General features: G+C 33.4%; 9 protein-coding genes across 16 annotated transcripts; 5 read left to right on the forward strand and 4 right to left on the reverse strand.

The window, feature by feature from the left end:
- Nucleotides 1-11,820: 11,820 nt before the first annotated feature.
- LOC128166316 (SOSS complex subunit C-like) lies at nt 11,821-18,915 on the reverse strand. The gene is made up of 5 exons (XM_052831409.1): nt 18,793-18,915; nt 13,661-13,757; nt 13,218-13,260; nt 12,671-12,727; nt 11,821-11,989 (listed from the first exon to the last, which is right to left on the reverse strand). The coding sequence occupies exons 1-5, from the start codon at nt 18,827-18,829 to the stop codon at nt 11,894-11,896; spliced, it is 330 nt and encodes a 109-aa protein (XP_052687369.1). The 5' UTR covers nt 18,830-18,915; the 3' UTR covers nt 11,821-11,893.
- Nucleotides 18,916-18,972: 57 nt separating this feature from the next.
- Nucleotides 18,973-29,843, forward strand: LOC128166315 (sorting nexin-30-like). Its single transcript, XM_052831408.1, has 11 exons — nt 18,973-19,121; nt 19,860-20,054; nt 20,310-20,420; nt 20,522-20,683; nt 20,922-21,117; nt 21,458-21,588; nt 21,941-22,009; nt 22,249-22,335; nt 22,524-22,628; nt 26,531-26,683; nt 26,970-29,843. Exons 1-11 carry the CDS (start codon nt 19,020-19,022, stop codon nt 27,159-27,161), a joined length of 1,503 nt encoding a protein of 500 aa, XP_052687368.1. The 5' UTR covers nt 18,973-19,019; the 3' UTR covers nt 27,162-29,843.
- Nucleotides 29,844-30,877: 1,034 nt separating this feature from the next.
- Nucleotides 30,878-35,862, reverse strand: LOC128167544 (dynein light chain Tctex-type 5-B-like). 2 transcript variants are annotated; one of them, XM_052833328.1, is made up of 4 exons: nt 35,706-35,862; nt 33,410-33,556; nt 32,763-32,973; nt 30,878-32,641 (listed from the first exon to the last, which is right to left on the reverse strand). In XM_052833328.1, exons 2-4 carry the CDS (start codon nt 33,514-33,516, stop codon nt 32,438-32,440), a joined length of 522 nt encoding a protein of 173 aa, XP_052689288.1. In that variant the 5' UTR covers nt 33,517-33,556; nt 35,706-35,862; the 3' UTR covers nt 30,878-32,437. The 2 variants fall into 2 exon arrangements, with proteins under 2 accessions (XP_052689288.1, XP_052689289.1); XM_052833329.1 differs by lacking the exon at nt 35,706-35,862 and adding an exon at nt 33,912-33,934.
- Nucleotides 35,863-36,121: 259 nt separating this feature from the next.
- Nucleotides 36,122-55,043, forward strand: LOC128166600 (guanine nucleotide exchange factor subunit RIC1-like). Its single transcript, XM_052831875.1, has 32 exons — nt 36,122-36,325; nt 39,847-39,954; nt 40,437-40,525; nt 40,645-40,752; nt 40,935-41,077; nt 41,542-41,675; nt 42,449-42,540; nt 44,199-44,287; nt 44,560-44,701; nt 44,828-44,876; nt 44,969-45,121; nt 45,387-45,569; nt 45,796-45,906; nt 45,998-46,087; nt 46,273-46,438; nt 46,622-46,732; nt 46,826-46,953; nt 47,095-47,223; nt 47,324-47,420; nt 47,602-47,723; nt 47,930-47,976; nt 48,117-48,241; nt 48,501-48,643; nt 48,858-48,944; nt 49,069-49,153; nt 49,337-49,607; nt 49,707-49,874; nt 49,964-50,082; nt 50,303-50,488; nt 50,624-50,795; nt 51,313-51,501; nt 52,259-55,043. Exons 1-32 carry the CDS (start codon nt 36,185-36,187, stop codon nt 52,500-52,502), a joined length of 4,221 nt encoding a protein of 1,406 aa, XP_052687835.1. The 5' UTR covers nt 36,122-36,184; the 3' UTR covers nt 52,503-55,043.
- A 1,092-nt stretch (nt 55,044-56,135) lies between these two features.
- On the forward strand, nt 56,136-71,454 carry LOC128167029 (tyrosine-protein kinase SRK2-like). Of its 2 annotated transcripts, none has more exons than XM_052832524.1 (11): nt 56,136-56,294; nt 59,445-59,718; nt 60,768-60,873; nt 64,455-64,568; nt 64,830-64,933; nt 65,219-65,371; nt 65,951-66,103; nt 66,472-66,731; nt 67,138-67,291; nt 67,518-67,649; nt 69,000-71,454. In XM_052832524.1, exons 2-11 carry the CDS (start codon nt 59,547-59,549, stop codon nt 69,203-69,205), a joined length of 1,554 nt encoding a protein of 517 aa, XP_052688484.1. In that variant the 5' UTR covers nt 56,136-56,294; nt 59,445-59,546; the 3' UTR covers nt 69,206-71,454. The 2 variants fall into 2 exon arrangements, with proteins under 2 accessions (XP_052688484.1, XP_052688482.1); XM_052832522.1 differs by having other exon boundaries at nt 68,656-69,142.
- Nucleotides 71,455-72,805: 1,351 nt separating this feature from the next.
- On the reverse strand, nt 72,806-87,648 carry LOC128167030 (syntenin-1-like). 2 transcript variants are annotated; one of them, XM_052832526.1, is made up of 9 exons: nt 87,536-87,648; nt 80,552-80,702; nt 80,306-80,384; nt 77,780-77,962; nt 76,273-76,443; nt 75,775-75,950; nt 75,057-75,228; nt 74,274-74,365; nt 72,806-74,033 (listed from the first exon to the last, which is right to left on the reverse strand). In XM_052832526.1, exons 3-9 carry the CDS (start codon nt 80,357-80,359, stop codon nt 73,979-73,981), a joined length of 903 nt encoding a protein of 300 aa, XP_052688486.1. In that variant the 5' UTR covers nt 80,360-80,384; nt 80,552-80,702; nt 87,536-87,648; the 3' UTR covers nt 72,806-73,978. The 2 variants fall into 2 exon arrangements, with proteins under 2 accessions (XP_052688486.1, XP_052688485.1); XM_052832525.1 differs by lacking the exon at nt 87,536-87,648 and adding an exon at nt 80,817-80,902.
- Nucleotides 80,847-107,376, forward strand: LOC128167027 (phosphatase and actin regulator 1-like). 5 transcript variants are annotated; one of them, XM_052832517.1, is made up of 13 exons: nt 80,847-81,002; nt 94,061-94,225; nt 94,677-94,865; nt 98,687-98,818; nt 99,548-99,706; nt 99,919-100,219; nt 101,048-101,235; nt 103,264-103,420; nt 103,635-103,690; nt 103,777-103,838; nt 104,904-105,041; nt 105,434-105,510; nt 105,622-107,376. In XM_052832517.1, the coding sequence occupies exons 1-13, from the start codon at nt 80,894-80,896 to the stop codon at nt 105,635-105,637; spliced, it is 1,749 nt and encodes a 582-aa protein (XP_052688477.1). In that variant the 5' UTR covers nt 80,847-80,893; the 3' UTR covers nt 105,638-107,376. The 5 variants fall into 5 exon arrangements, with proteins under 5 accessions (XP_052688477.1, XP_052688479.1, XP_052688480.1 ...); XM_052832520.1 differs by lacking the exon at nt 80,847-81,002 and adding an exon at nt 88,246-88,518; XM_052832521.1 differs by lacking the exon at nt 80,847-81,002 and adding an exon at nt 89,747-89,944.
- Nucleotides 107,377-109,050: 1,674 nt separating this feature from the next.
- Nucleotides 109,051-119,546, reverse strand: LOC128166158 (lysine-specific demethylase 4C-like). The gene is made up of 18 exons (XM_052831141.1): nt 119,456-119,546; nt 118,538-118,689; nt 118,265-118,440; nt 117,431-117,789; nt 117,243-117,346; nt 116,957-117,094; nt 116,584-116,726; nt 113,231-116,315; nt 112,836-113,058; nt 112,561-112,736; nt 112,207-112,414; nt 111,727-111,806; nt 111,419-111,583; nt 110,863-111,054; nt 110,442-110,618; nt 110,135-110,248; nt 109,925-110,017; nt 109,051-109,770 (listed from the first exon to the last, which is right to left on the reverse strand). Exons 2-18 carry the CDS (start codon nt 118,670-118,672, stop codon nt 109,654-109,656), a joined length of 5,685 nt encoding a protein of 1,894 aa, XP_052687101.1. The 5' UTR covers nt 118,673-118,689; nt 119,456-119,546; the 3' UTR covers nt 109,051-109,653.
- A 7,864-nt stretch (nt 119,547-127,410) lies between these two features.
- Nucleotides 127,411-142,319, forward strand: LOC128165701 (uncharacterized). The gene is made up of 21 exons (XM_052830480.1): nt 127,411-127,540; nt 132,047-132,118; nt 132,951-133,036; nt 133,125-133,220; nt 133,522-133,620; nt 133,709-133,987; nt 134,284-134,419; nt 134,601-134,811; nt 135,086-136,170; nt 136,402-136,513; nt 136,618-136,809; nt 136,935-136,971; nt 137,582-137,899; nt 138,048-138,181; nt 138,615-138,813; nt 139,502-139,621; nt 139,768-139,922; nt 140,583-140,705; nt 140,783-140,897; nt 140,990-141,083; nt 141,167-142,319. The coding sequence occupies exons 1-21, from the start codon at nt 127,470-127,472 to the stop codon at nt 141,300-141,302; spliced, it is 3,870 nt and encodes a 1,289-aa protein (XP_052686440.1). The 5' UTR covers nt 127,411-127,469; the 3' UTR covers nt 141,303-142,319.
- Nucleotides 142,320-144,179: the final 1,860 nt, after the last annotated feature.

A 144,179-nucleotide genomic window follows, 5' to 3' on the forward strand; every position in this document is an offset into this window, starting at 1 on the left:
AACAATTTTACGATTAATATACTTTATTACCGTAGGCATTTTTCATTTGCTTTAAGATTTGGGATGTACATCGGAGCTATATAAAAATGAAATAGCAATATTTAAAATGTGAATAAAACCCATGTTAACAGTTGGTGTATTAACACTATCATCTAGTAGTGGTGAGAGTTATAAATATCATGCGGACCCGATAAACGCACAAGAAACAATGCTGGTCCTCTTGTCTTCGCTTTTTTTTTTGCGTACTAGTATTGATCGACATTTTTAACTATATGATTTGTGCATGTTGTGGGAGACGAATCAATTTGATCATGACATTGAACTTACTGGTATTTACCTTTTACTGAGCAGGTCACCAAAATTTAGTTTTCATCAAACAAAAATGAAGGTCGTATCTATAAGTTTGCATACACCTACAGTTGAATCAACTGGAAATGCTTTGTTGCAGTGGTGGGATCGCATCTGTACGTCGAGGTGTCCTTCCCAGGGGATATGGAGACTTGTACCTTGGACAAGATTGTATAAAGTTGAGTCACTGTGACCAGCCAGTGTTGATAGTATTAAGTAACATGTACAGTGTATATTAATGAATGAAGCGTTCTATTTTTGTTCATTTGACAATTGCACCATTACTATAGAAATATAAAGAAAATTGTCATTTTCCGCACTTCGAAGCAGATTTTTTTTTAAAAAACTACAATATTCGATTTTCCTTTCCTGATTGGTAATGTCATTTTCTACCTTAGATGTAAAAATTACAAAACTCTATTACCTGCTTGTATTTTTTTTTTGGGGGGGGGGGGGGGAGAGAGAGAGAGAGAGAGAGAGAGAGAGAGAGAATCAAAATGGACCAAATTTTGCTATGCATTTTGAGTAATAAAAATGTAGATTAGTACAATAGATTTATTCAAAAATGAAAAAAAATTAACCTTGAGGGTAGTATAATTATGTGTGTATAATTTTCATGGCGTACACCTTTTACTTTTTTCTTTTATGTCATGTCTTATAACGAACTCATACAAAGCTTCATTTTATCATACCGTCATTAAAGCGCAATGACAACGCGCATCTGCCAAACAAAGAAAAAATCACTTAAATAAAAATTGTATTAATGAAATTAAATATTTATATAGTTTGTATTTTTTTTTATTTATAAATGGTATCGAAACAATTTCTTAAAAGGAATAAATACACTGTATTTTCTAGATTGCGCAAAAACATGCGCAATGAAAACTAAAGTCGGCAACCGCGCGCGCGGCTCAATCAAAAAATTTAACATTCTCAAACCCTCAGTGGGCTGTTGATTTTTTTCTTTATTCTCAACCAAATCTAGTTTTATTTGCACTTAATAAACATAACTTAAGACTCCGTTGATGCTTGTGGCAACACGTCATCTACAGAAATTACACATATTTATATTAATTAATTTCTATTGTCTATAATTTAAGATATATATATAAAAGCAGCTGCCATTCATGTGTTAGTTAATCTTCTAAGAGTTAACTGAACCTGTAAATATAGACAGTTGGTAAAACATTGCATTAAAAATTAATAATATTTTTCTCAACCGTGTGATACATCTAAATACACATTTTTAAATCAAATCGCGATGAAAATTTAACAGTGTAATACTATATGCATATGCTTTAAATGCATGTACTTATAAACTTAAGCGATTTACATCTTTTAAATTTAAGTATATGACAGCAAACAAACAAAAAAATCATTTCTGTTTTTCGAAAGGAACGGCCAATTTCTAATATACAGCCGTATATTGTCATTGATTCAGCAATGTAAGATAACGAGGGCATTTTGCTAGACTAAGGCACATTTTTGTGACCAAGCAAAAAGTGTAAGTTACTCTTTGTCTAACTACATGTAATTTTTTGTATGCTTGTAAAATATTTTGTTTTGAAGAAAAAAAATGCTTTCATATCGAACTTTACACCACCACTTTTTAGAACATTTTATAAATCTTTAATTTGGTACCCAATTTAAACTTATAAATAACGACATTTTGCCAATAAACTACGAACTGCCTGCATCAGAGTAACTGCTTAAACCTTTGATATTTCAACACGTGTGAGATGAAGTCCATAAACTATAATTAAATAATGATTTTTAAATTAATTTAAACCTACTTCCATTTTCGATAAACCAGCATGCAATAGCAAAAATGAGAGTACGATGGTGGGCACTCTTTGGCGGATGCAGGTCTGTGGGAATTTGTATCAAAATGTGTACTTGCAATGAAATAAAATTATATAATTACTTCAAGAGTGAATATATTTAGCGGGTATTTATTTAGATATACACAGAAATAAAGATTTGACAAATTTTGAAAAATTCTATAAAGCCGATTCTAATGTTTTCTTATATTTGGGGAAACTAAACGTTATTCTCTGTGTGGGCCTTCTTGTACAGAATATTACTTTTGGAAATATTGCTAAGTTGAAACGAAATAAACACTTGAACATGTTTTTATAACATTTAGTTGATCGAGATATTTCTTTGCCATTTGTAAATTTCCTTCACAACACTTTTAGAAATGTTCTTCACATTAAATTTAAACTTTGTGACAAATTCTACAGGTACATTACTGTAATAGATAATATGTGAACAAGACCTAGAGATTCTTAGATTATTAATTTCGTTTGGATTTTTTGACACAGACTGTGAAGGATTTATATACTTCCTTGTGTGACCTCATCAAACAAAAACTATTTTTTTCATTTGTTCTCCTTATATCATTATTGCCATGTCATGATGGGTTTGAATAAAAAAAATTATGTGCGTATGAATCTATTGATTCTTCAAAAACGGAAACCTTATAAAAACATTAGGAACCTAAATTATAAACTGTGGTAAGTTTAATAAAAACATTATAATTCTCATTTCCTGGCACATCTTGCACAGTGGACGGGTTTGGTCGTTAAGTGTAATATCTCGGGTAAATTAATTTCTGATATTTTCACGATTTATTAAAAAGAATCACCTTTTTTAACAACGTTCAATCTATAATTTTGTTGATTCGAACGTGTGTAAACCGTGGTCCTATTGAGGCTTCACGATGGGCTCAGAGTTCGTATAAAGATATAACATTTTTGAATAAGTTTTCCCGTTATGTCACAAATGAGATAATTTTAATACTTTGCCCTGTAAATTGCTGAATCACACCGGAAATAGTTATATTGCCCTACCGGAAAAGTTATAATTCACAGGAAATGGTTATATCGCCCTCCCGAAACTGTTAAATCACCCTCGCGTGCAATAATTCTGCATATTAATTACGTCGGGTTCCAAAAGCTAAGCAAACGAAAACATTTCCCCAACGATAAAAAATGGTATGACAGTGTCTGCTATTCAGAGAAACTTCCTTTAATTGTTTAATTTGAAAAATGATCTTCTTTTTGAAAGCATCGACTGGTATTTTACAAGAAAATTGATTCGTAAGATATGAAGATGCATTAATGATTAAAATACACCTGTTAATAAGGTAAATATATTCTTAAACAGATTTTTATTTTTAAAAATGTTATAAAACATATATTACATGTCTTCTCGGGCGACAATACCAGAAAATTTGTCCCTCTGTGACAGGAAAGCCCTAGAGTGTAATGTCGCCCTCTGCCTTCGGCATCGGGCGACATAACACTCTAGGGCTTTCCTGTCACCTCGGGGCAAATATTCTGGTATGTCGCCCTCAAAGCCATGTAATATAATAAATATATGTATAATGTACTAGTAGCCGTTAGAGGCATTTAAGTAACCCTCCAACGGTCAAACTCGTAAGACTTGGTATAGGTGAATGCTTTAAATGTTCAATTGTATGATATGAATAACACAGATTTCAAAGTATATATAGAATAAAATATGTTACTCATCAATGGAATGTGTTAATACTCGTTTGAACACCATGAGCCATGAACCTTTTGTGTTGTTTGTTTTGGTTCTGTGTTGGCATATTGCTTCTGTCCACGGCTCATTTGGTCAACATCTTAAAAAAGCCTTTGCTTGACAGGCTTCAACTTTGGTACAACAAGTAGGTAACCCATAAACAGTAGATGCCTGATGTATCGGCCAAGTAGTCAAAGCTAAAACTATTTAGCAGACTAAGTGTTGCCCGAACTTTTGCTGAACAAAAAACCAAACTTGGTACACAGATGCAATTAAATATTAGATGACCGTTATTGACTTTGAAATCATCAGGTAAAAGGTCAAGGTTAAAATGATTGAAAACAATTGTCAGTTCCATGTTGTCGACCTTGTGACTTGTGAGTCTACATACAATGTATATGTATCGCCCATCGTCTGCAATTCTAACCGGTATCATTTGCATAGGATGACAATTTTTATACCGACTATATGAGATTTTCATGCCAACTATATAATGTAAGAGAACTTCTATGAAAAGCCAACGGGTTCAATATTCTGTATAACTATGTGGGTTTTTTTTTAAATGTGTTATGCGTTAATAGATGTAAATGCAGAAATAATAATTTGTTAACTCTGCTATTGAGTCTTCGTACATTGTATGTAAGATTGTTCGGGTTCGGTTATTTGTTAATTCATATTCCGTTCGATGCAACTTGCGTCATTCATGATTTGTATAAACAAAAATCTCTAGATTTGTAAGGTAATGCAAGACGGTGGGAAGGGGGGAGGGTGCTTCGTCGAATCTTTCATATCACCAACTTTCGATAATTCATACCCAGTAGAATTAATTCCATGCCTTAATCGATAAAGATTCTCTAAACAACTGTTTATTGGTAGTAACGCAAATCAATGAGAAAAGGTAAAAAAAGAAATGCATGATCAGAACAGTTTGTTCAGCATCATTACATTTCATGCACAGATAAAAAAAAATCCGGGAGGGGGTCCGATTGTTATCTATGTTTGCCGGGGGATGCATTTTTGGGCCGGGGTTATTTGACGATGTAATTTTTTTAAAATAATTTTCCAGGGGGGGGGGGGGTGTCCCTCGAATCCCCTCTAGACCCTTTCTCGAAGAAAAAAAATCACTTTTTTAAGCCGCGAAAAGTTCTTATCCTCAGGCCATTTACGATATTTTTAAATAATGCACATATTAATGATATTGTCTTTATTATCTTTATTTATATTTATCTTTGGAAACCAAAATATTAGCTTGTGCATGCTGTCCCTGAAAAACTTCCCAATTATAACAGACCATGATTATGAACAATCAATGTATTGAATTTCAAAGTAAAACTGTGTCGTGCAAATACTAAGAAATACTCAAAAGTGATCTTTTTTTATTTGTTCTAAAACTCATTTATAAAAGTTTCTTGGCTCTGAGATTGCCAAATTAATTATTCGTCCAGCCGCAATAAATGAGTAACATGCCACACCTGTGCCTTTTATTTCTTAATATGCATGACAAGCCATGCGTGTTTTCTGTAATGTATGGAGCATGTGATGTACTTCAACACACATTCACCTCACTGTGCACTGCTAGTGCATTTGAGAAGTGTTGAGTGTGTCTGAGTGAATCGCGAAGTCTTCAGTATGATACTTTTATAAATACGTCAACACAATATAGACTAACAGTACTTGCATATGATTATATAGCCAACATATTACTACAAACAAGCAAAAATGACGCTGAAGAAATGGTGGAGGTAAATGAAAGCCAATAACTGAAATATAACGCTCAGTTGTAGGTATTACCAACTACATACACCAGTTAAAATCTTTTTTAATTTTTTTTTAAATTTTTTGCAAAGTTTTGAACAACAAGCCCAAATTGCTATTATGAACAAGAATATTCAACTCAAACCTGAGTTTGATCCAAGAACTAGCTATAGTCAATTGCGGTAGCTTTACCGATCAAATGTATGAAAGGGTTATGGTATTTTAAAATAAAGTTAAAACTTCCTATTGCTAGTTTTAAAGTATTAATCGTCCCCATTTAGTTCAGAGTAATTTTTACAAATAATCATCTGTTTAAACGTATAGATAGGACATCCCAACACATCTGTGATCTCTCTCCGACCACGCGATCTAGTAAATGAATGGAGCCTACAGATTTATATAAAATCTGAGATAACAAAACCTTGTATTTAATATTTATATATAAAAGGTGTATTGGAGCTTTAATTTAATAATAATGTGATGAAAAAATGCATTTTTAATGAAATATGAAGAAAATCAATTCTTCCAATTATTACGAATGAAATATATCAAGAATACAGAGGTGAGGTACCGGGTAATTGTACAAATGTAATCAGTAATCGTAATCAGCTGTAATCGATTACAGGTTGCTAAGTAATCATTGGTAATCAGTACTCATCCATTTTTTCTGATTAAGAGTAATAGTAATGTAATCGATTACTTTGAAAAGGGGCTTGTAATCATGATTAAATTTTTATTACTTTAATGATTACATTAGTAAAATTTAAAAACTTCAAATCATAATTGATAACTTGACATAAGAGATATTGTGGGGAATAGGGTTCAACCTTTGATGTGGTTTCAGTAAGGAATGGGTTTGAAGTATATGTTTTTGCGTAAGGTAATACAGGTGTGTTTTAAGTCAGCTGGGGTACCGTAAAATCAACATTGAGTTTTCATGACATGCTGAGTCAACCATTGTGTTAATTGAAGGAAAAACGTGTACCAATCATTTGTAGTGTAAGTACAACACAGGTCAACACAGTCAAACCCTGCCAGAATATCTATCTACAGTCTCTCTAATAACGCCATATCATGTGTTCTTATATAAATAGTGCCTGTTTGGGAGGGTAACAGTTGAAATTGACACCCCGAGAAAACCATTGTCAACCGACGCGAAGCGGAGGTTGACAGTGGTTTTCGATGGGTGTCAATTTCAACTGTTATCCTCCCAAACAGGCACTATTTATTTTGTTATACTGAATGTCTTTTTTTTTAATTTTTAAGAAAATTTTACTGCTTTTATAAAGGAATAACGTGAATTCTACAGCGAACCGTACGCGCATAATTTTCGCGCATGTAACATTTTTTAATGTTACCCGTTGCCAAGTGCGTTGCTAACGCTGAGGGTAATAGTAAATATTATTAACTGCGTCTTAACCAATCAGATTTCAGTATTTAACATGAAAGTATAACAATATTCTGTATTACTTTTTATAGGATTTCAAATGGAATGTCAAGAAAAATTAATTTTTAAAAATATTTTATGAAAAATTGGACCCCCAACCTCGTGGCCTCTCTATGACCCCCCTACCCCCGCTAATATGCGCATGGGCCCCTTCCTTTTTCAAAGGGTCACGATAGAAAAAATGGCAACTTTTATATATTACCTTGCTTCTACAATAGAATAAAAAAAATCCTAGCCTATGTGTTTATAAACTTTATATGAAAAAGAATACCAATTTGTTTCTTTGATGAAATTTTAACCCCATTCTGACCCCTGGAGATCATGATTTTGATCAATAAACTTTACATTTACCAAGAGGCTTACCGGTAATTTTTTTATGTAACTGCCTACTAGGTTATGTGGTTAAACCTGGCCAAAGCAATTTGTAATGAATATGCATGTAGTGTACATCATTAATGCCAATAACAGCGGCGTGCACATTGGATTTTTTGTATGTAACGTATTACCTGGTGTGCTTGGATACCAATGTTTTATGGCCAAGTGTGGCCGAAAAAGGGCAATAAACTATGATCGAAAAATCATTTACATTTAATTGTGTGTTTTACATTGTATACCATTTTTCTACAAGAAGGCTTTTCCAGTCATAACCATACTGCTATAGCACTTGATATTTGTGCGTTGTTTCCTTGGACAAGGCCCCTTATCTGCATTGTTTCAGTCCAACTTATACAGAGAGTTACTTATGGTAGACCGGTTCTGTCCTAGACGGGGGGAGTCAGTGACATTAACTGCTTAATACCACAGAAATTGGGTATCGGCATAGCTGGCCCTATGGCCTGGAAATAATTAAATTAACATGCTCAACACATTCTGTGATAAAAATAACTACACAACTTTGAGATGAGGACTATCTCGAAGAGCCCCGCTTAAATAATGGACGACAGGATAAAAAGAATTTCAACGAATTTTGCTTTAACCTTGACATTTTTTAGCGGACATAGAACTTCTAATTATAAATAAATCGGAACTAATATATGATCTAAAACTGATTAAAAAGAGATCCGCTAGGACCTTCACATTGACTTGCTTCAAGATCAGTGCATGCCATTAACCAAAAAGCTCTGTTTAAGTAAAGTATTAGCCAAATAGGACTAAGTGGAGAGTATATATATGCCCTTAAAAAAGGATTTTTGTGCAATTTAATATGACTTTGACCTACAAACATTATTCAAGGACACTGCATTTGATCAAAGACACCATGTGGGTTAAGTATGAGTCAGATTGGAGCAAAGGGAGTGAAGATATGTTTTGGACAAGGATTTTTTTTTAAAATAATTCTGCTATTACCATTTGACCTTGAAAAATTGTTTAAGATCACTACACACCCATTACTCAAAAGCTCTGTTTATGTGAAGCATGAGTAAAATTGGGCCAAGTGGAAAGCATATATGCTCTAAACAAAGGATTTTTGGTTGGTCTGATATGACCTTGACTTACAAACTTTATTCAAGGTCACAACTGCACATCCTTTGACCATAGACACTCTGTGAGTAAAGTATGAGCCATAGTAGACCAAGGGGAGAGAAGATATGCTGCAGACAAGGATTTTATATATACCGGTAACTCTGCAATGGCCTTAACCTTAGACCTAGAAACATGGTTTAATTAAGGTCACTGCACAATCCTGAAGGCACTCTGTGGATGAAGTATGAGCCTGATTGGGCTAAGGGGAGAGAGGATAGGCTTCGGACAAGCAATCTCGGCCAGACAAATGGACGGACAGACTGATCACTAAAGGGCGCCCGCACAGCGGGGCCCTAATAATATAATTAAAACATAGGTAATCATAGATTACTAAGCTCACCGAGACGGAGCATCACCCTTATGAGACATCACCTTCATAAGACCACCTTTATCATTTTATATGAAAATCATACTTTATGATCTTGGATATTCAATGATTCTGTTTTGACAAAATATCGTATATCATCTGATAAATTTTTTTTATGATAATCATATGTTCATATGTTAATCAATACAATGATATAAAATTAAATATTGCATCATGTCATATTTCTAATATAATATATATCATATAATAAATAAAATACCGTAATAAACAATAATGAGATTTGATATTGTAACGTATGATATGACATTGTATTGTGTTATACCTTATTGTATTTGATCACATAATACAATATCATAAAATATAATACAATATAGTATCATATTACAATATCATATTACATAATACATCATAACACTGAAACATGATATTATATTGTATAATATAGAATGATATTGTATTGAATGACACTGAAACATATTTGATACATTATATGATATTATATCAAATAATACAATATAATTTGATTCCAACATTGTATCTTATCAAATGATACAATATTATGTGATATGGTAAAATATTATAAAATACATTATTATATTATACATATTGCATCATATGACACAATAAAATATATTACAATATCATATAATACAATTTCATGTGATATGATAATATATCATATAAACCAATATCATATGATACAATATCGTATGATACAATATTATATAATATTACAATATCATATAATACAATTTCATGTGATATAATTCTATATTACTGAAACCAATATCATATTATACAATATTGTATGATACAATATTATAGAATATACAATATTGTATCATAGGATACAATATAATATTTTGCAATATCTTATGTAATTGTATCATGTGATAAAATAATAAATTAAAAATACAATATAATATTATACAATATTGTATCATAATATACAATACTATACATAACAATATCATGATACATAATCATATCATAAAATATCAAAAAAATTGATACAATATCATATCGTACTGTATAACTTTTTATAATATAACATATGATATCATATTGTATCATATCAAACAATATTGTTTCATATCATACAATACTTTATCATAGGAATCATGTTATATCATTTATTAACAAACACATCTATCTATCGAGCTGGTTTGAGTGAGGTAGGAGATTTCTTTAGCATCCTTGATAATGGAGATCAGGCTCTGCTTCTGAAGCAACCTCTGCATTTAATTTATAATAAAGTTAAATCATCTATGCAAGCTATCATCTATAAAGCATGTGACCTGTTCCAAAAAACTAATCCTCATCCAGCATCCGAAACCTATGGCTCAGATTCAGCATTCAAGCCCATCAGGTGCATTTGTATCATAAGACGCATCATCTATGCAATTTTGGTGAAGTTTGGACCAGTAATAACTAAGATATCATCATCAGAGGGCACTAGCAATTAAAACCTTAACTTCCTCCAGCATCCGCAACCTATGGCTCAGATTCAGCATCCATGCCTGTCAGGTGCATCTGTATCATAAGACACACCATCCATTCAAGTTTGGTGAAGTTAGGACCAGTAATAACTAAGATTTATTTTTTAGCATCCTTGATAATGGAGATCAAGCTCTGCATCTGAAGCTACCTCTGCGATTCATTCATATTACAGTTAAATCAACTATGCAAGTTTAAAATAGTACTATCATCTATTAAACATGTGACCTGTTCCTAAAAACTTAACTTTATCCAGCATCCGAAACCAGACTATGCATTCAAGCCTGTCAGGTGCATCAGTATCATAAGACACACCATCCATGGAAGTCTGGTGAAGTAAGGACAAGTAATAACTAAGATATCATCATCAGAGGGCACCTGTTTCAAAAACTATATCTAACCAGCTCTTAAAACCTTAACCTCCTCCAGCATCCGAAACCTATTGCTCAGATTCAGCATTCAAGCTTGTCAGGTGCATCAGTATCATAAGACGCACCATCCATACAAGTTTGGTGAAGTTAGGACCAGTAGTAACTAAGATATAATCATCAGAGGGCACCTGCAACAAAAACTTAACCAGCTCTAAAAACCTTAACCTCTTCCAGCATCCGAAACCTATTGCTCAGATTCAGCATTCAAGCTTGTCAGGTGCATCAGTATCATAAGACGCACCATCCATACAAGTTTGGGGAAGTTAGGACCAGTAGTAACTAAGATTAATCATCAGAGGGCACCTGCAACAAAAACTTTAACCAGCTCTAAAAACCTTAACCTCTTCAAGCATCCGAAACCTATTGCTCAGATTCAGCATTCAAGCTTGTCAGGTGCATCAGTATCATAAGACGCATCATCCATACAAGTTTGGGGAAGTTAGGACCAGTAGTAACTTAGATATTGCTATCAATGGGCACCCGCAACAAAAACTTTAACCTGCTCCAAAAACCTTAACCTCCTCCAGCATCCGAAACCTATAGCTCAGATTCAGCACTCAAACCTGTCTGGTGCATCAGTATCATAAGGCACACCATCCATGCAAGTTTGGTGAAGTACAGACCAGCAGTAACTAAGATACTGCTATCAAAGGGCACCTGCAACAAAAACTTTAACCTGGTCCAACAACCTTAACCTCCTCCAGCATCTGAAATTTAGGACTCAGATTCAGCATCCAAGTCTTTCAAGTCCATAAGTAGGTCCAGATGCATCATCCATGCAAGTTTGGTGAAGATAGGACAAGTAATAGCTTAGATACAGGACCTGCAACAAAAACTTTAACCAGGTCCGGACGCCGACGCCGACGCCACCGCCGACGCCGACGCCGAGGGTATAGCATAAGCTCTCCTTGACTTCGTCTCGGTGAGCTAAAAATGAAACAGTGTTTTACAAAAGTTATTTTAATGAAAAAATGAGTCAATGGTATATACAATGAAATGAGGATGAACAAAATGTTATTTTTCATTAAATCTGGGTAAAACAGGAAGTATTAGATTTCCAAATGATGAGTCTTGTGTAATGAAGTAGCCCACAGAGTTGGCATTGGCATGCTGGAAAAAAAATCATAAATTCTACAGTGTTTATAAGTTTACATATCTTAAATTTAACAAAAACAAAAATTAAGCAAATAGTGGAAACATTTATACAACTGAAGCCATATAATTGTAACAATGATGAGAAAATTCTATAGTGCAAACACTCAAATTATATTTACTTTTGCTTTCTGTGTTTTTGTAGCATTTTCCTATAATTGTAAATTTCCTTTTGCCATTTATTCACTGCATTAAGGACATGTAACCTTCCTCAGATTTAGATAATTGTCCTTGATAGATTATTTCTTCTTTATTTGCATTAAAACCTGTTAATGCCCAAAAATTCATTGTGCATTCCCAGGCTGTTTTTGGAATTAATATATTTTGAATTGCTCGTTAATTAATAGCATGCAAAATGCAATTAAATGCTACTCAATAAAGTCACAGTATATATTTTTGAATGAAACTACATCTTATATAACATGAAAATATAATTATGGAATTATGTATTGAAATCTTTGCATTGCGGAAATAGGAAAAAATAAATAATGGAAGATAGGTCATGTCTGACCTTATAATATGATGCTTAATTTTGTCATGCCCTCTCCCGTAAGATGTAAAAGTGGTAGACTATGTGCTGTGCTGTTTTTGCAGCATGTTATGACTGACACTGATTATAACACCTGAGACCAGTCTCACCTGTAAAGCTGTCCGCTGGGCAGGTGTCATGTGTTGGGTCTCCATTACAAGGCTGATCTGTAAGGTAATTAACACCATTCTTATCTACACCCACCTGTCACATCATATACACTGAATAATCCTCATAAGTAACAAAGCACTTCCTCTGGCAATCTATATACTTTTAATCTTTGTATAAATCAACTGGTCAACTAGATATCTAGCAAGCATATTAAATGGACTAACACCTACCAGATTTTATAACCTTTCCCACAATAATCTGTACATAAAATCTTACGCAATATTTTTCAGTTATACAATCTATCTTGTAATGTTTATAGTTTCTACATAATACCCTGTGCACTGGTAATAATTTACAGTTATATAATACCTCGGTAATAACATGCACATGCAGTGTCTGAAACATTGAATGCAGCTTAAAGATTTATACAAGTTAGCAAAACAAATCAAAAATCTGCTGAACATAAGATAGAAATGTTCAGATTGATTTATTGCCATTTTTTATTGTTCACAAATTGATAATAAAACAACAAACAGGATACATTACATTTCCTGGCACTGTCACAGGAGAAGGCGGAACTGTGGGCGAACTGGAACACAGAGAAAAACAAAGCTTAGAGTTCATCAACATGGAGAAACATCCATCAATGATCCTGTAAACTCCTCTCTGATCTGTGCCATGTTTATGTTAATGAGATGGATGGTGTTGTTATAGAGAGGAATTGCCTTTAAAGTGTCAATAAAGTTGATGGTAAAGCCTCACCTATTTCAGTTGGCAAGTACGAGTTACTTTTCCACAAGTTATATGTTACCCTTAGTAACTGCAATTTATGCACAGATTCCTGAATTGATATGCATTTTAAAGCGCATGGTTTATCATTCATCTACATTTTTCAATTCTGATTTTGAAATTTCTTAATAGCACATAACTTTGTAACTTTAAGTGAATGTTTTAGTTAAATCCACTTGTTGGTTAGCTTGAGCAGTTACCTGTTTGGGATGGGGTTACTGACTGAGGCACCTTGTCCCCCTCGGAGACGTCTTTTCTGTTCCTCTAAATGTTCTAATATTTTCCTGTTTCTGTTCTCTATTCAATAAAATATTAAAAATATCTAAAATAGCCCTCCTGTAAAGATGCAATTGGTTTTTAAACTTCATAGTAAATTTTATAAAGAAATTCACGGTTATTCATGACAAGATAAGAAAACGTTATCATTAAAATCTAGTGGTTCAACCACTTACGACATTATATTGTTTATATCTATTGGATTAAAGTGAATTAAATCTAATTTCAACAATTTGAAGATCATGATAAAAAAAACACTGTAGAATGACCTTTACCTATCACCTGAGGTCACAAACGTGTGTTGTGTAAGGTAAGTAATAATGATTGATTTATAGTAACATCAATCAAAAATGTGAGTGCCTGAATACTCTTCAGAGGGCATACACAAGACAGTATTTAACCTCAAAATAAAGTGTGGTTTCTGACATATCTTAGAGTTTTGGTGTTTTTTTTAAATAAAAAAAAAACCAAATAATCTTTTATGTATTTAAAATTACTAGATTCCATTATTGCAGAGGAATTCCAAAATGATAGGAGAGTTTATATGCAATCTGAAAAAAAAACACAATGGAGAACTTGTGATTGATCTCGCCTTTTTATGAGGAGTCAGATCAATCAAGGTTGGTTATCAAAAAGCCTGGGAATCTGTTTTAGAATAAAAATGACCAAGGGCAATAACTCTTCTGAAAGATTGTAAATTATTGTGGAGTAAACACAGAAACTGAACTTGTCTTTTGTTAAAAGAACTCGGATTCTGAATACTATATTTGAAGGATAAATGAAAAGAGAAAAAAAACTTCCTCATGCCCTTAAAAACTCTTCTTTTTTATTTGTGCTATGTTTGTAAATTACTGATTGGAGATAATAATGTTTGTTAAATTTGAATTCTGATATCTGAAAAAAAAAATCTAAAAATGTTTAAAGATACATATATTGGAATGAAGGTAAGCGTTGGATAAATTTTCTCTCATTTTACACATAAAAAGAGAGTTTATGTATTCTGAACAAATTCAAAACAATTCTTATATTGCTGTGTTAATTGGAAAGAGTATTTATCAAAGGGCGCGCTTGATTAAGCTTAACCTGGTGTTCACCGGTGTAAACATTTTGTATTGTATATCAAGTGCACTTAAAGGGTTTAATGTACATGGTGTAGGGAAGATAAGGAAATATATGGCGGAAAAGGATGCTGTTTTAACAGGGAATTTGATGTTCAGCAATCATCCAAGCTTTTTTTTAAAATTTGAATGCAATAAAATAAACACATTTCAAATTAAATGGCTTTCATACAAAAGACAATTTACTTGCAACTTCTAATCCAATATACTACTTAAAATCATTTGTCAAGTTTCCAATCATAACATTCGTCCGCCATATTGGTTTCAGTGCTACATCCAACTACACATGCCCCTGACTCGGTGTAGAAAAGTGTACACACGGTGTACACCTAAACGCTACACCACTGCACTTGATTTACACTTTAATTTCCTTTTTGGAAAATCAAGCGCGTCAATTTATTCTTAAATGTCTGAGAAAATTCAGGACAGAGTGAAACCAGAGACACAAATAACAGAGATTGGCAACTCCCCCTTACCAAAATATTGACCTTCTGGCAACACATTCTGGCATTATTGCAGCAATACTGCAGCAACATTCTGGCAACACATTGCGGCAATGTTGCTGCAGTAGCGTTTTTCGTATGCAAATGAGATTGCGGCAATATTGCCAGAAAGATGTTGCCGCAAAAGTTTTGCCGCAACATATTGTTGCGACAACACCTTTCTGGCAATACATTGCGGCAATGTTGCTGCAGTAGCGTTTTTCGTATGCAAATGAGATTGCGGCAATATTGCCAGAAAGATGTTGCCGCAACAACACCTTTCTGGCAATACATTGCGGCAATGTTGCTGCAGTAGCGTTTTTCGTATGCAAATGAGATTGCGGCAATATTGCCAGAAAGATGTTGCCGCAAAAGTTTTGCTGCAACACATTGTTGCGACAACACCTTTCTGGCAATACATTTGCATAAGAAAAATGACATTGCAGAAATATTGGTTCAATGCATTTTCTGTGCTCTGGCATCAATGGTACAATATATGCAACATTTATAAATAATAAATGTATACAGTAAATCAGTCATGTATATTATATTAATCTACAACCAAAATGAAAAAAAATCTTTCATTGCCACTACAGTTTTATTTTTTTAAAGATGCAAAAAGGTTACAACAAGACTAACATTTTGCATTACATTAAATTTGGACTTTTCAAAAATAAAAAATAAAAAAAAGTTTGTGATTACACAATATTAAAGAAGTAAAAAAAATATTTTATTCAATGTAACATGCACAAAATAAGTATTGAATTAAAAATATAATGTATAATATTAGAGACCTGAAACTGGAATTTCAACATGCTTATAAAGGACACCAGTTAAAATTAATAATCTTTAAATTTAACACATTTTATAAATACAATAAACACAAATATGATGAACAAATCATGATGAAACTTGACTTAAAGTACTCAGCCAATCAGTGACAATTTGGTGCTGCAGATAAACATGTATTGCAGTTTGATTGACACAACGCGCACAGACGGATTGACACAACGCGCACAGACGGATATGGACAAAAGTTCACTGTTTACCGTAAGCAAAGCTCAAACCATATTGTTTACAAGTCCTGCACAACCACTTGCTGTATTACGATTGATGAAGGCATTCTTCTAGGCATTCCAAATGTCCTTTTTTTGACAGTCTCATGGGCATTTTGATTTCACACATAAACAATCACAAAAACAGCTATCAGAATATCACAATAATATCCACATTGGAATTCAGCACTGTTGTGTATATGTTCCTCTCCATAATCTTAAACAAATTATGCCATCATTCTTTTTTGGTTGCCAGTTGCACCATTCATTTAATCAGTAAGGTGACAGCTTTTTTCATGGTTTTCTTCAGGTCAGTGTAACACAGGGCAGACCTACTGGGAAGATAAATGGATTTCATTTAAGCACATTGGCAATTGTTTTCATATTTTAAGCAGTTCCCCTTCAATTTTTTTAAAATTACATTATAAAATTACCAAAAATATGCCTCGGACCCCTTCCCCTGGCAAACTCAAATAACCGTCGGACCCCCCCCCCCCCCCGAATAAAATTCTAGATCCGCGCATGGTTCTTAAACAGTGTTGAACCCATTGATATAATGGTAGCTCGCAGTCTTTCGGTTTATTTTCTTATATCAAACATGTTTAAACTGCTATTCAATGAATATATTTTTATTGCTAAACTTACTTTTTCAAAAACGTGCTCATGCAGATGGTGCAGGGGATGTCAACACTCGATTCGTTCACTCAGATTCGTCCTCAGTTCAGCCGTTGGTATTTTTTTTCACAGATAAACACTCCGTTGACATTGGGTTTTTTAACCTTGTTTACAGATAATTCCCGTATTTCATTCATTTCACCATCTCAAGTGATGGCAGAAGGCTCGATGGCAGACAACATGGCAGCTTCGAATGTGAAAATTGGCGGCTAGCGATTTGATCGACCAATCAGCGCGCGCGTAACTTAACATTGAAACGAAAGTAAAAGTGGAAACAAACAGCATACGAAAATTCTTAATTCAACATGCATCGAGCAGTTTAGATACTCAAATCTAAGTAGACTGATATTTTAACTTAATAAAAAAGAACATACCGTTACAAAAGAACAGACAGGTGGGTATTCACATAAAACATGAGTTGGGGGGAGGGGGGGGGGGGGGTGTGATTCAAACTGTCTTTTATAGTGAAACATCGTAATTAACCATGCATAACAGTTATATGCCATTGAAGAGAATATCACTGGATTTTTGTAATTGAGACTTTCTTAGAATAAGACTTTAATCATAAATTATGTCAAATTTATTAGATTTAATTTTTTCGTCTTACTAATTTCTTTTTTTTGGGGGGGGGGGGGGGGGGGACATGTACATACAAAAGCAATTCATGCAATTATACTTGTGCTGAATGTGTAAAATTTTATAAGTCTATAAATTCTGCTAAAGCTAAGTTTGTGGTAAACTTCTGGCAAATTTTGAGGTGTTATAACTGAAATTATATCTAAATAATTGACAATTTTTAACCCCCCTCCACTGCTTGGCTTCTCCTTAAATTTTAATTAAAGCAGAAATCAAATATGATGCAGTATTGCCAGATCGAATAATATATATCATGTATAAATTAGTTCATGATTAAAATTATCAAATACATGTAGATGTTACCAGAAAATTATTTCTGGCAGTATGATACTGAGTGTAGCCAGAATATTACCAGAAGTCGTTGCAGCTAGTGGCAATATTCTAGGTGGATGTTAATATAATTTTTTACAGAAATAACTCTAATAGTATTGCCAGAATGTTGCCAGAAGTTATTGCCGCTAGCGGCAACACTCCAGCAGTATTGCCAAAATGTTACCAGAAGTTGTTGCAGCTAGCGGCAACATTTCACTAGTCTTAAAATCTGGTTTCTGGTAACAAAAATGTGTTGCTGCAATATTGCCGCAATATTGTGGCATTGTTGCAGCAATAATTTTACTTTGGTAAGGGGGCCACCATTAGCGTGTTTTGTTGTTGAAAAATGTTACGGGACAAACCTTACTTTGAGAACTACATATAAGTAAACTGAGATCAGTTTTGTGGTTATATCACAGGCAGAGCACTTGGTTTCTGTATTAAAATTTATAGGGTGAAATTTTAATACAGAAACCAAGTGCTCTGCCTGTGATATAACCACAAAACTGATAAATTGATAAGAGTGGTGGGTTTTTAACCAGAGAAGTTTTCATCATTTCCTCCATATTGTCAACGCATAAGTTATAAAAGTGTAGCTGGTGTTTATCACTATTAAAAGACAGAAAGCAGGGAGTATTTACGTCTCAGGTGAAAATTACTCTGTCTGTTATTTGGTATTGTGATATTCCCCCTTTCATCATTAGAATTTTTAAAGAGACATATATACAGGGTCTCACATCTTACCCACGTCAGGATTCAGTGCATAGAAAAGTAATACCTTGCCCTGTACCAGGACCCGGAGTCTGGAAAGCCATCTCTATTCAATTCAGGCAAGTGGACCCATGCTAAAAACCCGTCTCCTATATCAATAACAAAAAACCATTTTTGAGTTGTTAGAAATTTTCTCATTGGTGGAGAATTTTGTTTCCACCAATGAAAAGTAGTGTTACGTATATTCTAATTAATTTTCTCGTTGTGTTAAGGGTGCCTGTTTATATTATAGAAATGGCAGAAAACAAAAATGAAATACTTTCTCCAGATAATTCTGACGACCAGTTAAAATTTAGAGATCCACTGATAAGCGGATTGGATGCTAGTGATGGCGAAGTTTGTATTTCAAAAATTTATAGTAATATATATGTAATTTAGTTTTTAAAAACAGTAATGTTTGTATAGGGGGTGTGTGATCCAGACACAAATACATTGATGATTGAAATTACACCATGTAATGGACAAGTTCACACTGTTTTAGAATATTGATTTAAGGCTATCGAATCTATGCAAATTCTAACATTTACTTGCTTCTAGTTTAAAATGGATACAACGGACACTTGGCACTTTGTCCACCATTGCAATCACTGACTGTTGATGAGCCTTTAACAGTGCAGACCGAATACTGGCAAATAGTTTCTTTTCCCTCTAAAATCGCCAAATTCAGTAATTTTTGTTATGAATTTATCTCATAGCTGTTTTGATTTGATAACCGACTGCTTATTGTGGTCAACAGGTGTGTTCCCCAATACCCATAATCACAATTCTGCATGCAGTTTTTCTTTGAGCTTTTCCCACTTTCCATTGTGGTAAGCTTCAATGCCTGTGTTCACCCAGGTTGCAATGCATTATTAAGTTCTTACATGCAAGGTTTAGAGCAGAAATAGTAATTTAGGTTGCCTATTCCAAAATGTCATATGCAGTTATTTTAATTGTTGAAAGACCTAAATAATATTCTGAGAAAAAAAAAAATTAACACTCTGTATGGCAAGATAAATATTACAGCACAATCTGATTATGATGTGGGAGGTCTTACATATACATGTATAACTGAATTTTTTTTTTTTATTGTAGATGGAAAGCTTGAGTCTTGATGCATCTGTAAGATCAGAACCTAGTGTGTCCAGAAGTTCAAGTTTGATGGGAAATCTTAGTCGATATGAAGATTGTAGCGACGAGGAGACAAAAGATTTATTTGTGGTTGTAGATGACCCAGAAAAGCACACTAGTACTCTTGAGGCATATGTCACCTTCAGAATCATTACAAAAGTATGTAATACATAAATTAAACTGCTCTCTGTTTAAATTTCATAAAATGTTCCAATTTAAAGTACACAAGTGTCTTCCAATAAGAAACAGAGGATTAGAGAGATTTTTACTTTGTCATTATTGAAAGAACACTTGCTCCACAAACTTAAGCTTCTTTTTTATGTTTATTTAATTCATTTTTAGGAATTTTTTTTTACATTATTTCAAAAGAGTTTGACATATATAGTTTATATGTGTTATGCTTTTCCTACTCAGACAACAAGAAGTGAATTTGATGACAGCCAGTTTCAAGTTCGCCGAAGATACAATGACTTTCTCTGGCTCAGACAAAAACTTGAGGAATCATACCCAACACATCTAGTACCTGTAAGTAAATGATTGATGTTTACAGACATGTATGGGTTTCATTGTTGATATACGACAAAGTGTTGGTAATTGGTACATTACAATAAACCTTTAATTTTCAGCCTCTTCCAGAAAAACACAGTCTTCGTAGACTTGACAGGTTTAGCCCTGAATTCCTTAAAGTCAGACAACAGGCACTTCAAAAGTTTCTCACTCGTCTTGCAAACCACCCGGTTCTTTCCTTTGATAAAAATTTTCAAGTGTTTCTTACTGCAAAAGCCTGGGTAAGTAACAGTATTAAGTCAATTTCATTGATAACAGCAACAGTTGTATATTATCTTGATGGTCTGAAAATGATGATTTTTATCAGTACACCTTACTTATGATACAGTGTAAGTAGTTTACTCATGAAAGATGTATATCCCCAAAATTTTGTTCAGATTGATATATTTATGGCTTCACTCCTTTTATTGAAGATAATAAGAAGTTACTGACTGATTTTAACATTATTCTCTGTTAAAGGAATTCCAAGCTCATAAGAAACACGGAACTGGAATCCTGTCTCGAATGTCAGACTCTATTCACAATATTAGTGCTTCTTACATGATGAAAAACCGAAGTCCAGAGTTCACCATGATATACGATTATATACAGAATTTTGCTGAGAAGCTTGGTGTCATAGATCGAATTTCACAGAGGATTGTAAAAGAACAAACAGGTATATAGACAGGTCTATGAACAGGTCAATAGAATTTATATTTACTCATTGTAGTCACTACTCTAATGGTACAAGTTGCAAAACTTTAACTCTAAAAATCCTGCACATGTTTTGAACTAATAAATCTAATTTCTTAACAAATTTTATGCTAAAATTTGATACCAAAATACTAAATTAAGTAAACATATTTAAGTATTATTCAAAATTAAGAAATGCATAGTTTTTAAAAACTGCAAGAATTTTTTTGTGTATATACCAAGCCAAATTCAACAATTTACAGTAATAGAGAGAAATTAGAAGATGTCCCAATAAGTTGTACATGTATGTGGTGTACCTTTAGATTATGTGCTGGAACTGTGTGAATGGGGCCCTATCTACACCCTCTGGTCAAACTCTGAGGACCAGCTGACCTTCCCTCTGCTTGCCATGTCCAGGGCTGTGGACATCTGTGCCCAGGCCCTGAAGGAGACAGTACGTAGAGGTTTTACTCTGTGATTGTCATGTAATATGATTCATTATCACAAGTATGCACAAGGATTTTTCATCGGCAACTGAAATTGATATGTAAATGAATTACATCTAGCTGAAATTAATATGTAAATGAATTACATCTAGCTGAAATTAATATGTAAATAAATTACATCTAGCTGAAATTAATATGTAAATAAATTACATCTAGGGTCCTAATAAATGTACCTATACATGTATGTATGATTAGCATAATTAATTTTTAATACATAATAAATGTAAAAATGAGCAGCAATGTAAGTTACATGTGAATAATGCATGTATGGTGATTAAAGTCTGGATTGTTTTTCTTTAGATTGAAACAACAGAAGACAACTTTTCTCAACCGCTGAAGGAATATATTCTTTACACAGATGCTATCAAAGTAAGGACCAAGTAACTTTCTCTCTATGCTTCTGTTTGTGGCTATCTGACACAACTGTTAATGTTACATCCACCCTCTCTTTTTCATCAAGTGCAAGTACCTCTTTACTTAATTGTATAGATGATACAACATGTAAATCTGGACTGAGAGCATTTCAAATGTGTATTTGGTATTGTTTTCTTTGAGAACTTGCCTCTCTCTAAAATACAACAATTAAATACATGTAGCTTTTTATTTAGGCTGTTTTAAGAAGGAGAGATGCAATACAAATGGAGTATGAGGCAACAATAGATGAACTCAATAGGAAAAAGGATGAACGGGAACATGTAAGACTGATTGATTATATTTTCAAAACCATAATACCCGTAATACATGCCTGTGCATAACTGCTGCATGTAAAAAAAAAATCAGTTGTTTGATTGATCCATCTTTTCACTAAAGTCAGAGATGCATGCACATATGTACACACACATACACAAGATTTCTGTGTTTGAATTGCATGACACTCTTTTAGGTGAAGATTTCTGACCAGACGTACTCCATTGGGGCCTTCCTTGGCAAAGATCCTGAAGATGTCAAGCAGCAAAAACAAGACAAACTGGAACAGCAGATAGATGAGGTACATGTACAGAGGGTTCCGCTTAATCTGATCATCAATTTGTCAGAGAAAATTTATCAGATTAACCGAATAACATATTAACCAATTTAGCGTTTTTGTGCTCTTTAATTTTGGTATAGAATAAAATACAACTTGTTTCAATACATAATTTATTAACAAAAAGATATAATCTGTTTGTCAATAGTTTGAAATGAAATAATTTACCTTGCATTAGCAATGAAATAGCATTTTAGCCGTTATTTTGTTTGTAAATGCTCAAAAGAAAATGTTTCCCTTTGTCACTGTTCATTACGATGGTTTCAATGTGGTGGCCATTTTGACAGGAAGTAATAAGAGGAAATGGCTATTTGTCTGAACATTCCCTCTTTTCACCTGGACAATTTATTTTAATTCTTTTTCTGCTATATAGAATGCTCTTAAATAATTAATTATGCATGATAACATATTATTTGAATTTTATTCATTAAGTTTTCTACCCCGATGTAAAATTGAAAGTAATCAGAATTTCTTCGATGTCACATGTTCCCAAGCCAGTCACTTTCGATTCAGAAATTACATGTTTAAATAATTCTTAATGGTGCAAACCTAGCATGATATTAACACAGGCAATTGGTAAATAAACAAACAGTAAAATGTGTACACAGGTAAGGTCAATCCTGTGTGCAGTCATCCGGAACAACTATCGATGTCGGTAGCTTTCATCTTACAAAGTGAGCCACCCGTGTGCGTTGAAGTGAAACTAATGCCCTGTAAAGAGTTACTGTGTACACAAGAGGGGTGTCAACTAATTAAACAAAGGAATATACAGGAGTTAGAGGGTGGGAAATCATTATTACACGGTCACAATCATATCAGATTAACCGAAAATGACGTTTTTTCTATCAGATTATCGGGAAAAATATAAAGGGATATACAAGAAATGGTTTGGTGTTTTGATATTATATCAGATTAACCGAATTATCAGTTTAACCGCAATTAGATTAAGTGGAACCCTCTGTATTTGTCTATCCAGTCAACAAAACTCTTGTATGAATTTTGATATACATTTACATGAAAATATGGTTTCACAGAATGTAGTATGCTTTTCAGGATCACCTCACAAATGCACTTTTGGTAATCCAAGTCTGGAATGTCTGAATTTTAGAGTATGATAAAACAAAAGTTCTTTGTCTACATGTTCTAAGTTCTATGATTTATGTTTTCATACTACATGTATATTGTACATGTACTTGAAAAAGGAAAACTTTAGTAAAATGAAATCTTCCTTTTTTGGCTCTCAGATATCATAATGCATAAGATGTTATTGAAAATGTCTATTTATTGTGTTTTTAGCTCACCTGAGCTGAAAGGTCAAGTGAGCTTTTCTGATCAAAATTTGTCCGTTGTTTGTCGTCGGCGTTGGCGTTGTCGTCGGCGGCGTTGTCATTGTAAACTTTTCACATTTTCTTCTTCTTCTCCAGAACCACTGGGCAGATTTCAACCAAATTTGGCACAAAGCATCACTGGGTGAAGGGGATTCAAGTTTGTTCAAATGAAGGGCCACACCCTCTTTAAAGGGGAGATAATTGAGAATTATTGAAAATTTGTTAGTATTTTTCAAAAATCTTCTTCTCAAAAACTATTTGGCCAGAAAAGCTTCAACTTGTGTGGAGGCATCCTCAGGTAGTGTAGATTCAAGTTTGTTCAAATCATGGTCCCCATGGGTAGGGTGGGGCCACAATAGGGGAATCAAGTTTTACATAGGAATATATTGATAAAATCTTTAAAAATCTTCTATCAAAAACTATTTGGCCAGAAAAGCTTCAACTTGTGTGGAGGCATCCTCAGGTAGTGTAGATTCAAGTTTGTTCAAATCATGGTCCCCATGGGTAGGGTGGGGCCACAATAGGGGAATCAAGTTTTACATAGGAATATATAGATAAAATCTTTAAAAATCTTCTTCTTAAAACCTATTTGGCCAGAAAAGCTCAAATTGAAATGGAAGCATCCTCAGGTTGTGTAGATTCAAGTTTGTTCAAATCATGGTCCCTGGGGGAAGGGTGGGGCCACAACAGGGGGATCAAGTTTTACATAGGAATATATAGAGAAAATCTTTAAAAAATTTCTTCTCAAAAACTATTAGGCCAGATAAGCTCAAATTAAAATGAAAGCATCCTCAGGTAGTGTAGATTCAAGTTTGTTCAAATCATAGTCCCTGGGGGTAAGGTGGGGCCACAATTGGGGGATAAAGTTTTAAATAGGAATATATAGAGAATATCTTTTAAAAATCTTCTTTTCTAAAACTATTAGGCCAGAAAAGCTAAAATTAAAATGAAAGCATCCTGAGGTAGTGTAGATTCAAGTTTCTTCAAATCATAGTCCCTGGGGGTGTGGCGGGGCCAAATTGGGGAATGGGTTTTTACATAGGAATATATAGAGAATATCTTTTAAAAATCTTCTTCTCAAAAACTATTAGGCCAGGAAAGCTCAAATATGAGTGGAAGCATCCTCAGGTAGTAAAGATTCAAGTTTGTTCAAATCATGGTCCCCGGGGGTATGGTGGGGCCACAATGGGGGAATGGATTTTTATATAGAAATATATAGAGAAAATCTTTAAAAATCTTTTTCTCAAAAACTATTAGGCCAGAAAAGCTCAAATTTGACTGGAAGCATCCTCAGATAATGTAGATTCAAGTTTGTTCAAATCATGGTCCCCGGTGGTAGGGTGGGGCGACAATTGGGGTATGAATTTTTATACAGGAATAAATAGAGAAAATCTTAAATTTTTTTTTTTTAAACTATTACCCTAGGAAAACTTAAATTGGCATTTAAGCATCCTTAGATAGTGTGGATTCAAGTTTGTTCAAATCATAGTCCCTGGGGGTAGGGCGGGGCCACAATGGGGGATAAATTTTTATATATATAGAGAAAATCTTTAAAAATCTTCTCCTGACAAATTTTTGGCCAGGAAAGCCCAAATTTGAGTAGAAGCATCCCCAGGTCGTATAGATTCAAGTTTGTTTAAATCATAGTCCCAGGGTACAGTGAGGCCACAATGGGGGATGAATTTTTACATAGGAATACATAGAGAAAATCTTTAAAAATCTTCTTTTTAAAAACTATTTGGCCAGAAAAGCTTAAACTTGTGTAGAGGCATCCTCGGGTAGTGTATAAATTCAAGTTTGCAAAATCATAGTCCCTGGGGGTAGGGCGGGGCCACAATGGCGGGTTGAATTTTTACATAGGAATATATAGAGAAAATCTTTTAAAAAAATTTTTGGAAAGTTTTCAGTCCAAAACTCAGTACTTTGTTTGAAACCTCAGGTTATGCAGATTTAAGTTTGATGAAACCATGATTCCCTAGAGAAAAGTGGGGCCACAAAATGGGGGGGGGGGGGGTATTTAGGATTAGAGGAAAATCTTCTTAGAGGTACAACAACATGGGGCTTGGTATTTTCCAAAAAAAGATGGGATCAAAATTGGCAGATTTTCAACTTTTTTTTAGCAAGATCTACTGTACTTAGTTGTAAAGATATTTTGATTTCGATACTGTAATGCTAATTTGATCAGAGTTAAGGTTCAGGTGAGCGATGTGGCCCCTGGGCCTCTTGTTATAAAATTGGAACATTTAAATGCAGCGCATTGATAACAAAATGGATTATCTCTCATTGACAAGCAAAAATTAGTAAAAGAGACTTACATTATATCATGAAGACAAGTTTTGTTGAATTGTTCATAGGTTCATGGGGATATTATTTCAATAATTTCTTTTCATGATTGATTGAGGATGTAAATTTGTGTATGAAGAAGACCAACAAAAAATAAAGCCACCACAGATTTTGAAGATTCCACGATTCATTAGAGAATCCAAAATATATTAAAGAAGATGAACAGCAAAAGAAACCTTTAATTTGTTTTATTAGCTCACAAAGAAAATGGAGGAGCTGAATGATAGGACGGTGTGTGCTGACACAGATCTCAGGGTGGACATGGAGCGCTGGCACAAAAACAAACAGAAGGACATCAAAGATCTCTTCATAGAGGCTGCAGACAGGCAGATTCTGTACTATGAAAAGGTACCAACTATTGTGTAACCAACATTCTTTATAATTTAAGGCAGATTGGGTACCATACTCATATTTGTAGATTATATTTTTATCGTTGTTTCTCATACTTTAACAGTAAAAATGTTAACAATAGGTGATATATATTCCCTTGTTATTATGTACAATACCTTAACCATTTGATATAACCAATGGAAGATGTATACTGGTACATGTTTTTCATTGTACTACCACAAAATTTACACTAAAATGCTATATTGTTATAAAGGATAGCTGTGCATTTGCTCTTTGGTTCCAGTGTTTGAAGACCTGGGAAGATGCAATAAGAGCCATTCAAGCCAAGGATATTTCACAAGATACTCTAGAATCACAGGGCATAGAAAACTCACCAAACAATTTGTCATCAGAGGAGCGTGGGGACACAATGGAGGGATCAAGCACGACAAGTGAGCCACAGGAAGGCACCACCAGTAGTGACCCCTCAGGATAAAGGTGGATGGCATAAAGACTTCAACAAATTATCGATTGTCATAACTAGTCAATTCTTTTCAATTCTGATGCATCCTATTCATGTATCTTGTCACTTTTGGGTCTATTAATCTAACTTTGTTGGTTTGTAACAAAATATTCTGTGATTTAAGATTGGAATTTGATAAATGAGGTCAGAAAAATGTGCTTTATCTCAAGTTGGGGAGTACAGTAGTATTTATAATAGATTTTAATAAATGTAGCTCACATGTAAATGTGAAAAGACAATGAATTATGCATTTAGCAATGATACATGCTTAATAAACAATCCATATAGGAATTTGTGACACATTTTTGTGTACCCAATACTTGTAGCAGTAAACATGCTTTTGTAAAAAATCAAACTGTGATTTTATAAACTTTTGTAGTTTTGTTATAAATCATAATCATTCATTGTATGTACATGTAAATGAGGGACCTGTTTTTCCATAATAACCTAGTTAGCTCCCTTTGTCAGTATTACTCACTGGTGTGTCAATCTGTATCATCTTTTGTGACATTTCAAGTAGCTTGTTTTGTTATAGAACATCCCAATTTGTTCAGATGTACGTCTTCAACCTTATGCTAAACATTCCATTTGTATTGTACCGTTTGTATTGTGTTACAAGAGGAGATCAAAGCATCAGCAATGACCAGTTTTATGGCATTTATTATGTTGATATCTAGTGAATAACTGTCAATTCATCCAGAGCTTAATTAATCCAACCAGACTTGCACTTGATGATATTGAACAATGAACACAGGTTTATGGGAATCTGCTACATATGTACAGGTATGTTAGGAAGCTAGATTGTCAGGACAAGATAGTTTTGACTTGGTTTTAAAGTGTGAAGGTTTTTAGTGGATTTATTATTTCTAGTTCTTATATTTAGTTCACTTTATTTCTAAAATGAGTTTTCATATGCTTTATTTCTGAAATGAATTTGCCTGTTTTGTTTTTATCATATTCTTTATTTGTGATTATTTTTAACTTCAAATTATATTAATTTTTGTAGTGTCAGTAAAATGAAAGATTTTTTCTTTAGTTTAAACCATATTTATTACTAGTTTTTAAGGAACAATGTACAATTATACAATCAAATGATGTAGTGATATTATGTTACAAGCTAAAATTGATCAAGCTGTGTCTTTTTATACACAGTGTTCAAAGTTCTGTCCTAGTCTGAAAACAACCAGTCACATATCTCAGAGTTCAATCTATAGTGTTTAAATTGAAATTAGTTTCTGTTTCCACATAAGGATGGTGTTCAGAGCCTGCTGTGATTGAGAATGTGTTGCCTATGAACACTCAGTAACTACAAGGCTATACTCTCTTTCCTCTTGTGGAACAGTGATATGATAACTCTATTATACATAATTTTTCCAAAATATTTTGTGTTCATTTTTTGTTTGTTCATTTACATGTGTTAATTTTGGTTTACAATATACACTCCCCTAGTTAGTTTGTGTTTCAATTAATTGTACCCAAAATATAAGGTTGTTTGTTACTTTGAAATATTTTGTTAATATGCCATAGTATTTGTCTATTTCCTAAAAAAAAAATTGTGATAGATTACATCTGTTATTTCTAACAACCAAATATTTATCAGGTCTCTTGCTTCCAGTCTTTCCTGCAGAATAAGATGTCTTTTCCAAGTCCTTATGAATGCATGTTTTCTGATAGAAAAAATCATTTGTTTCTAAGTTCATAGAAATTCAAGCTACATATATATTTGCTGATTTGGCCATTCTAGTTTTAAAACTCTATTGCCATTATGTAAATTATTATATCTGGTGTTGAATAAATGAGATCTGATATCACAAAATCTTGATGGGGAGACACATGTTGTGAGTTGGATGCATTTTATATCATTTATTTACTAGATTTTTAAGAATTCACTGTGATGTACCCTTGTTTTATCAGATCCAAGACCAGAGACAATTTTGTTGAAAATCCTGATATGTTTGAAATGAATGGACTTGTTGTGCAAATCTATGAAATGCAACTTCGATGTTTCAAAGAATTGTGGTATTGAAAGAGAACGGACTGCTTAGGTTGTTACAAGAGAAATAAAGAACTAAAGAGAGATAAAGAACTGGAGAGAGTACCAAGGAGGGTAATACAGTGGAACTTGTTGCCAAACTCCGATATTATTTTTAGATTTAGTGTAATCCACGTGGTGTTTTAGAATAACTTTGGTCTTCTTTTTGTGCAATGTCAGTCAGTATGAATGGACTTTTGAGTTGTAAGCATGCCTGTTCCAGCCATAGTTCACTGTATTGTCCTAATACTGTAAATGTATTATATTTGGCGTGTATGATATTTGGCAGAAAACAGTTTTTTAACAAGTTGGCATGGATTTGAATTAGCTTATTCCTGAATGTGACTATTTTAACACATGTATGCATGGCATTTAGCGATGTACCTTGATTTAGCGGAAGTCACATTTTGCCAGAAACGCTAAATAGAATACACAGCCAAATGTAATTCATTTACAGTATTTTACACTCTGAATTACAAAACTGAACACCTGTCTTTGTCTCTTGTTCTGACTATTAGAATGTGCATGTAACATTGTCTAATGTTATTTGTGCTGTATTTGTGCAATATTGTAGTTGTTTAATCAAAGATGTTGTTTTGATTAAAAAAGTGTTTAACACTGTTGACTTTTGTATAGTCATTGTATAGAATTACCATATACATGGATTAGGTATGGGATTAAAATCTTTGTAATTGGGAATGTAAAATGATTGGAAATTAAACCTTGACACAAAATTTGCCTGAAAATACTGACCCAAGGTCAATTTGGCAAGTTCAAGGTTAGGGTATATTGTTAATATATATGGGCTTTCACACATTACCTCTAGTTTAAACAAGCATTCTGAGAGTATTGCATAAGCAATACACGTCCCCTACCGGTTTGTGGAAATTGTGAAAACAATGCACAGCTCATATGCAGAATATTGAACCCGAACATTAAAAAATTGGAATATAAAAAATTAATTTTCTCGAAAATATGTCACCAAGACGCTACAAAAGTGTAAACTTCATCTGTAGTTTGACATTTTGAAGCTGTTTGACAAATTTCATATTATTCCTCAAACGCATAAAGAAAAAAAGTGTGGAAAACTGAAGTGGGACAGACAGATGGACAGACGCAGAGGAAAGCTATAGTCCCCTCCGGTGAAAACCAGTAGGGGACTAACAAAGCAGCCCTGTTGTTTACTCACTCAGAAATAGTCCAAACTGCATCCATAGCATAACTGATGTATCCCTAAATGCACCATCCTTGAGAATTTACTTCAAATTTAACATATTGCTGCATGGAAGTTAAACCTACTTTAAATCTTGCTTCAAAAAGTTTAATGATGTTATTCATCTAAAAATTCACCATCTGAAACCTGATTGGTACAATAAAACATTAGATAAGTGTATCTTATATGTCTACTTGAAAATAGGACATAGTATTATTTGAAATTAAACTGTAACCTAATATATTTGAAATTAAACTTTAACCTAATATGCCAACAAAGCACAAATGTCATGGGAATTACACTTCGAAGAGCTCCCATTAATTCTTCAAGGTGGGCTAAAATATTTTGAGCCATTTGATGTACATGATTATTTCCTGTCTCTCATTGCAATCCAGCTAGGTTTTACAAAGCCTGAAGACCTGATTTTTAATTAATAAAAGCCACTTATTGTAAATTTCAAACCAAGTTTATTTCTCATTTGTAGAGAAGAAAGAGTGTGCTTTCAATGATTATATAAAATGACAGATATATTAAATATGCATATACAAATAATCTTAAGATAATTCTGATTATGAACACAAAAGAGCACTTGCACGCTGTAAAGTGACATATATTAAGCCCTACAACAATCACTTCAACAGTTTATCTATACATACATACCTCAATCACATCAGATTTCAATGAATTTAATTAACATAATAATATTTGTTTAAAATAAAAAATATACGTGTATATCACAAATCCTTGAATACTTGGTATTTATACAGAACACTGAGACAGGTGTATTGCTAGGTAGAGCATGTATAAAATATAAATATAAATGCATAGAAAAAATATATATAGCAGAAAGAAAGAAAATATGTATACTATATGTATGATAAATAGATGGAAATGATTTATTCTGGTTTTCATTATAAATTATAAATATCACAAATTATATCACTTTTTATAGCACATGAAAAAAAAATGATATTTAGGTCTTATTTAAAGCATTAAAGAAATAAAAAAAGTCAAAAATTCAAAAGTACAAAATACTTAAACCTTTTTGTGATAGCATGCACAAAGCATCAACTATTAGCAGTAATTAATTCTGTGTTATCAGGTTCAAATTGACTGATTTTGGCAAGTGAGTTAAGTAGCAGGACAACAGATAACCTGTGTTCAAATAATACTGAGACCCGACAAATGACAAATGTAGTACCAATTCACAGAGCTTTGGCAGCAGGACTACATCCTTACCAGCATATTCTCTAAATGAATGAAAAAGCTGAGAAACTTTGACCAAGTAGTCAGTTCTAAAACATACTGGCAATGATCAAGGATTCCAAAAAGGTTTTGGGTGGTGAAAAAACGAACCCTTCTGAACAACATTTTGTACTTTCTCAAACAAGATCTAATCAATAATTTGTACTATTATAAATATTTTTCAAGTCTAAAGAATAAATAAACAGAACAAATGCCATCTGCATTGATTGCATAATGATACATGTAGAACCAATATAAATACTTAAACTTCATTGGAATGTCTAAAATTTTGTACAAATCTCTTTGTATATACCAGTATACATGTAATTAATATCCATAATAAATACAAATTATACATGCAAATACATACTGATTTAAAAATCCTTCTGACAAAGAATATTACAATTTGTAATACATATAATAAATAATAAATTGTGGTTGTGAACATTGGGAAAAAGTATGGGAGTTAATTTAAATATTTGGACTAAAATCAAACTTCACAATTATAAACTTAATTACATTAAGAAACTAGTTGACAATTTACCGTTGTTACATATACAGTACATGTATTTTTCTCCTATATATATAGTTACATAGATTGACCAACCACTGACTTCTTGTCATATATTATACATATACAGCATGAAAGAAGAATCTGGATTCTGTTGCAAACTGTTTAAGCTGACTCGGAGGTGCTTGCAATCATTTTAAAGATTTCAAGAAATCATAGATCCAGTAAAATTCACCTCAATGTATTTTCTACTCATAGTAGATTCCAAAAACAGTTCCTATAGCAAACAATGTCTTGTTGCGGTATTCAAATGTGGAATAAGTGTCACATGATGCATCCCATAAGCACCTGCTCCCTACCCATAATCCCGAGTTTTTTGATTCTCCTATATGAACTGTGCAAATTATCTTAAATCTGGGGATCATCATTTCCTTGACTCTTGCTTTTATAATCTGAAATATATATTAAAAAGCCCATGAGACATACATATTGAAGGACACATGGAAACAGAAAAGCATAATGATATTACAATGTACATTGTATTAAAAATGCTTTGACAAATCTTTTGCATACTTCTGATAGTGTTTTGGTCATCTGTCTACACAATTCCGGCTCGTATTTCTCCTCTGCAAGGTACCCTTCAATGACATCTCGTATAACATTCTTGACTTTGGCTGATGGGAATTTCTTGGTTGGTCCCATTTGATATGTATTTTCAAATCGTACAGGGGGCTTAAAATCATGGTGCCCTGTGTCCTCAGTTACTGAGACAGTGCTCATAGACCTAGAACAATACAGGTATCACATAAATAATATTTATATATTCTCTTTGAAAAGGTGAAACTTTCAAATTGAAAAAATGAAAATACTTATATGGGTACTTTAAAAAAACTTTTATAATTACTATTAACTTTTCAATGCTAAAGTGATACCACTTTTAATGGTTTAAATGGTTTTGGTTTACCATATTGACACATATTTTTTAGTAAAACTGGGAGCTATCATAAATCTTTTAAACACATGTATTTCTAAATATCATGGTGTAATTAGAGTATCTTTTTCTTCATTAAATTTTTTGAAATATGTACATTTGTCAGCAGCATGCTCTTCTTTAATATGTAAACTTTATACTAATAGTTAATTATGTGCTTATAAATGAAAACTCGAATACCCCTATTACATTCAAGCATAAATCTGAAAATTGCATATAGATGTCTTACCCAACTTTGTGGAACTTGATGACTTCACTACTGGCCAGCGATGACACGGAGCCCTGCTTCTTTAACAGCTTGGCTGCCTTCTCCCGCGCTAGATCCCGGTCTGTCATTTTGTTGGCTTGACTCTCCACCGATTAGATCAATTCTTGTCTATAAATGATAAAAGTAAAACCTCAAGTACTGCAAAGAGATTGCATTTGATGTGAAAGTGCTTTCACTCTTGACATATAGTCTAGAATTTTTTTAAAAAAAACATTTTGTCCCAGTTCTAATCCACTGCACAATTCTACATTGTAGTTTTTAAGTCTTCTCAAATATTTGTGTGCGTCTACCAACAGAAACCAATTTGTTCACATATCTGACAGGCTTAGCTTTTAAAATCCACTTGCAGCAATTAGCAGGAACATTTTGTCATAGGGAGAACACTCAATAAACATGAAAGAGAGGCCCGTGCATTTAAAGCCTCCGTAAAATAGAAATTGTAAACAGATAATACTTGAGTAACCTCTAATAACACAACAAGCCTGCAACCTCCTGCTGATTGCTCAGTGAACAAGTCCTAACAAAGGGCAACACAAAAACTCTATCAGGATATATGAACCTTTTTTACTGAGTCAATATTGAATCTATACTTATTGATCTATTGGATTTCTTATCTAATGTCGGGCCTGAAAGTAATTGTGAAGTGTTCTGAACAATTAATTCCTCTGGTTTTTATCATACATATCAGGCATGCCTATTCGAAGTTTATTGTGAGCCAAGTACAGTAAAACGGAAAAAAAAAAAAATGGATTTTAAATTTTGAAATAGAAAGCCTTGTGGCAATCTGATAATGTAATTACAGTTTAAATGGAAAAAGGGTAGCTAAAATTTACATAACTGTACAAAAAGGTGTTTGTTTACCAGCATTATCCCTATCAATAAATGGTCTTGGTGATAAAACATACCCCATGCATTGGGGCAAATTTAAAACAAACAATAAAGCACTTTCTGTTCAAGTTTTAAATCATTTAAGTTCAGACTAGAAAGACCATTATTTTCTTGACAAACATCCTAAATCAACATATTATTATTAACCTATGAAACAGAAAATTTGGGAGAGGCATGTCCATAATTAGAAGAGTTCTGTGCTTCTGTATAATTTAACTTAATTCACTGACTCAGAGTACCATATGTAACTCTTAAAATTCATTTCAGTCATGCCACGCTTAAAACAATTGATGGTCCGGGAGTAGACTTTAAGAATTTAGCTAGTCCTTTGTGAAAAGCACTTGTCTTATCATATGAGACAGTTATATTGTAAATTGTTTGTCAGAATATTGGCCCAGTGGGCCAGCTAGTGCACATGAATAACTGACATGGAAAAGTTCTAGTTGAAAACCCAATATTAAGTACCAGGTATACTATAGTCAGTGGAAAGAATTCTACCCTGTCAGCTTAATGATGTTAACATGTACCTGAATGAAAGCTGCTGTAATGTCAATGATCGAATGCATTGCCTTAACACTATTCTAGCTAGATTAAGACTTTATAGCCTTTATAGTCAGAACTATCTGACGTTTGTTTTCCTGGCTTAATTAACTATTTAGATATATTATTTGCCAGCTGAAATATCTGATGTAGTGGTTTTCCTGGGTTTTTAAAAGGTTGTCTGTCAAGTAATATATCAAAATTGTTAAAAAGCTAGGAAAACATCAAATATTTTGGACAGTAAATATAAGGCTTTAGCTAATACTATATACAGGGTTATTTTCACCCTATTTAATTTTCATTTAATTTTCACCCATTTACACTGGCAAAAAGTTTCACCCCATCTTGAATTTGCCTGTGAAGAAACAGTTTTGTTTTAATTAAGAGAGATGATTGGCCAGAAGACATTGAAATTTGCCCACTGATGACAACGAAAACATCAGAACAAATAATATACATGGACACATACAAATTGTATAATACAACCCTATCTGACAGCTGTACAATAAAATATGTATCTATCACAGAATTATTTAACGTTATAATTATAATTTTTAAAATCATTATAATATAAAGTTTGGATATCTGCGTTTTAAATATATCAGTAATATATTTCAATCATAATTTTGGGTAACAATATTTACAAATTTAGCTTGCATTACACGGTGACAAAGACCACGTGAACATTTAAACCGGTACAACACATAATTTTTTGTCGTTTTAACAATGTTTCAGAATTTAAGTGAAATATTTTTTTAAAAATGTTATATTTCATAACCAATAACCTGATTTTAAAACAATCAACAATCACAAAAAGATGTAAACAAACCTGTAAACAACAAGACGAGTTCCCACACTACAAATTACAATCTTTCCACAACAGTTGCCAAGTGAACAAGATGCTAAATTTACGGGACCGAAAGGGAGATCTCAAATACCAGCAGGTGCTCGCAACCATAAAACAAAGATCAAAGTTCTACCTCATTAATTTACCTGGAAAAAAATATTTAAATGATGTTTCTATGTAAAATTCAAGGTAATTAAAAATGATATTTTGAATATTTGAGATGAAATATAAAAGAAAAGAATGTAAGATAGCTAAAAAATTGAATACCTTTCGGTTCTCGATTTTGAGGGAACCCCCTTTTCATGCAAACGTACTCGCTATAAAAAGACTCCGTTGATTGGACAGGGGATTCCCTTTTTATCCAATAGAATTTATTTTTACAGTAGGCATGAATAAAATGAAAATATGGCTACCGAAACTTGACGTTGTGGCAGAAGAAGTTATTATTTATAATTTCCACAATGTATTTCCCTCTAGGATGGCCAAAATTTTTGAAAAATCTACAGAAGGGTTCAAAGCCATTACAGTATGTTATAAGTAGTTGTGACCGAATGCTGTTTGCTATCATTACAGAGGATACCCTTAGTATTTGGTACAGCAAGGTAAGCAAAATCAGCTGATTTTCAAAAGACAAATTAGATATAGAGTTGCCAATACATTAATCCTCAGCACTTGTGCCTTTAGAACTCATGGTAAATAGATATTCAACAAATGTGATGGTTCAGATGCGGTTAAATTGGTAGTTCAGCCTTGGTTTAACCCCTTGTCTGAAAGTACCAAATGTGTTGCCAGAATCATTATAAAATATATCATAAATATTCCAAACAGTCAAGTACTGAGAGAAATTTTAGTTTCAAAATTTATATCGCCATAGAAAATGAAACAGAACATTAAAGACACATAGATTAAGTTTATGCAGAATTTTACTTTATGACAGAGAAATCATTGGATGCTCTGAGTTCATTGTGTACTACAACTGTGCTACCTATATAAATATTTGATAAAAAGAACCCAGAAATAAATGGACATGTAGCTACAGAAGATGTTTAAGTATAACCTAAGTTGAGACAACATTATAAGAAGTGTATGGTACTATAGTATGTTGATATGGTGACAGAACCTATGCAGAGATCCAAGAGAAAAATGTCAATATGAAACAATTATAATTGCATCTTCTTCATTTTTTAAATTAACCTTTTCAGTATTAACTAATCTTGTTGAAAATAACATCAACATGCAATTACTTGATTGCTAGGCTTAGATTAGATTATCATAAGAATTCCTCTGTGGTGCGATTTTTCAAAATACATCATATATTTAGTTATGACTCTCTCTCTCTCTCTCTCTCTCTCTCTCTCTCTCTCTCTCTCTCTCTCTCTCTCTCTCTCTCTCTCTCTCTCTTGTATGTGGGATGTAGTATTAATACTGTATACACCATATGATACACATATAATGAAACAGAATGACCTTCTTTAGGTATTAGACATGTACCAGTAATCTCTGAGACATTTGTTTGAATCTAGGAAATTAAGTAAATGTGTTACAGTAGTAGATGGATACTGTTTCCTGCACTATTTTAATCATACGCAGAATTGATACTGGTAGTAACATTGTTATAATTGGAAACTCAAAATGCATGACAAGGAAGGTTTTGGAAGTTTTCATAGAACTGTTTAAAAATGAAGGGTCATTATGTTAAAGTCTGGTGGTTGTGGAACTTAAGTGTCGCTGCGTGGTTTTTGTTCATAACCTCATGAAGTGAAAAAAGACAAAAGAAATCTACTATATGGTCATTGAATTGCTTTTCATTTCTTTATAATACATGTTCCTCCAGATAGCATGCTGCTGTGTAAATTATCATGCCTAACTCCATTTGCTTCTATTCTGATATACTATAATTCATGAATAGCTACTGCAGTTTTTGACAATCTATAAATGATAATTTGTACCAAATGGTTGTAAAGTGCATGGACAATGGTTGTTGTTTAAATGGTGATTACGATGTTAGGATGACATAATGTCCCCAAGTATCTGTAACAACTCAAGAATTGATCATTAATTTACTTATAGCATAAGATGCTTTCCATGTTTTTATATTTAAATATGACAGAAGCCTTAAATACACATCAACATTGAGAGGACCTAAATGGTTTTGCCTGCTCTCCAACCCTATTTGTGTCTCATAGTCTGAAACAATTAAGATTATAATACTTTCATGTTAAATACTGAAATCTGATTAGTTAAGATGCTGTTTATAATCTGTTCTATTACCCTTAGTGTTAGCAACACTCTTGGCAATGGGTAACATAACGAATTGTTACATGTGCGTAAACTGCTCGCCGTAGAATCATACCTCTTGACACAGAAAATTTATTTTGCTCAATTTTTATTGCAGCAGCGAAACCTAGTTAATAAAAATTCCAGTTTAATAATATTTATTAAAATTATTTTTTGCCTCTAAGAGATTCTAAGAATTTACTTCATTCCTAAAGAAGTCAGTTACTTGTATGCTTCGCGTCGGTTGACAATGGTTTTCTCTGGGGGTGTCAATTTCAACTGTTATAGTATAACTTATACTCCCAAACAGGCACTATCTATATACTGTAGATTAAATATATTTCATGAAGACTTAAAAAAATTGTGAATTGATTACTTAAGATTAATGGAATATTTGTATTACAAAGTTCCTAGTAACTCATGCTTAATTCCAGATGATGGATTAAGGTACACAATGTCGGAAAAGTCACAAGTTTATTGTAATCAGTCACAATTGTTTAAATTAGCAGAAAAAAGTGAAAGGTAGTCTGTTTTCTGTGAAACCAGATCAACTCTTTGCCTCGGGCATTGTGTATAAAACATTACAATTATGTCAAAAACATTGAGGATATAGGTATTTTATGAGGTGTCCCCTCAAACTCACAGGTTTATGCTTTCTGTAGGGTTTAAGGTAATGCATCACAAATAGAATAAGAGGTACATACAATATGGGGAGATCTGGGAGAAGGCCAAAGGCCCACTTGTTGCTACACATGGCTTAGGATGTATCTATTTAATGAAACCAAGTTTATCTTTTGATGCAATTTGATGAAATTTGTCTGGAAAAGAATTTTGATGCAATATTAAGTTCTTTAAAAAAAACTTGCCTGTGTTTTTTGTCACTTTTTTTTTTACATTTGTGTAGTATTTTTTTAGAAATGTCAGTGTATAAAGTACAAATATATAGTACCGCCAATCAAAAAGATGACTTTTTTAAATAGATGTTTCTTATGAAGGAGGAAACACTTGTGTTCAAGATACCGCACTTGCAGTAATGAGATTTATTTTATGTACATGTTGAAAGGATGTTCATAATTAGTGCAATATCAAAATAGAACATAACAGTTTGTAATCATAAGAAGCAATTTCTTTTAATTAATTTGATATAAACGTTGTACAGTGTGTATAAACTAAAAAAATTTTTAAATGTAATTCAATCTAGATAAAGATTGGGGAATTCTTATTATCTTAATGATGCATAGTACAGTTCAGGGGCTGTAAAGCACTGTCATTTGATACAAATACTTTTGAACATGAAAGATTTTCTTCACAGAAACACAACATACTCTAGACTTGTAGATGGACTGAAGAACACAGGATAATTTTATTGATTAGTTGAGGAGAAGCTCTCATGAGTTGTAGTATTTTCGTAGTTCTGCAAGAAAATATGCAGTAACCAAATGGCTTAAACTTTGCCTGCTATAGCATTTGAAATTAATCAAATTCATCAATTAAAACATGGCATTGATTAGCTTAAATCTTTGTATCAGATAATTGTGAATAGTTCACTGCAGTTATAAAAAACAAGATTGGGGGGGGGGGTGAGGGTGGTTAGTAATTTTAAGATTATCATACCATTTTTCTAGGAACAAAACACTGGCATATATTTGATTTAAATTCATGATTTGTCCATCAACGTACCCAGTTTGCCTTATTTAACGGACCAACTGAAAATATGGTTTTGCTGGCAATACAAGTCTATACATGGCCACTGAAGTATACTTGCTTGGTATTTGTATATTTTAATGTACATATAAAACATCATATGGTTTTGGTTCTATAAGTGACTCTTTTTCTGTTTATTAAGCCCTCAGTACAGATAGTCAGCTACATACATCCTTACAAAGAAACTGTCTCAGAGGGGACCTTCAAATTGGTGGAATGGAAGCCAGATTCCTCTATGATAGCTGTTCTGGTAAGTAAATGAACAAGCTAGTTTTTGGTTGGTTATTAGAGTTTTCCGTAAGCTTTTGCACATTTTTTGAAGTCTCCTAGTCTAGTGGGCAAAAATTTTGGTAAGCTTCGAATTACATGTACATGTATTCAATTGCTTTATCTCTATGAGATTGATGATATACCGGTAGATAAAGATAATTTCATATTTTGAATTTGGAAACAAGAATAAAACATTTTTGTCTGGTGTCAGATATAAAGACATATCCTTTTTTATCAACTCCATACTCAAATGCTTTGCAAATACATTTGAATTGTTAGTTTTTGTAAATTTTCAATAAAATGTTAATGATGTTATTTGCTTATCTCCATACTCAAATGCTTTGCAAATACATTTGAAATGTTAGTTTTTGTAAATGTTCAATAAAATGTTAATTATTTGCTTATTTCCAAGACATATGTCATTATAATTACTCACTAACCAATTTCGGCTTGTTATTTTAGACCTCAAAGTTAACACTCCTGTTCTTCAAAGTGGAGCTGGATGTATCTGTGCCAAACCACCATTGTTTGTATGTTCAACATGAGGGCAAGTAAGTAGCATGTCTAATTACTCAGATATTGATAATAATTGTAATACTTCACTGAAATGAATAGATTTAGTTTATTATAAACCGTAGACCAGATTACTAAGACTGTTTGGTTTTGATAGAAATCAGACCCCCAAGCGGGACATCAATGGGATCCCAGACAGTGACAGCATCCCAGCCATCAGGGTCACACTGGTGGCCAAAATGCAGCTCCCTGCCAACATCACTTGGTATGACTCGCTTATTCTCTCAATTATCACCATGCATATTCTTGAAATTTGATTGAACAAACTCATTGGTAGAGCATGATTATTAATAAATGTGTATTGATATTTCTTGTAAAGTATGTATGATGTATAGCTTTACATGTGATAATCATAATGATCAATGTCAAATATGTCTTTTTAATTAGCTGTTTGTGTGTTCGAGAGGAAATTATGGTGGCTACAGAAGAAGGCTCTTTACATCGCATCAAGTGGAATGCCTCTGTAAATCAAAAGGCTTCATTTCATATACGTGGGTTTCCTGCTTCGTTGGACTTCCATCAAACTAAAGGTACTGAAACAGTCAAAAGATGGACTCCACCTGCAAGTCAACTAGTAGCATATTATCCAGTTTTCAAATCAATAGGGAGAACCCCCAAAGAAAGACTCCACTTTACTAATGAATCATTTCTTAGCATATTAACTGTCCTAGAACTAATTGGGAAATCCTACAAATATGAACTCCTAATGTTCATGAATTAGTAGCATACTGTGAAATGATTTATTTCATTGGGGTCAATGTTCGTGGGTAGCCAAATTTTTCCTGGTTCGTAATTTCATTGGTAGAAATTTGGGTATAGTTTTGATGAATATTAAACAAATGCATGTATGTAAGTTTGTGGGGATTGAATTTGTGGGCAAGGTTTACCAATAAGAGCCATGAATATTGGTACCCCACGAACAATGATGATTCAATGGTATTACTTTGAATTAATGAGAAAAAAATCACAAAAATACAAATGAAAATTGTTTCAGCTTGTAAGTTGACAGAAGAAGATGGCTGTGTCCAGCAGATGGAATACAGTCCAATCATTGGCGGTTACACCCTGGTGCTTTCTAGTGGAAAGGCTTTGTTTGTTATTCCACCCTCCATAAAGGTGGAAAACAGTGTAAGTGATGCCACTGGTGTCTTTAAAGGTCAAATACCACCTATCTTCTATTATTTTCTATTTTTTCTTATCTCCCCAATGTGAAGATTTTCAACTTTGTAATTCCATAATTAAATTTACAAGTTATATTATTTGGAAAATTTTTTCAATTGAAAATAATATATACTTTATTTGTAAGCATTCTATAGCATTTTGCATGATATTATAAGGAAAATTTAAAATGTTTTAACTCCAAAAATAGTCTAGTAATGTATCCTAAATTTTTGTGCATTGGCAAGTTTAAATGCAAATAAATAAGGAATAATTTATCAAGGAAAATTATCTAAAACTTAGGAACATCTCGTGTGTCCTGAAGACTATCCACACTCCACAGAGAACATAATGAGTGAAGCCATGCCCAACAATCATTATCCTTCTTTAGTCGTCGTTATCTGCTTTTTAATGGAAGAGAATTTTCTAAGGAGTATTTCTTAGTAGACTTGATCCTCTGATATATTTTTTTTTTTGAGAAAAAGAGCGATTTTCAGTAAGAACAAATCCCCTGACTATGTCACCATTTCAATTAACATTCATAAAAAAGTGCAACTTTGTGTGAATCAATTGATAGAGCTGCAGCATTTTACATTGCATCACAGCAGTAGCCTATAACAAAAAAATGTCTTTTTGTTGATTGAGTTGGAACCCCTGTGGGATGGCACCAACCTTTCAGGAAGTGACAGGCTATTCTTGGTAACATTACTTTAAGCTGATGCATTCTACGCATTGATTTGTAGGTGCCCCAGGGAGTCTGGGTGACAGGGCTGACGGACGCCACCTGTGTAGCTGTCAATCACAGGTACCGCTTGATGGCCTTTGGATGCAAGAGGTAATGTCCCTGTACTTATGTATTCAACATCAAAAAAATAATGTATAAGCAAAATAATTATGAAAAAAAAGATGTATCTTTGAGATAAGTACGGTATCTAAAAATTGATTTTTTGTTGCTTTTATGAGGATGTATTGGGAAGTTTTTATTACCTTATCTAGTGTAACACCTAATTTGAATTTTTTTACCATGAAGATAACAGATAAATGACTATTGACATTTTATGCTTGACAACAAGTGTCATTAAGATCTGGATTGTGTGAACACAGTAACATTTTGTAGCAGATTTGAAATAATTATCCTGTTTCTGCAACAATTATTTTGTAGATAATGTAACAATGTGTTAACTGGTAATAAAAAATGTGATAATTATGAAACCCAGCAAATCTTTTGATGCCTTACCATGAAAAAGATAGTGCTTATTCCTGAAACTTCTCTTCAATAATTTTGCATATATATACACTTATTATGCTGATATTTTTTTTAGCAGAGGTATAATCCTTAAGCGGTAGAATTTTTATTCTAGACTTTATGGTAGACAATGAGTTGGTTCTAAATGTGGGGCCAGGTATTGTTAACTTGCAAATAACTTATGAGTTATTGACTTGTGGTTAAACATTCTTGTAGAAAATATTTTAGACCACATTTTCAATGTTTTTAACTTTATTGAATTCTGGTGTTTAGTTGGTTTTTATGACTATCTCTTTGATGTGGAATGTTTATGTACTTTTCAACCAGTTAAACGTCCCCATATCAGGGTTGTCTCTAAGACCCGGAAGGCGGGGAATTCCCCCGCCTAAAGTGACATTATTACCCGTCTATTATTGCATTTCAAACACAATCTAGCTATAAGCTAGACCTCCAGATCCCCTTCTACTTTTTTATTTCTCCCTTCTACTTCAATTTTTAGAGACAACCCTGCCATATGCTTATGTTTTTGGCAATATTGAAAATATTGAAAATAGTGATTGGAACTTTTTAAAAAACTTTCTCCAAAACATTCTGAGCAGGAAAACAAATTGGTTAAGAAAATTAAACAGATAATATCTTTATGTCCAAGGTAGTTTGACCTTGACCTTTGACCTCAAAATCATGGCCATAAACAGTCCTATTTTTTGTTGTCCAGAGTAGTTTTACCTAGACCTTTGACCTCAATATCATGGTAGTCCTGTATCTTTTTTTGCCAAGAATAGTTTGACCTTGATTTTTTATCTCAAAATCATGGCAGTCCTCTATTCCTTAAGGTCAAGTTCTAGTAAATGATTCCAGACAGTCTTTTTTGTGCTAGAACCATTATGACATCATAATTGATTTGATAAATTTTTTCCCATATTTTACAGCTTTAAAGGAATTATGTAGAAAATAAAACAATATTTTGACATTCTATATTTAATCACAGGAAAAGTAATCACGGTACCTATATTTAATTCACTTTTATCCTTCATATTTCACAGTAAATGGTCCATGATTTTTCATTGTGTTTACCATAAATTTAGGCCCCGGTACACCCTATCAAACAAAGCTATTGTTATAAAGCATCATTGAAAGAATTTATATCATGAATTTCATAAACCTGTAGGCATCTTTCATTTACTATATCTTGACTTTTAGATACATAAAACAACAGAAAATGTATTCTATCTCATTCTGTATTTCAGTGGGATTGGTGCTGTATATGTGATCAATGAAGTGGAGGGCACAATAGAACTGTCTTACAAGTTACACGTCTCCAGTAAAGATTACCCAGGTAGGTTCAATTTACAAATCTTATATACCAGAATTACCCAGTAGGTAGTTAATTAAATGACCTTAGAACTCTCCATTCCCACTCCAACCATATAACTTTTTTAATAACTTAAATTTATAACTTAACCACATGAACATGATAATCCAAACTACATGTGGGTAAATAAATGTTTTTATCACAATAAATATCATTATTTAGCAAGTATGAGATGGGGCTTTGGGGAGAAATCTAAATTGTTGACATTAAGAACATTTGTATGGAACAATTCACAGATGCCTGTCAGAAAGCAGGTCCTGTAAAATGCATGAAGTGGACACCAGATGGCACTGCTGTAGCGGTCTGCTGGAAGAATGGTGGCTTCTCCTTGTGGAGTGTGTTTGGTGCCCTGCTGCTTTGTTCACTTGGTGGAGATCTGTAAGTTACTCAAACAAAATTAGGGTTTAGCGGTATTCCGTAAGAGTAGATTTTCTCACGAAGCATTTTATGGGATGGTATTTGTTGTATTCCACACCTAAAGCCTTATATTTGGAATTTTTGCAGGTATCCAAGTGACAGTCCAAAGTTGTTTCCACCACCTGTCTTATCTATGGTAATAGTTGAGCTAATAGATTTTCCTTCCTGGTAAATACTCGAAATGTAAATTTTTTATGTTTTTACACTCAATGTGATTTCCATTGACAGGAATGGGGTCTGGAGGGCTACCAGTTATGGATTGTTTGTCAGGAGGAACAGGGTGTCAATGGCTTTGCGGAGACAGAACAGGATAATCACAGCATTACCAATGTGATGCAGCTGCAGTTTGTCAAAAGTGCTCTCACTGTTAATCCATGTGTAGTATGTATCAGTTTGTAGTTCTTACAATCTCATTTTCTTTGATAATCATGTTCACTTGTTGTTGCAATGCCAAATACAAATCTTTGTAATAGTCAAGTATTTTAATAATGGAGATTCCGGGGAAAAAATAAATAGAAATAATAGATCTAACAAAAGAGGATAGTATTGAATTTTTACTTTGTAATACACATGTACCAGTACTTACAATATGTCATTATAAATACCATTCTGTGTAACAGATTTAATTCCTCTCTATTTTTTTCAGACAAATCACGAACATGTTTTCCTGCAAGGAGAGGACAGACTATACATGAGCATAAGTGATGGTTGTGCCTCCCAGAATGGTGGTTGTCAAGACAGCAGCCAATCACTGATGTCAATAGGAAACAAAATCTGGCAAATCATCCCCATTTCTCACACTTACCTGGGTGCTAACTGGCCAATCAGGGTAGGTTTTACATCAGTGGTCTTACATTAAGCTTTATCATTGTGTTACCTAAGATATGAAAGAATTAAGTTTTACATACATCTTTACTAAAATGAAGTGAATTAATTTACATTGTCATGCGTGCACTAGAACATGTACGGTACATGATCTGTACTTACTGGACACTTGTATTTTATTACTGATGGACATGATGCCTTGATATAAAGTGTACACACATATGTTACAGTATGCAGCGGTGGACAAGACGGGTCAGTGTGTGGCCGTGGCTGGTAAGACGGGGCTGGCTCATTACACATTCTCCACCCGAAAGTGGAAACTGTTTGGCAACGAAACACAGGTACATGTAACTGTATAAGGTCTTTGACAAAATACACCACTATTAATGAGTACAGACAAATATAACCTTTTAATTGTTGATTGTTTATTAGGAAAAGGATTTGGTTGTGTCTGGAGGGATGACATGGTGGAAGGATTTTATCTGTGTGGCTTGTTACAACATTATTGGGCAAAGGGACGAGGTAATGGACACTTTGGAATGCTAAAAAAGGTCTTGTTAATCAATTAAGATTATTGCATCTGCATTGAAGACCAATTCTAATGGGTTTTACATATGTCATATCTGTAGAATCTAAAAATTACTTATGGTCCATGATTGATATTTGTACATTTGCTGATTTTTTAACCTGAATATTTGTGGTTTTAGATCCGCTGTTATCCAAAGAACACTAAGTTAGACAACACATTTGCTGTGATCACCAAGGTTCCCTCTCAGATTCTGCTGCTCAACACGTTCAGAGATATTCTCATCATCTTCTGCATAGATTCTCATATTATGTTGTACAACATGGAGCGAAAGAATTCTCAAAAAAGTAAGATGGCTTAAAACTACAGATTTTATTTCACAGTTTTTGTAAATGTAAATGTAGTGACAAGATTCCACATAAATTTGTTGAATGATGACAATAAGGGGGGAAATATTTGTGTTTTTTAATGTTGCTTTGTATTTTGCAATTCTTTTGGGTGTGTTTTAAAGAAGTGCTTTGTGTTCATAGATCCTCTGATGGAGTTAATTAAGATCCAGGAGGTGTCCCTGGGGAACTATATCCCCCACCCTGTGTGTGTATCGGGGCTGGCTCTCACCTCCCTCAGGACAGAGAAATTTGGTAAGGTCCCTCTCTCTCTGTAATTGAAAATACTTGGTTAAATATAAACCATTTTTTAATTTAATTAATGAAATGAAATATCTCTTGTTGTAGGAAGTCGATCAGCCCAGCCCAGCAGAGACTCTGAGTGCTTGTTGCTTAATGTTGCTGGAAAGTTGCTGATGTTTCAGAGAGATGAACCAGGGGCACAGGTCCAGGCAAAACAAAATAAAGCCAAACCTGTATGTCACTTTTGATTAAGAAAATTGTGTTGTAATAGTATAAAGAAACTTTATCAGAATTGGAATGATATGTATAAATCCAACTTTATTTAAACTCAAGAAAGTAAATTGTTAACTGGAATAAATTTGATATTATTTCAGCAATCCTTTGGAGCTCCAGCTGTGGTTGCAACTAATGTAGAGAATATGTGGTCCACTTCTCGGACAAATCAGAGTAAATCCCAGCTGATGGAGGCACTGTGGCTAGGCTGTGGGGCCCAGGGGATGAAGGTCAGAGAAACTGACAGTGATACTGAAATAGACAACTTGATATGTACATCCCATTTCATTGACTTAAAGTTTAATTTCTTTTCATTCTGGATAATTTCAGGTGTGGTTACCTTTATATCCTAAACATGAAGGCAAAACTCACAACTTCATGTCGAAGCGCATCATGCTGCCATTCAGGGTAGACATATATCCTCTAGGTAGAGACAACTAAATTAGAGTATCCTATGCAAAATAGTTTTACAAGTTGGACTTGACAAAATCTTAATTTTGAAAAATTAAAATCATGGTAAATGTAGTGCTGATATATTTTGCAGAAATCACATGTTGGTAAATTAATTCAATGTATGATTGATCTGATCATGTTTATTACAATTTCAGCTGTTTTATTTGAGGATGCTGTGATATTAGGGGCAGCCAGTGATGGTGTGACTTACAAGCCTCCCAGTGAAGATACAAAGAAATCAGTCCAAAATCTTCCCTTCTGTATCGTGGAGAGAACTGTGAGTTGTTTGACAGTCATTTAGATTTAACACTTTGCTATAATTTTTTTTTTTTACAAATTAAATGGAATTAAATTATTATAAGTAGAATTCTTAAGCACACAAGTTTTAAAAGGTAAAGTCTTTGGTTTTGTTTTTATGAGTGTTTTTCCACACTTTTTATCTCTAGATTTGGTTGACTTCCATTACAACTTTTTTTTTAACAGAGTCAAATCTACCTTCACCACATACTAAGACAACTTCTTCGGCGAAAGTAAGTTAAACATCGTTTGTAAGATATTCACTGGTATTCATTATTCGAATTTATTTCTTGCTTCACATTTTCAATACAAGCACATATATCGTTATTCTTAGCAATCTTTGAGTATGTCTAACTGTATTACCTACTTTCAGTTTGGGAGTGAATGCCTTGGATTTAGCCAGATGTTGTACAGAATTGTCCTATTTCCCACATGTCCTGGAGTTGTTGTTGCATGAAGTTTTAGAAGCTGAGGCCACATCAAAAGAGCCTATTCCTGGTATGAATCTTGCACATATCACACAATTGAATTCCATGTCCTACTCTTTACCTCTATTACGTGGCAAGAAAGTGTAAAAATTATGCTCTGACAATTTAATAAATTCAGCGTATATTTTTAGAGAGAGTCTTGTTGATTTTCCATAAACAATTGTGTCACTCAATGGAAATGGGCAGTGATGTTTGTCTGTTCAGAATTTTATCAATAGACGTTTGATGCAGTATATGATACAACCCTGACTGCCTTTTCTATTTTACAGACCCTTTGCTGCCCAGAGTCGTTGCCTTCATTCAGGAGTTTCCAGAATTTCTACAAACAATTGTTCACTGTGCTAGGAAAACAGAGGTTGCTCTGTGGCCCCATCTGTTCTCTGTGGTTGGTAACCCCAAAGAATTGTTTGAGGTCAGTACAATGTCATGAGATTATTTTTTTGCTCTCATTAACAAGAAATTATCTTTGCATAATGAAATTTTGTGAAAAAAAAATCTACATATATGTAATTGTTAATAAATATTGAGTGCAAATATTGAGAGTAAAAATGATTTCCAGAACAGTGTTTTTTCATGCTTTTCTGGAAACACTAAATCAAATCAATATGATTATGATGATATTTCAGCAATGTATCGTGAGTGAGGAGTTGGAGACTGCTGCCTCGTATCTCATCATCCTACAGAATTTAGAGCGGCCAATCATTAGTCGACAGGTATCGTAAACATGGTTACCTGGTTAATTTGACAATTTGTTTGCATCATGGGATTTCCACATCATTTAATAGTGTCAATGTTGAACGGGGCACATTTATCAGATTTTATATTCGTTTGTTTCAGCATGCTACTTTGTTACTGGATCAATCACTTGAGAGGGGAAAGTGGGATCTTGCTCGAGATCTAGTCCGCTTTTTGAAGGCAATCGGTAATTTTGATCATATCAAATTTTTGTTAAATTAAAATACAATTTTTTCACTAAGAAATAAAAGATGTTTGAATAAATTGAATATTTGTATTTACAGTTTTCTTTAAAAAAAGTAATGATTTTGTTTGCTATGAATTAAAAAATGTTCGAATGATGCATAAACACACTGCACTAAATTTTTAGATCCTTCAGAGGCCAGTACCCCTCCGATTTTGACCTCCTCGAGGACTCCCTCCTCCAAGTCCTACCACTCCGGGGTCCCTAGTCCTCCCATCATGCCCTCGGAGGCAGACGGGTTCAGTTTCTCCACTGTCAGTAACGTTAGTAATGTTAGCAATGTCAACAGGCTGCGAAGCTCCAGCATGACAGGGGCAGATTACTCAGAAAATGTGCCAAAGGGGAGCAAACCCAAACTCAAGCATACCTTCTCCGATAATATATTCAGTGTCAAAAAGTAAGTTTCTTTTTATTGTCTTCAATCTCTTCCGCAATGATGCCTATAAACTTTTGTCGGTTAAAAAAAAAGCAAGTTTAATTATTAATTTTGTCACAGACCACCACCCAAGCCAAAGGAAGAAGGGGCTCCAGATCAGATGTACATAGATATGATTCTCTGTCGGCATTGTCGTAAACTTCTGGAGACAAATCATTTACGGGACATGGGGTATTTTAGTGCCAACACAGAGGACTTTCATCTAGTCTCATTTCTGAAAAGAGAGAGGTAGGTCAAGAAACTTGACAAGTTAGTTGTTCATCAGTTTTACACATTTTCTCAACAACACTTTAATGAGTTTTTGTATTTATCTACAGGTTAAAGGGTGCAAAAGTTGAGGATTTTGTCAGAGCAGTGAAAGATATTCACCACCAGTTTGAGTGGCCTCTTCCCATTTTATCATATCATGTTTTCCAGCAGCTCAAGAATAAAACTTGTAAGTGCTTTGCATATGTCATTCTTCTTTCTAATTATGGCATGGCTTAATGAGAACAAATTTACTACCAGCTGTAGTACAATACAGTCATGTGCAGGTTAATATTGATTTATTCCATATGACCAAGAAAGGTTTGCTGCAAAAGAGAGACCAAATTACATGTATTTATAAATTAAGATCCAAGATTTTTAAAAGATGGATTATCTTTTTGTGTTGACAGTCTCCACTTCGAGTCTGGCTTCCTTATCTTTGTTGGATGCAGAGAACCTCCCCACGGTCAATGTAGGGGCACACAACAATGACACAGAGTACCATAGGTACTTAGGGACCCTACAGTCCCCCTCCCCACTCAACTTATCCCAGAACCTGTCTAATGATGTAGAACTAAAGCCCCAGGTCATCAAAAGTAAGAATATGATCATTATTGTACATACTACAAACTACATTTTCTCAAGTACCGGTAAAGCAATTTTCATTAAAACAAGAATAGCCTATGAAAGGAGCGAGTACTAGTATTAATGTAAGTTACACTCTTGTAAAGCTGAAGAAAGCAGTCTTGCCACCACCCTGGATATCTCGGACACCAGCTCTCTGCTTGGAGAACTAGACTACATGACTGAGTCCTCTTCCCAGGACACTCTGTCCCCAGAGCTGGAGATTCTGTCCCAGGAGATGGCCAATAAAGGACCCCGCCAGTCAGAAATGGAACTCAGGTAAAAGACCTACCTGTACATGTAGTACATATATTAATGTCTTTTGCCAATTTTGTGACAGAAAAATATTACATTTCTATTATGACATGTATTGTAAAAGTTAAAACTGATTTTGAACTTATTTTTTGACTAAATTAACATTTGTTAAGAACTTTAAGAGCAGGGACAACAATCCTGGCTGTGGTGTTGAAATTTCAATTTCATTTTTGTTTAGTGAAGATACTAAAAACTACTGTATTCAAACTTTTATTTGCCTGTGACAAAATTTTGCAGCAGGTTTGCGAGAGCCTCACGGTTGCAAATATTTTCCTTGGCAAACCGGTCATTAAATGGTTCTGGTATATATAGTTCTGTTGAAATAATCATCATTTTGATTGCAAAAATTAGTCGCTGTGAAGCAGTTTATCTCCTTTAAATCAGTTGGAGGGCGAATAAAAGTTGGATAACAATAATGAACTCTCTATCAGTTTTAAAAGAGCAGGTATAAAGTTGAAGTACCGGTATTTAAAAATTGTAGGTACCTGCTGCAAATTCTATTGGAGGCCGGTTGTCTGGAGTGGGCGCTGATTATCTCCCTTGTGCTGCGTGACGTGGAGGCTGTGGTGAGGACTGTGAACACCGCCAGCATGACGGACACGCCCCTAGAGATGGTGGCCAGGATGAGGGAGGGAATCTCATACTTGGAACTCTGGGCAGACACTGAGTGGTCAGTAACACACCCTGTACTCAGTTAAAACAAGCAAAGTTGTTTATATTCTTCAAGGAGGCTGGATGGTCAGCAAATCAACAATTAGATTTGCCTTAAACTTTTAAATATGATATTTGGATTTATGTGAACTACTACTTAGTAAAGAAAACCTTCAAATAGTTGAGCTTTAAAATTTGAACATTTCCCTATATGTCTAGAGCTCTTTGTTTAAAGGAGGAAAAGAAAGCCTAAAAATGGTCACAACCAGCCAGCCCTCTTAAATCAATATTTTGAGAATTAAAACAAATGACAAAATAATTGAATCTTTTGTGTGAAATAATGTAGATACATTATGTAAATAGTGCCTGTTTGGGAGGGTAACAATTGAAATTGACACCCTGAGGAAACCATTGTCAACCGATGCGAAGCGGAGGTTGACAATGGTTTTCGAGGGGTGTCAATTTCAACTGTTATCCTCCCAAACACGCACTATTTATTTTATTATACTGAATGTCTTAATTTTAGAGAATATTTTTACTGCTTTTATATAGAAATGACATGAATTCTACGGCGAACTGTACGCGCATAACTTACGCGCATGTAACAATTTGTTGTGTTACCCGTTTCTAAGTGTGTTGCTAATGCTGAGGGTAATAGAACGGATTATCAACTGCGTCTAAACCAATCAGATTTCAGTATTTAACATGAAAGTATAATAATATGTGATATCACACATTTCTAATAAAATTTGTGATATGAATTTTATGCATTTCAGCCTGGGGTATAAACCATTCCTACACTTCATAAGAAAGCAGATTCAGGTGTTAGGGAAGCTTGCAGAACAAACTCCTCCGACATTACAGCTGAGTACCTCTGTGATGAACGATGAGAGCAGTGACAGTGAACAGCTGTCCCCGGTGTTACAGACAATTCACACCAAGAACCCAGACAGCTCCCCTGAGCTTAGCCCCACTCAGCCACGCGATCCAGCTAAAGCCAGTGAATGTGCGATATCTTGAGTTAAAACACTGAAAAACAGTGAGGTGGTCAGTAATAGCTGGAATACAGCATCTTGTCAAAGCTTTTAATGTGGAGGAACTAGTCCGGTTTTTTTTTTCCATCAGAGTTTGATATCTATGTCATTCTCATTGGATGGACAAAAGATGTCAAGTTGCATTTTTTATGTGAGGATAATCAAAATAATGTTCTGTGGGTTATTGCTCATAAAATAAGCAGAGCTGTTTCAGCCAATCACCAGCACATCATGAACATTAACAGGTTTTCTATCCAATCAGTTTAAAGAAGAAAGAAACTGGCATAAACTTCTTATCCAATCAGATGCGAGATCTACAGGTAGTTGACAAGCTATCCAATCAGAGTGACAGGCTCCAGAAAACAACAGAAAAAAGCCGGTGAAGAACTCATCATACGGTTACAAATCTTACCACAGAAGAAGGAAGATTTGAATGAAAAATTGATGAGAAATGAATCACCTTAAAGTTTTATATCATCAGATTTTTTTATATGCAGCAGAGCTGTTCTAAAGACTATCATTAAGAGTTTTAATCATTGACAGATTTTTAATATCAGATGTATTATATACATGTTGCACATTTAGTGTTCTGTATTTATGCAGGACAGTTTTAAATTATTTTCATGCTTAACTTTACTAGCAGATTATCTCATTGATTTCACATACATGTATGTGTATGTGCATATGAACCACCTATAAAAGATTTGATAATCTGACACTGAATAAGATGCATTTCATTCAGACCTCTATGTGTTCCTTTATGTTAGGAATTTTTTTTAAAAAATCATTATGTCAGGGATAGTTTGATATTTGTTTGAACAAAATGAGAGTGTTGAGATGAAGTGCTGATAAGTGTCATAAGAAGTCAATGTGCCATAGATTTATCACCGGGAAAGTGTCAGGCTTTCATTGAATTTGAAGAAAATTGATAGACAACATACAGGATGTGCTATGCTTGCAGCAATTGTGTTAAAATTTGCCAAAAGTTAGATTTCAGTATTATGTTGCAATATCTGTTTAACAACTTTTTTTCAATAATTTTCAGTGTGAAGCAACATTTTTTTCTCAATATGCTTACTAGACTCTATAGCATCATTTATGAGAAATTTTTCGTGTGCATCATAGTAACTGAATTTAGATAGACAAATTTTATTTTTTTAAAATTTTTTTTTATTATCTTATTAGTTTTTCTGTGGTTCAAACTAACGAGTCTTATAAGTAAAACATTTCTTAGTGTATACATCCAAAGTGAAAACTGTCAGTGGTTACGATATGGTTGTATTTTCTATAAATGTGTCAGATTTCAGAAATTTCAGAGAGATAATTTACGTTCTGTAATTAGTCGATTAAATGTGCTGTAGGTTGTGTACAATGACGGCTCTTCTACCAGTGAGATTATCTTGGATCTGTAACTTGATCCTCATCACTATGTCCATGTTTTTATTTGTTTAATAATTTATATGACCTCAATGTTGCCTCAGAACAAAACGTTTAAATGTTGTATCACTGCAGGAATTTATGTGGATGAAAGTATAAAACAGTTCTCTTCTCTTTTTGTGCTATGCTGTAGCAGCAATAGCAGTATTTTCAGTGATATCAGAGATCTGAACATAACAATATTTGCAGTTGCATTCAGTAGCACTCAGCACATTTACAGTGTAATGTAAGGCTAATATACACGCATTGGTTTCATTTTAATTCAATTGTTACCAGCTTTTTGTGATATCATAATCTTTTATTTATGTTGATTTTGTTGATTATGAAATGTCAGTTACATATGTACATGTATTACAAGTATTTCAGGAATGGGCATTACGTTTCAGTCATTAGAGGAATACCATACCAACAGTTCAGGGTAGCTAAACTCAATGCAGTGAGACATAAGAACATTCGTGTAGGATAGCATCTCTATTTTTCAGAGAATAAAATTTCAGGATCTGATTGTCCATGACAACGTGAAAATTTGAAAGTTTGCTCAGAATTATTTATTCACACAGACTTCACTATGTTCGAATCGGTCAACTAATATGGAAGCTCACTTCTATTATGTTCAAACATAATTGTACACTTCAAAAACAATATCAGATTTACTGTGGAAACTTATGAGACATCTAATACAATTATATAATGTATCCTTGATTCGTTTTCTGCCAAAAGAAATAAAGACATACAGGTGCTGTTGTATTAAGTGTATAATGTATAGACAAAGTCTTATTTTTTAATGTACATTATGCTTGAAATCATAATTCTGTGTTATTTTCTGTTTTAAGATTTCTGTATTTTGGCAACATTTCTTTTGTTCCGTTTATAGGAGAAATAAAAGATTTGCTTGTTAGGGAATGAGATGCATCTTTCTGACACAGATGGTCATTATAGCATGTACCATTCATTCTCATATATTTTCTGTTGTTGATTTTGCCTTGACAATTGTGATATTAATACATGTGCATTGTGCAAACGTTTTATAGGCATTGGATCAATCATTATTGTACAGTATAATTATAAATAAACAACAAAATATATAAAACATAGTTTTATTTTATTTTTGGTAGATTTCAAAAATTTACTGTGAACATCTTTTATTTTTGACATGTAGAATAACTGAATAAGATTTATATTTTATTTTATTTTTGGTAGATTTCAAAAATTTACTGTTAACGTCTTTTATTTTTGACTTGTAGAATAACTGAATAAGATTTATATTGGGATTATTTTATAGTTTTATCAAAAATTATTTTAATGTATTTGAGTATCACAGATTGAATGGTGTTCTAATGAATTTAAATTGAGAAATAACATTTGCTGTCTTGCTTTGGAACATAAAAGTTTAATGGGAATAAAAACTTCCCAGTGGACGGCTGTTAACAGGTAAAGGTAATCGGGGACAGAGTCAATTTCGGTTAGATAATTAGGTGATGAATGTGTAAGTCAAAATACTGTAAAAGTATTGCATTTGGCCTACACAATATTTGGCGGAAGTACAGGTTTTGAAACGATGTAATTACTAATTAGCGCGGATAACTTTTAGTTGAGATATTTCTTGATGCACCTATAGCTATTCTTATAGATTTATAAAACAAAAAACTTAAGTGCGCCAATCTCAAAATGCTAATCACTCTTGGGGAGGGGGGAATAATACCTTAAACTTCTATTTTTGAATTTATGTTAATTTTGTTCATTACAAGTTTTTATATTCTCTCATATTGGGGGGAGGGGGGGGGGGACTCCTTTGAAATTGTATATGTAAAATTGAGAAAAAATATTTTGCTGAAACGGGGAGAAGCAGCTCCCCTAGCGCCCCCCTTTCCCGATGTTACGTGATTGATAACACCCAATTATATCGGGGACGAAAGACGTCCCTGATTAAATTATAAATGGTCAGTTAATTTGATACAGTGTATAATTCGGTGTAGAATTTAAAAAGAAAATGATTAATTTTTGAAAAAAAGAAACACAATTTTCTTAATGTAATGTAATCAACTGAAGACATGATGCAGTACTATGCTATTGGGTAAAGAAAACAAAAGCATTTTATCCTGTTTTAATAAATCAGATTTTAAAAAGTTCATCAATGAAGTCAAAGTGAAAGTAGATTTGCGGGGATAAGAGTGACTTCCCCTTAGTTCTCATTTGTGCCGCTCTCCGTTCGGTGTTTGAGGAGTTTACATATTACTTCCTGAAACTTTCTTCCACCTACTTCCCAGAAAGATTTTGTGAGACTGTGTTAGTAAAATGAAATTCAAAGAGTTAGAATGGAGACAGACCGATACATGACCTGGTAAGTGTCTTATGAAGAAACATTGCAATGCCGTATGTCAATTTTGGTGGGGACAGAAAAACTTCCTTGTTGATTTATGGGCTATACCCAGGTAAAAACATGGCTGAGCTGTCAGATATGAAAAATGTTGCTCTAAAAATTGTTTGTTCCAGTAGGATAGAGTGTCTTGAATTGACTACTATTGTACTGTTTTTAAGTGCATCTTGTAGCATGTTGTAGGGTGCAGAAAATACCCAGTCGAGGGATCTTCCTACTATTTCTTCTTAGATTTGACTCAGTTAAGTTTAAACAACTTACACAGTATATAGATAACCATGAATTCAATTTAATACAAAGAGTATGAAAAGATAGTATTGAAACTTTTACCTGAATAATATAGTACAGTAAACCAACTTTTATTCACAACAACTTTATTTGACGATTAATCAGAGATAAATCGGTGACTGAATTTCATGATCAAGATATAGATTATCTCAGAAATATAAAACCTCTTGTTTGCATCAAGAAATATTCATCCTGATGAGGCTCTTGTACGAAAAAGTTGCAGGTTTACAGCCATAACAGATTGAAATTAGAATTATATGGTACCATTAGAGTGAAAAGAAAACCTTAATATTGTAAGATACCATGTTGTGTATAAAATATTGTACTCCTGTTGATGCAATTTTTTTTGTTATATGGTATTCTGATAAAACAGTTTTAGTCAATTGTTTTATTCATATGAATGCTCTGTACAATTACAATCATCATGATCAATATACACATATAGAGAAATCCCACAGTTTTGCAAGTACATATTAATATTGAAGGATTTAGATTTTGTTAGAGTATGAGTACAACTTCATGAAATACCAAGAGGTCCTAGCATTTTATGTTCTAATCAACATGGGTATTTCACATTTTGAGTGAATAATACTTTGTATCCTTTTATATTATACTCATAGTAACTTAATTGGAACTATATAAATTGAGGGTAAAATTGCAAAATATGCCAGTTTTGTTTAGTGATATTTTTTTTTTAGCTGTAGTTACATCAGGGAACAAGGAAGATCAAATCACATTGTTCTCATTTTCCATTAGAAGTACAGATGTAGTAAGAGTGCCAACTCTTTAACTTTTTATAGACCAGGATATTCCTCCTCCATTATCTATCAATTTAGAAGTTCCCTTTTGCTCTTTTGAATGTTTTGTTTGTTTTAAACCCACCCAAAGATATTGAAACCAGGACATGTAAGCAGTGGCATATTTACTAAATTTTATACAAAGTTTAAGAAGAGATCAAATTGAATCTAATTATAATACATGATTGTAATAACTTCCATAGCTCCACGGTTTTTGATGTTGCATGGGAGTAGATAGTAGTTTAAACATTTTTTTGATTGATGAAGAAATAACAATTTACTTGTTCGTTGATGTCACGAACACTTTGTTAACCTTCCATCTTTGACCATCTTGTAATTTATTCTACCATTTCTGTACAGTACATGCATTTACCACCACAACATGATGAATTTCCCCTTCTACGTTTGTTCAGTTTACAGTTATGGGATGGAAAAGGCTTGAAATTTTTATTTCCTAACATTGTTTTGTGCAAATTTTACATTGATCTATTAATAACTGATGTAAAGTGTGAACTGTTTCAAGAGCTGCACATATGATTGATGATAAAGTTCAATACGAATAGAGTTAATTGGTAAAATATCATTTATGGTTTTAGAAAATCACTGTTACTTAAAGCTGAATCACTGCCCTGTAACATGAATAATGCCATTGAGTTTTTACATGTTTGGTTATGTATTATCAGCGTCCTTGTTGGGGGTTAACAGTTATGGACAAGATAGGATGTGATCTACATGACTTCAGAAAGACATGTGAATCAGATTAGCTAGGGATTGAATGTATGGAAAACACTAAGGAAGTTATATGATACAATATTATGACCAAAGTTGCGATTATATTTAAGTTTATATATACATAGTATGATATTTATATATATGTGTTAGGTTAGAAGTTTGACAGAAAAGATGTGAAGTTCAGAAATGCTATGCTTGGATTTTAGGATGTGGCATAACCATTTAATACTTTGATACAGGAGAAAATAATTGAGCAGTGGATATTGTAACTTAAACAGCTAGGATTTTGACACAATATAATTATACAACAGTTGAACATTCTCAAGCACAAGTTTAGTCATTTCCTTTTACCTTATTTTTTAATTCAAAATTGTCATTACTGCAATTTACTCCAATTGCTTTAACTAATAAGAATTAAAATCATATTTCAATTCTTATTTTATTAATAAGAAATATATCTTTGATGTTAGAACAAGAATAAACAACATGCGTTTGGCCCTTTTCGCCCCCATGTTTTTGTGTATTGACATGTTGTTCAACAAGGAAGTGAAAATTCAGACATACATCTTGTCAGGGTAGGATAATGGCTCTTCACTTCTCACTTTAATACTATCACACAACGACGAGGACTTTAGATCAGAAAATATCAAAACTTTCATTCAATGTACAGAGCTTTAAGTCAGTCTCCCATTCTGAAACAGGAAGAGTCTGTAAGTGCCTTTTCAACAGGTTCCTCGCTATAAGTCAAAGTGTCGCCTGGCCTTGTGCATGTGCTGTTTTCAAGATAATTTGGAGCAGTTAGTGCACGCCCTATTTAATGAATCAGCATGGGTAATATGGTAAAATTTTGAGAAATTTCTTAAGAGTCCCTATTTATACATGTATTACTTAAAGGACAAACTGTAATTTGTCAACTTTTTAACATGTATTTTAGCATTTAACCAATTGTTAGAGTATCAGGCCTGTTTGTATCCTTCCTGAAATCATTCTAAGAGCTTATGTTAAAGTTTTTCATTGCACATTTATTCACCAGTACTTGAGTTTTACCACACTGAATGCAGTGAATGTAATGAATTCAGTTTATAAACCAAGGTTTGTTAGCCGTTGGAAAAACCATTGTGAAAAGAATTACCAGTACATATTTTTATCCTCTCAATATTTATGAAATATGATGACAATTGCTGTTGTCAAATTTTTTTTTGATTTCTTATCTTTTGAAGCTTTTATTACCTAGCTCATAGCAATAACCAAGTTATTCTTGTATTTAATTCATTTATTTTTTCCCTTTTTTCAACAGAAACTCTGACTCTACACACACTTTAACCCGCTTTCTGATTTGTGTGATTCTTGGAACTAATGTGAAACTTAGTGACAGGATTATAAACAGTGTTGTACAAATATGGGAGCTTGTTGTGCCAAAAAAGCACCGAGTGATACAAAACTTACGGATATAAGTGCTGTGAATGGTGAAACAGATAGCAAGACGGGGAATTCCAACAACAAGAGTAAGGGGCGTTATACCAAGGACCCCACATCCTTGGCAACACCTGAGCCCCAACCTGCTGCCCCAGGTAAGACTAGTTTTCAACCAATCGTAACTACTTGGCCATTTTCATCACCGCAAATAACTTTTTATCGGTTATGGAAAAGGGCGAGCGTGATCCAAATGGTTTTTCAACCTGTATCGCTGGCTTAGTACCATAGGCTATAGGCTAACAGAATCACTTTTTTATGGGTTTAAATAAGCAAAGTTTCCAGTCTTATTGAGCACTGGCAATGTATAGAAAACTGTTAACATTCTGGAATTCAGATTTTATACTGTCTATTATATACTTGTCACAACACTGTCCCTGTTATATTTTTTACCATACATGTAAAATGAGTAAGAATTCACTCCAAATATATCATAATGTGAAATACAGATGTACTGGTATTTGTAGTTCATGTGTACATGAACTAAACCATCATATCTTAACAGGTGGATTGTGCAAAATTAAACTTATTTGAACAAGTTTTATGATTTTTTAATTTGCATCAAAACAAATTACATGATATATAAGTATATCACATATTGGAGCGTTGTTGAGTAAAGTACATTTTGAAGTTTTGCCATATATGTAACATGATAAAACAAGGAAATATCTCTACCACACAAAAAAGAAAGAAGTGTAGAGAAGTTTTTATTACACATCACCTCATGTTTTAGTATCAGTTTACACAAAACATGACTACATGTGACATAGGAATGTCAGCACCTGTTTTATCCCTGCATATTATGTACTTACTCTCAGCCTGAATGTCACTATAGGGGAAATTATAGATTATATATTGATGAGAGCCATTTCATCATGATGGACTTACAGTTATATTATAAAACATAGAAATAGTACTTATTTAGGTGCTATACTTTCTAATCTTTTAAAATTGTTTTTCTTTGGGAGGGGGTGGGGGGGTGAACATATATCAAATATTATAATGCACTCTGTTGAAAAAAGTTATCTCAATGCACATGTTTTGAAAAGGAAAGCATACTGGGTATATTTATATATTGAAACTGTTTAAGACTATTCTTTGTCTTTGTTCCTCATCGAAGTGATTTCACGTTGACATTGTTTTGCAGCTGTATCCTACAAATCGTCTCTACGAGCCTTGTACGACTATGACGCCAGGGCTGATGATGACTTGAGCTTTAAAAAGGGAGACCTTTTATATCTACTTGATGACAGGTATTCATTTACTCCAAGTCTCTCTCTTGTAAGATTTACTCAGATATACATTCTAGCACTCAACATTTTTTTTGCTTTTTTTCTGCAAAATTTGGCTCTGGTTTGAATATTGACTGTAGATTTAATAAAAATAGGTACCCTGTCATCTTTATTGATGTGCAAATTTTCTCTCTATTGGTAATTTAAATACATGTAATGTAATTTGATATCATTAGTCAGATTTGCAATCCTCTGAAAGGAGAACCATTTCCAGTTGTACAGGCAATTTGTAAAATGAAACCATGAAATGGAATTTGATATTATACATGGCAGTTAGGAGAAATCTTGCATTAAGCAAATGTTTAAAGATGGATACTATTGACATGATAGAGCTATGCAGAGCCCGAAAATTTCCATTTACCATTATTTTGGTTGATTTGGTCCCCTGATCTATACCATTATTTTGGTTGATTTGGATCTACCGTTATTTTGATTGATTTGGTCCCGTGATCTACCGTTATTTTGGTTGATTTGGTCCCGTGATCTACCGTTATTTTGGTTGATTTGGTCCCGTGATCTACCGTTATTTTGGTTGATTTGGTCCCCTGATCTACCATTATTTTGGTTGATTTGGTCCCCTGATCTGGAACTCTGGATTTTGGTTTTGTCCCAAGTTCAAGATTTATTTTTACATGTAAACCATTGAATTTTTGGCAAATAGGAGATCAGAGATATCAAAATATTTTAGTTTCCAATCTTTTAACCGGGAAAAAAAGACAACTGTGTATCGATCAACCCAACATCTACATGTATACACATAGCCACATACACTGAGCCCCATGCCTTTAACTATCGCATTTGAAATTGTTTATCATAGTATAAAAAGTGATTTTTCAATTCAATATTTGTTTATTATACTTTTTAAGAAATAAAAATAGTAAAAAAGCAGGATTTATTTTTCTATTGTTGTTAGAAATATGTACCGGTACACGCTTTGAATTAAATTGAAAGTCGACCAAATCAAGCCATCCTGATCCATCCCAGCCCTGTAAGAATGTAGTTACTGTACTGTGTGACATGAATAAATTACCGGCATACGCAGGTACATTGTCCATAAGGGTATTAATATCCACTCATACAAATACATGTACATCCAACAAATCAAATGATACACTAGCAAGAATTCAGAAACTTTTTAAAAAAAGGTCATGGAGCCAATTCAAGATAATAGATGGTATTGGATTTTGTTTAGATAGCTATTTGTGTTGTGGTTAATATGGGGACGAAACCATGCATTATTTTGACATAATGATCATGTGACATGCCATTTTCTATTGCCTGTACATGTATTAGAGGGGAGAATGTAAATATATGGTACATAGAAAACCCTTTATAGATAGCTAGATAGCTGTGACAGAGTCCGAGAAAAGCACAGGTAGATTATAGGTCTGTACGTCAGTAAATGCGTGTTTGTTGGCCGTCGGTCTGGTTAATCATTTGCCGCTGTTGTATATCCTTATTTCACTTCCTCCTTCATCGAGCGCGGCATCCTGACTGATCTGTCTTAATACATTGGACATGTCTGATTTAACATAAGCTTGTAAAACAATGAAGGGTCAACTCTTAAACAAGGAAAAAATCATTCACTTAATTTCATGTTTTCTGAGGATAATAGGAACTGTCTTTAACTTTGCATCATTTTTTTTTATTGTTGTTGAAAGTGACATATATATGCAGTTTTAGACAATAATCTAAAAGCTTAAATATAAACTCAAAACTTCTGATTTTTCTTAGTTTGTTCATACTTCAAGACTTAATTTTGTGTTTTTAAATAATAGGAAATGTACTTCTAGCTTTTCTGCAAATTTCTTGCAATGTCCTTGAATGTATACAATAATTAGTCTTAAAACTGCCTGATACCAAATGTTACGTACAATTGAGTATTTCCTTGAGTGCAATTTTTTGCTTTCTATTTACTAATATACCCTACACTTGTAAGTTATAATGCTAACATGCTAATTTACTTTTATGGTACATGCATAAATTAGATTTTTTTTCAATGAATTCTGTTTTGTGTGTTTTACTGGGATGAAATATCAGAAATGATATTCTAAAAACACAATTAATTTATTATCAGTTAAAAAAAAAGATTACCAGTGCTGTAGTTTTTAAACATTAAAATATTTTAACAACAAATCACAGTTCGGATATTTTTCAACAGACTTATACCCTATTAATTCCCCCTCCCCCTCTAGTACTCTTATTTATAGCCTTTATGTTAATGCAGATAGTTTTGTGGCTAAATTGTACATTTAAAGTAAAGTTAACCAGACATGATAAATATGAATTCTTAATTGTTGTATTTTGGCCTTGCTTTCTAGAGTATCTATCTGAATTGAAGATCTTTGTAAATACAGGTTTATGAATATAGGCAATATGATGTATGGGGTAAATGTTGTGAACAATGTGGGATCGAGTCATATCATCTCGAAACTCAAAACAGCTAGGGCAAGAAATGTTTGAAAATTAACAAGTTCATGCACTCCACAAATGCAAATTGTATACCCCCACCAAAGTTACTCAAACAAAGATGATTCTGGCATGGCCAGATAATTCTTAGCAAAGATGTTGTACCCCGGTAATTCTAAAAACTATAGGGTTATTTCTGGGAGTAAATAGAATACTTGTAATGTTTATGTTCAAAAGGAGATAGCTTTAATTCATTGATATCTCCTGCCTCTGTTTATTGAACTGAAAGAGAAACTTTGAACTATTCATCATTCAGTACAGAGTTTATCCTTTGATAAAGGATGATTTTACGGAGAACAGTTTGATTACATCCATATACATCACAATAATTTTATTTTCATTTCTGTTTTAGTCATGGGTATGAAAACACAGTATATATGCCTTACGAAATCTGAATTTATATGCTATGATAATGAATATGATATGAATTATAGTACATGTACTGATGATGTTTACACGTTGATTCAATTGACTTTTCTTCAACATGTTCTCATATCACCTGGCTGGCTTCCGATGTTATTTTATTTTTCTCTATGTATAAAGGACCTCTGTACTCTCTAGTTTACAAACATTAAATGCACAGAATGAAGTACCATATGTAATTCACTGATTATACAGTAAACCTCAATAAAATGAACGGTTCAACCCATAAATACCGGTACATGTTAATGACAAGTGAAACCACTTATGTATTTTAATTTTATGACCTTGAATATCCTTTGACATATGCTTTACTCTATTTTATATTCTCTTGTTTACATATACTTCCTAACAATCAAGTCGTCAAAAATGGTACATGTACCGGTACATGTATATCCTTTTTGAATTTTTCAATGTACTAGCTGTTGGCATTTTGATTTCTTTTTTAAAAAGTATTTATTGATACTATAATTATGCAAAAAATATAACAATATTTCAAATTATTATTTTGTCCAGTCAAACACAGAGTTTTGATTAAAATAAGTTATCAAAAAATCATCACGAACCCATAGAAAAAGAAAACACTAATACAGAAAAATAAACCATGTACGCTTATGAAACATTTGACTGAACGTTTAATCTTTTTGTTTCAGCGATTCCGATTGGTGGTTTGCAAAACATGCCAACCCTAACTACAGCAACACAAAGGTTGAAGGATACGTCCCCAGGAATTATGTGGCCAAGGAAGACTCTCTTGAGTCTTATGAGTAAGTCTGTCCATCAACACATTTAATAATGCAGAGTCTGGAAGCAAAATAAGAATAAAAGCAAGATAGATAGACTTTAAGCAGTAATATTGCCCTTGCTTCCATAACAAAGAACCTTTTAATAATATCAGGAATATAGCAAAACCTAATCCCTCCCCCCTCCTTCCTCATATATGTACATCCCCTGTTCATTGTTTTTGCGAAGAAGACATTGTTGATGGTTAAAGGAAGTGAAATGACTGTCGGTTTTCTGTGTTACAGCTGGTTCATGGGAGCTCTCTCTAGAAAGGAGTCGGAGAGGCTGCTACTCACCCCTGGAAATGAGACCGGATGTTTCTTGATAAGAGAAAGTGAAACTAGTCCAGGTTTGTTCTTCAGTTGAGGAAATGACATGTAGTAAATTTATCTTCCTTGAAGTTTCTTTGTTGAAGTTTCTCAAGATCTTGAGAACAGATTAAATTTCTTCTTGGAAAATTAAAACAAGAGATTGTCCAAAAACAGAGAATATTGTGAGGACTGATAGATTAAGAGAAAAGATTAAAAAATTTTTTTTTTTAGAAATTACTAGGGTTATCCAAAAACAACAAACAGTATGACCAATTGTTGTTCAGTAAGAATTTGCATGGACATTGTTTTGTCTTTCTTTTAAGGAAATTATGTGCTATCAGTGAGAGATTACGAAGATGTCAAGGGAGACACAGTCAAACATTACAAAATACGCAACATGGACAATAACCGTGGTTACTACATCGCAGCTCGCCGAGTCATGTCCTCTCTACCAGAACTCATCAATCACTACTCCGGTAAAAACTACATGAAATTGGCTGTGTGGATATCATTATTTTGTTAATACAATTGTTGTTCAATGTTACCCAGAATCCAGAAGCATTGTTAAGATTTGAAATTTCTCGCTTTATCACACAAGTACATATAAACAGTAATGTACACATCAATCAAACCTCATCATCTCAAACCCAATGGGACAGAGGAAACATCTTGATATATCTAAAGATTTGAAATACATTTGTATACCATACAGGATAAATACACTTGTCAGAGAAAAAGTGGTTGGGATTTCCAACCCACTTTGATATATTGATAGTACATGTATTTGAGATACAATTTGTATTAATGATTAAAATATCAAAGTTCTACGTATTACATTGTATATGATATGGGTAATAACCTTGCTCAGTGTCATTTTTATCATTAAGTACAAATCAACTTTTAATATATGATTATAATAGATACAAAACTTGAACGTACATAATTATGGTGCACAATATAGATATGAAGAAACAAATTGTATTAAAGTTAATTGATGTATTTGCAAGTACATGTAATAAGAACTGCAAATCGACAGTAAACTTGTGCTCTTACAGGTCAGTCAGATGGGTTGTGTCGGCAGTTGACCAAGCCTTGTCCTAAATCTAAACCTGTCATTAGTCTGAACAAAGATGCTTGGGAAATCCCCAGAGAGTCACTAGAATTCAGCAAGAAGCTGGGAGCAGGCCAGTTTGGAGAAGTGTGGAGAGGTGAGAGAATGAAACCAGTATGCTAACAGATCAATTTTCTTGAAAAAAAAAAAACCAGGTACCTTTACTCCAACTCAGTGAATTTTTTAATTCTGTAAGAATGGAATACTTTACACTTGTATGAGTTTTGTCTGCAAACATGAAGCAGCAAATACTATTTAATGAAATAAGTATTCTTTTTAATGATAAGCTGTTCAATGAAAGTGAATTAAAACCACTGTGAAGTCTAAATGCCTTGTTGGCAATTTTTCAACCATGAATTGGAAAGTGAACACTGGTATCTAATACATGTTTTGTAACATCAATACCTAACCAGATAATTCAAACATGCAGAAAATTTGAATTTTCTCTATGCCGAATTTTATCAGGAAAATGGAACAAAACCACAGATGTTGCCATCAAAACACTGAAGCCTGGCACGATGTCCAAGGATGCGTTCTTGGAAGAGGCCAACATCATGAAGCAGTGTAAGCATGACAAGCTAGTCCGACTGTACGCCGTCTGTACGGACGTGGAGCCCATCTACATTGTCACGGAGCTGATGTCCAAGGGAAGTCTGCTGGATTTCCTGCGGGACGACGACGGACAGAACCTGAAGTTTCAACAGTTAGTGGACATCGCTGCTCAGGTAAGGGACATAATCAGCTAAAAGGCATGCAAGTCCAGGGAGCTTATTTTATAAGAAAAATGAGACCTATTTTTATCTGTGTATAACAATCGAGAGTGTCATACAAATATGACATATATCAAGTTTTAGATTCATGTTATAAGATTTTATCCAACAAAATGACAGTATGTGGTGAAGAGCCTTATATTATGATAAGATGACCATATTGTTCTGCACTTGAAATAATGACCAGTCAGACCAAGCTCTTTAATCCTGAGTTGTGGAGTGAGTCCAAATAGTGAAGTTAGGGGTTGATCAAAGGTCAATTTGGGTATTAACTGAGAAGTCTTCAATCAGAACATGACTCAGCATCAGGAGTGGTCAAATACTGTTTAGATGTAATTTTATTTGTGATAATTTACTTCAGATTGCAAGTGGTATGGCATTCCTGGAAGAGAAGAAGTTGATTCACAGAGATTTGGCTGCGAGAAACGTTTTGGTCGGCGACAACAACATTGCCAAGGTGGCTGATTTTGGTCTTGCCCGAGTCATCGAAGATGATGAATACAACCCCAAACATGGTATACCAATTTATATATATATACCTACATAGAAGTGTTCTCAGTCCTAGCTGTTCAGAGAGAAATTATTGGTTTTTAAAAATTTCCATAATTAAAAATTTATTTTGGTGATTTTCCAAAAAGACTCCCATTACCAGCACTTTAATCGTCAATCGTTATTATGTGACACTATTGGTTTAGGCATTATTTAAAGAGTTTATTTTTGATATTCTGCTTCCCTGTATAGGCACCAAGTTTCCCATAAAGTGGACAGCGCCAGAAGCTGCTCTATACGGCCGATTCACCATCAAGTCTGATGTGTGGTCTTACGGAATTCTGCTGGTAGAAATTGTTACACATGGCCAGGTGCCATATCCAGGTACGTATTATCTACTTAGATATGAAGCACGTCAGTTTACTTAACATACTAACTATGTGCGGGATTGTTAAGTCACGGGATATTGAATGGATTAAACTGTACCACGATTGGTGGATTGAAGTGGCAGTTTTAATACTTCCTTGTTGATCATTGTTATCATGTTGTGAATTATGTTTTAATGTTCCTAGTTTGACAAAGTAAATCCACTTTATTATCTTATCTACCTTTACTTATTGTGCATGTCCTCCCTAATCTGTTTTATTTTTTGTTTGCTAAGTCTACCTGTACATGTATACTGGCATGAACACCTTGTCTCTGATAAATTTGTACACTAATGCTTTATGTGGAATAAGAAGATACTTTTTTTGCATGTCCCATTAGTGGCAGGTTTTATTTGGCATTTCTTGGCATGTGCATCAGACAAATATTATGCTTCTGTTTTTGATTGTGTAGATTCAGTTTAAATAAAAACTGAATGATTATTTGGGGAGATTTTGGTAATTTTAAAAAAAAGCATGTAAATGTATTATGCATTTTTTGGAAAAAGGGGGGGGGGGAAAGACAAATTTAACTACTTTAAAAATAATTCATAAATCTCAGTTTTACACTAACTTCTAAAGAGAATATGATTCAGAGATACATGTACATGTATCTATATTGAAACTTAACCCATAAAACGGATATGATTAAAAGAACTAAATTTTATTACCATATACTAATAGTCTAACATTATTGAAGTTTAGAAAAATAAGTTATGTAATCGTTGTATACCGGTATGTGAAAAAGATAGTAAAATTATGGAGTGCACGAAAGATAAAATTTTGAATACATATGTCTGTATACTCAGTATAAAGTATAATAATTATCAAAGGACAGATTTTCTAAAGAAACAATAGCATTTCTTCAGGTTGCATTTTATAGCTTACCTGCCATGTAAAAAATCATAGTGACACTGTATAAATATGCATGAGCAATAGCATGACATCTCTGTCATATACTTTCCTAGGTATGCAGAATCGTGAGGTGCTTGAACAGGTAGAGCGAGGGTACCGCCAACCCAAGCCTTCTAGGTGCCCTGACTCCATGTACGAAATGATGCTCAAGTGCTGGGATAAGAAAGCCGCCAACAGACCTACCTTTGAATACCTGTTCAACTTCTTTGATGATTATTTCATCTCAACAGAGCCAAATTACAAAGATCCTGATGAATAATTTTGTGCTCTTTTGTGATTGGAGACTTGCTCTTACTGTTAGCTTTACTTTTTTTAATCACACTGTAGGGAGTATTAATACTAAAGGAACTATTTTCATCAAAACTGTGATGTTCTGTACGTCTGCTCCTATTGTTAGGTATGGCTAATCGTGAGGTGCTGGAGCAAGTAGAGAGGGGCTACAGACAACCCAAACCACCGCACTGTCCAGACTCCATGTACGACATCATGAAGAAATGCTGGGACAAGAAGCCCGCCAATAGACCTACATTTGAGTATCTGGCCAGTTTCTTTGACGACTACTTTGTTTCAACTGAACCCAACTATAGAGAAGCTGATGAATAATGCAAACTGTTCTGAGTCCCACATTCATTTGTTATAAAAAACTACAATTTTTATTCCTATTGAAGGCCTAAATGGTTCTCAATTTTACTTGCAGTTTAAATAAACGCAAGTTTATTTCCAGCATATGTTAAGCATAACAAAAAAGAAAATCTTGTTACTTGTTGATAATAAAATATGCTTGGTTAGATGTACATATTGACAAGGACTTACATATACTTTAGGCCCTATAGTTGTATTTCATGGTCTATTATCACCAAATGTTATATTTTCTGTATTAACTGATATTTTTACATGTAATTTGATATTTACATGTATTTCACAGGTGAAAAATTGATTTTTACCGTTAAATTTACTTTATATGTATTTACTTGTTATATGCATACCACACAAACACTTCTTTGCATGTATCAAACTAGACCATCCAAGGATAACTGCATAATTATTATGTACTGTGATTGATAACAATGCAGATCAGTGCCACAAAAAGCATGTTTCCATCCAAGTTAGGCTATCACTTGCAACGAAGAGTTAGGCTATCACTTGTAGTGATCAGTTAGGCTATTACTTGCAGCGAAGAGTTAGGCTATCAATTGCAGCGAAGAGGTACCTGTGTTGTTTAAGTATATTACACATGTCCATCAAAATTGTGCCTTAAATTATGTGTAGATCAGTCTTAAGAGACAATGTTTTTTATTTTTATTTTGCTGTGAATGTTCATTAGAAACTTGCAGATAAGTTTCTGTGGAAACAACCTTGACCAAAGATATGTACATTACGATTTTAATATGTCACTAATTAGCATATGATGTGATTATGTATGGAATGAAATGATGAGAAATGTTTGCCATTCATTCTACTTAAAGTGTGGAATACTGAAAAATCACTGATAAATCTCTCTGTATATATTCTTAATTACACATATATGGACCATTTTTAGTGTAGATTTATACTCACAGTTGTCAGCATTGACAGAATATTTGTACCATTTCATTCTTATCCATTCCAGACACAAGTAAAGTTACTATCTGTTTTATTTTTGTTACACGTTATATTGTATACTTTGTTGGTCTTGTTAATATGAAGTAGAAAAGAGAGAGAGTGAGTGAGTGAGCAAGAGAGAAGTATTAACCAGGTGATCTATATTGTATTTATTGCAAGAGTTTTGATGCTTTTATGTCGTCTTTTTACACATATTATGTATATCCATGTACATGTCATTCCAGTATGTCCTTTTGCTCTCTCTGTTTCTTTTGATATTTTCATATTAAGGGTAACTTTTAATCTATGTATTATGTATTGTTGTCTACAAAATGCTGTGCAGGATTCAAATTTTCCATTTTTGATATTTTTTTATTAGTCAAACTAATGCTAATTGTTGTTTGAAAAACATTCACAATATCTGAATACATGTTGATAACCATTACATCAAATCAGAATACAAAATAATATGTGTATATATTTTAGTTCATATTTTGGTCGTTAGTGAACTTGGCCACACCTTATAAGAACAATAACTCTGTCTATTTGTCACTTCCTACATTGTTTCAGCAGCTGAAATTCTGATATATACATCTCTGGTGATAGATATAAACTGCTGTTCAGTGCCTCTGGAACACTCTTTCTTTGTCTGCTAAGCCAGCAAGTGCTTGCCAATCTCTCAAAGAGATAAGACAGCATTGAATTCATGTGTTTAATTTGTGGTTAGGTTGGGTTCTTTTTCAATTAGTGCTAAGCTCGTAAGTCCCTGTACTTTAGATTTGATATGAATTAATTAATTTCTATTCAAAATGTATTGTTTAGAAACAATTCTAGCTGTTTTGATTCATTGGATTCAAGAAATAAGTGTACTAACCAACATACTGTCTTTTTTGAATACTATTAATATGTCATTTCAATAATGTACATGTATATAACAATTATCTTTTATCATCTCTATCAATAATACATTGATATTCATAGTGTATATCATGAAATTTCTTTAATTTTAATTCTAAAGTGTAATGGGGTTTTTTTAAAGCAGAGAGTTATCCCGAGTGGATTTGTAACAATCAAAGCATGCTATGAATATGACTAATTGTTATTTTATCAATAACAGAAAAGAGTGTCAACATTTTTGTTGGAGAGCAGTTTGAAGGCATTTTCATGTGTGAATGTCAGATTTGTTTTGTATATATACATATTTTTATATCTACAAAAATGTACATGTATAGTCACATTTTTATTATATAAATATGTCATTTCATAAGATCTTTTTATTGTTTGTTTTTGTTTTTTTGATAACAAGAAAGATATCTTTTGTTTGATGATAAAACTAGCTGCTTAGATTGCCTTTAGGAGGTACATGTAGCATAAGTCTTTCAGAAGACATTCACTTTAGTAGGGCCATGTGTAAGGCTTTTAAAAACTGAAGTCTTACAGTAAGGTTTGTGTCTTGCTTGATTTTTCATTTATAGAAATTGCCCCAAACTGACATATTATTTTGTTAAAATATTATTTATGATTATGAAATTCAAATGATTTGGCCTGACATCTAGATCAAAGTTTATAATTTTAAACTGCCATTTTGATGAAGATGTAAGCAATTTCATCAAAATATGAACATCTAATTTGTGAAAATTTTAGATTTACTTATTATAGAATTTGTCACCATTTATCTTTTGATTTATTTTCATTTTAATCTCTCCAGAATTATTTTATAGAATCATTTTAAACAGGGTAAAATGTGACATGTCAATATTTTGGACTATTCCTTGAAAATGAGGAAAAAAAACATTTCCAAATCCAACAATTTTATGAAAAACTTATCTTATGATTTGTGCATTCCGCTGTTTCTAAAAAGCCATATTTTACTAGTATTCATTTTAATGAAAACTAATAAAGTATTCTTGTTACCTTCCCAAAATATAAAACTACAATATTTACATTTACAAATATGCTTCCTAATATTAAATCATAAGATAGCAAAAGCGTTAAATTCCGTGTGAACTTTTTTATGACGTCACAATAATTTTTGTACACGCTTATCTTGTAAAATGCACACAAGGAATAAAATTGCAAAATCTGACTAAGACAATGTGATGAAAACTACATATTGGCCATGAGTCTCGATCAAGTGGGCTACTCGCTAGGTGTAATGAAAGCTAAAGGTTTGAATGGGTTTATAGACCCATGTATTGGTGCCTATATATTTAAGAGTCGGGTTCAGCTATAACTAATGATTATTTTAGGTTAATACCAGTATAGTATGTAAGGATATTTCTTCACATTTTTTGGAGTACACGTATTTGCATTATATAAATAGTGCCCGTTTAGGAGGGTAAGAATTCTTTGGCGAACCGTACGCGCTTAGTTTACGTGCATGTAACAATTCGTTGTGTTACCCGTTGCTAAGTGTGTTGCTAACACTGAGGGTAATAGAACGGATTATCAACTGCGTCTAAACCAGTCAGATTTCAGTATTTAACATGAAAGTATAATAAAATATATTGTTACCAAGTCAGAAGTGTGGATTGAGTAACGGTATGTTTAGTTTTGCAGAATAGTAGATCTAAGCCTTAGCTTGTCTTTCAAAATGAAAAAAAGAACAAAGTAATAGAATGATTAAGTATTCAACAACTTTTAATGACAATAAAAATAAATAAAAAAGAATTTTTGTAAGCAGCTCGAAATTTCATTATTACAACAGGATTTGCATTGTTGCATTGAAACTACATCAAATAATGTGTACATTACATTGGTACTAATGAGTTCACCACCTTCATACCATATATCAGGCCAATTTGTGATTTATTGTCTTGGGATGATGGTCCGTAGCTTAAATAAGGGATAATAATTTTGGAAGGAATTTCACCACTGGATTACACTTGTGCTTTTGTTTTATAAATTCCTTTCCAAATTGAGTGTCGATATTGCCTGATATATGGTATTGTGGTCTAAATGATTATAACAAAGCACTTGTACAAAACTTTCAGTTTGTGTCCCATAACAGAGCGTCTTACACTGACAAATGGCTGGAAACAATGATGCATGCCACACATGTACATATAGTTGTGTAAATAGGAATGTTTTTTTTTTTAATTCTAGTTTAAACTTATCAGAATTGCACAAAAATCACAAGATGAAATCACCAAAAGTTATATACAAAATTGCAAGATGTATCTTTGGTGGATTTGAATACAATATTTGAGCACTAAAACCGAAAAACAATGCACAAAAAAAAACCACACAAAAAAACAACAACAAAGAAAACAGTGTTTTTCATATCCATTACATATCCAGAGAGACAAGTAAAATTTCTTATATTTGGGAAAAAATTCCTTGTCTCTGAACTCGAGGAGACTGATATTTTCTAATACATGTAATTCTGTATTCTAATAATTTTTTATGACTGATAGACAGTGAAGAGCATTGAGAATGTCAAAAAACATGATATGATATATTCTCCATTACAATACATACAATAGGGAAACTAGGAGTATACAGTAAGAGATGTGAACAAATATAAAATCATTTAAAATACAGTGGAATTTCAACAGATCTATATATGTACATGTACTGGAACATAAAACACGACTCATCATTCGTATACAAATATTACATTTATATGGTTTTGTAATACATGGTAAAAATCCCCCCTCCAGAAGTCTTCAGATACATGTAAAGTGAACATATTCCTATGTACAGTAAACTTATCAAATCTGTTGATTGACATCACTGTTATGTACTATCACTTCATCACAAAGATGTACTTTTTTTGAGTAGTGTTTCAACAGTTTATACATCAGGAATTGAATGGTCCATCAACTTTTTCATCAGACTACTTCCCATGCTACAAAAATTTCAAATGTCAAGGATAATAAAAAAACATTTTTAAATGTTAAAAAATTAAATCCTGGTAATACCGGTAGTTGAAAAGCAATAAAAGATTTCTGATGTACCAAAATTGAATAGGAAGCATGCAACTACTTGATAAATACAAACTTCGAAATAATGTCTCATTTTAGGAACCCTAAGAAGCAAAAATAACATTCAGATGAGACACAAATTCTCAGTCTCTCTCAGAACTTACCATTTACAGATGTGATCATAGAGGAAGCTGGGCATGATGGTGACTGTAATGGTCCTGCCTCCAGCATCAATAATCTCACCAATGTCGTCATCCTATAAATCAAAATGATGAGGAGTTTATCATGATAATCTAACACACATTAAAGGACTAAGTGCGGTTTTATGCATTTATTGCCCCCAAAATCAAAGTTTAAGAAAGAGCTTTAAAAATAAGGTGAAAGATAGTTAAAATCATGTTGGAAATAAATGTGTAAAAGGTTATCACCACAGTGACGTCATAATGTAGAAATGACGTCATGAAGATTGCATAATTTTGATAAATTGATGATTTGTGGCAAAATATGGGTGTTTTCCGATGGTTTTTTGACTAGGAAACATCGAGCGCAGGCTTGCTCAAGTACCATTTTTTAGTATAATGTGTATAACTATCTGAAGAAAAACATATGTTAAAATCGCACTTGAGCAGACCTGCGCTCTATACTTCCGAATGCAAAATATAGAGCAAAAATGAGAATATTTTCATTCGTTTGCAAATTTGCGGGAATTGGGTAATTTAGGTGACGTCATAGATAAACAGCGAATGAGCAATGATGACTAAAATCAACACCAAAGTTATAGGAATCCTCTATACAATGATTTGTGAAGATTTTATTTTTATACGATACAATTTAAAAATTGGTTGAAATCGGGGGCAGATATTTGACCATACCGCACATAGTCCTTTGTCCTAAATGCCCTCAATTCATTCAACTTGTAAAAATTAATGGCCGCCTCACTTCCTTACCTTCATTCCTACTACATTTTGGCCGTTGACTTCGATTAACTGGTGGTCTGTCAATATTCCATTTCTGGCAGCTGAGGAGTCCTTCACAATGGACTCGATCTTTCCATTTTTAAACACAAAGCCAATGTATCCTTGGCTATCTTTCTGCATGGTGATTGTTCTTTCAAATGGCCTGTTCAGAGAATTTCAGAAAATGATCATTTTCATGTCAAAATTCATGCTATATAGAATTCTTCAGACATACACATCAAGTTTAGACCTAATACCTATTGGGACATAAGATACTCAAAACTCAGAATTAGTTTTCTTAAAAACTTTTTTTTGTTGGTCAATCAATTAACTACTATTTGATCCATGACAATCCAAAAGATGTCATTTGCCCTGAGGTACATGTAACTATGACTCTGATTTTTCATCTGCTATACCGATATAACCAAAGGATTTAAAGAAATCTGTGTAACATGCATCACCATGATATCATAATCATAAATTTCGCTACCAAAAGTTACCATTCATTTATTCTCATCTCCCTTCTTTCAGATGATAATAAACAAATCAGACCTTTGGCTTGGAAAGATGTATATGCATAATAAAAAGATTAGTTTCTTATTTGATCATTAAATAAAATTGGGTACAGAAAAAAGAAAAAATCTCAATTTTCTAAACATTTTCCTAATGTGGTTACTTGCAACTGTTTCAATAAATGAGCTAGACCCACCTGTCTCTGACAGCGAATGTTATTCTGTCGGCTGGGGCCTCCTTCAGGAACTTGTGGGCTTTGTCTGTGTCCCAGCCAGCTACATCTTTACCGTTGATTTGTAGAATCTGGTCACCAAATCTAAGCCCCGCCAGAGCGGCAGGATAATTGTTCTGCACTAGTGCTACAAATAAACCCTGAAATAAAAAGAGATTTTTTTTCATTAACTGCTCTTTGTTGTAGCTAGGTGTTTGCTATATATTAAAAATACTATTTCCCTTAAAAATCTCTCCAATCATTCAAAAAATATATACAATTTAGATAATCTGATAATTTGAAGCTACAAAAAGACGATTTTCCATTGCAGTTTTTTTCATTATTAACATTGTAATCAATTTGTCAATCTAAAAATATAGGTCAAAATGAGTTCAGTGACAATAACATATAGATAACTAAGATCGGATTACATCAACCATGAAAAGCTAAACTATTACAAAATGCTATCAGAACTAGACTTACATTGTTCACATGCCGTAACCGGAGTCCAAGCTTTCCGTCAGCATCTTTACAAGTAATGATTTCCCGAATACCCTGTTTGATTTCAGCCCGCTGTAATCCTTTGTTGTTACCTGTGATGGGGGCTATTTGGGTTTGACCAGATGTGTTTGTGCGAACTCCAACCTGCATGGACTGTGCCATTGATAGAAAAAGTAAAAATTAATTGCATCAACTATTGATGGCAATAAAGTCCTTAGATTATATCTATCTTTAACTCATTCTTTATCTTTAAATAAATTTTATTTCTAAACTACAAAACTGTTTTCTTATTTCCTAAGCATCATCAATTTTAACATGAATTTGAAATATATTGATATTTGATATGTCATATGTTTAACTCTTGCAACATTTGAAGCAAAATTCAGCTTGAAGAAAATTGTACAATCTAAGAATATTGACTTGTTTGCTATTTCTTTAAAAGCTACACCAAATATTTCATTTCTAAAAATAGGTATCGTACATCTCAATATGGTAAGAGTTTAAGGATGTGTAGAAGAATGACATAGTATGAAGTACACGTATTACATCATCTTACCCATCAATCCAGGATCAATAACACATTTCCCCATACGTTAGGATATATTTTAAGTTCAATTAATCAAAAGAACACTTAAAGCTGCTTGGTCCGATTTTATATCAAATTTTATGCACGCTTTTAAACGATGGCTATGCTTAGTATATGTATAATAATAGACATTGCAGTAGTTTTTCCAATCAATTATGCCAAATTTCAATGAAGAAAAATATGTACAAAATTTGCTAACAAAACAAACGACATAAAAAGGTACCGCGTTATTTCGCCTCATGTTAAATTTCACCCCTGACGACGAGACGGGTATGGTTGTATTACGACTTTGACAGCGCTTTAGATAAAGGTCGAAATGATCAGACAAATTACAAATAAACATGTGTACGTTTTGTTCGCTAATATTTCTGAAGTTTGCTTTCTTTACAATCGATGCATAGCATGCGGGTTGGATAATCCCAATCATTCGGGGGACGAAACCAAGCGGTTTCCTTTTCTAAACATTCCCGTGATGCATTTTGGTTTGTTTTTTCGTTTGCCCAAAAAGAAATTATTTTTATTTACTTTGAATATTTCTAACTTTGAAAGGACATTGATTCTGCTGGTGTAAATAGGAGAAAGTCCATAATTTTCGAAGATAAATGGATTGTATGGGGAAAAAAATTGATACTGTAAAAACAAAAAAATCGGACCAAGCAGCTTTAATTACAGTGTTTGAAGCTACCATTTAGAGATGTGAGAAAACTGATAATAAAAATTCAAGTTTATGGTATTCCATCACAATAACTTGTTTGTTTAACTGTGATAAAATTCTCAAATCTAAGTACAATGTAACACATCATCTCTTCCCTGGTCATACTTGGCAGTTTTTTTCTCAAATCATTTATATTTTATCTCCTTGACTTTAGAAAGTTTTTATGAATTGTTGAACAGTAATCCTACCTGAGCCACAACAGGCATGTTTTGTTCCACAAATGTTGGAGTAAGTTCAAGGCCCATGTAGCTCCCAAGTGATGGGTAGAGAGCTGAACCTTGCTGTGTCGGGTAGGGTTGGGGCTGCTGTGATCCCCCTTGTTGTGGGTAGGTTATTTGACCACTGGCTGCAGACTCGTACCTCTGCTGAGCCTGAAAACAACCGAAATAAGATGTTTAAGTATAATATTAGACACCAATATACAAACTACAAGTTATAGTAAATTGAAATTTTTGTATAAAAAAAAGGGACTGTATAATGACCTGATATGTATAATGTCCTGATGACCTGATGGCGTGTATTTTGTAAAATACTGATTTGTGCAATGATATAAGAACAATATTTTTACATATTTATACAGATAATACTATTTTCTCTCAGAAAAACACAAGAAATAATTTATAACTTCTTTCAAATAAATTTTTCAGAGCATATAATTTTTTCAGTGGTATAATGTCCTGATTTTTTGTATAATGACCTGATGGCATTTATTTTGTAAAATACTGATTTGTACAATGAAATAAGAACAACATTTTTATTTCGTTGTATAGAAAAGTGAAAAAAACAAGGGTTATAATGACCTGATTTTTAATTGGTAATGACCTGGTGACCTGATAAATTTCAACAGTTTACCAAACACCATTTTTCAGCTTTATATCTGAAAAATTGTGTAAAAGATGGATTTTTATAAACTTTTGAATAATAATTTTCTAGGATAAACTCTTTATTAATCAAGATCTGTTCATGTTTCTTTGATCATATAAATGAAATTAGGGACAATATTAAATTTATTCGGGATAAACCCACATATTGCTATCTAAAATATATTTTTTTATGTTCTTTCTATTTTGTTATGATATTTTTTTTTAATATATATAAATGTTTCAATATATTATTTGTTCTGGTATTATATGTGTCAGATTATATATGATGCGTATAGTGTTTGACAGATTGTACCCCTCTGTATATATTCAGTAGGCTCTATAAATGTATGGTTTACTGGGGTGTTATTCACACCTTTTTACCCCAAGAACCATAATTGGGTTCCTTTGTTTTGATAGCAATTAACAGTTTACACTGCATGCATGTACACTGTTTAAAACTTAAGTGGTCCTCTCCTTGTTACATACCTTATTTTTTTATGTTTACATTGCCATACAGTGTATAATAAACATTATAACAATTGTGTTACAAAAACAGAAATTATTGTGTATTAATTAAAGTAGAAGTTGAATAAGAATTAAAATAATGCAAAATTAATACGATTACATATAATTCATCTAGTACTGGTAAATCAGTTTCCACACTTTTGGATGAGGAATGTATGAATTCCTCAGAATATTTTTACAAACTAAGATTTATCATCTCAAAGTATTACATGTGAGTGTATATGAATTATATTTTTTTAAATCAACAATAAAAGATTGATTCTCTCCATTAAAGATCAAGGTATTTACCGATATTTCTTAATTATATTGTGTGTATTTTTCAGTTTTACATATAAATTTTTCTAAGTTTAGTAACTTACAGAGAAAACATATACAATGTATTTAGGCTTACATTTCAATCTAAAATCAAAAAGATATACTATACTGACTTTAATTTTGAATATATATAGCCTATAATACCTACATTCAACTTACCCCCCTCCCCCCCCCCCCCCCAAAAAAAAAGGAAAATGATAAGTAGACAAATCACATTTCATATAATCTTCACACTCATTTAATTCTATATTAAGAAAATGTAGTATTTAAGTATTTTCAATAATGTATAATCACTGAAACCCAAACAAAATTCAGCTGTTTCAGAGAGAGAGAGAGAGAGAGAGAGAGAGAGAGAGAGAGAGAGAGAGAGAGAGAGAGAGAGAGAGAGAGAGAGAGAGAGAGAGAGAGAGAGAGAGAACAGTCTTAATAACCAAGAATTTAAAAAAAATCTTAATAAGATTATTTGTATGTATCATTGAAATGTTTTCTTCGTTCTTAAATTGTCAGAATTATAGGATCCGGTTCATTATCTACTTGATCAGGTCAATCAGGCCATTCTGAAATCAGGACATTATACCCCGTGTTTTAGATCAAAGTGATTTTTGGAAAAAGTATCCATTTATATTTGTTCAAACTTCAGAATTTTCATTTAGATGATCATATCAAACGATGTCAATATAAATAATGAGGCCTAAAGCTTAAAATTTATAGCTATGGCCCTTTAAAAATCATCAGGTCATCAGGTCATTATACAAAAAAATCAGGACATTATACCCCTAAAAAAAATTATTTGCTCTGTAAAAATAATTTGAAAGAAGTTATGATTTATTTTTGTGTTTTTCTGAGAGAAAATAGTATGATCTATACAATTAGGTAAAAAAATATTGTTCTTATCTCACTGTTCAAATCAATATTTTACAAAATACACGCCATCAGGTCATCAGGACATTATACATATCAGGTCATTATACAGTTCCTAAAAAAAAAGATAAACACTATAAACTACAATACCTGTGCCATTTGGTCGACTTTCATGTCTTCTAAAGTCGGGTATAATCCAGACATTTTTCTTTCTTAATTATCAATATACCTGAAGAACACACATATATAACATCAAATGACTCAGTATCTCGAGATCTTGTCACGACTTATGTAGGAAGTTAATCAACAGCCATTTTGCTCTTCAAAATATTCATTTGACAATAAATATATATATATATATCATTATGATGTGGATAAAGTAGTAAACATACTAACCTTCTTACAAATAATTCACACAAATGCCGATGTTAGCTGAGTTGTATTGTTTTAACTGCAACGATCAGATGATGGTGTGTATTTGGCAATGTTTATCAATTCACCTGAATGTGACGTCAAATGTCACGAGGCTTTGACATCACGTCGAACTCTAAATTTATAAACAAAGTTTTTCCAGTATAATATAAAATTAAGAATATGTGTTTGAATATCTCATAGAATGTATATATCTTTCTTCTTTTTTTTAAATTAGATAATAATTTACCAAAAACGAAAATGAAAATAAAAGTTCACGACCCCCAATACACCGGAAGTTCTCCCAAAAATGGGTATTGTGCGATCATGGCCACCGAATCTGCAAATATAACAGGTCACAAATACACACGACAAAGAAGTAACAGCGATCCACAGGCCATAGTTGAAGCTCTTAACTCAGAAAATGGTGAAAAGGGTAAAACATTTTTTATTCATTCCTTAAATTCATTCTTCACGGGCTTACAAAAGAGGAATTCCCCCGCCCAAACAACTGACAATACACATTCCAGATATTTGTTTGTTTTGGTTTTAAGGGTTCAAGAAAAAGTATCTTAAAAGAAAATGGTAATTGACAGTAATTATAACCTCGTTTAAAAACACGGAGTCGGTTAATTGATATATGCTGCTGGTGAACTCCTTATTATATTGTTTCATTGTCATTTCCTGGTTAATCGGTGTGTGATCAGCTGAGCAGCTGAGTTGAGTTTTCCCAAGGGTTCACAGACTTTATCAGTCATAGAGGTATTGATGGATTTAACTTATGCATGTATTTAATGAAGTAATTTATACACAGTTTTGAATTTTATTAGACGTATATCTTGCCATGTTATTTTCTTAGGGGTCATGGAGGACAGTTATGCATTAGTTATGGAAATCCGTTGCAAATCAATGCATTATGCATTGAAAAGGACAAAGTCATTCAACAGCAAAACAACTCCTTTTTTTTTTTGTGTGTGACAAATGAATAGAGGCGTCCTTTAAGTTAATGATTGATATAGCCTAGAGATACTTGTGTTCCATGTTTACCAAATAATCATAGTCTATAGTCTGTACCAAGTTATTGCTTCCATCGCTTTTTGATGATTTTTAATAAAATTACACATACCTGTGAAAGAAATACAGTTGAAATCGTTAAAAGGGAATTTATCCAAGATATCTTCACAGAACAATTATCCCTTTCCACTCAGAAAAATTCACAGGAACGAAAACAGATTCCTTACGGAGATTTATAATAGGGAATGTTTACATCTTTTCTCCATTCGGAATACACTCGGAATACATCACGCAATTTTTTAACGTTATCATCCGGGCTTATTAATGGCTGTTGCAATGCAAAATCTCTGTAGACTTTCAATTTCGGGATGTGTATTGAAACCTGAAGCGGTAGAGGGGGCGTTTCAAAACAGATAATCTGGACATTTTTTATATTAGTGGATGAACGTAGTTTGAGCACAAAGGTATTTACTATAATTGAAATATCATGCAAAAATTGGTGGAAGCAAAAACTCGGGACAGAGTATAGTATTCATTTTACAATATTTACATTTTCAACTGTTTTTGTCTGTGATAAAATTACAAATCAATTTTGAACCCTAAAACTCAATAACTTCATAAAATATGAGTGACACAAAGTGGGTGTGTCTTATAGCATAACCGAAAAACGCTATTGGCTGCATCACGCAGTAATACGTAGCTTCTGCTGCATAAAAAAATAGTGGTTTTAAAATGATGTTGTTTTAAAGTCTACAAATAGGAAATAATATAAGTAACATTAAGGAATCATTCTTTGAATATTATGAGGTTATAATTTTGGTCGGAGCGTGGTCAAATCTATCATAAAGTCCTTCGGGCTTTATTGGATTTGACCATGCCTCGACCGAAATTATCACCTCATAATACTCAAAGAATGATGCCTTATTCCTTAAATATTTCAATATCTGTTTACCATACAATTCATTGCTTTTTCATTCAATGTGATTATTTTTGGTAGAGAGTAATATATTTTTCAGAAAAAGAATATAATGTGTATAAAAACTCTTATATTAAGAAGGTTTAGGTTTCAGAAGTCTATGTTCTACATATAATGTATTACATTCTTCAACAAAGCAGGCAGTATTTAAAACTACCGGTACATATGTATGTGATTTTCATCAGTTCCAACTGAAAGATTGTTTGAATGTAAATGTGATTAAATTACATTTATTACATATATCCTTGTACATTGATCTGCAAAATATAGTAAAACTTGGCACTTTACAAATCTATGTTGAATTAAAATGCGGAGTTTTGTTTTACTGTTTCATTTTTAAGTTTCTCAAAATTTTTGGCATACACGAATTCTGTTTGGACTAAATCAAAGAACTCCCTCATTCGTTACACAAATGATAAAGTGGCAGTATGAGCTGATGAAAGCAAGGATCATATTCTTTAGAAACAAGCTAGTGCAGTTTACTAGTACCATGAACTAAATTTAGCTTCCCATTAAAGGGTAGAAAAAAATTTTTGTCACACAAATTTTTAAGGAGCTAATTGGAATAAAGCATGAATTATTCATATTTAAATAAATATTATTCTTCATAAAACGAAGGTGAATCCAGTGTGCTGGTCAGACACTGTACTTATGGATGATATTTTGAGACTGGTTGTGCTTTCTGACAATTTTCTTTATGATAATGTTCTTGTTTTGACTTAGAAGGTAATCTCTTATTATGAAAGATTCTACCATTGTTCAAATGGTAGCCTACCAGGTTCCTTCCACTTATAGATTCTTCTGAATATATTTCTTCATTTTATAGTTTTTGAATTCTTTGAAATTACTAGCAGAAACATTACTAGTCCATCTGCAGTTTTGTTTAAAACACATTACAAAAAACTGATTGAAACTGCAATTGAAAGTTTGACATCATTTAATCACTAAGTGATGTAGGTATGAGTACCTGGTATTTGTCACATGCGATAAATTGTGGGGGGAGGGGGTTACTTTGTCTCTGACTGCTCATTGTCTCATCATTTCTGCAAGTTAATTAATCCATTGATTAATCAGCAGAATTAAGAGTACTCTTAATTAGTTCTAAGGTAGCATTTGGGATAAATCGTTCATAAACTTGGTTGTGGCTTGATTTGAAATATTTATGTTTGAAGATAGTTGTGGAATTCACTTATAATATCACAATCTGTTGAATAATTCAAACATCAAATCTTGCATTAATTTTAATTATTAATTCTTGTTTTTCCCATGGAATGAATTTTAAACAAGATTGTATCGGTATTTAATATTTTATGCCATATCAAGTACTGTTATTTGGATATTGAATAAATCCCTTTGTTTGATTTGGCTAACAATTATCTAATGTGGAATGAAGTGTATACTGGTAATATTCATATAAATAAATACAGTTGACTATCCAAGTTAGATATTACTGGTAGTTATACAGCATGCGGTATGTACAGTTCCAGAGATTTAGTACTGATTTGATATGATTCCTGGTTTCTTAATCCATCAGCACATAATCTGCTTCTGAATCAGATCTATGTATCATGAACCAAGAAATAAGAAGGGTGGGAGGTGGAGAGTTACTGAGTAGGAGTTTTCTGTACATTAAAATGTACATGTAACAGCAAGCCACTATTTGTAGTACATATTTGAAATATGAAGAATATGAACAACTGAATATTTATGTACAACCTCTAATTTGACATAAAATTTGTTAAATTTCAAAATGTCATATATTGTTGCATTAAAAATTTTCAAAGGAATATTATATAGAATTAGCTTTATTATCAATTATCAATAAATTGTGTTGTTGTTTTTTTAATTTAAACAAAACTTTTTATCAATCAACTTTTTTTCATAAGTTTCACAAAATTATGACTTTGAGGTAGTTCTTACAATGATGAAAGAAATTTCAACAAGTTTAACTTCACAAGGAGCCTTAACCTCTCTATCTATATTCCTTAGAGACTGAAGCTGCACTCACTGAAGTACAGAGATAGACACCCAAATTTGGCAATATAAACAGTTTCACAGAGGGCTGAAATGGCCAAGTTGTGACGTACTGTCATAAAGAGGTGTTGAGGACCCTTCATTAAGAATCCTCCACACACCTGGGAAAAGTTCTGCATACGAGCCCATTCTCTTAAATTACTTAAAGATATTGATTATTAGCATGATTTAAACTGGAAATTGATCCCCTAAAAAATCAGTTTTAGGGAAAAAATAAACTTTTAAAATTTTACCCCTTTTTATATAAATAAAAGTCCTTCCAGTATTCAAACTTGGGGCCTGCGTGTTGGTAGATGAAAAGTACGAGGGTTGTTAGAAAATTATTGAGACATTTACTATTACTCTCTTGAGAAATAAGATAAACCATTGAAATTTCGCTAAAAAGTTAACCAGAAAACTATTTAATAAATAAATGAAAATATTCCAGTCAATGACATAATTAGATAATTTCTGGTAAACTTACAAACTTATTAAGTCCAGTAACCTGGAGCAACCGCGAAATCAACGCGACATCCTTTTAATGCATTTTCATGCATGCTCCTATTTTTTATACGGCTTACAAACAAATGGAGAACATAAATAATTCTTCATTTCTCATCTATTTGTTTCATTTTAAGATATCAGCATTTACGTATCTTCTCCATACTTGATTTTTTTGTGAAAAAATCAAGTTATATCTACTCAAAAGTCAACTTTCATTGAAATGTCTGTTAATTAAAGTCATTCTGTATATATTTAAGATCTGTTGATATCAGTTTTTGTGTAAAATGTAGTAGATATTTAGTCCCTTTGTTTTAATTCTAATGAAATAGTAAGTGATAAAAATATCCTATAAAATGAAGCTTTTGAATCTTTTATATTGGGTAGTTCATGTTGAAGCAATTACTTGGGGTGTAAAGGTCTTCTTTCGTGTTTTCCACCAATTTGATGTGTATTTGCTGTGCCGCCTTGACATTAAAATTCAATAAACTGTCATGGTCAGATTTCTATAGCTTGGTAAATATTTTTGTACTAAATCCATATTTCAACTCGAACACTAGTGAAACCACTATGCACACAAGTTAGTCACAATAAATAGCAAAATGAACATATATAATTTGATTTTCTTAACTATTAATTGTTAGTCCACCAACACTTACCGGTAGTAAGTAATTGTTTAAGTTTATTTATCTTTGAGTTTATGCCTGCACCGGGTACCCCTGACCACCAACTTGTTTATGTACCGTCGTTAACAAAATATTCAATATTTTTTAATATTCCTTTGTTTAATTACTTGTTTAGATTTATTCAATATTACCTAAAGTTGATAAAACCTCAAAATAATGGAAATATTATTTTTTACAAGATATAGTAAATAATCTCTGCACATTTAAAGTTTTTTAATGATTAAAAAAATGGATTAATCTCTCTGTAATTAAAAAGTCTAGAGAGTACTGATTTTATCTCTTAAAATCCATCATTGTCAGAAACCTATGATATAGTAAGCATAATGATATACTCAGTAAATTCGTGGAGGGTTTTTGATGATGCTACGCTTCATCATCATGATTTCATTGATTCAGAAATTCTTAACACCTTCTTAACATCTAGATTGAGTTGAAAATCTTAAATAAATGAAAGAATTTTAGAATTATACTTTATAATCTACAGTTTATAGGTTCAGCAGGAGTTGCCTCTCTTTGATCATTAGATCATTAGAGAGGTTTAGCAGACCAACAGGTACGCGTTTTTGTACGTGTAGGTTACAAGATAGAACTACGCATACCAGCTCACATTACTTTTCTAGTTTTAGCAGTTGTAATGTGTACCTGTACGTGTTAATGTTTTAATGTAATTCTAGAAATCCTCTCCAACTACGCTGAGAATTTTAGTCACATTCGAAAATTGAGAATTCTGCATGTGTTAATTTTATTATACATCATTGTTTATATTTATGTATATTTTTATTTATCGCAGAATAATAAAATAACAGAGCCATTGCATGTTTTGGAGTAAGGAAAGGTGCATAAAACTCCAATAACATATTAATTTTTAATGAAAATTTATGTTTGTTGATATCAATATTCGCATTAAATATTCAGGCTTAAGAAAAATAAACACATTTGCTATAAGTAAATAACCATCAAGGAAACAGAAGCTACAAGTTTGACCTTATGGGTACTTTGCAATTTACATGTATGTTCATTTGGGTACATACGTGTAGAAATTCATCATTACTCAAACTGATGATGTAATGCAGATATTTTCCTTTCTACACGTACGCGTACACGTTGGTTTGCTAAACCTCTCTATTGATACATTGGACCAACTATAAGATTTTGATCATACCAGAAGAATTATTTTATATTCTCAGTAGGTTACTGATTCAGAGATTTATGGCTGTCTTTAACATTCAAATTAAATGACACACAGTGATTGCATAGAAAATCATCAAGAAGCAATATCTTCTTGATTTTCTAAAAGGGATAAAACTCTGGGAAGGTAAGATTTTCATAAAGTAATATGAAAGCTGCTGTAAATTGAAATGTTGTGAACATTCACAGTGCCCCTTGTTATTTCTACCTACAATATTAATAGCAAACTGCAACCAAATATACACACTTACAATATTTAATGCAGAAAAATAAAATTTTATATTATGGACAAAAATGTTACGTATTTCTAGGGAGAAAATGGGGTTTAAATGACATTTTGCGGTAGTTTAATGGTGTAACAGGAGACTTTCCTTTTTTTCAAATTGATATGTAGTCTACGTTATTATGACTTGCTCAAGAGTGGAACTTAAATTTGCATATTGGAATTAATGTTGTTAGAATGTATGACCCACTTAGGTTTATATGTACCTAAATGAAAATTGGTTCGCAGGTGAAGTCATATCAAAAATTGATGTTCATTTCTTATGCATATAATCACACATATTGCCAAAAGAATATTAAAATATTTACCTTTAGAGTGCATAGCTGTAGAACTCCGGCTGTTTTGTCATTTTATTATAAATCTACTAATTAATCTTTTCTCTCCAGAAATCTATTCAAAGCTGATTTCTCACAGAATGCCAATTATTTCCACCAGGAAAAAAATCTTTTTTTATCTTATGATTGTACAGTAATATTTTCCTGGTGTTTGTGTAGCTTCCTGCCATTGGGGTTTTTTTTTACTTGTAAATTGAATATAGTTAAATTTTGAAAAGGAACCACACCCAGTAAAGGTGTCTTGCTTGCTACAGCATATTTTCTCTCATGATGATTAATGCAGGTTAAATGCTATATACAGTAAATACGGTACTCTCAAATCAATGAATTTAAATAAAAGCTTAATACAGCACAGAACAGCTTTTGTAGCATCTATAATGAGGTATTTCATTGGAGAAATGCAAACTATAAATTTTGACTTACCATGTATTGCATATTTCAAATAACTGGTGTCCACCCATTAAACGGACCTAAAGGTAGAAGTAATAATGGTTGGCCCCTTACAAGGTGTATAGTGTGTATTCAGGTACTTTGCAGACACATGGCTGAGGCCCATTAAACATCTCTGTGACCTAGATACACAGCAGGTATAAACGTATAGAGATAAACAAGGGGGTTGTAAACTGAGTTGAAATAATAATATGTATCTTACATATTTAAAGTTTCGGTGTCACATGGACCAGTGACAGAGAGCGTGGCCCAAGGGATCAGTTTTCTACCTAGCCGTGGTATTCACCACACTGGGATTGCGCTCAGCCCAGTGAACTGTGAAACGTGTATGACAAGAATATAGTTATTACAGATTCCTCTTGGATTTCCCCGCTCTAAGCCAACTGGAACATTTTTAAATTGTTGTGTGCTGTGGTTTTGGGACCATCTGATTTTTGTAGCTGGAATTAACTTTGTTTGACGAGTTTAATTCTCGTCAATGATGAGACTACGGAGGAAGAAGAAAGGTAAATTGTTTTGGCAGGGTTTTTTTGCGGAGGAAGGAAATATTTATTGGCTGATTTTGAATAGTTACGATCAATATATGCCTGTCATACTAATGAATTCATCTAGGCACACTTATAAAATTATGAATTTGGAAGGTATTGTGTGTGAATTTTCTATAAGTTTACAGGTTCTAATGAAAAGTTGTGTTGTTTTTTTTTCATTCTGACAAGTGGTGGGTTGTTTGTCATGTATTTCTGTCACGGTGGACATTTAAGTCCTGCAGGCATTGCTTGAACATGGGTTTCTAAAATGTGTTGATAGTTTATACTGTTTGTATCTCTAAAATCTAGGAATTTTTTGGACTGTTTTAGCTGGTTGAATAGTTTCATTTCAGTTTTAAATGTTTATGACTGTTTAAATTGATCAAATTGTAATTGGCTAACAAAAGATTATAATTGAGATGAAACAAAAAAGAAACTTTAAATTCTGAATTTTTTGTTTGTTATTTAAATTTTGGTTGATTTTGGTAGTTGTACCAGTATGTTGTCAAAAATGATGTTTCAAAACATTTCCCAATAAATAAGATATTTGTGGATTTTAACTTTACATTGAAAACCCAGCTATAGACTGATGAGCATTTGTTTATGAAGCTTCCCTGTTCTCATCGATAATTTATATGATGCTCCTGTAAAGTCTAGAATATTACTGTAAGAATGATTCAGCGACTCACATGCAGTTACAGCAGACACCACAAATCCATGAAACACAGCTTCTCTGATTGTTTCTTCAGAAACATTGTTTATTTTAATTGATACATTAATTAATAAAATAACTGTAGCAACATGGGCACAGGTGATGTATATACAGGTATATGAAACACAACTGTGGAATTTAGAGAGCTTTTTTGATAAAAAAAAAAAATATGATCATTCAAAATAAGCAGAATGCCGACCAATCTGATATTTTTTTAATAGATTTATTCATTAGAGGCAATGATGCTCACGAAGCAAAATCACATTTGTGTCCAATACAAAAAGCATATTTAGTAATTTAAGAGTGGTTGTGGGTCTCAATAGGATAAGATTTGTTTTGAAATTTTATGCCCTATGAAAAAATTTCTGCTTTGAAAAAACTGACACTAAGTGCTATAGGTGTAACTTGAACTGTTTTAAAATAGAGGCCAATTAAGTGTATATTCTCTCTTAATTATTTAACTTGTATTTTATCAAAGCCTGTGAGTCAAAAGCTAGTATTTCCTTGTGTTTCATATTACTGTAGCCTTTGTGATCACTGTGTGTTAGAGCTGTAGCTAGTCATAATGTGTCCTGTTGGTTGGGAAGTTTGAGACTTGGGAACACCAGAGCTACCTCTACAAGTTAAATTATGGGATCTCAGGCCTTGGAGAGGAGAGCTGGCATGTGATCGTTTGAAGAGACAGTGAATCAGGTATTGGGTTGACAAATGACCAATTTGTACAGGGTTGACAGTCTGTCTAGGGCGTGTGTGTATGTGTTTTAGTGAACTACTCAAAGTAAAAAAAACATAAAATGTTAAAGAATTTCAAAGCATCACAGTGTGTTTGTAAAAATGATAAGTAATTGTTTCATATGATATGGACATTGGCTATTGTGTTATTTGTATCCAGGATGGTTGATTATTCAGATTTCTTTTAAAATGAAGCATGATGTTCAGAGTGTTGTATGTGTTTGTGGATTTTTTTGTTTTCATAGACCTATCCATGTCCATGTCAAGATAAGTAAAAATACCTGGTGAAATCCTGTGTAGAGTCAATGATAGCGTTTTAAATACCCAGTTGTTGTTATAAATGATATGGACCAAAGTAATATTTAGCTTTCCAGTCACTGATGAAATCATTCTATTCAGTCCATATTAGGTGGACGTTATTAATAGTTGTATCATATTTGGAAAAAAATATTTGTTTTGAAAAATTGACAAGATTTTAATGTCCAGATCTGACAATGAGTTGGTTGTCGAAGGTCACACAAATATTTATGTACCACAAGATTAGAATGGCAGAGATAAATTCAAGACTTATCCCGCTGTTAATCCCAGACAGCGAGTGGAGAAAGATGACACCCCACACAATATCGGGGTAGCTATCGTGTGAGAAGTGTACATATCCTAAATGGTGGTAGTTGAAGTGAAATGGGAAGCTCCATTGTATCGGGGTAGATTTAGTGGACTGCAGCACGGGATTGTTTGTCTCAGGTAGATACATGTTTAGGGGCTAGCTTGCTTGATTCGTTCCAGGGAGTGGGACAACCTATTACCGGTATATGACCACATCCCACTGGGTGATACCCGGCGCAATGAATTTTGGCCAGAAAACGAGGTATTGATCACAGGGCTATGTATAACCTGGGTCAACGTTTGGAGATTTTATTATCAAAGTAAAAGAGGCCCATAGTCTCCCCACCACTTTGTGTGATATATCTGAATAAACAAATAACGAGACAGTGAGGGATACAGATTTGGGGGGATAAGCATTGTCTGACTGTTTGAGATGTAATAGAAATGGTTTCATGTCTGTATTGTCCTTGCCCAAAGATTCCTCTCGATCACTGGCTCAAAGTAAAATTGATAATTAGGCAGAAAGATTTTTTTCTTTCTGTTCAGTTGATATAGGCGGAAAACTGTCATGAAATGAGGGCAGAGATGATTTCTAACAATGAGATAACTTATGGGTGTTTTCACATTAAGACACCCACAAGGTTGACTCCATGTCACAAATGATTGTCGAAATATTGAGCTGATGAAAGATGTGTCATCAGTTTAAAAGCTCTGTATTAGACAACTGTTTCAACATTCTTCACAAGTTTAACCAGCTGACAATAGAATATTGCTTTTAAAAAGGAAAAGAGTGGGAGATTAAAGAAACTTTAATTATAGTGATGTTGTGCACAGTTGGTACTAAGTATATACCTGTATGTAATGGTATGCATATACTTGTACATTGCTAAATAAAGACAATTATTTCAAGGTTTTATGTAAGGATAGGTATCATTGTCTAGTAAATATGGTAGATTAGCTTCACTGTCAGAATCAAGGAGAATGACCTAATATAGGATATGTACACTCAGGAAATCATATTGGGTATTAAAAATTTCCTTAATGCAGTCAATTTCATGTCATTAATTTCCAGCTTTTTATAGAGCGCTAAGTCTTGAAATCAAGGAGGTTAAAGACAAGAGGCAACTTTTTAGGGGAAGGGTTAAAATGAATAAGACATTTTTTGGCTGCTAATTGTACAATAATGCTTATAAGAATGGGAGAGATAAAGAGTGAGTGAGGAGATATAGGTACTGCAGGTCATACACATTGAATAGGAAGTGCATCAAACTTAGCATTGCAGCTAGAGTACCACTAGAAAAAATGGAGATATGTGACATAATGACAAACTGAAGTCACTGTTAGACTGTTCAAACCTACAAACAAAAAGATACAATCTCAAGACAACTGATGTTTTTATAAACTGGGAGTCCACTCTATCTCCAGATCTCTGACTGGCAAGAGCCCTGAGTTATGATCTAGTCCATCCTATTGCCTGTGGCTTACAGGCTATAATTGTTGAAAGTTATTGCATAAAGGTTAGATTTTACTTCTTTGATCAATGCTCTGAGCAAAGTCCACTGGAAAGACAATATAGCAGAGTTTTCCTATAAAAAAAACAAAAAATCATGAAACAGTTCTAGGAAAGGACAACAGCTGTTTATCTTTGACAGTGGAAACAAATGTTAAACCATGAGCTAAAGCAAGGAAAAGGACGTATTACCAAATGTAAATCACAGAGTAATACATGGAAACTTCTTTCTTAGAAAACAATGTGTATGTTGCAGGTAGAGAAAATTGTGTATTGTTTTACAGCAGTCACAGTGTTTTCTTCTTTTCTTTCTATCAGCGTGCATACTAGTGAATATGTTGTGAAACCCATAAGAAAAAGTGCGAGCTTTAGTCATTGAGTGTAACATCCACAGATCAATACCCTAGGACAGGGCAAACACTACCTGTTTCGGGGCTTCTAATCAGGCAGACAAATATTGGAAAAATTAATAGTCAGGAAAAAATGGCTATTGATCCGAACTCATTAGTTCTGTTAAGAATCAGGCAATACACCATTGTTAACCATCAAAGGACCTCAAATGTCTGAACATCTCTTCTACTGACAACAAAAAATCTACGATCATGTCAGTTTCTACACGGTGACTAATGAATTTTCTAATCAAAGGTCAGATGTAATTTTTAGATTTTTCAAAGTAGAGATCCTATTGTGAAATGATACTAGCTAGGAAATAGGAGAAACATTGGAAAACAAAAGTCAACCTGTGAGGAAACAAAAGTCAATTTTGTAAACTTACAAATTGAGTATTGTATGGTGTAGATTGTGGGTTTGGTGTTTTATTTCTAAACACAAACGATAATCAAATACACTGGTATCTGAATATTTGAGATTATAAACACTGCATTCAGCCTTAATCTACTTGCACTATTTATTAGTTATTTTAGGTTAAAAGCTGATATTTTAGGTGATATTGTGTGTGGTATCACTTTGTTAAAAATGCTGGATAACAAAGCATAGGTCATAGAAAATTACCATCCAATTAGATATTTCTCTTATTAAAATACTTGCACTGTTCATGAATTGACCATTTCATTTAAATAGGATCCATTCATGGTTTTAAATTAATTTTATCTTTTTTCGAAGCAGCTAGCTCTTTTCCTGTGCAGTAAAAGAAGGCGAATAGTACAATTAATGTACAACATTAAAAACCCAATTCAATTTTACATGCTGAGCCTGTAATTAAAACAGTTATTCAGAATTAGGAAATATCTGTGCATTTAAGACAACTGAATTGTCATCAAGCAACTAACAGCTATAATAAAGGAAGCCATTTGCCTTATACCATAGTTCAGTAACACCCATTGATCATGTTGATGGTGATTACTTTCGGTTGATTTTAATCACTGCACTGCTCTGATTACTTCGGAGGTTGTAAGGCTATAAAGAGCATTAGGGCTGATATATCCTATTATTTAAGTGTTCACTTTATTTCTACATTTGGATTGATCCTTAATAGTGTTCACTTTATTTCTACTTGGGTATTGATAGTTGTGTTTATAAGGAGAGATATAAAAGCAAGGAATTTTTTCCTTGTGTGTGTTTATGTTCATAGAATTCTGTAAGCGCGATGACTCAGGTTGTGTGTTTATACTGCCCACGATCAAAACCTTCTGGCCATTCATACAGTCAACTAGTGTTACTAAGTGTGGGGTGAGGTATTTTGTGAATGACAAGTACCGGCACTGGACTAACATGTAGTGAAAGGGGACTATTGTCTCAACAACGTAAGATAAACCATCTAAAGTGACTTTATAACATTGTGCCTTGATTGTTAAATCCGCTGTTTGCATTTGCTGGTCATTTCCCTACACACGGTATTGATTTAGAATTACAATCTGGGACAGTATAGAAAATGACATCAGCAGGGAAATTATGACAAACCGATATTGATTGTTGAGAGTGTTTGATTTTTTTTTTTTCAGACAAGAAAAAGAATGGCGAGATGAAGTCAGCCACACTGAGTACCACCACACAGCACACCCCTCCGCCGGAGAGGAAGAGCAAATTCTCTTCCATCGGCAAAATATTCAAACCCTGGAAATGGAAACGGAAGAAAAAGAGTGAAAAGATCGAAAGGGCAGCAAAAGGTGAGAAATTCAAACTGCGTAGCGTACACTGGCCAGGTTTGATATATGAGCTGTTGTTTAGAAAATCAATTCATTGTTTGCTGCTTAATCAAAAACAGTCACAAAAGAGAAAGGATATTGATTTGTTTACAGTTTTTCTATTCATGTGTAGAGAATATGCAATTTAGAACAGTTGGATTTCATACTTAATAATAACCATTTAGGTCTTTAGTTTAATTTGATTTTCAAATACTGGTACACATTTGCAAAAGCTTAGAGAAATTAGGTCATAAACCTGCATTTACTTGTATACTAAGTGAATTCTGATTACCAAGTCTGATTCAAGTTATATTTAGCAGACACCTGCTGTGTCAATCTAATTGACTTTAAAATGAAATGTGTGTACTAAAAGAAGTACAGGCAACTAAGGTATATTATTTAAACCATTGACCTCTCTCTCTCTCTTATTCAGAAATAGAAAGAAAAATATCTATCAGATCAACACGAGAAGAATTAATACGCAAAGGTGTGTTAAAAGATGTGGAAGCTGACCAGACGCCCAGGCTGGCAACGATTGAACAACAGCCAAATTCTGCGGAGAATTCCCAGAATGTTCAGGTGGAGGTGACGGTATCCGAATCCAACCATGTCAATTCACATGGTAAGTACCATCAAGTCAATCAGTGGTTAGAGTGTAGTGGTGATGATGGAAGCAGGGGTTGGAAAGTATTTTCCAGAGCATTAGTAAAGGAAAAAGTTACTAAAAGCATAGCATCTTGACCTTTGTTAAGTATGCTTTGCACATATTTGGACCTTTGGAATTAATTAGCATGTACATTGTATATCTGTTAACAGGAAAGTACCATTTAATCTGGAAATGAGTCAAGAGTCTTATATCAAGAACTAAAAATCAGTCTCAAATTTGTCACCAGGTGATGAATTATAATAGTTTCACATGCCTGATGGATTTTCATTTCATATGTTGTGCACAGTGGTATTGTATTCTGGTATTTATGAGTAAATTAGAATTGAAAAAAGAAGTTCTGTTATGAAAGGCTAGCATCTTGGAAAATTATAACTATTACAAAATAACACACACCCCCATTTTTAATAGATTTATTTCCAGTGATTTGCACTCAATGCTGATATTTCAAGTGCATGTAATTATTTTGTTAATTACAAGACACCATTAGTTCACTATAAATGAACTTTCTATTTTCACTTATTTATTAATATCTATCTTAATTAAACTGTAAGTAGAGGAATGTATATAGACTCTTTACATCCTGTCAAACACACCAATTAAAGCACTGAATGATGAGGAAGGTCACTCATATATGTACAACAAACCCCAGTATTTGTTTATGGAATGATAAGAAAAATAGAATGACCTCAAAACAAAGTTGTTGTTACTAGCTAGGGCATTGGCTTGTTTTTCCTCTTGTTTGTCAAGCTATTTTATTTTTAATCAGTTTATTTATAGAAAACCAGTAAATTGTTCTCAACAAATGCTTACTATGGCATCAGAGTTTTCATGTTTTGCTGCACCAGATTATAAACTTTAATAAACTTTTCACACAAGGAACAACCTAATGACTTGGCAAGTGGTCGTTTGTGCCTCCAACAGCTAAGGCATGCATGGCCAAAATGTCAAAAGCACTTAAATACTTGTTGTAACATCCAGTATCTAAAGTTGCCTCAAAACTCATTTGTGTAACAAAACTTTGTCACATTTCACATATACACTGTACTTTCACTGTACTGTGTAAATGATCCTCCATAGATTGGCTATTTTATTTTTGTTATGTACACAGTAAAACCAAAAATGAGTAGAAATAGTTAAATACCTTTTGTCTTGGGAATTGTGAAGTTTTGTTCATCAGGATCAGAAAAGCTGTTGCCAGTCATTTGGTACACTCACATAAGAGGTGTGAAGCTACATCTGCAGTACCATCAAAACCAGAGAGTGTTAGGTCTAGTTGCTGCATCATTGAGAGCATTCAGTGGATCATGCAGCTGTATTGGAATCCACACCGTGTAGCATTCAGAAACCGGAGGAATTGTTCGTAGTGTTAGAATTAGGCGGAGGCATTTATTGTCATGTGATGTGAAGACTATATACCTGTACTGATGTCACCACAGCGGAGGGAGTGCCTGACGGAAATCTCCGCTCTCTTCATCTCTATTGTGAAGATTTCGGCAGATTTATGGTAATTTTGGAATTTTTCGGGGCTGTGATGGTAATTGAGAGAGATCTGTAAATGGAAATGTTTCGATGTTTAGATTCTGCAGGGTAGTAGGTCTGTCATATGTTGCTGTATTGGGTGTGGACTTTGTCTTTCAACTGTGTAGGATTCTGAGTGAAGAAATCTTGTAGGAGTTCAGATCAATAGAGCGGGGAGCAGAACTGTAATAGTCATATTGTGTCTCACTGTAACTAGGATTATTCAAACAGATTTTCTTGTGCTCTTATTTTATCCTGAAAGGAGCAAGATGCTGCCTTGGTATGATGTGATTTATGAAATATTTGGTGTGAAATAAGAGTGCAGTGGCTAGAGTTTTGTGGAGACAGATGGAATCCATTCCCCTGGTTACTGCAGCCTGCCAGGTTATTACATGATTACCGTGATAAGATAACACTGACGGCAGGTTTATATTTTTAGTCCCACATAAAAAAGTCCTCTTTTTAATAGAAATTTATGCAAGAATGTCCTTTTTTAGTACAGAGGTTAAAACCTTTCTATGAAAAGATAATGGTTAACAAAGTTGTTGACTATTTGTATAACCAAAGTTGTTGATTGTTTGTGGAAAAAAGAGATTAATTTTTTTAAATGGAAGGGGGGGGGGGGGTGTTCTTTATAGATAAACGTGATTACATAATGTTGATATTTTTCTTCTATTCTGTAAATTAAAACAATGTAATTAAGATGCAATGATTCCTGCATTTATGGGAATATATTGTACAAACAAGAAACCAAAAACATCATTCAGTTTGACAGTTTAATTTCTGTCAGATTTAGTATATAGTGCCTGGCACCTGTGTATAGATTTAGATTTAGAGCTTTGCGATCATTTTTCAGGGGGAAATCAGACATTTTAATGCATTTTTTGGTTTTATAGGGAAAATTCTGTCAGACTGGTATTTTTTATTTTTTTTATTTCAAATTTGAAGCTTTGAGGCATGTTTTGAATAGTACTGAGTTATCATGCCAGTTATATTCCTGGTTCTGTGACTTGTATCAATGCTCTAACTGTGCCTTGTACATTTGTTTGTTTCAGTGTCCTCAGATAGTGAGGTCTCTTCTATTTGAATATCTCTGTTTTATTAGCTCCGATAACAGAACATTGCCCATTTAGGTATCTCATACACAAAGAAAAAAAAGGGTGACCTTAATATATGCTGATAGGTCGCTCTCAGCATAACAGGTGTCCAACCTGTCCAGCAGGAAGACAGAATCCAGTCAGAGCCAGGTGGCGCCGATCATCAGGTACCACACCAGCTGCAGGGTTAGGTGGCACTGATCAACAGGTACCACACCGGCTGCAGGGTCTGGTGTGCGTTTACCTCAAGTGGCTGCCTCTGTGTATTTATCAAAATCCTAAACTCAGCCCCAAATTCCAGTAAACAATGATTCTCTAAGGCTTAAAACCTGAAAGTATAAATATGATGCGCTGCTAAATATAATTTTCTCATTGCTTATTTAAATTTGATATGATTTATTATTTTGAAGAAAAAAACCCTAAATTATGTTTAAGAAATGCGAGCAGTACATTGCACATGGAAAAGAATGTCCATTAGTATACGTCTACATTTTGTATCCAGTTTTCGGTATTTCCGTTCTATTTGTAAATGTCTTTGAGAAATTCTTCAGAAATGGTCACAATGAAATCAAATTTGGATCACAATGAAAACATGTATGTCACTAGGTTTTGGTTATGCTAAATATCAGTGATCTTTAATCTTCAAAATATATGATGTTTGGAATATTTTTTTCTTTTGACTTAACTTATTAATCTGAAATGTTTACCTGTTGTTGGGTTACAGCTGCATTAATAGCGAATGGCCTTGATATACCTGTGAATAGGAGTGTACACAGTCTATATGTACTCCTGTGTGTGTTTTAATCATATAAAAGTGTGTTAATTAATTACATTGAAAGGTGATGTTGTCATGTAATCAATCATTTCATGAAATACAGCCAGGGTATTAAATAAATTTAATGATAAAAGAATAAACTTTGATATTTATTGCTTCATTGGAGAAGTACCTTGTTTGTTAATAGTTTATAGAAATGATTTATCTAGCCCTTGCTTGTTATGTAGCTAAATAACAAGAAATACATGTTCCACTAAACTTAATTTACCTGAAGGTTTTTCAAAGCTTTTTTTTTTTTTTGGTCGGCAGAGTGAAATATAAACTATATCAATATGGCACACTTGCACATGACATTAGCAATACAAATGGTATTACATTTGTTACAGCCATCACAGCTGAAGTCAGTTCACCAGAAGTGTCAGCCTCAGAGTGTAATGGAACTGCCACAGTAGAAACTGTTACCATGGAGACCCCACCTGTCACTACGACAACCCAAGCAGAAATCACCCCTGCACCAGGTACCTTAGTCCTCTGTCATAAGCGCCCCCCCCCCCCCCCCCCCCCCCCTGATTCCTCTGGTGACATTTACACTGTGTAGATTGCTTTTACCCAGTGTGAAAGTCTGTGTGTGTAAGCATACAAAAAGTCTGCAAAGTTGGGGAAAAAAGACAGAGAATTGAAATGAGGGTCCATTGTTTATATATCGGAAAATATTAAGCTTTTTTGATGTCATTTGAACTCACTTTAGTTATTTAAAATACAGATGTATAGAAGTACATGTACATTTATCGACATGTTTCTACATCTCTATCTAGGAATGTTTTGTTACAGTGAATAAAAGTATCAGAAGTTAGTTTGTGCTGATATAATTGCTTTCACACCAAGATCCAAAGACCTAAATATCTTGCTTAGTGGAAAATGAATTGGGTAGAGATGTAAATTTTAAAAATTTCATGCTCATTATATTAAAATACTCCAACTAATACTGAATTTGTTGACCATTAATCATTATGTACCCCTGCTTCATGATGGCACTATTCCTGACAACTTCTATGTAAGTGTGTGATTCCTGCCTCCCTGTGATATGTACCACGTACTGGTTTTATTTAACAGAAGATGTGTCCTGGACTCATTGACTATGACATACCGGTAGTCAAACAGTATGGGAGATTTCCTTCCTTTATTCATAACATGAAACACTACATTTTATATAACGAGAGCATTATTTTTTTTTTCTTCATTTTCAGTGTTGACAACTGCCCAGGTCAGACCTATGGTATTCCCACACCTACAGAGCTCCAGTACCCCTGATTCTGCTGTGTCCAATGTAGCCTCTGAGCCACAACCCCCTCCCCCAGAGGAGGAGAAACCTATGGATCCACCCCCTCCACCTCCCGCGGAAGAAGGTAAAGTCGCCATGACTAAGAATTGTTATTGTTTAATATCATAAAACATTCTAATGTCAATGATATTAATGATATTATTATAATGATAATAAGATTAAAATTTCTTATTAAAGAAAAAATTCAAATATTTTTCAAATAACCTGTCACACTTTATCTGAAAAAGAAAAAATAATGGCAAAGATTTTGAAATGGGGGTTATTTTTCTGGAGCAGTTTCAGAGGTGGCACAGCCAAAGGAAAAGGATCCCCCTGAATACAGTGATCCGACTGGAACATTCCAGATAGCACCGGCTTCTGATTGGGACAATTCTAAACTTCCTAGGAAGAGTGCATTAAAAGGGGGAGGTCAGCCCGATTCTCCCCCAGCGACCCATACTCCATCTGTTCAATTTTCACATGTAGATACCATTGAATCACCGCCCTATGAAGAGATGATACAGGTCAGCGAACCAAAGTCCTCACCCAAAGCCACCCCAGTCGCAGCACCCAGGCCAAAACTCAAAGGAGGTTTTGTGTAAGTATCAAAAGGGGATGCTTAGATGTTTCAGAATACTGATTGAACTTAATGTCAAAGGGGTTGATGTACAGTGCTGTCATTTCACAGAATTTAGTAAATTGACCTCCTTTTCTTTTTTGAATGTTAATTAAAGAAATAAAATGGTGTAATATTAATCTATCAGTTAAAGCAACATTATGCTAGCAGTTTGAAATCTATTTTCTTTATTATGAATATGACAGTTTGTTGGTAACTTGGTTGCTATAAACAGTTTCAGGTAAGAGAGGGTAATAGGCAGTGTCGGTTTGTATCATAAATTACCATGTTATTCTATATAAAGAATAATAGATATATATGCCACTTTAATAATCTTTTACCTTGACATGGATTTGACCCAGATTGTTATACCCTTTGAACTAGACCTGTGTGTATTATGATAGATACATGTATATACCAAATGGTTTTGTTCTCTTTAGAACATGGATGTCTTATTGGCTAAACAAGAAATTTCCAAAAGTTTAAACAGGAAAAGTACCTTGAGTCGCTTTGATATTTGCTTTATTTGTGCTGAATTGCTGAACTTGACACACCACACAAAACATATATTTTATAGACCAGATTGTCATCTTCAGATTTTCCTTGTATTGAAAATAAACTTTCCTAATTACCACTGTATTGTAATGTTTATGGAATAATGTCCCAAGTTATACACAAACTACGTCATTAATGTTCTATCGTCTTCTGAGTACAACTGAGAATGTTTTTTACTGATTAAGTGATTATTTTACATATAGATTTTACTGTGTGATCAATTGTATTAATATTGAGTATGCTTTAATTGTACAGAAAATTCACAGCCAGTGATAATAAAGAAAACCTAACAGACACACCAGTAGCCAAACAGTCTTTCACAAACAGTCACACAGACAAAGGCTCTAAGCCTGACTATAATCCTGCAGATGACTCCTCTTCAGATGATGAAGAGATTCGTTACCGTGACGATGAGGAGGAGGATGAGGAGGAAGAGACAGTGTGTAAGTGAAGACATGAAGGACAAACATTATATCCCTAGATCTCTAATATTATCTGTTAGTCATTGACCTAATATCCCTAGGTCTAAAACTATATCCATATCTTAGACCTTATATTCATAGGTCTAAACCCTATATTGGGTCTTAGACCTTATTTTCTAGGTTTTTGACCTTATATCTTTATATTTTGGACCTGCAATTTGAATCTTATATCACTAGGTCTAGAACATAATATTGGACTTATAATTGTAAATCTTAGGCCTTATATCCTTGGGTTTTGGACACAGGTGGTCTTTATAAATGGAAAATTGTCTTACCTGCAGATTTGTAGCTCAACAGGAAATTTGTACTTGATGCCATAAACAGCATGTGTGTCAACCTGAATTTTCCCTGTTTGCCTTCAGTTTGCAGCTAGAAAGGTTATTGGTTGAAGTACATGTGTTAGCTCTGAATGATCTGCGCTTTGTTCCACAATAAAACTGTTTTCTTCAATTTCATAGCTGAATCTCTTTAAAAACATCATTAGTATTGATAGAAGTAACTTTATTGCCCCATGTAATCATTATCACATGGTTAAGTTTAAGTTCAGTAACTGTAAAGATGATGTTAGCTTTGAAGCATGCTTTCTTTAAGATGTCTGGCAGGTTTACAGCTAGTAAACAACTTACCCAAACAGATATCAGGTAGATCCATTGACTTTATAATTTGATATCTGAAATATTATTCAAAGATTCATCTTACGGTTAAATGTTCTTGCTGCATCGCAATGCTTCTTTGTTGATTATATGGAATACAAAAGACACCACTTGTGAACACTCTTGCTGAGAAATGCATTTCAATGTCAGACTAATTTAATTTTTTGTAACACAATGAACTACCATGAAGATAATCGTAAATCTATTCATTTGAAAACAATGTTTGGTCTAGGATTATTCTGCACAGCAAACTTATTATATTTCATTACATTGTTATTCTTGGGTTGTTATACATACATTGATCAAGGTCTTAATCAACTCAGGAATCTAGGTGTTCAAAAAACACTCAAAATATAGCTTACAGTGTGTTTTATAACTCAATTTCATTAATGAGAAATATTGAATATTTAAATGTTTACATACAGTGCCCAACACATTTGTAAAATATAATGAAACATGGCATTTTTTTTAAAGCACTATTCATTATAACCTTGCATTTTCTGATGGTTTATTTGGCTTACATTATCTGATTTTTAAAAATATACTTTTAGGAGGTATCCCATTTCTTCTAAATAGTAAAACAAAAAGTTATTTGTTAATCATATTTACATGAAATGAAAATTTCAAATCATATGAGAAAAACATATTGATGAAATTTCCTTTAATGAAAATCTTCAATGAAAATACACTGAACAAGTGTTGCCATGGTAACAGTTTCTCGCTCTCCATAAATAGATATAAGTCTAAAAGCTCTGTGATTGGTTTGTTTGTGCAACGGGGTGATAATAAATATATCCGAACTTTTGCTTTAAAAACATGCTAGTTGTCTCTGTAATTCATTGATGCTGTCATGTTTCCTGGAGGAGAAGAATATCAGTTTAATATGGTATACATCCATAGATCGTCCAAAAATGGAATTACAATGATAGTTATAGGTAAAATTCTGCTATATTTTAGATTGCTTGTTCTGCAAAGACCTTGAAATGGAGTTAAGTCACCATCGGTGATGGATTTTTAAAATTTGTTAGAAAATAGTGTACTATCTTTTTAAGACTAAGGCAGTGTGAAGATGTAATTGTGACATACAATTTACCTACCTGAAGTTGATGCAAAATTTGATTATTTTAGTGAACATTTCAATTTAGCTTTATTTTAACTGGTTCAGTTTTAAGAATGTAGTACTTAAGTCCCAGGTTCAGCATTGGGTTTGCAATTAGGTTTCAATGAAATACTTCTAATGCTTGCGGAGCATCGATCAATGCATTGTTAATTTAAAATGGAGAATGACAATTGGTTTACTTTCTGAGAGCACTCTATGAGTTTTCTTTTATTGCAGCATCACTGGCAGCAAAGGTTGCTCGACAAGATAGTTTAGCACGGTTTCTTAGAAACAGACCAACTCGTATAGAACTGGTGGAGAAAAACATCATTCAGGAAAAGTCTTCTACGCAGAAGGTGGAAGATCGCAATGCCATTGGTAGCAAGCTAATCAGGTGGGTGTAACTGCAGGAAACAAGAAGACTGCCTATCAGGGATGGGGCTTACACAAGTGTCTGATATTTGCTGTCTCATTCATATCTTTATAAGGGTCATGATAAAGAGCTTACAACTCTGGTAAACAAAGTGTTTTCTTTCTATAGTTAAAGATTTTGTATGTATGAATTAACGCAAAGACAAATGTGACTCATTACATTGTTCTATTTTCAGGCGACTGAGTCTACGACCCACACAGGAGGAATTAGAACAAAGAAACATTTTGCACAGTAAGTTTTCAAGAACTTTTGTTATTTTTTCTGTACTGACACGTTTTTTTTCAATAATTTTTCACAATATTTGTTTTTGCTTTCAGCTCAGAGTATTGACCAAGCTGAAAAGGACAAAGAGGAAAAGAAAAGATACCTCATAAGGAAGGTTAGTACAAATTCCTTTAATACCTTGGGCTGACTATATACTGGTACACGTGTATCAGCGTTCACCTTAATAATAATTACTGAGTATATGATAATAACTGATAATTGATAACTCTATCTGATCTCTCAAAATAATGTCATTTTATGACATGTTCTTATTCCATTTGAAAGACTTTGAGGAAATTTTAACATAGTTGATGTGCTTCTGAATACTTGTATTTCTTTAAAATATTATATAATCAAACATGTTGACTGCAGTACGCATCGAGTTTTACCAGTGAAATAGACATTCCGTATTACACTGTGATGACTGCACAATACATTTCACACAAAATTCTAGATCCCTTTAAAATTAGTACAAATGTATAAGAATTTATGAATCTAGATACACACACCTTAATTTCCATATATCCCTGTTATTTCCGTTACTAATTTTAACACCTGAAAATGTCTGAGTACTTCATATTATTTCTCAAACTAATCAATCTTTATGTTAGAAAGTTTACTTGTAAACAACAGCTTACATGTTCATTGTAAATTCTCTCAATAAGTGTAGTCAAAACATGCTGGTCAAAGACAAAGTAGGCAGTAATTACATCTGGATAATTAGTGGGAGCAGGGTAGGTGTTGTAATTAATTAGCAGAGAGATAACCTGGTCACTGTGATCTGGGGTGGTTTAGGGATTTACCTGTATTCTACAAAGTGAGCATACATCATCTGTCAGGGATATATCAGTTCCTGGGAATGGTGTGGGTCACTGGTAGTTGGTTTGGTCCTCTCATCATGCTGGTTCTCAGTTCCTCTTTAGTTCAGTTATACTTTCTTCTGACTGTGGTGTGGAATAGTAGATTAAAAAATGTAAACAAAAGAATAAGGAGGTTCAGGAAATTAGTGAAGGTACTAGCATGTTTATTCTGTAGATTATACATGCATATATACAAAAACTGTGTTCTGTTAAAATAATACTGCTACTTATTACACAAAGGCAGATTCACATTTTCTGTTGACTAAACAAAATAATTGCATAAAGGCTGTATATAAAGAGCTGTTCCCTTTGTTTTGTAGCTAAGCTTTAGACCCAGCATAGAGGAATTGAAGGAGAGGAAGATCATCAAGTTCAATGACTATGTGGAGTGGACTGACGCCCACGAATACGATCGACGGGCCGACAAGCCTTGGACTAGACTAACTCCAAAGGACAAAGTGAGTACAGGGGGCTTATAAATATAAGCATGACGATCACAATTTAATGTTGCAAACAACACGAAATTTTAATTAACTTTCATTTTATTGCCAATAAAGTTGTCTTTTTTAAGGAAAAGATGTATATTCACATGTACATTTAGCTGGATAAAATAAACATTTATGTACCTGACAATTCCATGTCAGTTGGGTTTGGTGGGGGTGAAAAAGTAAGATTATCACGGATTGTGTTGGTTTTATTTATTGCAGCTAGTAAGGAAAGGAATTTATTTTTTGCTTTTCAAGGCTATGAAAGGGAATTTAGATGAATAACATTGTATACTACAGTGAAATAAAACATTTAAGAAATTGATTTACATACATAGATTATCAATGTACTTTGATTTGTACAGGCTGCCATAAGAAAAGAACTGAATGAATTTAAAAGTAAAGAAATGGCTGTTCATGAGGAGAGCAAACACTTAACAAGGTATTGTTCAATATTGATAAAAGAATATTGGAATATTCATGTGAATATAACCAAAGTTTAATGAAAATCTTGTATGTGTCAAAATTGAATGTCTTTTATTTCTTGTTTCAGATTTCATCGCCCTTGACAATAGTTCCTCGGATATTTTCTGTTTGTATTGTCTATGAACAAGGGGCCTCAGACACTGTTATTTTGAGCAGCTGGTCCTGTATATTTAATTGTTTGCTCACAGCACAACACGGTCAGGGAGTCCGCTCACAGCCTCAGTTTGATTTCTCTGTGATGACCCGTCTTTCACCGCTTTGTGTAGTGTTTCCTTTCCTTATCATTTCACAGTATCGAGCTTTAGCTAGAAAATTGATTTTTTTTTATTTTACCGGTACTTGTATAATTTTTTCTTTTAAACCTGAAATTCACCTCTAATGATTTTGGTGTCCGCAAGTTTTAACCATGTTGTTAAGTGACTCCCATAGAGAAAAGGACTTGATTTTGTGTGCAATATGAAGATTTGCCATAACAGTATCTGTGACTGCACAAAGAGCAGCATGCTGGTCCTCTTCAGAGGTGTTCGCGGTGTGAAGCACTTTATATATTAAGCCTCATGATTATGTCCAACAAAACTATATACATGCCTGTATTTTTATGTTTTGAGCAGTTTGAACAAGAGAGCATCTGATGGTTCCGCATCATATTTCAATGGTTTCACAACTTGTATTGAAAGAACAATACAATGCACAAAAAGTGACTTAGACTTTAAAGGAACCTAAAAGTTTTTAAGACGTTGTACTTGTTTTTGGCTCTTTTTGATAAAAATATGTTGCATAAGGCATTGAAAGAGAGATAACATAAATTATTTTTTTCTTCAGATTCATGAGAACAGACAACATAAATATGTGCGTGAGCCTCATTTTGCGTGTATGTGTGTGTGTGTAAGTTATGCATTGTGATGAAAACTGATATTCAAGATCTATTTTTAAGGTTTAGGTGTTTGTTACTTAGATGCTTCAAAGAAATTTTTTTTACACAGCTTTTGCTTCTTTAAATAATTTAGCTTAACATTAATTCACCAGTTGTCCTCATGCATTGTCAAAATATTTTTTTTCTATATTCATTTTGGGAAAACTACTTAAACTCCTGAGCAACACATGCATGTATTTGTATTCTGTAGGATGGAAAAAAACCTAGAGGCTATTTATACTAACTCAGCTTTAAACGATTGATGACTAATTTAAATTCAAAAGAGTTATTAGCAGTAGAACTGTGTGTTACATGATTTGTTTATATCATCTTTATATAATTGTCTGGCTGAGTGTTGTTAGGAGATGTACAGGTCATCACCAGTGATGTAAACGCTTACGCTGTTGTACATAAATCGCTTACTATTGTTAATTTATGATCAGTTATAGTGCTAAGCAGCATTGACTTCATTTGCGTACCACTCTGCTCGTCATTTTCAACTAACTGACCATCAACTGGTATATAGAGAGTAAATTGGGTACAGCTGAATGGTGCATTGTATCATATTGCAGCCAGATCATCAATTCACGTTCATTCCATCATTACATTTTGTCCGAAGGAATATTGAATTCACTTCTGAACATTTCTGTGATAATGTTAATCATTTATTCTCATCTTTTAGAAACAGTGATGTACTGATGGTAATTTTTGTTAACTATTCATCGTGTGTACATGTCAGATGATAGAAATAAAATGTAAACATGTACAGCCTTAACCTGTCAAACTTTATACTACATCACTTTGTGAATATGGGCTATAGATGTAACAGTACTTGGGTTCATAAATTTTGCCCATCATTTTATACTGTTAATACAGTCAAGTTAATGAATAAATTATATGAAATACCAATTCATCTTCTTCATTTTGTGTATTCAAATCTTGTGGTTTTACTCTGCCTAGAAATAATGAATGGTATAGCATGCACAGCCTGGTGTTACTGCAAGACTAGAGTTACAGTGAAATAAAGTAGAATCATCATTGTCTTTGGGGGACCAGTGTTCATGGCTTTTTTGGGTTACTCTTGCTCACAAAAGCCACGAACACTGGTCCCCACCAAATGTATATACCAGCGTTTGTTAAATGTTTATTTATGTAATAGAACTTGCAACCAATGAAATAATGTCCCCACGAACCAGGAAATTTTTGGCTACCTACAGATTTGACCCCACTGAATAAAAATGATTCCAAAGTAGTGTCCGAGAAGCTTTTAAAATAGTATCCCTCTATGCATGACCACTCAAAATTGCTGAAGTATATTTGCACATATTGTTTTTTACTCTGACTAAATGATACCACACTGGCTTGTTTATTGAGCTAAAGGCTGTCTGACCACTGCTGTTATTTCCTATCAGTGTGGTCTCTTCATATTTTTTAAATATATACCATGCATTTATAAATTAAAATGAACCATACGGGTATTTTTGAATGATTTCAACCTTTAAATTCTAAATAAGATAAAATGAAGCTCTTGATTCCTTTTAATCCTGCAACTACCCCTTGCATTGACCAAATAAAGGTTACCCGATAAACCAAAGCTATATTCTGTCAATGCCTCAACATAGCCTTGTGCATTTAATCGACCTCCAAATGCATTGTGACGTCATCTTTTTTGCTTCGTTTACACCATAGCGTCATGGTTTCAACTGCAGACATGCAGCAAAATTTGTTGAAAAAGCTCATTTAAGGTGCAAAATGTGATATTATGTTGCAGGATAAACAAAATACATGTATTGATAAATGACTTGAAATATAAGCGATATTTGGGCTTGGGTCGAAAACGTGAAGAGGGCTTGGCAAGCTTTGTCCTCTGTCACGTTTTCTGACCCTTGCCCAAATAAAGCTTATATTTCAAGATAGTAACTAAGATATCCGCGTAAAATCGCGAGAAGCACATCTCGCGAATTTTAAAATCTCGCTTAAATTTTTCGGATATATGTTTATTACAAGAAACTATAATAAAAATTCAACATTCGCAATTTTTTGTTCTCGCTATTTGATGAAAAACGGTTGAATCGCGGAATTAAGTACTCGCGTAAAATAAGGAATTTACCAGTACAGTAACAGGTAGTAGGATGTTAACTAAAGATAAAAGACGGGTCTGCTTCACACTTCAGTGCGTACAGTTGACCTCAAAAGCAATATCCAAGTAAATCCAAAGTAAACCCCGAGTGGACCCAAATTTTCAAAAAGTTAACCCAGAGGAAATCCAAAATAAACTCCTAAAGTAAACCCGGGGTTTAGTTGGGGTTTACTCTGGTGTTAGATTGGGTCTGATCAGTACTGTAGTTATTGTTTTAAGTTTGATAATCTACGAGTTTATGCCTGCACTAGGTACCCCTACCACCAACTTCTTTATGTATCATTGTAAAGAAAATATTAAATATTTTTTATAACATCAACTATTTGTTTAGGTTTCTTCAATGTTCATGCAAATTTTCACCAATATTTGTCACTTAGAGAGGAAAATATTTGTGTTGTGTCAATAATTTTCAAACAACCCACATAGTAAAAATAAAACACAAATTTGACAACTGTTGCATGTTTATTCCATAAATAAAATTACAGTACAATTTCTCACATAAAATCTTAAAATGTACAAAGTACAACTCCTCTGAAAGATTACATAGATTTCAACTGTGAAAGATATACATGTACACAAAATTAAGCCATGAACGGAGTGCATCATAATCAGTACACTATTTCAAACAACTGAAATTAAAAACGCCATATATAAAAACACAGTACAATAAATACTGTCAATTGTTTTATACACAAATAAATAATTGCTGCCTTCTTCACCTCAAAGTTCAGTGTCGATATTACCACCAAGGGGCATCAGTTCCTCAACGCAGACAGTTCAACACACAGTTAACAGCCAGAGAGTGAAATAAGTGTAACAATAATGCAACTGCATTAGTATTAAATCCAAACAATTTCATTAATTTATGCTGTATAACATATTCAATTGTTTTCAACACAGATACACACAATGTGTGATTCATAATAATGACACTGAAGAGAAGATTTAAAATCCACAAATAAATTCATAGCCTTTGTGTATGCTTGAGGCATACATTGCAAGTCAACTGTTCAAAAATCACAGATAATACAGCAACCCGTGTTGCTTCAGCCATTAAGTTTGGAGTAGGAGACTTTGGGCTTGTTCCTTGTGTGGTGATCGCCTACTTCAGCTTTTATCTCCTCATCATAGAGAAGACTGTACTTTCTCTCTGTAGCCACAGACTGAAAGGAAAAAATCCACTACATTCAGAAAACAAATTCAACATTTGACTCATGTAGGCTTCTTTCCTAAAATATTCATTAAATATCGCTTGGGATATCATTAGGGTATATCATGATTCATAAGCTAGTTTTTAAATTCTGTGCCATCACTCACCAGTCTTGATCTGACATGTTTTGGTAGCTCCTCGTCTAAAGTCCATATTTCATGTCTCTTAAAATCTCTTTCCACTCCATCTTCAAACTGGACCTGTAATGCCAATTTATCAGTAGGAAATTTAATTTACATTCAATTTTGAAATAAGGTATAAATTAAAGTGGTTGAAATTGAATTTTACACATATTTAGAGTAAAAAGTTCAACTTACAAAATGCATGACCACAATGTTTGTGCCTTTGAATTTGGCTCCGTACAACTCTCCATCAGTCCATTTGACTTCCACTGGGGCCCCCACTAATGGAAGGGTGGATGAAGAGTATCCCTAAATTCAAAAGGATGATACTAACAGTAATACTTAAAAATTCATTAGATTTTACTTGAAATAAACATTTTCATTGTTTACTTTATTAACTTTCTGTAACCTTCGAGTGAGGTACCTACATGTATACATTGTAAATACAACTCTCATATCTCAAGATGGACAATTGAGGAAAGCATGCAGTTATAAAACATACCACAATATCCTCAGGAAAAGTGTCGTCGCTGAAAGAGCCATCATCGAAATCCAACAGACAGAAAATTTGTCTTTCGATTTTCACAACAGTGGCTTTGTAATATCTTGTGTTTTTGTGTTTGGCATACACTTTATCCCCAACTTTCAGATTCGACATTTCACGTTCCTTGGCAAAAGCCTGAAACATGTAAAATAAACTTTTTTCATCAATTCCTCAATTAAAATCAAGAAATTACAAAGGGACTTTAATTCCTCATTTTCAAAGAAATAATCACTACATGCATAAAGAAACATTTTTCCCTTTTTATTTCATGTCTACACCTTTAAAAAGAAAAGTAATCTTTAAATTAGCACAAAACATAAATATATTCAATCTTATGCCATATCAAGTAATAAATTAAATCAAGCACTGCTAAAAATACCTTTTCCCTGTGGGCCCCATGTTTATTGCAGGTTGTATAGACTGGGAAGGGCCAATCACTGGTCTCAAAAAGCACCCCAGCAGCATAGGCACAGGTCACATGGAAAGAGGAGGTGCACTTCCCCACAGAACAAAGCACACTCACCCCTGTTGTCTTGTCACTGTTGTGAAGGGGGTTACAGTAGTAGCATTTCTGAAAGTACAAGGAAGTTATGATTTTCAAGAGTCTGTTACCTATCACTTTATGCAGGGTTTATTTTCAATATATTAGAAAAAAACACTCAATGTCATTTAATGGATTTATTAAAATAATCAAATTAAGAACAGAGTAAGGAGATGAGTACATGCACTTAGAAAAGTTAAATTTTCTTTATGAACATGAAAGAAACTAAACTTGCACACAAAAACAAATATCTTTGTGGTAATAATATAATACATGTATCAGACAGTAATCATGTTATTTAATTAAAGGTGACCATACTTTTAAGTTTACTAAATATATTACTTTGGCAATATCTTGTCATTACAAACTCTTTTATCAATCATCTGCTACTCACTAATTTCACTCTGTTGCTAATTATTTCGTCAATGTTAATTGGCTCCCTTTTGAGTATGTTTTCAAATTTGACCTCGGTAATGGTGAGAGCACACACAACATGTGCCCACTTGCCATTACTGGTGGGTTTAAGGGCCCCTCCCCTCATACAGCACAAACAGCACTCCTGTAAATACACATACAGATGGTTTATACATGTACAATTGGTAAATGATCAATACATATTAGGAACCTTTGGAAATTAAATAGTTTTAATAGTTAAAATTTGAAAACTCATTAAGGAATGGAGTGAGAGAAGATTTGACTCACAGCTGCTATCTGTTGACGGACACACCTAGTGCATCTCCATGTCTTCTTGTTTTGAGGTATTTCTAACACACCATAGCAACCTACAACAACATTTCAGAAGTCTGCATTGATCAAGAGTCACATATTTATATGTAAACAAACCACAACATTTCACTTTATGGGGTTGGTGATGGTGTTTAAAAGAATATTAGAGCCAAGTAAAGAGCCAATATCTGATTCTGTGGTAAAATGTCCAATAAATGGGAACTGAATATTTGTAAAGGATGTGTTCAGAAATGTGATTAATTATTCCAAAAGTAGCGCAAGTTTTTGTGCACAATAAATTGCAACTTTTTAACACGTCGTCCATCAGAATTTTTTCAGACTGGGAGCTACAGACTAGCAGCTAAAATACACCATATATGACAACCTACAGAGACATCTCAGAGTCAGATATAAGCATAATTCTTGACTTTTTACAATGAATTTAAATGTACTTACTTGCGTGTACACAAACTTTACAGTCCTCGCACACCAACAGATGACTGAGTCCATCCTCATCGAGATGGGCCTGAAGTCTGGCTGGGTTGGGGTTATCTTCACTACAGGCAAAGCACACCTCTGGGATCATCGGCAGCGTCTTCTCTGGCGTTGACTTCTTTCCTTTTTTATGTCGCGTAGGACTGTCTTCATGTTTGTCCAGTAAAATCTGAAACATATGTTGAAGGACATTTACCTAGAGTAAGAACAAATGCAGATGTGAGGTGTTGACACTCTTAGAAAGTAAAAGAGGCATGCATGTATATCATTATCTTTGAACAAACAAAATTATAAAGAGGCAATCCCAAAACTTACCTGCAATGGTTTAAACAAAGCACAGATGGAACAATGTGGCAACTTCTGACTAATTTTAACATTGAAGTCTTGCTCAGCACTAAAGTCTAGCAATAAATGTTGCCACAGTCCTCTCACTGGTTCTGTCCAGTCATCTGTCATTATTCGTTCAGGCACTGCTGTAATCTCAAAATTGTCTGAAAAATAAAACAGTATGCATGTATATGAGCAAGTTCAAAGCCTCCACACATCAAACCTTTAAATTTCCTGCTCTGATTTATCAGATGTACACTTACCTTTCCTGATATCATTCCCACTACTATTTCTTTTCTTTTTCTTTCCACCATGTTCTTTATGAGAATCTTTACTGGTATTTTTGGACGAATTTTCAGAATCTTTGCTATCACATTTTGCTTTGGGAATTTTGTTCTCATCTTGATGTTTCCTTTTCACTGACTTTCCACCCTCAGTGCCTTGAGATCGTGGGGATACTGCTGCATTGGATTTCTTTTTTGCTGCCTATCGAATCAGAAAGAGGTTACTTAAATTTAAATTGTAAAATTTTAACAGTTGACAACAGTATCATGATTACAAATGAGCTATCATTACCAGTTTTAGTAATTTGAGAAGATTTTTGAGTATCAAATGAAAAAAAAATACAAAATTAGTTAAAAAAGTCTCAGTGACTTACCTTGTTTAATGACATCTCACCAACATTGCTAGAGTTATCAGGCTTATTTGGTGATTTTTTATTGGGATGATTTCCTGAGAAAGCACTGTAGCTAGACACTTGCACTAATGTTTTGTCATCAGATCCTGGACTGGACATTCTGTACAAAGACTGATTAGAACTTGGAGAGAGAAGTCCTGCTTTCACTTTGCTCTCCAAGTTTATGTCACCAGAATCACTATCTCTCCTGGAAACTTGCATGGGAATTTTTTCTTGGCTAATATCAGTGGCTAGTCTGTGTTTTGCTATGGATGATGTAGTGGTAGTGAGTGAAGTGACTGTTGACACTTGTGATATTGGCACAATAGGCTGGGGTACCAACTGGAGCACTTTATTTGGACTCACTATAGCACCATAGGTCTGGTCCACATCACTGCTGAATCCATTGCTGGCAGGAACTCCATTCATTTTCTTTATCTGCCCCAAGTTTGCTGTCTCTGTGATGTGAGCTGTGTTCAGATTGACAGTGGTTACTGGTTGGGTTTGAACAGTCCCCGCTTGGGTACAAGATTGGGTAGCTGTCACATCTGTAGAGGTCACAATGGTTTGGAAAAGTGGAGTCTTCGGGTCAACCTGAAAGGCAGTGGGAGAGGGATGAATCTGAGTAACACCTTGTAACAGAAATTGAGTTGTTCCTGGAAATTGTGGCCTTCCACCAAACTGTGGAACAGCTGCAGTTTTCTGCCCTATAACTGGCGCAGATGCAACCACATTTGCTTGAGGTTTTCCAGCCATAGCAAATGTATTTTGCTGGCTTCTTGCGCCAACTGGCATTGTTTGAGAAATAATACAAAGTGAGGAATTTGGTCCAGCTTGTGGTGAAACAGCTATCCTTAGTGGAGTTGTAACAGTCTGTTGTACAAGCCGATTGTTCACTTTCTGCACTGTGTTTGGCTGTACAATGATATTGCCTGTCAGACCACTTGTTGTAGAAGCAATTTGTATGACATTTGCAGCCGACTGATTCTGTAACAATATTGCATTTCCTCCAGCCTGAGACACCACTGGAACCAAGCTGATGGTTCCTGAAGGTGACTTCATTGGGACATACTTAGTAGTGTTACTGGAATTCACCAGTTTTGGAGAGGGAGACTTGGATTCAGAGTTTGTCAATCCCCTAGTGGCCTTTAGTAACTGGCTGACTGTAGGTTTACTTGAAACAGCTGTGCCAGAGGAAGCTGAAGATTTCACATTGTTAAGAAGAACCCCATTGGTAAGAACGATATTTTGTTTCACCTGTGATGCATTAGTAGTGATGGAAGTAGGGGTTATGCAGGTACTGCTGCTGCCAGTAGTAGTACCAGAATGCATCACAGGTATATTCACTAAAAAAGTCTGCTGTTGTTGTGAGGTCAGATTTTGTTGACTGCCAAGGGCGTGCAAGAGTAGATTTGATTGTGTTGTTGATGGAACAGAGGGATTGAACTGCTGTAGCCTAGGATTAGGGTTAGATGGGCGAATCATGTGTGCCTGTGGTGGTCTCTGAGGGGAATGTGAAGAGATGGGTAGATTTGTAAATAAGGAAGATGATGAGGCTGATGATCCAATACAGGTTGTTGAAGCACTGGCAATATTCTGCAAAGGGGGAGAGCCCAGAGTGCCTCCACCATGTGACACTGGTTCAGCCAATCCTGTGGATGCTCCGACTCTCTGTCTTCCTGGACTGAGCAAAGAGCGGGGTGAATTTGATGCTGTATGTGACGGTTCAGGTTTACAAGCTAACATGCTGTTGGCTACTTTAAATGCTTCAGACATGCTGGAGAACAAACTCTGTTGTGATCCAGTTAATTTCATTGGCGGTGCATTCATTATATCCGGTGGTTTCGGGTCAAGATTTCTATGGTCACTTGTCTCTGAAACAGCAGAGTTTTCAAGCAAAGTTTTCTTATCACAATTCACTGATTCTGAACTTGTTGAAGAGGAGAATGACAGATCCAGAGCTTGGGTTCCTTCATGTTTTACCCCGCTTGTTACTGTAGCAGAAGGGGTAGCTTTCACCCTCACTGTTTTGATGTAATCAGCTGCTCCCTGTACTGAAGTAGGAGAGACAACTGTTATTGATTTGGACACACTTGCACTACTCTGTGCATCAGATGATACCCTGATTTCTTGTTTCACATAATGACTGTCTCGACTTGGTTGGTTAGCTGTTGAGCTCAACAAGTCACCAAAAGATACACCTGAAATTTGATTGAATGGTGACTCAGCATAATGTTTTCCTTTTGTACTATTCTGCAGCATCTGTTGCTGTTTAATCCACTGTATGGTTGGCTGAAGAAAGTTAAGGCGATTGAAGTCAGACTGACTTACTTGTTGAGAAGTCATATTTGTCTGGGTAAGTGGGAGAAAAGAATATGAGCTATTTTTAGGATTTTCTTTTCTTGATCTCTTTTTTGGTATCAATTGTTTTACAGTGTCAATTTCTGTGGATCCTTGCAAGTTTTTCTCGATCTTAACTGAGGTTGAGGAATAACTGTCTGAATTGTCAATGGACAGATCACTGGAATTCTGGGAAGGTTCGAGATTCCTTTCATGTTTCCCTGGAACTCCTTCCTGTTTGACCTGCGTGTTTGCTACAGCTGTTCCTTCAGCAGGTTTCCTCTTTTTAGGTTTTTGTTTTTTAGGCGGCATTTCTTCAACCACACTCCCTGGCCGCAGAGCAAGTGCTCCTGAACGGGAAGCCACCAAAGATTCAAAAGCAGCTTGGAAAGAAGGTGGCCCATTCTTTTTAGGTGTTTCTTTTTTCTTAGACACATCTTTGAGGTACATATCAATTTTTTGTTTACTATCTGCATCATCAGACTTCTGTCTTTCGTCATCAGAACACTCCTCCTCTGTTGAACCTCCAAACTTGTCGTCTTTTTCTGAATCATCATCAGACCCATCCGTACTTTTATCATCTTCTGTTTTCTTTCCTTTTGAATTCTTGCCAACTTTTCCTTTGTTTTTCTTTGGGGAGCGATCTGCCTTCCTTGAAATGGGATGTCTTTTTGTCTGTACTGTGCCAGAGTTGTTGGCTTCTATTGCTTTCTCACCACCAGCATCCCTAGATCAAGGTAAGAATAATCATTATTCTTAAATCATCATTCATTGACATTCAATCATTCAAAAACAGAAAAAAACTGATGTTGTCTTCAAGCAAAAGTTAAATATAATCAAACTGAAATACAATGTTAAACACTGTACTACCCAAAAAATTGCATCAAATACATTAACTTATGCAATTTCTAGCTTGTAACATGAAAATTTCCAAAAGATGCTTATTATTAATAATTAAATACATTTGAATTAATGAAGCTTCCATAAGTGCATACCTGTGTTTATAAAGTTTAGACTGGTCATCCTCTGGATGCGGAGCTACATCTTTCCCAATTTTCCATAGATCATATCGATCAGGCTGAAATCTTTTCACAAAACAATCCATACTGATCTTTACTCCGTCTTTTCTGCAGGTACACTATTGTGAAAAAGAGATACAGTAAAAAAAATTTGTCACTGAAGTAATTTACAAAGATTTAGGATTAGTTAAACAGAGCTCCAGATAACTTTTTGTACTAAAGAGTTTTTACCCGCTGATTTTGAAAGAACAAATTCCAATGTGTATCTTTACACTTGATTTAAATTTTCAATGAATTTCAAAACAATAATGCATATTTAGCTCTTATAAATCATAAATTATAGGCCTACCTGCAAACATCTCTTTCCATATTCAATCCATCTTCTTGTTGCAAAGTTTGTGGACTCTGCACAATTGAATCCATGGTTATACCCTGCATGGTAGCCGTAAGGAAATGTTATCATGAACTCTCCAGCCTCCTGTGTAATCTGTGAATTTTTAAAGAGTTACCAGTAATCGGTAATTTAATTTTGGGCACATTGAAATTTTTGATACATAGTACTATAAGTTTCAAGTCCACTGATCTTACAATATCTTTCTCCTCTTTCTGAATTTGGTGTTAAATGAGACATATACCTTGTTAAATGGGATAGAATATTGTTTCAAAATCGCCGGTGATATTAATGTCATTTTGTGTCGAAGAAAAGCTGGGCACGATTGAAAACTGCTGGGGAAAAATCCTGCAAAGAAAATTGATTCATCAAGTTTTACGATATGAATTATAAAGAAATTCTCCAATATGTTAAGAGACTATTTATACACACCTTGTGCTAGTCGTTCAAGTCTTCTTCCATGCTCTGGAGGTATGGCATACCATGATTTGGGAGCTCCAAAATGGACATAATTAATGCTGTAGAGGTCCATATCTTCAGTGTGCCAGGGAAATGTTGTTTTCCACATCCCAAAATACAAATACGCTGTGTTGACTCCCTCTATCTTAATTCCATAATCCCCGTTAACATAATCCAATATGGTACCTAATCGGTTGATGTTCCAATAGTCTTGGTCCACGTCATATAAAGACCCAGAAATATCTGCTCCATAAATAGGATTCACAAATGTGATATTTTTCCAGTACTTCCGTTCCAATTCTTCATAATCAAAATGCCTGGGTGTTCGATACCTATATAATAAAATATATAAAAATAATATACTTGCTTTATGTAAGAAATGCAATGTTCATAAGTGAAACTCAAAACAAATCTGGAATTGTGATTAATTTATGAATGACAACAATCTATAATTTGCTGTACGTGGCATCTGCAATTCCAACATTCTTTACTAAACAAATACAGCAAATATTTGACAAAATTAATATCCTCCATACATAAATAGATGTTCAACTCAGTAATTGCATGAGAAAAGGCATCCTCTGACATTCAATATCTTAAACACTAAACAAATGCTGTTTGACATTAAAGCTCTGAAATAGTCTTTACTTCTTAACATTATCCAATGAATATTCATTTAAATAAAAGCTTAACTATAAAACCTTTTTTCTTATTTGTCTTTATCCATATGCCATGGTAACAAAAATTATTCTTTATCAATGTCACAAATCATTTGCTGACGAAACAAAGAAAATAAAGTTTGAGTACCTATCACTGTTTGCCAACTTTTCAAAATCCTTGCAATGGATGGACTTTTTCTGTACATTAAATTGTTGATAGAGTCCCTGACAACCAGTGACAACTTGAGTAATGGGTGCCGGAATAGTGATGTCAACATCATCATATCCTCCTCTTCTTGGGGTCCATTCTGGTGGGGGTATTATCTACAACAAGCATTCATTCTAGATTATCAACTCTTAAAAAGTTCCAAAGAGGCTTCTCTTTAAAGCTTAATCAGGAGGTTTCAAAAACTTAACAAACCTTCGCAACACCAGCCTTATGAGCTCCACACGATTCCATGTATTCAACATATTTTGAGAAATTCTTGAACTCTTCCATGGTTGGTCTGAACACCATGATTTTGGGTATGCTATTACCGCCACTCGAGGACTCCATTTTCTTTCCTTAAATGCCTGCACAAAAAAGAACGTTTCACTATTAACTGTTGAAATTTAGATTCTAAAGGGTGTTCATCTGATTAACACCACCCTCCTTCCTGGCATCATCATTTAACAATAATATACCATTCACAAAATTATATATGATGGGGTAATTCTTAGGTATCAGTTATCTTTAATCAAAATTATTTGGTCTTTTACTGATTTACATGTACATTATTAATAAACGACAAAGCTATTCAAAGCCAATCAAATATAAACACAGTAGGCACAAAAAGTAGTGCCGTCATATGTCAAGGACGTTTCTTGACACTGCATATTAGGATGCGACTTTCATTTCAAACGCTAGAATGTTTAACTCCCTAGAATACAGCGTGTAACTTGCTATTATACGCTTATCATGACCAATAATAAACAGCATATCGAGTGCTGATAGACAACAGGAAGTCAAATGTTTCTGTATACAACATGGCGGAAACAAGCAGACATGTCCCAGACGATCTAACTTCATTTCAACATGTAGGTTGCTATGTTGATAATTTTCATTATTAAAATCTCCACATGCTTAATTCACCCAAATACATGCCGATAAATTTCCATAAACATTGTGTCAATACCTTAACTTTCATTAAATCGGCACATACAAGTGCTACAATGACGATACAAACACAAAACCCCGACTCTCGTCGCCCAATTGAGGTAATGGTGGACCATATTTAATCACTGATAAGAAATATAAACCTAATAGAAAATGAAAAGAAGCCATATGAGTATACATTACCAAATGATAACGATGCTATATAAATATTTTCAAATATTTCCTATTATAAACGCAGGTACGTGCCATTTGAACCATTTTACGACCAAACAACATATAGATTATTACATCCTACCGCGACAATAAATAGGCTTGCTTTATTCAAAATAAATTGAGAAGTTCGGTGTCATTTTCCACATAAACTAATCTATAATGACATATTTGGTTCCCAAAAGTAAAAAACTTTGAAAATCAGGGCCATGATTCACAAACTCTCAAAAAAGACATCGCGGATGGATACGAAAATTCTGCATAAAGTGAAGCAAAGAAAATCAAAGTATTGCTAGCTCTGCAAGTCGATCTTTAATTATACAGTGCAGTTCTTTATTCTTTGATGGTGAGCTTATATTTATTGTGTATTGCAACATTAAAACAACGAATAACACTCCTGTTTCAATCATATTCAAAAGTGTGTTAAATGTTAATTCAAAATTACTTTTTTAATGTAAATTTGAAAAGTAACGTTCATTACACCTTTTTAACGTTAACATGATTAAAACAGGGGGTTTTCGTGAATTTTTTAGCCGGGCTCTGCTGAAAGCAGAGTCCTGGCTATAGGCAGGCAAGTCGCCAATGTTACTATAAATAGCACAAGTAAACAAAAAACCTAACAGAGTCAAAGTAAAAAATTTCCGCTATACCAAATAGTTACACAAAGAGCCACGTTTTGTCAAAAGTTTTGGCATTTTGTTTCTTTTATTCTAATTTCGAGAGAATTGTCTATCTTTTTTAGTTTTCTTATTAATAACTTGTTTTAAAAACAAGACTATGCATTTTTGATACATACAATGCGCATGGATTTTTATGAACTACTTTGCTGCGCGTTTAAGAAATGGGGATTGAATATATAACGCTTGTTGCAAAATTCAAGGCAATAACTGTTGAACTTTTTTCTACTAGACAGATATATTTTTGTTTATAGCTGCTTACAAAATTTGGTCGCTCTCTGACGCTTTGCCGACATTAAAAGCATAATTATGAGAGAGAGAGAGAGAGAGAGAGAGAGAGAGAGAGAGATTAATTTTCAGTCTTTACCACACAATATGCATAAAGACACACCAAAAGAGCCCGGCTTTCAGTACTTCAGTACTTTGATTTTAATTGCAATACGCTGAAATACACAAGATTACCAATTTATTTTACTCAATTTGGTATCCGGGAACAAATAATAAAGTACTGAACTATCCGACAATCTTGCCCAATTTGAATGAATATAGAATAATTGTAACAAGGTCTAACATGGGGCGCCGTTTTCATATTTTTGAGGTATTTTCTGATATCAGAAAATGATTTTTTGATATCAAGAATTCGAATTTCTGATATCAAAAAATCATTTTCTAATATCAGAAATTCGAATTCTTGATATAAAAAAAAATACGATCCATTTTTTTATATAAAAAAAATGATTTTGTGATATCAAAAAATCATTTTCTGATATCAAAAAATCATTTTCTGATATCAGAAATTCGATTTTTGATATCAGAAAATGAATTTTTGATATCAGAAATTCAAACTGGTTTTTTTTATATCAAGAATTATATTTTCTGATATCAGAAATTCAAATAAAATGGCGAATTAATTTCACATATTTAATGAATACTCCCTTGACCCAAAATTAAATTGCTGAACTACAGAGTCCAATTCGCTTTTAAATATTTGTTGTTTTTTATTTGAATATTTATTAAATGTAAAAATTTATTAAGTATTTTTGAAAATTCTGGTCTAATGTATTGAAAGCGCTAACTGTACGCCAGTATAATTCCTTTATATTATGCGACACCATCATTTTTTAAGGAAATCCATTTATTATTCAGAGCGAATCGTAAAGAAAGCAGTGCTAATCATTGTATATGTAGACAAACATGCCAATATGAAATCAGATTTAAAATTTGGCATACACTATTATTCTTAACAGGCATCTACAGGTTTGAAAGACAATTTTTTACAAATTACAAAAGTTGCATCACAGAAAGCATTCATTAAGTTGATAGTAATTTTATGTATGTCTTATTTTCTGATATCAAAAAATCTATTTTCTGGTATCAGAAATTACAAATGATTTTTTTATATCAAAAATGACTTTCTGATATCAAGAAAATCATTTTTTGATATCAAAAAATCAACTTTAATTCTTGATATCAAAAAATCTATTTGTGATATCACAAAATGATATCAATAATTATTTTCTGATATCAAGAATTCGAATTTGTGATATCAAAAAATTTATTTTCTTATATCACAAAATAGATTTTTTGATATCAAGAATTATTTTCTGATATCAATAATTCGAATTATTGATATAAAACATTTATTTTTTTTATATCAGAAAATACCTCAAAAATATTAAAACGGCACCTCATCGTCTAAAACATATATCATAGTATAATGATTTCATATTTATACCTTCTTAATTTCTCAGACTTTCTTCTGCTGTTGAATGTGAATAAAAGATTAATACACATTTTGAGGTGAGAATGAAACTGACAAAGTTAAGCTTTTGGGCAAGAGTTCTGACATTGAATGAAGAGTGGATGCCAAAGAAAGTTAATAAGACAGTCTTCTATTATTTTAATTTAAAATGTTCTCGAGGGAAGAATTTTTCTCTGGCCCCGGGGGGGGGGGGGGGGGGCGTTGGTTGGTTGGTTGTATGACATATATACTAAGGTCAGGCTATGGGACTCATGTGACCATTGAGGCCTGTGGGCCTCTTGTTTAATTATACAGTAGTTGTTAATATGTCAATAAATGAAAGAAATAAAATACTCAACTCATCTATGTTTTCATCATAGTCGTAATAATGAATTTTGAAGAGAATGAATTTTAATATAACATATCCAAAAAACATAATCAACATCGTAGCCATGTATGTTTTCAAACTTTATGCAAATAAAAAAAAATGATAAACACGAAGAGTGGGAAGACGTACCGTACATTTAAGCCAAAACTTGTCTAGTACAAGAAAAATATCAGCAAGCTAAGTTTATAAGTGAACTTGATTTAAAAAAAATTAGGATTATGAATTACTTATCAGAAGTCAACATCTTTTATCGAAAAAGATATACATATAAGTTACCTATTTCATCTCTCTTGTTAAAAATTGAAGTTATTGTCCTTTACAAAATTCAAAATTTTATGAATCAAAATCTGTACATGTATTTTCAATAATTTGAACCTTTATTGATAAAGAACACCATACACTCAACTGAGACTGTAATTATAGCATGAATCATACATCTTTTATATAAATGTAAACTATCATTTAGCAATATTCTCCCTTTTTCATGTTTTTTTAATGTTTTTGTTGTATATTTATTTCTTATTATTTTTTAGTTTATTTCGTTATAACCATTTTATGTCCAAAAGGGCACAGAATTTGTTTTAAAAAATCATATCTCTTCTGGGAAAGTATATCAACATCCCAAAAGGGAACTATGTGCATCGAATGGAATTTTCAACATTGTACAGATTAGGGGATGAAACACAGTTGATGATAAGGTGACATATATGACATCTGATAAAAATATTTATTTATAAGTATGTGTCCAGTTTGAATAAATTGAAAATATACATGTACTCAAATTATAGGCGTCGGAACCGCGCTGGGGGGGGGGGGGGCTTAGCCCCTCCTTACTTACTTTATTTGCAAAGTTAGACGTAAACATACCAAGTCTAGCCCCCTTTTCAAGTTGCTTCAGACGCTACTACAATATTTTAGCTATTTACAACATACATTTTTTTTTTGGGGGGGGGGGGGGGGCACTGAACTTTGAATACTTTTTTTTTATTGTGTTAAAAGTTTCACAGACAACTTTTCTTTACATTCATATTAATATTCCAACCATCACGAAAATCTGCATAAAGGACTTGTTATATACTAAAACCGAGAGAAGTTTCTTTGTAAAAAATAATGCACTATATTATTTTTTTTTCATAAAAAGGGGTGTGTTATATATCGACCGAGTCCTGCTAACTTTAACATCATGTCATGGCTATATTTTAAAGGACTTAAGACTTTGACATACTTGTTAAACTTTATCTTGTGAAAACATTTTTAATGCCGAATTCAAAATATGCACGATTGGTATTTCTACATTTGGTTTCTACTTACCCCTTTACTCTTCATCATTCACAATTGGCCTATTTTTTTCTTTGTTGTATATAGACTTTAACAAAATAAAGCCAATAAGGTCATTTTTATTCGTTGTTTTTCAACACTGACCGACCCAAATTTTCAAGAAATTTGAAGAAAATAATGTTTGTGAATTAGGTGAATCGATTTGACCAAACTATCATATCATTCATTTGAAAAGATTGGCATGATTAAAATATGAGAAAATGAGATTTTAACAAGCTTTAAAGGCCGAACATTTTACAAACGCCCCCTTTTTTACCTGTACAAACTTCAAAAAGATGCCGCTTGTCAATCAAGTTTGAAACAATAGCACCCAGTTTGATTGACGTGATCGTCCGAGCGTGATCTTGCCAGGTCCGTGGATTTCTGTTTACTAGCAATTAACAACGTTATCTTTGATATCTTCCGTCATGTATTAAAAGGGGGATTAAAAATTTTTAACATTACCAGTATTAACATCTATACTACTATATTAAAATAATAGACTCGAATTTTTAGTCTTTAATACCGAGAAATCGGAAGAATACTGTCTTTTGTTTTATATATTTTAAACATCTTTGGTACTTGAAGATTACCAATTTGTTTTTATTTTTTCTCAGTTAAGCTTCGCTAATTAATAATCAACGAAAATTCCTCAAAAAATCCCGGAAATCACCTGGATTTTTTGGATTTTACAATCGTGCACTTGCGCAATACATTCACACTAACGGGATCTTTAGTTTATATTTGTTTCCACAATATCACATCTGCCTGAATAAACTCAGAAATGATAATACAAATACGGGTAAATTTTCATTGGACTTTTGCTATATATTTTGTTCATATAAATTAATGATTTCTTATGAGAGAAAGTATAAAATAACAAATATACATTTCAACTAAGCACTTACTTTCATCTTCGTGATGACAAAAAATATTTGATTACATGCAAAAATGTTACATTATATTTGTTAGGAGAGTGAAGATAGAATATGTTTTATCGTAAAAATGAATAATGTCCTACAGGCCCAGTTTTACAAAGAATATACGATTACGTGTACGTTGGTGAAAAGGTGTTGAGTTCTTCCATTCTATGGATTAAAATCTTTAGTTGAAAGGTATTTGCAGTCTCAAAAAGGTTTGTTGTGATGTATTTGACTGTTATTTTCAAGGCAACATCATTCATTAACTTTCTCCAAAATCGTTCCAGAGCGATTCTGCAATTTTCTGCTACTTTACGGGTATAAGTAAGGGAGGGGCTTTTCCCGAGACACAGTTAGGTTATTCAAACTAAGGAAAGTGTAGTGAAATTAATAGCATTATTGTAGGCTTATAGCTTTGTTATGTAAATGTCAATAATAAGGTGTATCGATGTACCTATTTCTAAATGTTCGATATGCAATGTCAACCCGTGCACACACGGGTCAAAGTCTAGTTGTTTATGAAAAATAATTATTCAGCAATTGAAAATACGCAATTTATATTTCAATCATGTTGAATGCATGTGATCTGATAAATTCTACGAAGATGCATGAGCAGCTCCAAAGCACATACACTCTTCTGAGCTACTAAAGCTGTATTTACTGGTAATACACTCAACTGGAACTGGTTGCACGAAAACGTCACTCCACGGAAAACGAACTCCATTAATTGTCACCGTGTAATGGCTACCTTTACATTCCACATTCCAATTGATCGTATGGTTTTCTTATACAATTATATTTATTAAAATTACCTTCCTAAACAATGTCAAGGGCTAAACACAATGTACGGACTTATATTTTTAAAGCAGAATTAATTTGCTGAATTTTTTTCAATTGAACTTTACACATGTGTGCTTAGAGAAAATTCGGACGACGCAAAACATTTCTGTATAAATTCGATTCGTATGATCATTAGAACAATAACATATTCAAACTATGACCAATTCTGACTAATTATATATTTCCTGTGTATTAATTTGCTTCCTGTGTATAGTGATTAGCAGCGTTCACGACCGCAGGTAGACCGCATTTTAACAAGCTTCAAAAGAGGTATCGCATCTTTAAATCCGTGTGAAAATGTGAGTGTGTGGTTTTTTTTTATCTAACGACCCGAATGGGGGGGGGGGGTAGTCTTAAAAAGCAACTAATAAAAAAATAGACTGATGGAATTACATGTATATTGGTAATGATGTTCTCATACTTAACTTGTACAATGGGGAATAATTTAAAATGCCCTGGTGTTCTGAACTTATTACTTGTGTGAATACCCGACGCATTTTTTGAACATACATGTTTGCGAGTCATTGTTCTTTAACCAAGTAGGCCAGACACACTTAGGGGACCCACATTTTATAACCAAATTGTTCGGGAAGTCCCCTTATAATTTAAAATCAATGATAATATGCAAAGCACGAAATGCTTAACAATGGTATCAAAAGATTTTAAATGCGTACTCATCAAATGTATCTAATACACACTTCAACGGGTTCAGCAAAATGAGCTTTTGGGGGCCTACTTGTCAGATTTGTACATTGTTGTACATTGTTATACAACGGGTGTATTTGCGATACAAGAATCTGAACACATGGAGGATAATGAAGCTAGGCCATTGGCTTTTTCTGATTTCATTGCAAGATGCTATGCCTTTAAAACACGCACAGTTAGAACCCCCCCCCCCCCCCTAAAAAAAAGTGTGCACATTGAAGGACACAAACAAGGAACTGGTCACTCCTCTCCCCGCCAAAGAAACGATGGGAGTTTTATCTGGGGAATGAAAAAAAATACGTGTCGATTTTTTTTTTAATTTGTGCCTCTGTTTTTTTAAGATAATGTTTTAATAAAAAACAATAATGTTTTGATAAATAAAATTTGAATAGTACTAGTATTGTTTTTTAAATTTTTTTTTGAGTTTCTTTTCTCGAAAATGGCTCAGATAACCAAGTCTGTTCATATGTTTTAGATGCGTCAGATGCATTAATATTTCAGTTATCGGTTTTTGGAAAGTTTTGCGTAACATGACTACAAGTATACTAGTAGTAGATTTATAATATTTGGCTTATATCTTTCTTAAGTTTAAGGATTTGCACTTTCCAATTACTGCTCTCTCTCTCTCTCTCTCTCTCTCTCTCTCTCTCTCTCGTTCATTCTAAACAAGCCATTCTAAAAAGGCTCTTTTATTTATAAAAAAAACCCAAACAAACGGAATCAAGATAATTTAATGATGTTGAACGCGTATTTTATCTATATATCAACTGTGTTTAATTTTAAATATTATTATCCAGCAAATCTTCCCAAGGCGGGGTCTAAGGAATAATTTGCTTGCCGTTGGGGGATGTCCGAGACTATGAAGTTTAAATTTTCTAGTTTGGACTCCCTCCTTCCTCTAAGTCCGCATGTGTTTTTTTTCTTCAGTGAATAGCATTAATCACCATATGTACTACTGTAATAATGTACTACTTAGTGTTTTCCATTAATGCTCTATTCACTTGCTGATGAAGTTTTCGTATCTTTTTTTCTGACGATGCTTCCATTCGAATAAAAGAAACACAGTTTTTCATAAATCTAGTTTATCTTTCATTAAAGCCAATACTTTCATTCCTACCACGGACAAACTTAGTTCCGTCTCAGACGTATTTCATGTGAAAAACTACATACGGAATCTAAGCCACGTAAAAAAGCAATCACGAGCCAGGTTCATGATAATATTATGTACATGTATTTGGTATACGTATTGTTGTCTCTGTAATTAAACCTCGTACAATGCTAAATAGTACGTAAAGATCGAACGAAAGATTTGAATGGTACACCTGGAATTTTGGGTATACACTTCCTGCTGTAAACTCATATAAACCAATCGAAATCCCCTGCTATCGGACTCTGTGAAATGGATCGGTGTGTGCTTGTTTACGCTATCTTGGCGGTTCTTCTTGGATTTTGGCCGCATGTCTTAGAGTCGTAAGTTTCTATAATTACTTGTACTTATTTATCGCCTACGTAAATTCAGTTACCAATATAAAAATGTAGGTAATATTTGTCTAAATAGTGGTTGGTTAATAAATTGGTGTAACTTTACGGGGAATCAGCTTTTATATACAACGTGAAAAAAAGAATGTGTTGTTTTTTTTCGGAAGAATAAAACATCTAAATTTGCATCATTAATTTCATTAATTAACACCGCACTACTTAGAAGTATAATAGTTTAAATCTTGAAATGGGTGACGAAAATGACTACGACAAGTATAGGAATAATAACAAATTCTGCTGCGGTATTAACACAGAAACTAACTACATATTGACAAAAATGATTACAAAAAGAAATTTTATCATTTATAAACAAACTGATTAAGTGACTGTTTGAAAATCATTGAAATATGAAGAGCATTAATATTAATGTTTGCTTGAAATGTTTTGTTATCTGTTTAATAGTTTGTTTATAATCTTAAAGTTTGGGTAATCTACATAATTAATAATTTAAACTTTTATATGTTTAATTTGTTAAGATGCAAAATGATATCGCACGTAAGATATCCTAAATAACATACATTGTGTATAAAACCATCACGAGGAAAATAGTTGTCATTTGTAACAATGCTGCTTGATTGATTAGATATTTTTTATATTTTTGTTTATTTTCTTTTATGAATATACTTTTGTATATATACAATTTGTTAAGATTTTCATAGAATGATTCAATATCATCAGGTTTGGCGTGTGAAAAAAAACTTCCCTTTACAACCCTGAAAGAAAAGGGATGATATTTTGTTGAAAACAAGGGAAACTTTTCTTAAATGGAAGATAAGAAGCTTTTTATACTGAGATAATCAACAACTTATGTATTTATCATTCACTGTACGTGTAGTAAGAACGCAACAAATTCACATAATTTGACTAAGAACGCCAAAAATATTAGGTTTACTTTAATTTTGTACTGAAGAAAAAAAAAGATTTTCTTATTTACTGTAGATCTGGGTGAACAAAATGCAATGCATTAAACTATACGTAACAACATCGATTCCTAGTGTTATCACAAATACACTGGAAAATGGAAATATCTAATTGTATTTTCGCTCTATAGAAAATCAGACCGAGATAGCGGTATGATAAGATATACATAAAATAGAACTTTCTAATAGACTGGTATTAGCGGGATATTCAATTATTCGTTGACTTTGTGATGAATTTGCTAGATGCATGCATTAAGCTTGCTAGATCACGTGACGATAATATTTCAAAAGGGGCGTTTACTATTATCCATAAATTACCAGGACGTTTCAAAGCAATGGAATACAATCGCATATAATCTGATGGGGAAAACACTCATTAATTCGTAAAGTGTCATCCATTTATAACGTCATTTATAGTTTCGTTATGGGAGTTTTCCTTTATTTCATAATTTTTACAGCTGCGTCATCACTGGTGTCCCGATTTTGAATGCAACATGACCAGGCCCGAGTTTGTAGCAAAGACCCTCCCCAAATGTATATCTATCCTCGTAATTAAAAAATAAAAAACTAGCCTTGGTGAGACCCCCGGCCCCGGTAAGACCATCTCACCTTCTGGAAATATTGTTGAATTGTAATTTTCAATGGTAATTTTAAAATTCAATCCGATTTAATTTCCTTTGTTGGTAAAACCGCTTAAAAATAGAATTTCTCTTTTAATGACAGCGTACCCCATTCACTGAAATCATATTTTCGGGTATGGTTCTGTAACCATCGGGACGGAACATGGGGAACAAATTAACATTATAATAAAAATAACAACATATTTATCAGCAATCAATAGACAAAACTTAAAAAAGCATATGCCGTTCTTAAATATATGATCATGTAAGTATATTATTGAAAACAAATATTTGCGTTACCAATAATCGTGTTGGTTGAATACAGTTAAATCATGATCATAGGTGTACAAATTTTCCTGTGTTGATTGCATTCGTTGTAGTTTGAAGAAGATATAGAGCACTAAATTGTCTTATTGGAAGAATCAACTTCATTCATATTTTCAAATTTTTACGGAAAATATTTTGTAAAATGATACAATAACCAAAGTGAAAGTCTATTTAGGAGCTGGTTTCATTTACACTATTCTGTCATCGAAAGAGTTTCATCAACAAAACAAAAACAACTAGTCAAAGTCTCTAAAAATAAATATTTCTTTTCTAATTATTAAAAATTTTAATATTGACGATATCCTATTAAAATACATATATGTTAATCTAACCTTTTACTCGTAACAAAATGTTCCTTGGTTGCTATATAATAATCTTATTACAGTACGTATCACGACTGTTGTACATGTGGCTAATGACCATTAGGTATCTAGGCCATGCCTTGAATAGATAGTTGTCTATGACATTGTGTCTATACCGGTATGAATATGTTTTTGAGAAACACATATTTTTATTAAACAACATCCGGAAATAACAGAATAAGAGAGGAAATTCCCACCCTATTCCTACCAAGCGGTTTTCCCAAAACTCTACCAGGGCGCTCTCACTCATAAGACATATAAAGCTCATGTTGTAAAGAAAATTTAATAAAGTATTAAAAAGAAACAACGTTTTTAAAGAAATAAAAAGGTGGAGTTTGCCAACAAATATAATAGAACGTAACAGTTTTAATTTTGGTTGTTGGGCAAAAAACCTGAATTGACAATAATAAACATTTCCAATTTGAATTTTGTGCATCACCATGTTTTACACAAATTCCAAAATCTTTCCTGTCGTCGAAACTATTCCATCGACCAGCCTTTATTGGGGACGATGGTTATTTGCTCTGATTTTCACAATAATATTTCTTAAGTTTCTGAGTAATACACCCATAAAAATAAATATTTATTCAAACACAGCCTTTGTTTTTAAAATTCTTTAAGTGATACCTAATTGAAAAAATACCTTCACAAACCGAAAACTGTGGGATTTTCTCAGACAGTATTTTATTTTAATTCACTTGTCTGAACTCTGTTGCCCTCAATAAGGAAAATAAGAAAAAATTGCAAAGTTCTCTGTGTTATTATACATAAGGAACCAATAAATGTACTTGATCATGCATTTTGCCTTCATAATCTGCTTCTTAAAATGAAAATTTCTTACTTCTCCATTATGATATTTATGTCTTTTTTAATCCTTACTATTATAATATTTGAATTTTAGTTCTTATTAAGTACTAATACTAATTTTGTTTTTCAATATAATTACGATATCGAATACATGTACATTGTGTATAGCAGCTCTTTAATTACAAAGGGTAGACGATCATTAGATTACTCGGTCTGTCTCGTATATAATGTTACAGAAATGGACAAGCAGACATGATTTGAAGTGAATAACTAATGACAGGAAATGAAAATACCAGACAATAATTCCTACCAAGAGGCTTTGTTTCTATCTTTCAACATTGTTCAAGATGTCACTAGATACCTTCAGAGCATACAAGTTTATAATACTTTTTAATTTGCATGTTCTAAATGATAAAAACATCTATCAATACTGTAAATGGTAGCACTAGGATATAAAAAGCAAGAAAGCAATAGGTATATGCAAACAGTTTAGTAAAATTGAAGGATTAACACTGGAATTTGAACATCAGACTCTGTTATTTCTTTCCCCAACGTCTGTGTGTGACATTGCACTCATCCACCCAACATAACATTTTAATTAACACTTTATTATTACCCATTTCTTGGAATAATTACTAGTAAACCGAATATTTTATTTCATTGGTCGAAAACACATTTCCCTATAGAAAGGAAGGTTAAGAAGCAAAGACATCAGTTATATCTTATTAAAAAGTTAAAAATATTGTGTTGTCAATTCAAGGAAATTAATGGACCCCTATGTATATGGTACCGTGTGTGACCTATTGGCCTGACCTTGCACTCGTCCATAGGTAAGTTAAAGCCTAATACCGTACCCCGCCTTACCGTCACCAAATCTGAGAATTGACCTCAAATCTATGTTCTTTTCCTGGAAGGATTTCAGTTGGTTGAGGACTGCGTTGAGTGATTTGAAATATTGGTCACAGCGGGGTCAGAAAGTGTTGAAATCTAATGCATTTTTACATAGTTTTTCTATTTTTTCGAAAAGAGCATATAAAAAAGATATTAATATGAACTTGAAAATTTTTAAATCCCAGTGACAAATTCCAATGCAATTTACAGTATACATAAAAAATATTCGCCTCCAATTTATTTTCGCCCCTTTTGCCTCCATAACTGGCAAATTTAAGACTTGATGAATTTTTGTTTTCAAATTATCTCTTTTAAAATATAACTATGTCTTGGCGACCTGACGAATTCGAGACGGGGCGAAACTGTTTTCAAGAGGAGCGAAAATCACACAGGGCAAAAAATAAACCCGTATATAGATTACGTGATGCCATATACAGCTATTAAAGAAAATGTGCAGTTCAACAATTCAATTCTTTCGCATTGACAATAATTATATAATTGTATTTTCAGGACAAAATGTACAAAGAAAACCATGTATTATGCAGCACAGCATTACTGCGCCTCGAGGACTCTGTGGTGGTGGTAGGTAGCAAAAATTCCATTGACTTAGTACTTGTATACAATAATCTCATTTTGGTATTTCATAATTCAACAAGCATCTTATTTTGACACTAATATAATGCCAAGTTAAACAAGAAGTGTTTTTTCCGGCTTTTAGACATTAAATGTGGAAGAAATCATTTCGGGTTTTTACTTTTATTCATTTTTGGACGTTTGCATAACAGACCCAATTGAGCTTTAATTTGTCTGCAGTACTTCTGCAGTTCATGACTAGATAATATAGATAATTCTGTTTAGTAATGTACATTACTTATTCGTTACTATTAACTGAGCCAATCAAGGCCCTACCATTTTATGATGCTACCCCAAACTTTGGTGTATGAATAACAATATTAAGTGTATTTAGTGTATTTGAAATCTGTCACGAGAAACCTTTTGGCTGACCAGTTCAGATCTTAATTCAAAAGATATCAAAATAAAACAATTTTCCCCCTAAACTACGTATTCCTTTATAAGATTAATATTGGAATTGGAAACACACTGTTGTTTTATCTATGTTGTTGCTGTTGTTTAATTTAATGCATTAATATCTAAACTATTAATTTCGGGTTCACATTAAAAATATTTCAAAAGTAATTTAATATTTGAACCTCGTCGATCATTTCAGTTTCAAAACGAAGTCCTGCCTGTCTCAAAACTCTCTGACCTGTTTTCTCTTGTGGTTCCTTGCACTGCGTCATCAGAAAGGGCATTGCAAGAAACCGTTTGTATCAGACCATTTAGTTTAACAGTGCATTCCTCCAATCCATTAGTGCCATTTTAGAACTTATAACTGTATACACACATCTTACAGTGACTCGAGTGGATACAGACGTATATCAGTTTACGAAATCTCGACCGTCTGCTGCCCGGGCTACATTGGCTCTAACTGCGAGACCCGTAAGAATGCTTTTTGAATCTTATATTTCTTTGACAAGTAGATCAATATACATGTATACAATGTTTTAATTGGAATTTTTTCTTCCAGCGATATGTAATCCTCCGTGTGCCAATGGGGGAACCTGTGTTGCTCCGAACCAATGTTCCTGTCCTTCTATAGTTGGAGGAAATAATTGCCAAGAACGTATGTTGCATTTAGTGTTGTTTTCGGCGCGTGTCATCTGCACCAAATCAAACATACCGCACATTTATAAAATTCAAAGCATGCGATTTTAAACCAACCTTAAAAATCTTCCATCTGTTATGGCAAAAAGGGTTGGAAATCAAGCAACGGTGACTTTTTGATTCTTGTTATCAATTTATTTGATTGTCTGCATAACTTGAACTACCTCTCAGATCTCAAGAAATAATCTTAATACACTCATATTCACCATTTGTCTTACTTAAACGTCTAAAACCTAATTATTTGTATATTGATATTTTAGCGGTCACGTGTTCGCATTTACAACCTTGTTTCCCCGGGACATGTAACGGTAGCTCTTGCATTTGTGATGAAGGTTTCAGTGGAGCATCCTGTCTTCAAAGTAAGTATATGTTACAATCTATAAAAAAATACAACGTTACGATAGAAATTACAGCAATTCTCACAAACGATGAATTGTTTCTTTTTAGTGGAAAGTCCGCAAACGGCAACGTTGTCAAGATTTAACGCCACCCTAAAGAACGTCAAGAGATCAGATAATCGCCAGCTGTACCAATATAACGCCGACGCTTTCTCTAGCTTTGAATTACTGTGGGTGGGCCGGAAGAGTTACAACTACTTCCTGATTGATTTCGAGGCAATCTACAATCCCAACATTCCCTACCCGCCGTCTTACATCAACGGCTCAGCTTTTGGCATCATATCAACGCACAGCCGTGTTATTCTCTCAAAAATCGGTCGAGGAGGAAGTACGGACTTAACTATCTACAGTTAATTGTTCATTTAAAAAGATTGAAATCAGTTTTAGTTTTAAATATATATTTTTATATCGATTTTGAAGTTTAATTCAATATAACTATCCAAAATATAATAATACAGGAAGAGAGATTAATCACAAATTCGTACAAGCTTTATATTTTGTACATATATAACGGATTTGTTGTCTTTAAAACAGCCGTTAGTCAAAACCTGTATCAAATGTATCTATTTCTAATTTCTGCCGATGTATCTCTGTTAGATTTAAGTTTCTTACATTGATTTTCAGGTGGAACCACTGACGTCAGTCTGAACACGACCCTCCCGTGTCCCGTGTCCTACAATGACACGTCACCGTCCACTGAGGTGTACAGGTGCCACATTTCTTACGATCAGTTTGACAGAACCTTGGAGGACGGCGATAAGTATGTAAATGTTAATACAGTCATACATCCTCCCCCCCCCCCCCCCTGAAAAAAATATTTTGAAAATCTTCAATTCTGTTTTAAAAATAATTGAAATGCTTACACTGAGTTCACAATCCTTTTTACCCACGTGTAAAGATGTCTGAAAAATGCAAAAACATTAGCTTATGTTTTTTTTTAGTTTAACCATTGAAGCCGTTGTTGAAACCGGCGGTTACAGAGATCTCTGGCACAATGGTCAGTTCTACACGCGGGAGAGTTTCAATCGGTCCATAACCAATACGCATATCAACTTTATGTTTGACTTCACTAAGCCTAAACACTGTTCTTACACTAACAATTGCTCCACAACAAATGATGTTCCTCTGAAAATCCCACTTGATGCATCCAAGGTATAATAGTGTGAAATAATATCAGAGGAAAGTAAAGCCCACCAGACAACATGTTCTGTATCATCACAGACAATTGTTGGTTTGGAAGGTTTTCTGTATATAGCGTTTTTCGATGTTTGAACTTCGTAATATATCAACGATGGTCTAAGTCTGGCGAACAGGACCTAACTATTCTTATTATTATTTATGCTTTGATATAAATGTAAATGTACAGTAATAATTGAAATAAAAGGTACGGACACAGTTATTTATTTATTTTTTATTTCATTTAAAGGATCCTTTCACCTTTGGCGTTGATGATTGGAGTGACATACCTTCTGGAATTGAGAAATATTTCCTCGAATTCCATCGAATGAGAAAAAGACTCCATACTCAAACCCTTACGGAGGAAGCTCCGATGAACCCATTCTATCGAGAGGCGAGAAATGAATCCAGTCTTCCGTTCCCCGAGTTTACTCCGCCAGATTCGGGCATTTACTCCGTAATTCTACAGGTCACGGATAAAGCAAACAATTCAGAATTTGCCAGACAGATCGTCATATATGACCCAAACTCTACTATCACAACAACTGGAGAAAACAACTTTCATGTATCCAGCGCGGAGAAAGAGAGCAATTATAACTGGCAATCCAGATGCTCTACCGTGCGAGTCACGTGGGAAAACTACTTTGAAAATTCGTTTCACATCGACAACCATTTCTTGCTCCCTGTAGAGGATTTTCCAACTCAGTTTCGAGGCGGCAACGTGGAGGAATTAAAAGACGAAATCGTGAAGAAGGTTAAAACTTTTTATGATGACCATGATGGAAAGAGAACAATCTCTGCCGTGAAACACGTGAATGGAATAACAGAATTTGAGTACTACTATACTTACATATCGTATTCAAAGTCAACCGGAAATGAAACACAGAATGAAACAAGCACTAATGGAATCATGATTTCGACTGAAACTCCTTACACAACGATGGCATCAACTGAAATTGCTACAAACATTGATAATTTTACTAAAAGTTTAAATAATACCGAAACAGATAATAACAGTAGTACTGTCGCCATGACTTCCGTTACCGTAGCAACAACTGGTGCCGTGACCACAGGTTCCCCTTGTTTGCCTACTCCAAACACGGGGAACACCGAAAACCAATGGATAAAGATTCAGAACATCTCGGGTGGTACACATACTATTGTACATCAGTGGGAGGATGGTGACAGTATAAACATTTCAGTCCGTGCCCGCGATATCGTAAACAACACCAAGGTTGCTTCCAGACTTGTAAGCTTTGACTCATCGCCCCCGTACTCAAGTGAAGCAGTATTCTCGAAAAATACAGGCAACAGAACATTCGAATTTTCCAGCAGGTTCAACCTTTTCCTTTTTTAAGTGCAAATATCGAAACATTCAATTAAGCAGAGTTTTACTAGTATATTTATTGCGCAATAAACGACTTTTTGATCGGAAGTATTTCTTAATTAGAATAAGTAAATACTGTTAAAAATATTCTGCTCATATTTAGCAATGCTAAATACAGAATTCAATAACAATAATATCATACTTATCTTATATAAGCATAAGTTTTGTTGATTCAATAGTGTACGAACAAGAGCATCAGACAAGCACAGCGGAGTCCGACAATTACAATGGCGCCTGATAACGAACGGAGAGATATACGAGGAAGGGTACTTCATCAACGATCCAATTAAGGTACAGCCTTTATATTCAATGCAACTCAAATCAAATTGAATACATTAACTTGTTATATAGCGATTAAGTTGAGTGATTACTGGACAGTTGTCTCTGTGTTGCAGGCGGCTGACTGCATAGACTCTGAGAAATGCTACTGCATCCCCATGGGTGACTGCTTTAACATAGACATGGAGTTTGACTTTAACAACTGTTGGCTGGCCATTGACAAACCTCTATTGTCCAATGCGTCTTTAATTTTAGAACTCGAGGCATTCAATCAAGCCATGTTATCGTCCAATGTAACACGTTATAAGGTACATGTTACATGTCTTGATCTATCCGTTTCTTTTACTTATTTATCAACTATCACATGAACAAAATGATCTCACAAACTGAAATTCTAATATTTATATATAATTATGATTGTCTGTATTTCTAGCTGAACCATCTTACGTCATTTGATGGAATTGACGACAGTAAGTGAAATACCGATCATTCTTCATATTTAAAATAAGCAATTTATAATATCTGACATTATCAATTATGTGCAAGGCATTTATAAAATGCAAAAACTAACCAGAAATCAACAGAATTATGTATTACTAGTAATAATGATTCATCAAACAATACTTATCGACTTTGATTCACAAATCAAGACAGTACAATGCATTGTGAAATCAGCCTATTTCTGAAATCTGTTTGATGGAGATGGATTATCATACTGTGGTTTCATTAGTATTTAAGGATATCAATTTTCGTGGATAAAGTCAAAATCACAGTTTCAAGGATACGCGTAAAACTGTGGCCAACGACCATATCAATACAAATTGTTAGTAGAAATTGCAGTTCAATATTCACTTAATTTCATGGATAAAATTAACAACGAATTCAACGAAAATTGGTATTCAATGAATACCGATGAAACCACAGTACATATCTTAGCGATGTTGCACTCTTACAAATCTTGCAACTTAATATCATAAATTGTTGAGTTTGATTTCCATTGTAACCCACATCTGCAATAATTACCAGATTCATAGTCCATACAACTGAGCGGTAACAGTATGCTTTAATTGACTTTTACAGGTTCAGGGATCACAAATTTGAAGAGCGAGGATTTAGGGATCGGGATCAAGCTCACGTGGGACACTGTCCCGTCCTGTTACAGAGTCTCCTACATCTCAATATTCCTGTATACCGACTGCGATAAATCCAAGCCCCCAAAGGAAATATCCCTCCCTACAGATAGAAACGAGTTAGAAATAACAAATCTGGAATCTGGAAAAGAATTCTGTATCGAGGTCATTTCAAATAGTTCGGGAATCGCAAGTCCCATTGTGAGCAAATTGACCTTTAAAACTGCAGCTAACATCCCTATAGCTATGATTGCGGCTGTCAGCGCAGGTACGAATACAACACCGAAAGTTTGGTAAAATAAATGATATAAATATGTTATTTTCTTTTACAAACGTATTTCTTTATATCCTGTAGAAAAATAAAAATATCATTACATCCATTATTAGTATCTCATAGAATGTGTTGTGTCTTTCAGTGATCGCCATTTTACTAGGAATTATTGTTATCTTCGTCATCCTCTGGAGAAACGGACACGTGAAGCCGGAAACAAAGCGGAGACTGACCATGTACCTTAAGAGACCGGTGACCTTGATGCAGGGTTTGAGAAGGGTAGGTACAAAGTGTGCCTGTGTGTGCGTGCATGCAGTTGTGCTTGTTTGAGACAGAGACAGAGGCAGAGAGGGGGATATTTGGGGGGGGGGGTGTATGATGTAAATGACCTACCACGTTCTGTATGTCTATCAATAAAAATTATCATTATTAATGTTAAGATTACATTGTGTATAAGACGTCAATTCGTAGCAAAAGTTTATATTAATTAAGTGCGATGCTGTGTCGTCGATAAATAGTTGTGTTCGTAATATAGATTGGTCAGGTTCATCATTTGGTGGTCAGTTAGGTTTCTGCAGTAGAAAAATTACTACAGTCTAATAAATGATTTATACATTTCATAAAAAATACTGATATATAAACTTTTTACATACAAAAAAGATTGTTTTTGCAGTCAAACCATGTTGATGTGAATGTTTGTTTTATTTTACAGCAAACGGGGTTTTACAGTGGTAGGTTCCAAGACGAGGACATCTACGACTTTGGTAAAATGGTGTTCTCTGAAAACGAAGGATGGTTGTATGGATTTGACGATATTGACCTGAAGGGAAAATTAAAATCCGGAGGATTTGCCGATATCTACCTAGCAAAGATTTGCAAAAAGGATATGGCGGTGGCCAAAATTCTCAAAGGTTGATAAAATGCCTTTTTTTTGTTTATAATTGATTTTGCATGAATTTGATTTTGTTTAGGCTTTTCTCAAAATATTGTTCAGTCAATTTAATTCTCTTAATGTATTTGAACAACATGTTGAAAAAAGTAATTATCTATCTTAAGAGACGTTATAATTTTCTTCAGGTACTTAATATAGAGAGGTTGATATAAACATGTGCAATTATTTATGATTTACTGTTGAATGAACGTTAACATGGTATATTTAAGAGCGTACTGGCGTTCGACCAGTTCTCGCCAAGTACCATTGATCACAAATGAGTTGTTAAGTAATTTTTCGTATATATTATTTTGTTTTGATGAAATAACGTAACAATGCACCGGCGAGAAACGGTACTTGGTGAGAACTAGTCGCACGCTAGCATATACATGTATTCTCTTTTGAGAAGTGGACAGGCATAGTGGATGTAGGCTATGCCTGTCCACTTCTCAAAAGAGAATAGCCAGTATATAGTGCACTGTATTTCATAATTATATTTTTTTGGTTGCAATTAGATTTCGTCGATTTTGTTTTCATAATACGAACATTCAATGATTAACCCCCCAAAATTGACAGTTTATCAAAGTTTTATTTATATTCAATAAATCTTCGGAAAGTGTTTTACTTATTTTATCGATGACGTCACAATAACTTGTCTTGTTTCACAGAGGACCACACTGAGGAGGATCGTCTGGTCCTCCAGGCAAAGATCAGCTTCTTCGCTACAGAGGTCCCTCCCCACGACAATATCATTCAGTTCCTCGGCTCCGTCCTCAATCACCCACTATGTAAGCATTAATTGGATTCATATACCTTAATCTAAAAAATTTAGAAATGCTTATTATTTAAATGAAATAGTACATCTGTTTTTTTTTGCAAAAAGGAGGGGGGCTTTCTTTGATCTAACCTGATTTTTTAACCTTGGTTACCATAGTTGGTCCCTATATGTTACTGGAGTACTGTGAGCTGGGGCCGATGAGAGATTGGCTGGTTGAACACAGAAATAAAGTGAACGATGAACTGATTACGGAGTTTTGTAAACTGGTCCAAGGAATAGCAAAAGGAATGGAGTGTTTAGCGATCAAAGGGGTAAGAACAAACTGCTGATCAATGTGAGGGTTTTTTTTAATTTTTGTAAAATTTTCTTTAAGAAGTAATCAAAATGTATTTAGACCCATGTTTGCCATTAAGACGCATGTTATTCACATCATCAAAATGCAACACAGGAATTAGAGTTTTATGAACTGATATTAGCTCGGCACATTAGGATTCGAAGTTGAAAAAAAAAATAGATTATGGTTAAATATGGTTCAAAGAATGATTCCTTAATGATTATATAATTTTTAACATTGTACGACTGTACGATTTAATATTAAAATAGTCATTGATGAAACATGATGCTTTGGACTATATGTTACAAAATTGAGTCGTTGTGTTATCATAGACAAAGACCATGGAATATATAATTATGAACTGATATTAGCTCGGCACATTAGGATTCGAAGTTGAAAAAAAAAAATAGATTATGATTAAATATGGTTCAAAGAATGATTCCTTAATGATTATATAATTTTTAACATTGTACGACTGTACGATTTAATATTAAAATAGTCATTGATGAAACATGATGCTTTGGACTATATGTTACAAAATTGAGTCGTTGTGTTATCATAGACAAAGACCATGGAATATATAAATATAGATTGTTATGCAAAATGCTTTATCTGTGATATTGATTGCTTAACCTAGATTGTTCATAAAAGACTTGCTACAAGAAATGTTCTTCTGACCTCACGCCTAGTTCCAAAAATAGTAGGCTTTGGACCGACACCGGAAGAAGGAAAGAACGAGGTAGACAAGAAGGGTGGCAAGGTAAGCAGTATAAAACTATATGTAATCTTTTTCCTCCCTTGCTTAGTATGTTCTTAAGGGCAACTGTATATTTTCAGAATCGAAAACCTATGAAGTGGCTCGCTCCGGAATGTTACGAATTTATGCAGAACTGTACCACAATGAGTGATGTGTGGGCCTTCGGTGTTGTTATATGGGAGACATTTAGCACTGGTAAGTGTTGTTTTAAAACAGTTTCTACAAAACAAATTTATATATCTTTTTAAGATAGTTAATGAAAGCTTCTTTCGTTATTCTTTTTATAGGACAGAACCCATATCCTGGAATGGATGCGAAAATCGTTCCAATGAAAGTAAAGAGCGGGTATAGAATGAGTGTACCAGAGTTTTGTCCAGAAACGTAAGTGTATGAGAGGGTAAATTCTTAAAATCGTTTAAAGTAAATTTAAGATATTTATATAATTATCATTTCCTGATTGACAGTCATGGATCAATAATGGAAAAATGCTGGGCAACCAAACCGAAGGATCGACCGACGTTCACCAACATTGTAACACTGCTGGACAGCTATTACGATGCACGGTACCCGTGTGACTATGAGATTGCGGACACCGTATAGTTATTGATAAAATCCAACATTTGACTCCTTCTTAATAAGTGTTCATGGACGATATTTTTTTTTGGCTTGGGCTATTGACTTCAGGGTGAAATATTGCTTGTTTTATTTATAACACAATATTTTTTTTTATCAAATTCACATTTTGTCAAAACATCAAACCGTTTGTATTTACATGTATTTTAAACATTTACTTTAGTACATATTTTTATGTATTGTCAAGATTGATCCATTAGTGAGGAAAGATAAAGTGTCCTATTGACCACTTCTTAAAGATTATACTTGTTGATGCGAAGAAAACAAATGCCATATTTAATGAAGCTAAGCTTTATTAATATTTTTTGTTATCATTTTGTATTTATGATTGCAAATTATTGATAATAATTAGTATCATATATGTGGTTTTTTATTTTAGTATACATGTACTAACATTTATATTTTTTCACTTTTCGTCGAATACATGAAATAAACCTTTTTTCTGATTCTGTGACGAAATCCCAAATCATCGTAAATCAGTGTTCCACATACTGCAGGTTCAATTGTCGATTCTGATTTTCAATTTTGATTTACAGATAAATTGAATGTACATTTTGTTTACAAATATACTCTTTGAGCACTCAAAAACTATGCAGGGATTCTATTGTTGTGTGTTTATTTAAGCTTTAAACTGTTCCTTCGTTATTATTATTTACCATTTACTCTCTTATCAAACATACCGGAGACAATCATATTGTAAACAATAATTACTTAATAAAGCATATCAATGAAGTTATACAATCATGTATTTATTTTCATAGAAATAAACGTTTTAAACAAATTTTTTTCCAGCTAATAGGGTATCAACCAAAGATTGCAAAAAGAAAACTTGTTTAAGTAGAAGTTTGCATTGATACATTCGTTGTTCGTCCATTTGTTTTTCTTATTTAAAAATCCATCGATCGAAAACAAATACTATAAAAAAATCATTTTTAGCATATTATTGTTCTTCTAAAATGAAATTAAAACAGATGACTATGTTCAGACTATTGTGAACTAGTTTTTCCTCTCCATGTTAGTGTCCAATACCTATAACTATAGCAGGGTTTTTGCCATGTTCAATTCTTAATAGCAGCTGCTATGGTTGGGATCCTGACTAAGCTCCTTTTAAATGCAAGAAAGTAATAATTATTATATATCATCTCGCAGGATGACACATACAATACATTTATCATAATAATATAAAAGAAATACCTAAACAGCATAAAGTATATGTGACATTCAAAGCATATTTGAAATACATGCATATAATATAAAGATAATATATATAAGTACATGTATGTAAACTGAAGATTCCATCTTGATTAAACAAATAAAAGAAAATGAAGGTACACAATTTTGTTTTACATGTATAACATATTGACACATATAGAAGATTCATTGAACTGTACATAAAATCTAAGATACTTATATACGTTATGTATTTGCTGTCAAAGGGGAAATCATTACACATCACACACTCACAGTTCTAGGATTCCCCTATAGCAGCTCCACTAGCTAAAGAGACAGACACTCCAGTAGCGTGAGTTATGTAAATTTTTGTAGTTTTAAGATGAAAGGAAAAAGAGGAGAACAAACACATTATTGCTAGGCATCCAGGAGATTTATCTTGAATATAAAATGTAAACGCTTCAATGGCAAGATTGTGATACATTTTGTATCATTCATAAATAGCAACAGAATTTTCTCCCCCCCCCTAAAAAAGTGTGCACATTGAAGGACACAAACAAGGAACTGGTCACTCCTCTCCCCGCCAAAGAAACGATGGGAGTTTTATCTGGGGAATGAATAAAAATACGCGTCGATTTTTTTTTTAATCCGTGCCTCTGTTTTTTTTAAGATAATGTTTTAATAAAAAACAATAATGTTTTGATAAATAAAATTTGAATACTACTAGTGTTGTTTTTTAAAATTATTTTTGAGTTTCTTTTCTCGAAAATGGCTCAGATAACCAGTCTGTTCATGTGTTTTAGATGCGTCAGATGCATTAATATTTCAGTTATCGGTATTTGGAAAGTTTTGCGTAACATGACTACAAGTATACTAGTAGTAGATTTATAATATTTGGCTTATATCTTTCTTAAGTTTAAGGATTTGCACTTTCCTTGAATTACGAATCCAATTACTGCTCTCTCTCTCTCTCTCTCTCTCTCTCTCTCTCTCTCTCTCGTTCATTCTAAACAAGCCATTCTAAAAAGGCTCTTTTATTTATAAAAAAAACAACAAACGGATTCAAGATAAATTTAATGATGTTGAACGCGTATTTTATCTATATATCAACTGTGTTTGATTTTAAATATTATTATCCAGAAAATTTTCCCAAGGCGGGGTCTAAGGAATAATTTGCTTGCCGTTGGGGGATGTCCGAGACTATGAAGTTTAAATTTTCTAGTTTTGACTCCCTCCTTCCTCTAAGTCCGCATGTGATTTTTTTCAGTGAATAGCATTTATTACCATATGTAGTACTGTAATAATGTACTACTTAGTGTTTTCCATTAATGCACTATTCACTTGCTGACGAAGTTTTCGTATCTTTTTTTCTGACGATGCTTCCATTCGAATAAAAGAAACACAGTTTTTCATAAATCTAGTTTATCCTTCATTCAAGCCAATACTTTCATTCCTTCCACGGACAAACTTAGTTGCGTCTCAGATGTATTTCATGTGAAAAACTACACACGGAATTTAAGCCACGTAAAATAGCAATCACGAACCAGATCCATGATAATATTATGTACATGTAATTGGTATAAGTATTGTTGTCTCTGTAATTAAACCTCGTACAATGCTAAATAGTACGTAAAGATCGAAGGTACACCTGGAATTTTGGGTATACACTTCCTG

Source organism: Crassostrea angulata, chromosome 10, assembly GCF_025612915.1.
Source record: "Crassostrea angulata isolate pt1a10 chromosome 10, ASM2561291v2, whole genome shotgun sequence".
In the NCBI taxonomy this organism is placed as follows: domain Eukaryota; kingdom Metazoa; phylum Mollusca; class Bivalvia; order Ostreida; family Ostreidae; genus Magallana; species Magallana angulata.

What these genes read in the sequence shown, in the direction of transcription:
- LOC128166316 (XM_052831409.1), bottom strand. Translation starts at nt 18,829, where the DNA reads ATGGCTTTCCAGACTCCGGGTCCTGGTACAGGGCAAG. An exon ending in CTGTGACAGTGCCAGGAAAT is followed by an intron (nt 12,728 to 13,217) that starts GTAATGTATCCT and finishes ATTACCTTACAG; the next exon opens with ATCAGCCTTGTAATGGAGAC. An exon ending in CCCAGCGGACAGCTTTACAG is followed by an intron (nt 11,990 to 12,670) that starts GTGAGACTGGTC and finishes TTTTTTTTCCAG; the next exon opens with CATGCCAATGCCAACTCTGT.
- LOC128166315 (XM_052831408.1), top strand. Translation starts at nt 19,020, where the DNA reads ATGGCAGAAAACAAAAATGAAATACTTTCTCCAGATAATTCTGACGAC. An exon ending in GATTGTAAAAGAACAAACAG is followed by an intron (nt 21,118 to 21,457) that starts GTATATAGACAG and finishes GTGTACCTTTAG; the next exon opens with ATTATGTGCTGGAACTGTGT. An exon ending in AGATTCTGTACTATGAAAAG is followed by an intron (nt 26,684 to 26,969) that starts GTACCAACTATT and finishes CTTTGGTTCCAG; the next exon opens with TGTTTGAAGACCTGGGAAGA.
- LOC128167544 (XM_052833328.1), bottom strand. Translation starts at nt 33,516, where the DNA reads ATGACAGACCGGGATCTAGCGCGGGAGAAGGCAGCCAAGCTGTTAAAG. An exon ending in ATCAAGTTCCACAAAGTTGG is followed by an intron (nt 32,974 to 33,409) that starts GTAAGACATCTA and finishes GTATTGTTCTAG; the next exon opens with GTCTATGAGCACTGTCTCAG. An exon ending in TGACCAAAACACTATCAGAA is followed by an intron (nt 32,642 to 32,762) that starts GTATGCAAAAGA and finishes TATATATTTCAG; the next exon opens with ATTATAAAAGCAAGAGTCAA.
- LOC128166600 (XM_052831875.1), top strand. Translation starts at nt 36,185, where the DNA reads ATGTATTTCCCTCTAGGATGGCCAAAATTTTTGAAAAATCTACAGAAG. An exon ending in TGTTCACTTGGTGGAGATCT is followed by an intron (nt 44,702 to 44,827) that starts GTAAGTTACTCA and finishes GAATTTTTGCAG; the next exon opens with GTATCCAAGTGACAGTCCAA. An exon ending in TCACTGTTAATCCATGTGTA is followed by an intron (nt 45,122 to 45,386) that starts GTATGTATCAGT and finishes TATTTTTTTCAG; the next exon opens with ACAAATCACGAACATGTTTT.
- LOC128167029 (XM_052832524.1), top strand. Translation starts at nt 59,547, where the DNA reads ATGGGAGCTTGTTGTGCCAAAAAAGCACCGAGTGATACAAAACTTACG. An exon ending in GCCCCAACCTGCTGCCCCAG is followed by an intron (nt 59,719 to 60,767) that starts GTAAGACTAGTT and finishes ATTGTTTTGCAG; the next exon opens with CTGTATCCTACAAATCGTCT. An exon ending in GTTTGGAGAAGTGTGGAGAG is followed by an intron (nt 66,104 to 66,471) that starts GTGAGAGAATGA and finishes GAATTTTATCAG; the next exon opens with GAAAATGGAACAAAACCACA.
- LOC128167030 (XM_052832526.1), bottom strand. Translation starts at nt 80,359, where the DNA reads ATGTCTGGATTATACCCGACTTTAGAAGACATGAAAGTCGACCAAATG. An exon ending in ACATGCCTGTTGTGGCTCAG is followed by an intron (nt 76,444 to 77,779) that starts GTAGGATTACTG and finishes TCAATGGCACAG; the next exon opens with TCCATGCAGGTTGGAGTTCG. An exon ending in ACATTCGCTGTCAGAGACAG is followed by an intron (nt 75,229 to 75,774) that starts GTGGGTCTAGCT and finishes TTCTCTGAACAG; the next exon opens with GCCATTTGAAAGAACAATCA.
- LOC128167027 (XM_052832517.1), top strand. Translation starts at nt 80,894, where the DNA reads ATGGCCACCGAATCTGCAAATATAACAGGTCACAAATACACACGACAA. An exon ending in GATCGAAAGGGCAGCAAAAG is followed by an intron (nt 94,226 to 94,676) that starts GTGAGAAATTCA and finishes TCTCTTATTCAG; the next exon opens with AAATAGAAAGAAAAATATCT. An exon ending in AAAGATACCTCATAAGGAAG is followed by an intron (nt 103,839 to 104,903) that starts GTTAGTACAAAT and finishes TTTGTTTTGTAG; the next exon opens with CTAAGCTTTAGACCCAGCAT.
- LOC128166158 (XM_052831141.1), bottom strand. Translation starts at nt 118,672, where the DNA reads ATGGAGTCCTCGAGTGGCGGTAATAGCATACCCAAAATCATGGTGTTC. An exon ending in ATAAGGCTGGTGTTGCGAAG is followed by an intron (nt 118,441 to 118,537) that starts GTTTGTTAAGTT and finishes TGCTTGTTGTAG; the next exon opens with ATAATACCCCCACCAGAATG. An exon ending in CTTTGTTTAAACCATTGCAG is followed by an intron (nt 112,415 to 112,560) that starts GTAAGTTTTGGG and finishes CATATGTTTCAG; the next exon opens with ATTTTACTGGACAAACATGA.
- LOC128165701 (XM_052830480.1), top strand. Translation starts at nt 127,470, where the DNA reads ATGGATCGGTGTGTGCTTGTTTACGCTATCTTGGCGGTTCTTCTTGGA. An exon ending in TGGAGCATCCTGTCTTCAAA is followed by an intron (nt 133,621 to 133,708) that starts GTAAGTATATGT and finishes GTTTCTTTTTAG; the next exon opens with TGGAAAGTCCGCAAACGGCA. An exon ending in CGTCCTCAATCACCCACTAT is followed by an intron (nt 139,622 to 139,767) that starts GTAAGCATTAAT and finishes TGGTTACCATAG; the next exon opens with TTGGTCCCTATATGTTACTG.